The 144,179-nt window shown below is 36.0% G+C and overlaps 3 protein-coding genes across 5 annotated transcripts; all 3 read right to left on the bottom strand.

Moving 5' to 3' along the window:
- Positions 1–7,455: 7,455 nt before the first annotated feature.
- LOC129033810 (arylacetamide deacetylase-like) lies at positions 7,456–24,592 on the bottom strand. Its single transcript, XM_054482845.1, is given in 7 exon segments — positions 7,456–7,577; positions 7,580–7,852; positions 7,855–8,044; positions 14,889–15,060; positions 19,328–19,397; positions 21,430–21,652; positions 24,455–24,592. Coding segments are annotated over 7 exon segments (1,188 nt in total).
- A 10,310-nt stretch (positions 24,593–34,902) lies between these two features.
- AADACL2 (arylacetamide deacetylase like 2) lies at positions 34,903–63,357 on the bottom strand. 3 transcript variants are annotated; one of them, XM_054482842.2, is made up of 6 exons: positions 63,111–63,221; positions 62,433–62,472; positions 54,076–54,298; positions 50,788–50,857; positions 49,266–49,437; positions 34,903–37,896 (listed from the first exon to the last, which is right to left on the bottom strand). In XM_054482842.2, exons 2-6 carry the CDS (start codon positions 62,436–62,438, stop codon positions 37,294–37,296), a joined length of 1,074 nt encoding a protein of 357 aa, XP_054338817.1. In that variant the 5' UTR covers positions 62,439–62,472; positions 63,111–63,221; the 3' UTR covers positions 34,903–37,293. The 3 variants fall into 3 exon arrangements, with proteins under 3 accessions (XP_054338817.1, XP_054338818.1, XP_054338816.1); XM_054482843.2 differs by lacking the exon at positions 54,076–54,298 and having other exon boundaries at positions 63,111–63,357; XM_054482841.2 differs by lacking the exon at positions 62,433–62,472 and having other exon boundaries at positions 63,111–63,357.
- Positions 63,358–68,309: 4,952 nt separating this feature from the next.
- On the bottom strand, positions 68,310–105,986 carry LOC129033807 (arylacetamide deacetylase-like 2). The gene is made up of 6 exons (XM_054482840.2): positions 105,842–105,986; positions 99,433–99,534; positions 94,175–94,397; positions 92,188–92,257; positions 82,757–82,928; positions 68,310–71,475 (listed from the first exon to the last, which is right to left on the bottom strand). The coding sequence occupies exons 1-6, from the start codon at positions 105,977–105,979 to the stop codon at positions 70,873–70,875; spliced, it is 1,308 nt and encodes a 435-aa protein (XP_054338815.1). The 5' UTR covers positions 105,980–105,986; the 3' UTR covers positions 68,310–70,872.
- Between the last annotated feature and the right edge of the window lie 38,193 nt (positions 105,987–144,179).

Raw genomic sequence — 144,179 nt, 5'->3', positions numbered from 1 at the left:
AAAAATATACTACACTTTTGGAATTGAATTACTTTGGCAATTTTGTCTTTAAAAATTGACCCCAAAGTTATGGATTTATTTCTAGATTGTCTTTTATTATCTATCTGTCTATCCTTATTGAAATACCTCATTGAAATAAATCCTTTTTGAATATTATTCTATTGAAATATCTTGATTACAGTAGTTTTGTATATAATCTTAAAATCATGTACTGTAAATGCTATAAATTTGTTTTCTAAAATAGTTTTTTAAATATTCTACATTCGTTTTTATTTTCATACATGTTTTAGGATAAATATGATATTTTCTTTAAAAATCAAACTGAATCCTTCTGGGATCTAGATTGAGATAACAGTAAATCAATAGGAGAACTGACACCCAAGTAATCTTGAGTCTTTTGGGCAATTAATGTCTTATTTCTTTCTGTTTATTTAGGACATCTTTAATTTTTCCCAGAATAGCTTTCATTTGTCTCTGAGCCTGTCTTGTATGTATTTTGTTAAATTTCTCTCTAAATATATCATGTTTTATGCCATTTAAAAAATAACAGGTTTGTTAAAATATAATTTACATACCCAGATTTTACTATTTTAAGGCATTTTGACATAATATGTAAAATTATATATTAGCACAGTGCAATAAAATTAGAAATCAATTTTAAGATAATAGCACAACACACTTTGTAGAATGCTGATATGGTTGGCTGTGTCCCCATCCAAAACTCACCTGGATTTGTAATCCAAATCGTAATCCCACATGTTGAGGGAAGGACCTGGTGGGAGGTAATTGGATTATTGAGGCAGTTTCCCCCATGTTGATCTCATGATAGTGTGTGAGTTCTCATGATATCTGGTTGTTTAATAAATATCTGGTGCTTCTCCCTCTCCTCTCTGTCTCTCTCTCTCGCCTGCTGCCATGTAAGATGTGCCTTGCTTCCCCTTTGCCTTCTGCCATGATTGTAAGTTTCCTGAGGCCTCCCCAGTCATGCAGAACTGTGAGTCAATTAAACCTCTTTTCTTTATAAATCACTCAGTCTCAGGCATTTTTATAGAAGTATGAAAATGGACTAATACAAATGTAGAAAGAAATTTTGTTAAAAGATAAATGGCTATCTCAAAAGAAAATGACAATTCAGCAACAAAGGATTAATTTCTTTACTACACATAACATTTCTACATATTAACAATAAAACAGAAACGGCTTAATAGAAAAATTGAGGACTTATGTACTAACAGCTATGGAAAAATAAATTTAACTATATCCTAACCGTATGTCACCTATTATGTCAAAGACTGCAAATTATTCCCCTGTACTCATTACCTTTATTCTCCATATATTTAGTCACTCTTTCAAATCTTTTTTATCTTTATCGCTTTCTCTTTCTGAGGTAATCTACTTCTTGATAGCTATCTTCTAGTTTACTAATATTCACTTCAGCTAAGTTGAATATGTTTTTTAAATCATCTTTTATGTTTTAATTTTCAATTGTTAATCTTCCAAGTGTTCAAGAATAATCATGACCACATAAATTCAAATCTCAAGAAACACCCTCAAACAAAACAGTTCAACAAGAACAAATAAGGCTACAAAGCCTCAAACTTCAAATTGTCTCTAAGTAGAAAAGTAAACAGCAACTTTCAACAGAGTTGTTTCTCAAGTTCTTGCCTTGAAACTGTACAGAGAATGAGACTTGGGAGAGAATTGTCTGGGAAAGTTACACAGAAAAGAAAGGGAAATGAAAGGTCTAAGACTGAGCTAAAATCATCCCCCCAGAAAGAGAAAGTGAACCCAAAGCATGAAAAGCTTGTACAAAAGTCTGAGTGCTAGATCATAAAACTTAGTGAAGATAATTAATAACAGGTGTGCACAGCTCATTGTGAGTGGTAACTAGGGGAGAAGATGGGAACCAGGGAAAAAATGGTAAAGGGGAGGGAGTGGAGACCTTTAGAGACAAGGTGGGAAAGTGAAAAAGGAAAAAGAGAACTTGGTAAATAATTTCTAGCTTTTCTTCTAACTGTTTTTATATGAAATATAAACACTAACATGTAAAAAGAAAATATTTGAAGGTATAAAACCCACTGGTAAAATTAAGTACATGAACAAACTCAGAACATGGTAATACTGTAGTTGTGGTGGGCAGTCCACTCACAACTCTAGTATGAAGCCCAGAATACAAATCTATCAAAAATAATAATACCTAGAACAACTTATTAAGAGATAGGCAATATCTATTCTATATTTAGGTTAAGTTATATGATGATATTATTCAGGAATTTTATGTTCCTATAAATTTGTCCCCTATTTGTTCTATAAAATGAGAGAACAGTTTTGAAATCTTCAATCATAACTATGGGTTTATCAATTCTGTCTTTGGTTTAGTCATTTTTTTACTTCCTACACTTTGAATCTCTGCTACTGGGTGTACACACATTTAAGATCGTTTTGTCTTTGACTGCTGTATCTTTGAAATGCCTCTCTTTATCCATAATTTTGTTTTGTTCTGAAAGTTACTTTGATATTAATATAGCCAATCCAGATTTCTCATGAATAGAATATGCATAGTATGTCTTATCCAATCATTTTACTTATATATCTACTTTTTTTTTTTTTTTTTTTTTTTTTTTGAGACAGAGTCTCGCTTTCTTGCCCAGGCTGGAGTGCAGTGGCGTGATCTCAGCTCACTGCGAGCTCCGCCTCCTAGGTTCACGCCACTCTCCTGCCTCAGCCTCCCGAATAGCTGGGACTACAGGCACCTACCACCATGCCCGGCTAATTTTTGTATTTTTAATAGAGACGGGGTTTCACCGTGTTAGCCAGGATGGTCTCAATCTGCTGACCTCGTGATCTGCCCTCCTCGGCCTCCCAAAGTGCTGAGATTACAGGCGCGAGCCACTGTACTGGCCTATATATCTACATTTTTAAATTTACGAGGTTTTTTTTTTTGCTTTTCTTAAAACAGTTGGCCCTTCCATTTTAATCCAACTTGTTAATCTTTGATTTTTAATTTGATGCTCTGACCACTTGCGTTTCATGTAATCATTGATATGGTTTGTCTTAAACGTTACTATTTGGTTTCTATGTATCCCGTGTTTTCTTTCTACCATTTTCCTCTTTTTAAGCCTTATTTTGAATTGAGTATTTCTTATAATTCTCTTTTACCTTCACCTGAAGTTTGTTACCAATATGTCTGTTTTATTATTTTTATTGGCTGCTCTGGAGTTCAGAAGGTCATATTTGAGTAGATGAGGGAGTGAGCCACGTGGGTATCTGAGGAAGGAGCATGGAAGATAGGGAGATGTCAATTGGAAAGTCTCAATGATAAGGCTGGAGCATTCCAGGGATGTTCAAATAACACTTAGGAGGCAAGTAAGACTAGTTAGAGAGCTTTCAGTCTGACATAGCTGAGAAGCCACTGGAGGATCTTGAACAGAGGAAGAGTGTGACATCATTTGACTTCCATTTAAAAAAGATCATTTTCTGACATGTTGCAAATTGACTCTAAGGGTACAGGGTGGAAGGGGAGATATTGGTTAGAATGCTATTGGACTATTCTAAGCAAAAATTGGCAGTAGATTAGAGGAGGGTATTAGCAATGGAGTTTAGAAGAAAAAGGGGGTTGAATATAGGACATATTTTGGCCAAGAGAATTTGATAACGATATGTGTGACAGAATGAATAAAAAGAAAATAAAAATAGCTAATTTTGTTTGCTCCTTTGTTTTGCTTTTGTTCTGAACAACTGAAATATGCAATTGCTATTTACTGAAATAAGAAAGACAAAGATCAGAGGTTATTTGCGGGAGATCAGAAATTTGTTTGGGATTTTTATTTAAATCCAAGTGAGCTTGCCAAGTAGGCCATTGGATATATATTAATCTGGATTTGAGAAGCTCCAGACTGAAGATGTGACCTGGAGGGGGGTTGCCTTCCCTGTCATTTAAGGCCATGAGGCTGAATGGCATCTCAGAGAATAAACTGCAGATAGAGAAGAGGCCTGAGTTCCAAGATCAGAAGCACTCTACTCAAAATAGATCAGAAAACAACAATAGATATAGTGACATGAGAGCCAGTGACTCAGAGGTAAGCAGAAGACTGCAAAACAGAAGTGAGGTTGGTGATCTAGCCTGCTACATCGTTAACACTGACAAGAAGGATTTTGGTGGTTAGAGCAATTTTGGATGAAAGGTTGATTGGAGAAGATATATAAGAAAGATTTGGAAGAAAGTGTATGGAGGCAGCAAATATAGACAGCTCTGCTCAGTTTTTCTTTTTGTTTTGCTATAAAGGAAAATAGAGAAATATGGTGGAACTGGAAGGGGAAATAGAGTCATGAGAGATTTTTTTTAAAGAGAGTGAAATTTTATCATATTTGTATTCTGGTGGAAATGATCCAGCAGATAGCAATAAAGCAGAAGAAAAAAAGAGATAATTTCTAGAATATTGTCCTTGAGAAAGCAAAAGGGGATGAATCTAGTATACACTTAAGAGAATTTGGCCTTATATAAGAGCACAGTTTAGTTATAATAATAGGAGAGATTGACTTGGGGAAAATGATTGATGGACAGCACTAAGGGCACACTGGAAGCTTGCCGTATTGAATTTACAATGAGAACATTGAAGCAGGATTATTTTATTCTATCATGCTCATCTGTGAAGGATAAAGGGTGATAGGGGAAGGAGAAAGAGATGGGGGAGAGAGAGAGAAAACCTGGGGGTATATATGCAAAGAAGTGATAATGACTGACTATACAACTTAATCTGAGTAATGAAGAACATAAAAAATATATATATGAGCATAGAGAGGAAATATGAAATCCCGGCAAAATTCTCAAGCATTGTGGCTATTGAAGTATTACTGGCAGTGGCCTACAAATACAGCAGGTTATAATCTGACAGTAGTCTATTTAATGCTGAGATTTTAGAGAGGTATAGTTTTTGTTAGTAACAAGGTCTAAGGCATGATTATAAGGACAAATGATTTGTGTGAATAGAGGAATAGAGGACGGATCATCAGAAAAGAACAAGTCATAAAAATCAGAGTCCATGTTGCTGGCTGTATTATCTGTATAGATTTTGAAATCCTCAATTGTAATATTGGAGATATTACATTGTGGATATTGGAATGACAACAATAATGGATTTGGGTATTAGAGTGACAATGAGCTTAAATCTAAAATGCTTGAGACAGGAGAGCCAGTGACTCAGAGGTAAGCAGATGACTACAAAATGGAAGAGAGATTGGTGATCTAGTCTGCTACAATAATTCAGAAGGCTGTAGGAGAGGGAACAGCCTGGGAGCAGCAATGAGCAAGGAAGACATCTACTGCACATTAAAATCCTGTAGTATGAATAATGTGGAAGAAAAAAATAGAAGAAGCATGATCCTAAATTAAGTACTGAATCTGAGTTGAAAATTGATGGAAAACACTGACAAAAGCTTGAGGGTGTCACTCATAATGAATCATGAGTCTCAGACAGCACAGTGGAATTTCTAGGAATTGGGGAGGGACTATGGAAAAAACAGAATAAGGTACAGGGAATGACTTTACAGGGATTAGGGTGTGGGAGATGAGGGTGACTTGGGAGTGATGATAGATGTAGAGAGGGATAAAAAACAATTAGTAAGAGCCAGGCCTGGTGACTTAGAATACAAAAAGCCGGTTGGTAAGGTAGGGGACACTCATAATTATTTATCCTATTTTACTTTGAGAAAACCAAAGATAGGCACCACGATGGATATTTATACCAGAAATTGAATCTGTAGGTAAATAATTAAAGAATGTTACATTGCTGTTGCTATCATTCCCTCACTCTATTGCATCTTCGTTTTGGCAGGAGTCTTGGGAAAACATGGTATAACTAATACCAATTCATTTCATCATTATTGTTTATGTTGCTTTAATAAGGTTTTTTGTATCATAACTCATGTCTATATTTAAATGTATCTTCCTACCCCAAATTAAGACTATGTTCCAAACCAGGGAACATAGTTTATTTTGATTTATGGGCACCTGGTTTGAGGGAGGTAAAGGAATAGGGCATAGAGATCCAAATTAAAAAAAAAAAAAACAGACAAATGCTTTCTTCAACTAATTGAGTACACAAATATTACTGTGATGCTCCATTGGGAGCTGTAGGTATAATTCATTTATACATCCATTCCGTGCATTATATGACCCCAAATATTTCTATATATTATTCACACATAATTTTAATCACTTACCCTAAGGAATTTGTGGCCTACTTCTTACTGCCTATCTACTACTTACATGATTTTACTGAATATTAGTTTTATTCGGAATGATGTGCTCAGATTAAAAAAAAATGACTCCTCAGGCAACCTTAACAGCTGAGGCTGATCACATGAGATATAATTCCGTAGAATGACATATAAAAATGTATATGTATATGTATATGTATATGTATATGTATATGTATATGTATATGTATTGAGTGGGGCTTCCAGAAATGCTATTGTTTTTCCTGATATAACAGACAAAAATGGAAGTGTGTGATTTGCCCCACTGTCCCCACCAGTGCTTCCTGCCTGTCAACAGCTGAGCAGGAAAATAAAGAAAGCTTGGTTTCCAGTGGCTGTGAGGAAATTCTATGCTGGCTGTCAGCTGCCATCCTCAGTGCACTTCCAAAACGATCAAACCTTACATACCATATGATCACTACGGCTTATTCTTTGTGGTCTTTCCCCCATACGGTGCCTATATGGACATAAGAACTTTCAGAGATTTAAGTTTTTCAATTTGGTTGTATCATTTCTTCCATGTCTTAAGCTTCGCTCACCACTATAAGCCACTGCCACATGTGGAGCTACTGCCTTATGCTGGCTCCGTGCCTACCTCAACCTCCGTAATTTCTCACACAATTAGAGCTGCCTTTCCCTAAAATAACTGAAAGATCATTTGCATTAATGTTGGTATCCTAGTACAGGAAGAGGTCTGTATTAAGAAGCAAATTTTACAGTGATAGGCAAACAGCGTTATATTGAGGCAAATGCTTTTTAAAAGAGATGGCACATATTTCATATCAGTTCTCACAGGGAAGCATTTTAAGTCTCTAAATTCATGCTGACTAAAACTGGCATTTTACAAACCAGATGTGTTTGTTTAAAACTTTCTTCTCATCTGTAATACTATTAGGCAATCAAAAAACTGTAGCTGTAAACTAGAGATTTAACAAGTGAGTAATGGTAGCAGAAGAAAATTCTGTGAAGAAAGTATCTTCACAGAAGTGAGTGAATAACAGGATAATAAATAAAATGGAGAAGAATTTGCTAGCGGTCCAGAAATAAAAACAAAACCAAAACCCACTATGGCTATGAGGACCTTACAAAGGTCACAGATGATAAAGACCAATTCAAACATCAACCCTTTGAGTTTCACTAATTTGTTTCCTGTTCTGAGCCTTATACATTTTAAATAAACCATTGCTTACATTTTTACTATAGATTTTCACTTAGCCAACTCATATACCGATCTTCTATTCCATACCCAATTTTAAGCCCATTATAGGAAAGTGCTCCATGGAATCCATCTTCACTGTGGTTATGTGTCACTTGAACTCAGAGTTCTACAGTCGTGTGATGTACATGAGTCCATCATCTCTTAAGATGTCATATTGACAGGTGATGATATAGGACAGGGGTAAACCATGCAACTTGTCATCAGCCAACAAAGGGGCTGCCCTCACATCTAAGAACCCTGGATATTTTTTTAGCCAGCTCAGAACTACCATGGGTTGGAATATAACAAAGTGGCCTCTCTCAAACTTCTCAGTGAGCAAGGAACTCCAATTAACAAATCCGAACAGATGGTTTGATTTCATTGGTACATGTTGAAGAACATGACTTTTTCAAGTGATCTGTCTGTGGTAAAGTATTCACTCCAGAACTTGACCATGAATGGTTTGGACAGAACTAGAGAGTCTAGGTTTTTCTGATATGATAGTAAATCCATGTCAAGAGTCTGAAGGGCAGGATATATTAAAGACTGAAGCTTGAGTTTGATCTTGACATCTGGGTCTTCTATGAGCTGAAAAACAATTAAAAATAAGTTTCTTGAATAAATAATTTTCATTTGAAAACATTTTTATTTAAAAACAATATATTGATGTGAGATTAACTAAGATTCTCAACAAGATAATCAGAAACAACAAAAATATATCTCAGGAACTTTCCCATTTTCAATATTATAGGAATCTATAATTTAATACTATTAATGTAAGCAAAATGATTTGTGCTATTTTTTTCATTGGTGGGGAAAGAGACCATCTAATCTGTGATTAAAAAGCAAAATCTCAGTCTGGACATGGTGGCTCATGCCTGTAATCTCAGCCCTTTGGGAGGCCAAGGTGGGTGAATCACCTGAGGTCAGGAGCTCGATACCAGCCTTGGCCAACATGGTGAAACCCTGTCTCTACTAAAAATAGAAAAATTAGCCGGCATGGTGGCACATGCCTGTAATCCCAGCTACTGGGGAGGCTGAGGCAGGAGAATTGCTTGAACCCAGGAGGCAGAGGTTGCAGTGAGCCGAGATTGTGCCACTGCATTCCAGCCTAGGCAACTGCACTCCAGCCTGGGCAACAAAGCAAGACTCAGTCTCCAAAAAAAAGGATCAAATAACTAAGAATTCTAATTTGGCTCTAACACTGAACAAATTAGTTCTGAGTAATTCCCATAGTCCCTCTGTGAAACATGTGGGTCAGATTCACTCGTTTTCTAAATGGGAGTATTTCAAGTGTGTTCTTTCTCTTCATGCTGCAATCATCTGTATAATTATCTTTTTTAATTTCTATAGGGCAGTGGTATCCTAATTAGAAAATAACTCTCTCAGGTGTTATGTGGGAGATTGGGAGCCATAAATACAAAAATATTTATTAAAGTTGAGCAAGAACATATTAGGATTCTCAGTCCTGCTATAAAAATCTAATTCATTTTAATTTTAATGTTTTAAATATTCAAATTATAGTGGTGTTAAGACAAATATTATCTATAAATCAACATGCACATTTTCAGGGTGTGCTAAATGTTTCCTGTTAACGGGGTACTAAGTTAGGGGAGTAGAGACCAGCAATTTGAGTTTTAAGAATGACTTCAAGTGATTCTGATGCAAGCTAAACTTTGGGATCCACTGGTATAGGTCATAAATAGTGATTATTGAAGCTACATGCATTTGGATGCTTCTCAGATCGAAGTTTAATGGGTAAATTGGAAGTCTATTTCTGAAAACAAGCAACAGCATTTTCTATATAGTGTTGAAGAAAGTACAGCACGCTGACATTCTTTCTTTAACATAAATATAACACTTGCCAAAAATAAAAAATAAAATAAAATATGCACATACAGCAGCAAAACCAAATAGCAGTAAATTTTATTTTATTACATTTAAAACAAAGTTAATAACAGGAACCACTTAGTAAAATAAAATATTTATAAGTCCATTAGAATATTTTTTATGTAAAAATAATTTCTGAATTTAAATAATCAGTTTAGTGTTATAGCTCAAGTAAGATTGCCACACACATTCCATTTAGCTCAATATCTAGTATGAAAGATGCTGTTTACATTACTAGAGGTGTGGTAAATAATTAAGTAGGTAGCTAATAGGTGGCTGATTTTAGATAAGGAAAAACACAAAAATATTTTATGTTTTACCAATAAATTCAATTTTACAGGTAACTAAATCTTTGAACGTGCAGTTATTTTATTAATCTGTCTTTTATTGTTAAATAAAATAAACATAGAAAATAAAGCACATAGGCTGGGCACGGTGGCTCACGCCTGTAATCCCAGTACTTTGGGAGGCCAAGGCAGGTGGATCACGAGGTCAAGAGATCGAGACCATCCTGGCCAACATGGTGAAACCCCGTCTCCATTAAAAATACAAAAGTTAGCTGGGCATAGTGGCGCATGCCTGTAGTCCCAGCTACTTGTGAGGCTGAGGCAGGAGAATTGCTTGAACCCGGGAGGCGGAAGTTGCAGTGAGCCGAGATGGCACCACAGAACTCCAGCCTGGCGACAGAGCGAGACTCCGTCAAAAAAAAAAAAAAAAAGAAAAGAAAAGAAAATAAAGCACATAGCTTCATAAAACAGAAATGCAAAATACAACAAATATTTGTAAGGTTCAGGGAGTTCACCATATGCCCTGAATTGATCATTTACCTTTCTTCCCTCCCAGAAATCACCACTCTTTATTTTATGGTATTTAACATTGCAAGTTTCTTTAGAATTATACCACCTGTGCGCATTTTTAATCCACGTAGCTTATCTGGTTAAGGAAATTCTATCTATTCCTAGTTAACCAATAATGATAACAATTATTGTGACTTTTCCCAAATTCTTTTTCTGCATCTAGTGAGATACTATATGATTTTGCTTCTGTAATTTACTAATATGAGGAAAATTAACTGATTTTTATAAAATACAGTTTCCTTCCATTATTAGCAACTTGATAATATTTTGTTCATGTTGCTAATATCTTAGTTTTATGCGTGTTATTGGTTCATTGTTTTATTCCTGAAATTAATTTGCTCTTGTTTCCTGAAAACAATCTGCTCTTGCTTGATTGGTTATAAAAAATATGCTTCTCTGAAAATAAATCAGAGAATATACACTGTTTTCCTATCCTCTGGCATACTTCATGTTTATTTGGAATTATTTCATCTTTGAATGTTTAATGTGTATTACCAATGAGGTTTTCTACTGGTACTGTATTTTGAGTATCTCTTATTCAAAATGCCTGGGACAAAAATGTTTCAGATTTCTGTTTTTTTTTAAATTTTATTTTGGAATATTTGTATCATACCTACTAGTTCAGCATCCCCAATCCAAAAAATTAATATCCAAAATGCTCTAGTTAGTATTTTCTTTGAGTGTCATATTGCTGCTCATAACGTTTTACATTCTGGAGCATTTTGAATTTTGAATTTTCAAGTTAGGGATATTCAACCTGTACTGATTTAATTATTTTAGTCATTATTAAATGGCTCAGATTTTTATTTCTCGTGTCTATCTGGTGAGTTATATTTTTCTTGGAATTTGATTATTTAAATATGTTTCCATTTTGTTTTAAGTGAGAAGTTTTTCAAGATACCCCTTTTAAGACTTACAGTGTACATTATTAACTTATTAAAGGCTAATTCTTTTTTATTTCTGAAGGTTCTACATACAATCTTACCCCTTTTTCAATTCTGTCATTAATCTCTGTTTCTCTCTGCTTGTCTTTCTAGAGATTTTACTATTTTATTCATCTTTTCAAAGTATTAAGTTTTTGCTTTTCATTCATACTACTGAAGTTTGTTAGGAATATCATAATTTCTGATATTATCATTATTACTATCTCCCTTGTATTTTTAGGGACTTCTGTTCTTTTTTTAAAAGAATTATTGAGTCAGATACATACTTTTAGCCTTTCTTATTATCTAATATATGCTTTTAAGGATATACAAATTCCTATAAATATTGCTGTAAATGTGGAGAACATTTAAAAGATATAAAAGCATCATAGCCCAGTACTTCATCCATTTAAAAAAAAATCCTTGTGTGCTTGCTTGTTCTTCTGTTCTTTATACATCCATTACATGAAATGTGTTGTTGTTATTCCAGCAGTCTTTCAGCTTACTATTATTGTTGTCTGCTTATTCTTTTAATTATTGAAAGAGGTACCCTTAAATTTCTTGCTGTAATTGTGGACTTGTGTATTTTTCCCTGCACTTCTGTTAATATTTTCTTCATTTATTTTAAGGCCATATTATTAAATCCACGCAGATTTAGGGTGTTGTATTTTCTTGGTAATTTAAACTTTTTCTGTAATGATGTAACCTTCTTTTTTAAGCTAGCAATATCTTTAAATGTGTTTTTATGGTATGTATTTTCCACCCATTTACTTTCAAATGTTCTGCTTATGTCTTTAATGTGCCATTTATAAACTACATATGATCAGAAATTGTTTATTCAGCTACTCTGACAAACTTGGTTTTACAACCAGATCATTTAGGTCACTTATATTTAATCTAATTATTAAAGTGTTTGGTTTCAACCTACTACTTCGTTTTATTATCCTTTTTTTTTCTATTTTTGCCTACTTTCATATTAACCTTTCAATTATTGTATTTTTTCCTCTAACAGTTTAGAAATTATACAGTTTCTATACTTTAAATTGTTGTCCTCAGTGTTACAATGTGCTATTTATTAACTTCTCAAAGGCTAATGAACATATAAAATGCCAATTCTAACTTTTTATCTCCTTTAGGATAATAAAAAGAGTTTATAAGACTTAAAGTCCTTCCCACTCCTCTTATAGCTCCCTTTTTTCTTATATTTTAATTTTATATATGTTATTTTAAACTATCCAAGCTTATTAAGGTTTCTCTACATCTTATCACATTCTTGCCCTTTGCTTCTTCCTACATCTTAACCTTTTATCTGTGTTTTCATTTTGTCTAAAATGCTTTATTTAAAGTATCTTTCAATTTGTCCTATTAAGGACAGCAAGCTGTCTTCGTTCTCATTTATCTAAATATGTCTCTGTTTCTCCTTTATTCTTAAATAATATCTTTGTGAGGCATAAAGTTAGGTTGGCCGTCATGTCATGTTTGTTCTGTACATTAATATTATCATTCCACTGGCCTAGAGCTTACATTGTTGCTGTTGAGAAGTAAGCTTTTAGTATAACTGGTACTTCTGTAAAGGTACATTATACACACACACACACACACACACACACACACATATATATAAAATATTTTTTTTTTGAGATGGGATTTTGCTCTTGTCACCCAGGTTGGAGTGCAGTGACATGATCTTGGCTCACTGCAACCTCTGCCTCCCGAGTTTAAGAGAGTCTTCTGCCTCAACCTCCCAAGTAGCTGAGATTACAGGCACCCACCACCATGCCTGGCTATTTTTTTGTATTTTTGGTAGAGACATGGTTTCACCATGTTGGTCAGGCTGGTCTTGAACTCCTGACCTAAGGTGATCCACCCACCTTGGCCTCCCAAAGTGCTGGGATTACAGGCGTGAGCCACCGCACCCAGCCTACTGTTATATTTTTAAATATCTCTTTCTCCCATTCTCTTACCTCTCTTTTTGGTATAACATTTAAAGCACTATTGGATTTTCAGACTGTATCTACTATATCTTGAATCTTCTTTTTTGTGTTATTTATCTTTTTGGCTCTTCAAGCTTCATTTTGCCTAGTTACATGAGTTGATATGACCCATCTTTCCCATCTTTCAATTTACAAATGATCTCTTCAGCTGTGTAAAATTACTTATGCCATTTTTAAGGTTTTAATTTTTATAAGTTTATTATTTTGTTTTAGAATTTGTTTTTTTTAAAAACCTCGAATTTTCTGCTGAAATTTGTAACCCTCATTTTGAATTCATTGAAGAAAGTAGGACAGTTGTTTCATGTTGTATGGCTGATAGCTCTAATATCTAAATTTTGTAGAGTATTTCTATTGTCTGCTGATTCAACTTGCTTTCCTTCATTGTTTCTTGCTTACTTGTTTGCCCAAGTATATTTTATAGTGTTTTGGGAATTCAATTTCACAAGGTATTTGCAAGAATAATTTAAAGACTATGATGGTACTGTATTTCTCCAGCAATGTCTTTTATGTATTTCAGTCAATCACACAGTAGTAATTACCACTCATACTACCTTAATTTAATTTAAATTCAAAGCTTGAGGTTCCTCTAGCCATCTGGATGATGTGCAGCAAGGCTTTAAATGGAAGTGTGTTTTGTTTTACATCAGGTTCACTTTGACTCTGAGAGTATATTTCTACAGGGCATCACTTAAAGAGGGGAGTGATTTATGAGTGTACTCATATCTGCAAGGATTTGAATGTATAACCCTGAGAAACTTCCAAAGCTCATCTTGGTTTAATTGTTTCCTTTTGACTATGCCTTTAGGGCAAAGAGGATGCTGAGTGGTAGAATTATTTTTTGTGAAGTTTTCTCTCTTTAGTCTTTTAAAATTTTTGGCCTAGAACTTTTCTATATCTTATTAGCCCTTTACAAGATATTTTAGCTAGATTTTTAATAATTATGGATCAGAATTAACTGGTTCATCATTTTAGAAGTCTAAACTCCATAAGAGGAAAGGCTTATTATGTAATATAATAAAAATAAATTGATGCTTGAAGAGATTAGGTGGCTTGTCTAAGGTCACAGCTGGACATTGCTTCAGCTCCAATAATCTGTGTCTCCTGATGGATTAATTGTACTGCACTAGGGGGCCTCTCAGAGCAACAGTGTGTAGGCAATATAGAGTTCAATTTTGGGGAAGTTGCATGTATCTGTTCTATAGTATATTAGAATGAATCACAAAATTTGTATTTTTCCTTTGGCTAGAAATCAGAAAAAGGTTATCGTGAATGTACCAATAACCAAAATGTATACATTTCCAAAGTATATAAAATAAATAATAAAATCAGCAAAAACAATATTTTTTGCACAGTAAATTTAGATGTGACATTTATTATCAAAGTCAGTTATTCAAGTGCAGAATCAGTTATTAAACTATAGACATTAATTTGCAAAGTTTATGTAATTATTTTTCTCTATAGAAACATTGCTTCTAAGACATCACTGCCTGGTTTATTATGTCAAAAAAAAACAGTAACAAAAACAATTTTATCCATAATATAGTAGGCTAGTTATAATTATGGAATACTTTAAATTGACAACTCATTGGTGTGCAATTTTAGCTAAATGTCATATAAATAGTGTGAATAATATATGAAAAGTATAATTCCTTCTGCAAGTATATGGTATCTATGAATCTGCTAACATTTTTTTTCTAAAAATTTTATCTGAAATAAATATATTTAAGCATAGGATATTTAAGAAATAAAACAATTCTGAGCATCATACCTGTTGGGTCACTGCTGCAGCTAAATTTCCACCAGCAGTGTCTCCAGAAATGCCAATTCTTTTAGGCTCTGTACCATATTTTTCAAGAATATCTTCGCATAACAACCATCTTAGTGCATTATATACATCTTCAAATTGATTTGGAAAATGATATTTAGGTGCTATTCTGTAGCTGTGGGCAAAATAACAATTTTTAATTCAACTATTTTAAATTAAAAAGTATATGATTTTCTGCTCACTCTAACCCTAAAATCCAAAGTAATTTTTCCTTTACCAAACCTGATATTTTGGGTCATCACAAATCCAAAAACAGATTTCATCCTTATGATGATGCCCTATATGAAAACTTTTACAAAGGTCATTTACACAAGTAAATTCATTAATACAAAACTTGGATTAGGTTTAAGGAAAAAACAAACACAAGCAGGTGTTACATTTCCCTAGATAAATTTCTTCCAGAATGTTTTTTTCTGTGATCATTATACTTTGGTGGTAACCAATAAATGGTAAGCAAATCTTCAGAACTGTTAGATTCTACTTTAATCTAATGTTCAGTTGGCATATGGTCACTGCTGTATTTTTTCATATGGGTTCTTCATTTTTCTTTTTTTTTATTATTATACTTTAAGTTTTAGGGTACATGTGCACAATGTGAGGTTAGTTACATATGTATACATGTGCCATGCTGGTGTGTCACATACATTAACTCGTCATTTAGCATTAGGTATATCTCCTAATGATATCCCTCCCCACTCCCCGCACCCCACAACAGTTCCCAGAGTGTGATGTTCCTCTTCCTGTGTCCATGTGTTCTCATTGTTCAGTTCCCATCTATGAGTGAGAACATGCGGTGTTTGGTTTTTTGTCCTTGTGATAGTTTACTGAGAATGATGATTTCCAATTTCATCCATGTCCCTACAAAGGACATGAACTCATCATTTTTTATGGCTGCATAGTATTCCATGGTGTATATGTGCCACATTTTCTTAATCCAGTCTATCATTGTTGGACATTTGGGTTGGTTCCAAGTCTTTGCTATTGTGAATAGTGCCACAATAAACATATGTATGCATGTGTCTTTATAGCAGCATGATTTGTAGTCCTTTGGGTATATACCCAGTAATGGGATGGCTGAGTCAAATGGTATTTCTAGTTCTAGATCCCTGAGGAATCGCCACACTGACTTCTACAATGGTTGAACTAGTTTACAGTCCCACCAACAGTGTAAAAGTGTTCCTATTTATCCACATCCTCTCCAGCACCTGTTGTTTCCTGACTTTTTAATGATTGCCATTCTAACTGGTGTGAGATGGTATCTCATTGTGGTTTTGATTTGCATTTCTCTGATGGCCAGTGATGGTGAGCATTTTTTCATGTGTCTTTTGGCTGCATAAATGTCTTCTTTTGAGAAATGTCTGTTCATATCCTTTGCCCACTTTTTGATGGGGTTGTTTGTTTTTTTCTTGTAAATTTGTTTGAGTTCATCGTAGATTCTGGATATTAGCCCTTTGTTAGGTGAGTAGGTTGTGAAAGTTTTCTCCCATTTTGTAGGTTGCCCGTTCACTCTGATAGTAGTTTCTTTTGCTGTGCAGAAGCTCTTTAGTTTCATTAGATCCCATTTGTCAGTTTTGGCTTTTGTTGCCATTGCTTTTGGTGTTTTAGACATGAAGTCCTTGCCCATGCCTATGTCCTGAATGGTAATGCCTAGGTTTTCTTCTAGGGTTTTTATGGTTTTAGGTCTAACATTTAAGTCTTTAATCCATCTTGAATTGATTTTTGTATAAGGTGTAAGGAAGGGATCCAGTTTCAGCTTTCTAGATATGGCTAGCCAGTTTTCCCAGCACCATTTATTAAATAGGGAATCCTTTCCCCATTGCTTGTTTTCTTAGGTTTGTCAAAGATCAGATAGTTGTAGATATGCGGCGTTATTTCTGAGGGCTCTGTTCTGTTCCATTGATCTATATCTCTGTTTTAGTACCAGTACCATAAAGATGTTCTTTGAAACCAACGAGAACAAAGACACAACATACCAGAATCTCTGGGACACATTCAAAGCAGTGTGTAGAGGGAAATTTATAGCACTAAATGCCCACAAGAGAAAGCAGGAAAGATCCAAAATTGACACCCTAACATCACAATTAAAAGAACTAGAAAAGCAAGAGCAAACACATTCAAAAGCTAGCAGAAGGCAAGAAATAACTAAAATCAGAGCAGAACTGAAGGAAATAGAGACCAAAAAAATCCTTCAAAAAATTAACGAATCCAGGAGTTGGTTTTTTTTAAAGGATCAACAAAATTGATAGACTGCTAGCAAGACTAATAAAGAAGAAAAGAGAGAAGAATCAAATAGATGCAATAAAAAATGATAAAGGGGATATCACCACCGATCCCACAGAAATACAAACTACCATCAGAGAATACTACAAACACCTCTATGCAAATAAACTAGAAAATCCAGAAAAAATGGATAAATTCCTCAACACATACACTCTCCCAAGACTAAACCAGGAAGAAGTTGAATCTCTGAATAGACCAATAACAGGATCTGAAATTGTGGCAATAATCAATAGCTTATCAACCAACAAAAGTCCAGGACCAGACGGATTCACAGCCGAATTCTACGAGAGGTACAAGGAGGAACTGGTACCATTCTTTCTGAAACTATTCCAATCAATAGAAAAAGAGGGAATCCTCCCTAACTCATTGTATGAGGCCAGCATCATCCTGATACCAAAGCCGGGTAGAGACACAACCAGAAAAGAGAATTTTAGACCAATATCCTTGATGAACATTGATGCAAAAATCCTCAATGAAATACTGGCAAACCGAATCCAGCAGCACATCAAAAAGCTTATCCACCATGATCAAGTGGGCTTCATCCCTGGGATGTAAGGCTGGTTCAATATACGCAAATCAATAAATGTAATCCAGCATATAAACAGAACCAAAGACAAAAACCACATGATTATCTCAATAGATGCAGAAAAGGCCTTTGACAAAATTCACCAATCTTCATGCTAAAAACTCTCAAAAAATTAGGTATTGATGGGACGTATGTCAAAATAATAAGAGCTATCTATGACAAACCCACAGCCAATATCATACTGAATGGGCAAAAACTGGAAGCATTCCCTTTGAAAACTGGCACAAGACAGGGATGCCCTCTCTCACCACTCCTATTCAACATAGTGTTAGAAGTTCTGGCCAGGGCAATTAGGCAGGAGAAAGAAATAAAGGGTATTCAATTAGGAAAAGAGGAAGTCAAATTGTCCCTGTTTGTAGACGACATGATTGTATATCTAGAAAACCCCATTGTCTCAGCCCAAAATCTCCTTAAGCTGATAAGCAACTTCAGCAAAGTCTCAGGATACAAAATCAGTGTACAAAATCACAAGCATTGTTATACACCAATAACAGACAAACAGAGAGGCAAATCATGAGTGAACTCCCATTCACAATTGCTTCAAAGAGAATAAAATACTTAGGAATCCAACTTACAAGGGACGTGAAGGACCTCTTCAAAGAGAACTACAAACCACTGCTCAATGAAATAAAAGAGGATACAAACAAATGGAAGAACATTCCATGCTCATGGTTAGGAAGAATCAATATCGTGAAAATGGCCATACTGCCCAAGGTAATTTATAGATTCAATGCCATCCCCATCAAGCTACCAATGACTTTCTTCACAGAATTGGAAAAAACTACTTTCAAGTTCATATGGATCCAAGAAAGAGCCCGCATCGCCAAGTCAATCCTAAGCCAAAAGAACAAAGCTGGAGGCATCATGCTACCTGACTTCAAACTATACTACAAGGGCTCTTCATTTTTCTACTCATTTTTATTGGGTCCATTTTCCAGTAATTACTGATCTAGAATGCTTTTTGAGAATAGATTTTGCTTGTGTTCCCTTGTGCAATATGGTGGCTAATTGCTTTTAGTGAAGGATTTTACTCTGACATACCTTGTAGTACCTTTGCTTTATCATCTAATCCTCAAAACAACCCTATTATTTACAAAATATTATATGATTCCCAGTTTAAAGATGAGGAAACTAAGCTAAAGAGATCACATTCAACTTGTACAAAGTCGCAGAATTAATTTTAGAACCCAGATTTGAACCTGATTCTCTGATTTCAAAGCCCTCATTCTTATTAACTCTGCTAGTGAAAACTAGGCTGGAAATCCAGCAGAAGTAATTTGTCCATAAGATCCAATAGTTTAATTGTATTCTAATTATTTCTAAACTTCCTGTTTCTGATTCCTGTTTGATCTGATTTATTATTTCCTGTGTCTGTTCCTGTAATGCTCAACCTCATTTTCTCTATGCTCACTCTCTCAATTTCTTGGCATAACCAAAGAAAGACCAAAAAAAGCTGAGAGCATTTTCCTATATAAAGCATTTGGCCAAAACCCAAACAAACCAAGAGTGCTCTTACTTGGTTGATACAACAACAGCATCAAGTCTATCAGCTGTTCGTCTTGACAGAAAGTCATAATTAAACAAAGCTGAAATTAAAAAAAAAAAAAGCAGCCAAATGAATTGATGAGTGTTTTTTTCCAACAGAAAACCTACTAGTACACCTTGTTCCTCACTGATATACTCTAGAGAAAATATTTCTAATATTTTATCGTAATTATAGAACATGAATTCTTCCCAGTGTTCCTTTTCATGAGCATTGTCAGCTTTTTCATCCATTCCTACATTTTTACACTGGATCGTTTAAGCCAATTTTGTCTCCTCAAGATTAATCTCCTTCATTTAGCAGGTGTTAGGTCTTGAAAGTACAAACACATATATATTAACTCCAACTTTAAGGAAGTCACAGTCTGCTGGAGACAGGGGTAGGGAGGACAGGCATACAAACCAAAAGCAATAATGCAAAATAATAGTTTCTTTAATGGAGTACAGAAAATGCTCTTTGGAAATCAAATTAGACTTCACAGAAACTCCCAGAGAAAGATAGAGAAGAGCAAACAGGAAGTAGAGAGAGCTAAGACTTGAATTAGGTATTCATATTTTCTTTGTAGACAAGAAAGAATGTGTTTTCTTCTGTTTTGTTGTTTTGTTTTGTTTTGGTATGTGATGGATTGGGGATGGGTCACACTTGTTTGCTATGGGGCTTGGGCAAATGCTTCCTTTTCCAGATAAGAAAATTGTTAAAAGATAAATAGAATTTGGTAGTAACAAGTGTCAGGAGAAATCATACAGTGGTGAAGGAGAAGTAACAGGATATGAGGTTCTTACAAAGCCTATTTCTTGGGGGCCATGGAAAGAGGAGTAGATATTATTATCTTGTGATGTTTCCAAAATTAGGTGCTGAGTATTCTTGACATGTCAAATACACACTAAGTCTTAAGTTTTTATTTAACCTTTACTATAAAAAGTCATGCTCATATTTTTGATTGGAATACATATTTTTATGTTTTCTTTAATATTGAAATAGAAAGTATCAGACAAATGTTATTTTTTTCTGAGTTTATTCTTATTTAATTCCTTTACTTTAGTAAACATATTTTCATTCTTCACTGATACTTTGATGTAAAAGTTTTCAAAGAAATGCTTTGGGCAGAAGAGACTCATGGAAACTGGTATGTCATACTCAGGTTTTGTGTTAGAAACATCACTGCATTGTTAAGTGATGACTTTACTATCTGAATTTAGAGAAAATGATAGAATCACTCCATTTACTACTCCAATTTACATTCCCAATCTACATCGATACCCATCAGCACCTATTTTTCTTCTGTCACAAATGAAGATATGCCCCTCCTCCTGTGTTTTGCCAATTCTTCCCAACTGCATTGAATCCAATTTGCTTCCACATTCTCTAGGTCAGATAAACCCCCATCCCTTCCTCTAGCTACCACTCCCCACGTTTCTCCAATGTACCTCAATTTACCACCATCTTAACTTCAGCTTATAATCATGTTCATAGACCTCCCATACATAATTATAAAATATATATAATAGAAAACATATAATATAAAATATATTTATATACAAATAAAATAATTTTAGATTCTATAGCAAATAAAATTATATATAAAATATAAATATATAAATACACGAGTGCATTAAACAAAATATATGTGATATAATATGAAATCAAAATAAAATACCCCTATTCAACTCTATTTTTTTAATCTAACGCCTTCTTTCTCATTTCCTTAATATTTAAGCCTATAAAAAGACTAGAGTTACCATTTCTATTTCCTCATATTTAATCCACTGTTCAACTCACCTCATTGTTTTCTACTGCAACTTTCTATCAAATCTGCAATTAATAATAAATGTCTAAGTGCGTGAAACATGTTCTCTTCTTACCTGAGATTTGCTACAGCTTTTGGTATTTATTATGCCCTCTTTCAGAATGAGATTTAAAATAGTTCTTTTAAATCTACATAGCTCCAAATAAATAAATTTTGGACAGCTGAAGTGTTTTGTTATCTGACATGTGTGTCTTGATATGATGGAGTCAACATTTCAGTAAAATGTGTTTTATATGATAAACTAAAACTTTTAACATGGAACACATACCAGCATCCCCCATACACCAACCACCACCGTGAATATAAACTAAGTCCCTTCTTAGTATCTCTGACTTTAGTGTTGGCATGTATACACGGACAGGAATATTACTGAAAGTTGTCTCCATCATGGTGACATTTTCATCAGATGTACGTGGGACTTCTTGAAAGCTCACAAAGAACATTGCAGTATTCATAAAATGATTGATTCCCAAGAGTTCAACTAACAAAGCCTAAAAGGAGATATAGGAAAAAAAGTACTAGTTTACAGATATCAAATGCCAGCGTTGCTTATGAACACAGAACTACACATAGGTATTCCCAATGGTCCTGTTTCGTAGTCTCACAGGTGAATCTGAACGGCGCAGTTGGAAATACTGGAGGTTTAGTGGTGTTGCCACATAGTTGCCTTAGGTTAAAAAAAAGTAAAGAATTACTGAGGAATTACAACTTGATAGATTCCATGCTAGACAGTTTGAGTTACAAAGATAAGTAAGACAAATTCTCTTTTCTAAAGAAGCTCAGATTCAAGAAGCAAAAACAAATGTATTAGCTATTACAAAACAACATCACTGCATATCTCATAGATACGTACAAAGAACTTTGGTAGTGGTCAGTGGGTCAACTAGCTGCCTGGATGAGAAGTGAAAAGGAGTGGGTGAGCTCTGATATGAGTACTGAAAGGGGAGTAGAGTTCGGCCAAAGGGGAAAATCTCATGCTAGGCCAAAGCAATCACCACAAGGACACTTCTGTTGTAATCAGAGAAATGCATGTAGTTTGGTAAAGCAATAAAGATGTCTGTACAAGGATCCATGAAAGAAAAGAGACCTCCAGAGGTGAATATGAGCCAAATCCTAATGGACCTATAATGTTGGGATTCCAAGGATGAGAAAGACTTGCTTTCCTATCTTAAGTTGGAAACGTGGATTAAAGTGCTGGGTGATCAAACAGCTAGCTGAACCTCTTTCCTATTAATGCAAATTAAATAAGTACAAAAGAAATAACAAAATTGTCTATTTTCAACACTAAATTGTCCCCACCCTATTCCTGAAGAGGAAGTCAGGAAATAGCAGTTCCCAGAACTCCTTGGTAGAACTCAGAAAAGGAATAAGGCAAAAAAGACAAATAACTTCAGAAATAAAACCAAGGTAAAGAAACTCAAGGTATTATATAAGATAGAAACGAAAAAGCAAACACAAGGAAGTGAAATGTAAAAAGAGACTAAGCACTTTCAAAGAGAAATGTCATTATTTTAGTATATAAATATATATATACACAAAATAAATACAAATAATAAAGCAAAACAATGACCCAAAATAAATATTTTTATAAATAATTCCAGAATAACTTTTTAAAAATAAGACTTGAAGCTATATTCCAGGGAAACTGACCCAAGTCCAGTAACAACATACACTGGACCACTTAACAAGTTTGAACTGAGTGAGTCTACTTACACACAGATTTTTAAAAATTAAACTTGAGGATGAAAAATATAATATATGTGGTATGCAAAACCCGTACATACAGAGGACCAACTCTATATGCTAATAAAATGACTAGAAAATTAAATAACTAATAGAAAATGAAAATGTGGGGCTGAATGTAGTGGCTGATGCCTGTAGTCCCAGCATGTTGGAGGCAAAGGTTTGGGGGATTGCTTGAGGCCAGGAGTTTAAAACTAGCCTGGGCAACAGAACAAGACCCCATCTCTACAAAAAATGTTTAAAAAAATAGCTAAGCATGGTGGCATGTGCCTATGGCCCTAACTGCTCAGGAGGCCAAGTAGTGAGAGGATCACTTGAGCCCAGGAGTTCCAGGCTGCAGTAAGCTATGAGCACCACTGCACTCCACCCTGGGCAACAGAGAGATCAAGAACCTGTCTTTAAAACAAACAAACAAACAAAAACCATAAAGAGGGCCGGGCATGGTGGCTCATGCCTGTAATCCCAGCACTTTGGGAGGTCGAGGTGGGTGGGTCACCTGAGGTCGGGGGGTTCAAGACCAGCATGGCCAACATGGCGAAACTCCGTCTCTACTAAAAATAGAAAAATGCGCTGGGTGCGGTGGCGCACGCCTGTAATCCCAGCTACTTGGGAGGCTGAGGCAGGAGAATCACTTGAACCCAGGAGACAGAGGTTGCAATGAGCTGAGATTGGAGCACTGCACTCCAGCCTGGGCAATAGAGCAAGACTCTGTCTCTAAAAAAAAAAATAAAAATAGAAAAAACAAACAAACAAAAACCTTGAGAATAAGGCATGTATCCTACTTATTCAGAGCTGCATTAAATGCCAGTAGAGAATGTTGAAACACCTAAAAAATATATGCAAGGAAACAGAGTGTGAGCCAAGCGTTAAATATCCAGGCTAAGTGTCCTGGCGTTATCTTTTTCTTTTGCTACAAGAAGGCAATTTGCTACAGAGAAGTTTCCAGGAAATCATGAATGGCTTCATATCCAAGTAGTTAGCCTCACTAGAAAAAAACCACAGGTCTCCGAGGGCCAGTGTGGACACTGGGGGCAGCCAGCCAGGGAGCTGCCCTGTTGCCTCAGCGGCTCACTCTCCTTCAACTGAGAATCATGCTGTGTTCAATTTCCCTTGACCCTTTGACAGAATATTTCAGTGAGAATGCATTTTCATGCCTGAATCCAAGATTGTTGTGTAGAATTTTCTATAACTAATCACAGTGCTGCTCAATTCTACCTTTTCTGAAGTTTATACTTCATAAATGCTTCATTCTGTCAGTATTCACGCCATGAAAATCACAGTAAGATTAATTGTTTTTCTCAGCCAGCATATTTCATTTTCTAATATTTAAAATTAAAATTACTTGAATACTTCCTTCATACTTATTCTGTTAGGGATTTGTGTTAAAGAACAAAGTTTTTTTTTTTTTTTTTAAGGTTTGAAAATCGTCAAGCAAACTTTAAGAGCAAAATTTCCAAGACAGCAGAAAGTTTTAAAAATAATATAGCTGGTAATTATTTTCTCCTGATTAAACTTAAATATTCACAGAGACAATGAAATTCTGAACTTACCAAATTTGTTACCATTTTCACAGGTGTAGCTATCCACACCAGTTGCCAGAGTTCCTCAATATTATCTGAGAGAGGAATGTAAACATAATATGCCCCAAGGACCCCTGCAATCAGAAACAAAATAGTCTTTCTTCCCATGATGTTTCCCTTCTGCTCTTTCTACTTTGGCAACACAGCAAATACATGTTTGAAACATGCAGTGGCTGAATTTTCATTGTTTTAAGCCCTGCCATAAAGTGTTACATAACTTCCTGAGTACAAATTCCACTGTTCAGTTTTTCATTTCATGGGCAGACCCTAAATAAATATACTTAGCAGAAATACAAAGGTGAGCTCTGAGAAACAATCAGCACTTATTTTCTGCAAGTTCTGTCAAATCCAACAGCCTTATTACGTTGCTAGGCAGTTAGTAAACAAACATTTAATGCACAATTACTAAGAGCTGAATACTTTATTTTTAAAAAGGCCATGTGACAGTGCAGGAAACCCAGTGTATGTCTCAAATAACAAACCTTAGAGTAAGGAAGAACAAACAGAATTTTTTCGTTGTTGTTATGTTTTGTTTTGTTTTTTTGAGATGAGAATCTCGCTCTGTCGCCCAGGCTGGAGTGCAGTGGCACGATCTCCACTCACTGCAACCTCCGCTTCAAGGGTTCAAGCAATTCTCCTGCCTCGGCCTCTCAAGTAGCTGAGATTACAGGTGCACACCACCACGCCTGGCTAATTTTTGTATTTTTAATAGAGATGGGGTTTCACCATGTTGGCCAGGCTGGTCTCGAACTCCTGACCTCAGGTGATCCACATGCCTAGGCCTCTAAAACTCCTGGGATTACAGGTGTGAGCCACTGCGCCTGGCCCAAACAGAATATTTTAAAACTTACAATCATGGTGGAAGGGGAAACCGGCACAACATCACATGGTGGAGCAGTAGAGAGAGCAAATGAAGGGAGAGGTGCTACACACTTTCAAACAACAAGATCTCATGAGAACTCTATCACAAGAACAGCATGGGGTAAGTCAGCCTCATGATACAATCACTTCCCACCAGGACCCTCCTTTAATATGAGATTTCGGTGGGGACACAGAGCCAAACCATATCAATATCTAAACCTAGAAACTGTATAATAAAAATACAATATTACAATCCTTTGGGACCACCATCAATATGTGCAGTCTTTCACTGACCAAAACATTGCTATGGGTGCATGAGTGAATGTAGATGCAGATATATGTATGTGTAAAACAGGAAACATATTGTGGAAATTGGCTCATGTGATTGGAGAGGTGTAGTAGTTCCACTGTCATCTTCAAGCTGGAGAACCAGGAAAGCCGATAATGTAATTCAGCCTGAGTCTGAGGCCTGAGAACCAATGCTGTAACTCCCAACCTAAGTCTGAAGTTGTTATTAACCTCTGCATTTCTATCTTTTTAAATTTGAGGATAATTGCTTTATGGCCAAGAATTTAAAAAAAAATGTTTCATGTGTACTTTAAAAGAATGTGTATTATGACATTATTTGGTATGGATTCAATTTGTGTAAATTATGTCAGTTGTATTAATTGTTATTGAAACTTTTTTTCTTACTTAATTTTTGTGTTTTTCTATCAGTTACTGAAAAAATGAGTTAAAATCTTCTACATAGGTTCTCAGCTTTTGAAAATCCCCAAATCTCCTTACAAGAACTCACAGAGAAACAAATAAAACAAAACCAAAAACCTATGGACAACATAATATGAAGAAAAATATGAGGCAAAAATATAACAACAAACCAACTTCCAAGTATCTATGTTGGAAATAATTTGCCAACAACTACAAGGCCTGTGTGGTATAAGCTTCCCTATGTGCAGGTGGAAGCAGAGGAAAGCAACGAAGTATTTGACAGAATAAGAATTAACCAACAAATATTCACCTGAAATTGTGGTTACAAATCTGAGAAAACAGTTGAAACTGGCTGGGGTTTGCATAGTCTTATGCTGTGTAAGCTATCTGCAGTGTGACCTGAAGGGGTTGGAACAGGCTGGGCCCTACTGTCCCTCAACACTAATCAATCGAAAGTTCTTCCAGGGAAGAACCCCACACTGAGAAGAAACTAAGAATCTAAATTAAGCGGGAAATGGGGAAAGAAGCGGATTAAATTGTGGGAATAAAATGGAAAAGTTACTAATAGAAAATATACAAAATCATGGTTCCTTTCTAAGGAACTAACTTCTAAGTTAATGAATTTCCTGTGAAAACGAGCCTCAGAAATAACTGAGGTTAAATATCATTCAGAGTTATTATAATAGCAAACATAATAAGCAAAATAACCTCTTTATAGACAATTAAAGCCCACAAAGCAGAGGAAAACTATATCCTAATGTTTTAAAATTAGCCAAAGTCATTAACACAATAACCTGCAATGTGAAAGAACATCATAAACCAGAATTATGAAAACTCAGAAATTAGTCAATAACACAATAAATAACCCCCTGAACAAATGAAAGAACAAACAAACAACACCATTTCAAAAATAAAGACTAGACCAAAATGGACACAAAGGAGAATAAAAATTATATAAAGCTACAAGGAATACAGAAAATCTCATAGGGGAAATACAGCGTGAAAATTAGATAGAAGTTTCAAATAAAAGGAAGTTAATGGCTACATACTCTATGATTCATTTTATGAAATCCGGAAAAAGGTAAATTTACAGAAAAAATGGATCAGTAGTTTCTGTGGGGCTGAGGGCAAAAAAAGAGTTTGACTACAAGGGAGAAATAGGAGAAAATGTTTTCAAGCTACGAAGCTGTTCTGTGCCTCAATTATGGTGAAATTTACATGATGGTATACATTCTTCAAAACACACAGGATTGTATACCAAATATGGTGAACTTTATAGTATATAAACATATAAGTGAATGCAAAAAGAAATTAGGATCAAAATTAGAATGACTTTTAAAAAAACAGCAAATGATGAAGACAGGGAAAGAACATCCAACATAGATAGAATGATATTTTACATGAAAGAAAAACCAAAGCAAGGGAATGGAACAATTATTAAAAACTATATTTCAAGATATTCCTGAAATCTTAAAAAAATTAAGATTTGAAACTACATATTAATCAGGTAAACAACATAACTGAGAAAAAATTTAAAGCATAGTAGCCAATACTGACATATTCTATTAATAGTAAGATTATTAGACTTAAAAAATGCCTTGCACAGGCCAGGCTCAGTGGCTCACACCTGTAATCCCAACACTTTCGGGGGCTGAAGCCAATGAGTCATGAGGTCATGAGTTGGAGACCAACCAGGCCAACATGGTGAAGCCCTGTCTCTACTAAAAATATAAAAATTAGCCAGGCGTGGTGGCACACGCCTGTAATCCCAGCTACTTAGAAGGCTGAGACAGGAGAATCATTTGAACCCGGGAGGCGGAGGTTGCAGTGAGCTGAGATCGTGCCACTGCGCTCCACCCTAGGACAGAGCGAGACTCTGTCTTAAACAAAAAAAAAATCCCTTGCACATAAAAAAAAAAAAAAAACCGAATAACTTATATAATAGAAGAAAGAAAAATCTGATTGTCTTCAGATGTTATATAGCAATTTTTAGACCAAAAGGAAATTTTATATATAACTACATCTCGACACATTGATATAAATAAATAATTTAATAAATAAAGAAATGAAAGAGAAGAGACAAGTCTTCCTTACGGAAGAATTCCGAACAATTTATGTAGCTCTTACCCTATAGGAGATAAAGTTTAGTTTTCCCTGCTCCTTGAGTGTGGGCTGAACTTAATGAGTTGCTTCTAAGGAATACGGAAAGATGGAGGAAAAAGTAATTTTATAGTAGAGACTCCTGGGAAAAACTGCCTTGGCCAAATGAATAAGGTTAATATCATCAGTTATGAGTCATGGTGATAGCATTGTTTTCCCTGATGTGATATGAAAAGGTCATTGCTCCTATGGGGTCTTCCATTCAAACCCATGATCCAGACTGATTATGAGAAAACATAAGACAAATACAAATTGAGGGACATTTCACAAAATACATGATGAGTACTCCTCAAAACTATGAAGTCATGAAAAATAAGCAAACACTGAGAAATTGTCATAGACCAGAGAAGTCTAAACAGATGTGACAAATAGAAACAATGGGTCATCCTAGATTAAATTCTTGAATTGAACTAGGCCATGACTGGAAAAAATATTGAAATTTTTGAAAAAGTCTGGAGTTTAGTTAACAGTAATATACCAATGTTGTTTTCTTATTTTTGGCAAATGTATTATGGTTATGCAATATGTTAACAATAGGGGAAATGGGTGAAAGTAATACAGAAATTCTCTATACCATCTGTGCAATTTTTCTGAAAATCTAAATATTATTTCAAAATAAAAAGTTTATTTTTACAAAATGGGGAGCAAATGGAGAGAACACATGCAAAACATTTTAAACTATTTTCAATAATCACACTGCTGGACGTATTGGTATGTAATTCTAAAAATGACTTCTGTGTAATGTGTGATAAAGCAGGTGAAAAAACAATATAATTCTGTTGTCTCCAGTGTATATGAGAAGCAGGAATCTTAGTGTGAAGAAAAGAAGATACAGATATAAGATAAAAAGGTTGATAAACTCATTTGAATTGGAAATAGTATGAATTCAAGAGATATGAGTGATAATAGTCATCACTTCCTATTTACAATTTCAACAGAAAATTGTTTTGTGATTCATTATTTATGATAACCCTTTCCATTGTGCTTGGTCATTTCACCTTCATCAATGTGAAGGAATTTTAATCTATTCATGTTTCCTCAGATTTATATACATTAGGACCAGCTATTAATTTTATCATGCCTTTTCCTTAATTGGTTCATTCATATGGTTCTTCTCTATTAATTCCTTTTTTTTTTAAGTTTGTGCTCTGTTAAATCTATAAATTTTATGATGTAATAAACTATATTGATATATATTCTGGTACTGAGTCACTATGGTAAGCCTGCCTGCTCAAACTGTATTTTCTTTTGATACATTGCTGGATTGCTTCCTAAAAAGAATTGGAATGTTTTTATTGTTTTTCTGTCACTTGCAATAATTTCAATTACAGTAGAATTAATTAGTTTTAAATAACTCATGCTATTCTGATAAAACTCATATTACTATGAATCCATCTGTTGCTGATGCCTTCTCCAGTGATGTATTACTAATTAATTTTCCAATTTTTCTCAGCTTTATAAATTAAGGGAAGGTCGGTTTTTTTGCAGCTATGGTGATTTTTTTCCAGTAATTACTTGTTGTTGTTGTTTTTTTTAACTTTTAGGTTCAAGGGTACATGTGCAGGTTTATTACATAGCTAAACTCATGTCACAAGGGTCTGTTGTACAGATTATTTCATCAGTCAGGTACTAAGCCTAGTACTCAATTGTTATTTTTCTGCTTCTCTCTCTCCTTCCACCCTCCACCCTTAAGTAGGCTCCAGTGTCTGTTATTTCCTTCTTTGTGTCCATGAGTTCTCATCATTTAGCTCTCACTTATAAGTGAGTACACACAGCATTTGGTTTTCTGTTTCTGCATTAGTTAGCTAAGGATAATGGCCTCCAGCTCTATCCATGTTCCCACAAAAGACATGATCTCATTCTTTTTTATGGCTGCATAGTATTCCATGGTATATATGTACCACATTTTCTGTATCCATTCTGTCATTGGTGGACATTTAGGTTGATTCCATGACTTTGCTATTGTGAATAGTGCTGCAATAAACATTCACATGCATATGTCTTTATGGTAGAATGGTTTATATTCCTCTGGGTATATACTCAGTTATGGGATTGCTGGGTCAAATAATAGTTCTGTTTTTAGCTTGTTAAGGAATCTCCACACTGATTTCCACAATGGTTGAACTAATGTACACTCCCAACAACAATATAGAAGCATTCCCTTTTCTCTGCAACCTCACCAGCATCTGTTATTTTTTTTTTTGACTTCTTAATAATAGCCATTCTGACTGGCATGAGATGATATTTCATTGTGGTTTTGATTTGCATTTCTCTAATGATCAGTGATATTAAGCTTTTTTTATATGCTTTTTGGCCACATGTATGTCTTCTTTTGAGAAGTGGTATCTGTTCATATCCTTTGCCCACTTTTTAATGGGGTTATTTATTTTCCTCTTGTAAATTTAAGTTTCTTATAGTGCTGGATATTAGACCTTTGTCAGATGCATAGTATGCAAATATTTTCTCTCATTCTGTAGATTGTCTGTTTACTCTGTTGATAGTTTCTGTGCAGAAACTCTTAAGTTTAATTAGATGCCATTTGTCAGTTTTTGCATTTGTCGCGTTTGCTGTTGGCATCTTCATCGTGAAATTTTTGCCTGTTCCTATGTCCCGAATGGTATTGCCTAGGTTGTCTTCAAGGGTTTTTATAGTTTTGGGTTTAACATTTAAGTCTTTAATCAATCTTGAGTTGATGTTTATATATGGTGTAAGAAAGGGTTTCAGTTTCAATCTTCTGGATATGGTTAGCCAGTTATTTCAGCACCATTTTATTAAATAGGGAGTCATTTCCCCATTGCTTGTTTTTGTCAGCTTTGTTGAAGATCAGTTGGTCACAAGTGTGAAGCAGAATTGTTTCATTGGTCTGTGTGTCTGTTTTTGTACCAGTACCATGCTGTTTGAGCCATCTGTGACAAACCCACACCCAACACCATACTGAAAGGGCAAAAGCTGGAAGCATTCCCCTTGAAAACTGGCAGAAGAAAAGGATGCCCTCTCTCACCACCTATTCAGCAGAGTATGGGAAGTCCTGGCCAGAGCAATCAGGCAAGAGAAATAAATAAAGGACATCCAAATAGGAAGAGAGGAAGTCAGATTATTCCTGTTTGCAGATGACATAATTCTATATCTAGAAAACCCCATAATCTTGGCCCAAAGCTCCTTCAGTTGATAAACAACTTCAGCAAAGTTATAGGATACAAAATAAATGTACAAAAATCACTAGCATTCCTATACACCAACAACAGCAAAGCTAAGAGCCAAATCAGGAATACAATCCCATTCACAATTGCCACAAAAAGAATAAAATACCTTGGAACACAGCTAACAGGGGAGGTGAAAGATCTCTGCAATGGAAATTACAAAACACTGCTCAAAGAAATCAGAGATGACACAAACAAGTGGAAAAACAGCCCATGCTCATGGATAGGAAGAATTAATATTAAAATGGCCCTACTGCTTAAAGCAATGTACAGATTGAATGCTATTCCTATCAAACTACCAATAACATTCTTTGCAGAACTAGAAAAAACAGTTTTAAAATTCATTTGAAACCAAAAAAGAGTCTGAATAGCCAAGGCAATCCTAGGCAAAAAGAACAAAGCTGGAGGTATCAAGTTACCTGACTTCAAACTATACTATAGGGAGTGTCATTTTTTCCCCTATTTATATCTCACCCATGCCCTGTAGGTTTTATATATGTGCCCTCAATAGCACATGGCAGTCACATAATTATTTCAATACTTTCTGTCTTCTTTTTCATTCCCAATATTGTATTTTTTTTAATTCTCTCTCTGAGTCTGGGGATGGGTGTGTGGTATTATTTGTCTTATTTGTCTTCAAAAATTATCAGTTTTTTATTTACTTACCTTTCATTTTGTTTTCTTTAAGTGGAAAAGTATAAGCCATATTTTAATTTTAGGGAAATACTCTAATAGACATTTATTTTTGTCCATTATCACATCGATTCTAACAGACATTTATATACATATATATCCAAATATATATATATACCAAACTGATAGAATATAAAATCCTATACAATTCACCCTGTCATGCACATCACTGCCTGTGACAACTGATAGGGAAAACAGTACACATCGAGGACGCAGATCTTTTTGAACCACTGAAGTAGCTCAGTACTGAGACTGAAGATTGCCTTATTTGGTGCAAGCTGCACAAAAATTAGTGAAAAGAATTTGGTTGGAGATGAAGTAAAATAATCAAGCAAAGATCATAGGCCTACAGTTGAAAGCAGTCTTCTCTTTGAATTCACATCAAAGCTGAAAGTACATCACATGGCAGTGAACTTGAATGCTCCATATTCATTAACAGGCTCGAAGGTATGTGAAATTTACATTATACTTATTTTTATATATGTATTTCTTTATTATAATTATAAGCAGGCTGAAAAAGTGGGCAGCTGCACACAGCTGCAAAGGCTGCTGCCCAGCCTCTAGCTCACTGAGGACCCCGTGGGAGCCAGTAGGGTGGTCCATCGCAGCCAGGGGAGTAGCGTATGGACCCCACGAAGGCCTAGGTGAGGCTGACCCCATTCCCCCAGTTGTTTGGGGAGCCATGAACAGTGGCAGAGGAGGAGGAGCTGCCATGGTAGATGGCAGTCCAGCGCCCTGCCACTGCCACACAAAACCTAGGTTACGGATGTCATTTCTGATAACAGATTGAAATAGATTTCATGATTTGCATATATGTTTTAAATGCTTCTTTACACACATGCTGTCTCACACACGGATATATACATATATATGTACAAATTTTGCATTGGCCTTAAAGTGTCATGAGAAATTTTACCTATTGCACGGTGGGCCTAGCCATCTATTTGATGTGTATAATCTTGGATATGCTCCTGCTGTGTTACTTCTGTAAATACAACAAATGTGATTTAAAAAAATAAATAAAAAGGAGAGAGGACCTCCTGCTGGGGCTGGAGTCAAACAAAGGTGTACCCAGATAATCTTCCTACAAATGCGGATATTTCTGTCCACAGTGAGGCTTGGAGTAGACTTCTGTGAACTGTCCATGGTGTCATTAGTGTCATTAATGTCTCAGCAAGGCCCATGCTAGGAGAAATTGTCCTGGTAAGTTCTATCAGTGAGAGGCTGTTTGAAAAGACTCTAGAGAGCTATGTGAAAAAATTACACATAATCCAAATGGATTCACATAATCCAAATGGAACAATGTTCTGCATTAATCGGAACTAGATTTAAAAGGAGCTGCTGTGTCTCAAGGCAAGTGATTTTCTTCATAGATGGTGAGTGTACAATAGGCTCAAACATGACAGGAGAAGAGTGTTATGTTCTACCATTGATATGATCCATGAGGGTACTTCTGAGCTCACGGCAGGCTCTGATATGATCTATGCTGTATTCAGCTAACAGCTCAGTTTTTGCTGGTATCCTGTTCCCCAGAGAGAAATGCACAGAAGGAAAAGTGATGGACTCTTCCTTTCAGAACACCACAACATATACATATATCACAACATATATATATATCACCATATATATAAATATATATATCTCTCACTATATATATATATATAAAAAACATATCTGTATGTTGGAGTCCTAGAGTCCTAACCCCCAATACTTTACATGTGGTTTTATTTGCAGATAGGGTCTTTACAAAGACAGTCAGGTTAAAATGAAGATATTAGGATAGGCCTTAATCTAATCTGACTGCTATCTTTATAAAAAGGGAAAATTGGGGAAGAACACATACAACGGGAGAATATCATGTGAAGATTGGAGTTATGCTGCTACAGGCCAGGAGTCCTGAAACAGATCCATCCTTGGTGCCTTCAGAGGGACCATGGCGTGCTGACACCGTGGTCTCCAACTTCTAGCCTTCTGAACCATGAAGTAATAAATTCCTTTTGTTTATTTAAGGCACTCAGTTTGTGATACTTTGTTATAGCAGCTCTAGCAAAAAAACACAATGCTGGAATGGGTATTTCAGCAGAAAAACCTAGAAATTTCCTTTAGGATGTGGCGCTGTTTGGAGGTATTTTGGAAATTGTTACTTCTTTACATGTTACATATGTGTGTCAGAAACCTACACTTTATGTTTCCAGGAGACACAGGCAGATTATCAGTAAAAATAACAGATGACTTGTAGAAATTCGGATAGATGAAGTCAAGAATTTCTTCTATATACTTTCTCTGGGTGTTATAAAGGTAGGTTATGGAGCTGTATCATCACGACTTGGGACTTGGACTAGTACACAAACTGTAACATAAACCCTTGCCTTGGTACCTAGAGAATATTAAATTTGACTCTCAGGTTCTGCATCACTGTTTCTCTTAGAAAGGAAGATGAGATGTAAATACAAATAAATGTCTGGATAACATAGCTACAAAGAGACTGAAAACATTGGAATTTTTAGCTGTAATGGCATGGGGTGTAATCAAGTCTTCCCCTATACTGTCAAGAAATAAATTAGATTTGTTAAAAGATACAACATTACAGCTAGGTAGTTTCTATAACACTGTAGGATGACTATAGTTAACAATAATATATTACATAATCTCAAACAGCTAAAAAAAGATAATTGAACATTCCCAACACAAAGAAATGATAAATGTTTGAGATGATGTGCCGATTACCCTGATATAATCACTATACATGATATGTATTGAAACATCACTATGATTGAAACATCACTATGTATCCCATGAATATGTACTACTATTGTCAATTTAAAATAAAATTTAAAAATAAAATAAAATACGTTATAACAGATGACTTTCATTCAGTTGTTTCCAAACTTAATGGCTTGATCACAATGCTCATGCCACCACACAAAAGGGAACAAACTTTGAAAGTAAGACCCAGTGAAATGAACCCTTTAGCATACAAATGGTAACAGTGCTTGGATAAAGCCGCAAAAGAAGTTAGTGAGGTAAGGGACTGCAACGGAAGCTAGTCTAGCTGTGGTTCCTTCCAGAAATATTCTGGGACCAAATTTACAAAATGAATAAAAAAGGATTGACTGGCCTACCTTAGTATACATTTCTACCACATACTTATGTAGCAAAAAAAGAAGTGCTTTTCTGCTCTGCAAGATACAAACTTTTTCGAAAACTGAAACAAACTTAGTTATTATCTAGCTGTGAGCCATCCTTTCTGTTTAAAGGCTTGAAAGTACATATTAGTGACATGACACACTAGTGTAGTGCTTACAAAATTAAAATGATTTTTAGTCAGGAATCATTGTGAAAATGTTAAGACAATAGGACAATCAACAAAATGTGCTTCCTAGAGAGCTGCATTTTTAATGATTTGCTGACAAATCAGCACATGCTGTCAAAATGAAGAGATTTCTAGAACTTGTTTTCCTAATTAGAACGGGTAGCCAGTATATTAAATGATGAAAAAGAGCTGGAACCAGATTCAGTATCATGAAAAACAAATTACAAATTTTAAAATATATCAAGTTTAAAGGAAATTAAATCAGAATTATGAAAAATACAATATTCTTAGTGTAGTATATAGTATCAAATCTCCATTTAGATTTTATTTCTCAGAGGAAAAAGTAACAGATTCCCATGACACTTATTTTCATTTGTCATAGTCATGGATGTGTTTTTAGATTTGGGGTACTGAAATTGAGTGAAATAAAAGGGGCTCTTTGAACATAATTAATTTCTCTCTACATTAAAAAAATCTTATTTTGTTTGTGGACTGTTGAAATTGTAATTCTTAATTGCCTTCTGAATAATGGAGAATTGAGAAAAATGTCTGGTCCCAACTGAGTAAGTTGTTTTTGGGTCAATTGGATGGTAGATTTTTCACACACACATGCACATACTCATACATATATACATTTCTTACTACATTTTTAACTTCTTAATTGGATTCAACTGACTATGCTTAATACTCAAAATTTATAACATCGTACCATGGATCTGTTTTCATAGCAATAAATTTTCAGTTTTTTGTTTATGATTCCACTCAACAAAAGGGCTACAGAAGTGATTTATTCTTTAGGTAATTTGAGATGATATATTTGAAAGTTTTTTGGAGAAGCTTGTCTAGTCCATACTCAAATGTTCTTCATTATTGAATGCATATTTAGATCAGATTCTTGAATTATAATATTGATCTGCTGCCTCCTTTAAAAAATAAAATTTGACTGAAAATATTTTTAAAAATGGCCTCCCAAAAGATAACTACATCCTAATCTCTGAAGGTTACTTTATATAGAAAAGGGTGGGGAAATCTACAAATGCAATTAAATTGAGGATCATGAGATGCAGAGATTATCCTAGACTATTCAGGTGTACCCTCCTAAATGTAAACACATGTGTTTTTCTAAGAGAAGCCCATAGGGAGATTAGACACAGGCAGAGAAGAAGGCAATGTGAACATGAAGCAGAAAGAGATTGGAAGATGCTGGCCTTCAAGATTAAACTGATCTAACAATAGTCAAAGAATACTGGCAGCCACCAGAGGTTAAAAGAGGCAAAGAGCACCTTCTAGAGAGTCTCCAAGGGAGTCGTGTCTCTTGCCTGTGACTTGGTTTGGGCCTAGTTAATACTAATTTCATACTTTAGGAACCCAGAACTGTAAAAGAATAAATATCTGTTGTTTTAAACAACTGAATTTGTAGTAATTTGCTACAATAGTCACAGAAAACTAACATAGGGCCCTTAGGGTTTATTAAGTCCAGTGGTTTCCATATATTTTTAGCAGTAAGTTTCTTCCATGTTTTTTCCTCTTCCCACTCACTACAACAATTTCTGTGCCTATCTGGAAACTATCTTTGTTAATTTGCCAATAACCACTCTTATTTCTCAACTTTAATAAGCATTGGTTCTTATTAGGACCAACATAATTATAATAAATTATAAGTAAGGAGAAAATAGGCAGGATTACATACATTTTACATATTCGGGGTCTGCAAGTCAGAAAATTTAGTAACTCTTCAAGGACACACATTAACTGCTACAAATGATGCAAATATAGATTTAGATAACTCAAATGACATTGTTCTTTGCTCCAAAACCACAAAATATCACAAATTACAATCCACTATGTAAGGGCTATACATATATATCACATATTTATAAATTCTTATCCAGCCAACTTACATACATATCTCTTATCCTAAGACCTAGACGTAAATAAAATGGTGAAGTCATGTATGATAAAGCTCCATGAATTCCATCCTCAATATGGTCATGAACAACTTGGACTCCAACATTTCGAAGTCTTGTAACATACATAAGTCCATCATCTCTTAAGAGATCATGTTGACAAGTAAGAATATAGGTTAGTGGCAAATTCTGTAACTGAGAATCATTGGCCAACAAGGGTAATGCTCTGCTGTCTGTAAGTCCCGGCAATGAATAACTAAGTCCTCCAAGAATTGGTTCAGTATATACATAGTCTTTTCTATACTTCTCAGGAAGAAGAATACTCCAGTTAACAAACTTAAACAGATGTCTTGACTCCAGAGGCATGTGTTGGTTTCTTCTCATTGCCCGGGGAAGTGCTTCATCCTTGGTGAAATACAAGCTCACGAGTTTTATGGCTACATCCCTGGTCAAAACTATACCTTGCTCATTTTCTCGGTGAGATGGCAAATAAGAATCTGTTATCTGTAAGCCAGGGTAAAGTAAGACTTGCATCTTGATTTTATGTTTTATTTCAGCATCATTCTGCACCTGAAAATACATGGTAATATTCTTTAATGCAAAAATTTCCAAAATACCAGGAGAAAAAATTGAATTTTAATTATCTAGCAGTCATGAGATAAACAAATCTACATAAATTGATGTGATATATCATAATTATTTTTATAATATTTATAATATATTACCATGGCATAAAAGAATTCAAACCAATTTAAATTTAAGATTTTAAAAAATATTGATTTTGTGTGTGAGGAAAAAAGGAGAAAGTATAAGAGAGGAGAGGGAAAGAGACAGAGAAGGTACAAGGCGAGAGAGATACACAGGATTTTTTGGTCAAAAATCACAAACGATAATGATCCAATTCTAAAGATATTTCTAGTGGAAATTGACAGTATATATAAGTTTGTAAAAATCCTTCTTAAATAAAGTAACCAGAGTGAGTGGAAGAAATAAACATAGCTATTAAATCATATTATTTCATTATAGAATCTAAAAAATATCTTAAACATTTTTAGAATATATTCTTTGGAAACAAGGTAGATATTACCAACATCATACCATAATTTTTAAGAAACATTATCCCAGTGCAAAAGCACATGGACCAAGGTGAAGAAAAAAAGGCCAATCAACAGGTATCTTATGAGAATGATGCAGCGTTGGAGAGACAAAGGGAGAAAATTATGAAAAAATCGATGTGCATAAGTCTGATATGCAAGGAAAAAATGTGAAGTACTTGATAAGGAGTGCCTTTTCTTTTTCAAATAAAAAGGCATTTGAGGCCTCACCTATGACCCTGCAGACTGCAGGAGACAACAACGTTGAATTAATCTCCCAAGAGCTATTGCCTTGGCTAGAGTCTGGGATCTGGACAAATGGAAATACCTGCTGCTGCTCCAAGTGAAAAGCTCAGGACCACAGGATGTACCTCTAAGTCAACCAGTCACCACAGTGGCTGACTGAACTGAAAGGAAAAACTAAATTGAAATCCAAGAGGTACCTCAGAAAGGGAAATGGTATCCTACCATCTCCACAATGTACTTCCAAGATGCTAGAGGTTTAGTAAGTGTAGAATGAAAATGAGCCAAAACAAAGTTATCTTACAGAAAATTTCCTAGATCTCAAATCTCTCTGCCGTGCCCTTAGGTAGATAATTTACTAATCAAAGATTGCTATCAATAGCCCACCCTCAGTCATCCTACTCTCAATCTCGCTAATCTAGAAAAAAAACAAAACAAAACAGAGAACACATAAACAGGGACAGGTCAAAAAGTGTCCATCAATACCCTTGCCTGACCCTAACTTTCCTTTCTGGAATGCCATATGAAATAAATCACTTCAACAAATGTGTCAGTATTTCCCATCTCTAAGTTCCCCATTATGTCATTTGTTACTTTGCCATTCAAGGCTTTTTTCCTCTCTCTCTAATATTCTTCAAAACCCATGCTAAAGTCAGTTCTCTTCAAGATATTGGAAAAGCACCTGAGTCAGATTCTCCGAGGTTGGCAATTTTGCCATAGTCTTAACAACTATGTTATTTATCTGGTGTGTTTCAGATATTTTCTACACATTTTATATATAGTCACAAGTATATATGTGTGATTATGCATGTAAATACCTGATCAAAGGAAACTCTTCTTTTTTAAATTCCCAAATCTCTATTACCTCTTTAAGGCCAATTGTCACTTTTCCTTTATTATACAAAAATGTACGTGATTAATCTTTCTACTTGGTTTTGAATTTCACAAACACTGACATGATACCTAAGTTGTCATTGTACCCCTTACTGGGCCTAAGATAGTAAAGTAATTAATATCATATGGGAAAATAATAGAAAAATGAATATTTTAATAATATGGAAACCGTAATATTATGAACTATAATATCTGATTTATAATTCTTTTAACAGGACACTATATCTGGAGCCAGGAATAATAGGATCTGAGAAACAGTAACAAGTGTAAAACAAGTAGGTCCGAACAGTAATGCTGAATTATTGACCTATCTGTAGCTTAGTTCTTTCCTCCTAGACCTATATGGTCTCGAAGACAACCAGCTAAGCAAAGTTCAAAAGTGCACATAAACATTAATACTAAACCAAAACAAGCCTAGAATGGAGCATTCTATAAAATGGACATGAAGAAATGGATATATATTTCTGATTTTGTGGGTAACTAATATGTACTTGAGTACAAAAAAAGGTGACATTCATCTCAGGATGTTATTACTTTGTAAAGAACAAGAATGAAAAAGTAAAAGGTCAAAAAAGTTGAGAGAACATATCTAGCTCATGGTAATGTCCTTAGAGTTTAGACACTGGTAACTGTATTTTAAATTTCTATTTACCTTTTTATTACGTTTCCAATATAATAAAGACCTTTGGATAGCTAAGTAACTTAAAGGTTGTGGAAGAGCTTCAATAAAGCCCGTCCTTATTCTTAATCTTTTTCAACAATGACCTTTATTTTCATGAAAACACAATGGATAGTATGCATTTGAACTTTCCTTTTATAATTAAACACCATTAATCCTAAACTTATAGTATTTACAGTAAAATTGTCTCATATAAATTATTTGCTCTGCCCCTCCCTTATTAAGTCCCCCAGTTTGAATCTCTAATTGGTTCAAGTTATAGGCCGTGTTTTTCAAGTTATACGCCATGCCACTGGTATTATTGTCAGCAGGAAAGTAACTTATTTATACCATGATGAAGACTGATCTCCTAAGTCTATACTTTTGAGAGCAAAATTTGGGACCCAGTTCATGAAAAGCTTCTATGCCATGCTAAAATGCTTGGAGTAAACATGTGGATCAGCATGATTTTCACTCCTTCATCAGTTTTTTTTATTCACAAACATCTGTCCTGGACAGCATGAATTGGGAGTGGTGGCTGAAAGGAAGCTAGTAACAAAGTCAGAGAAGGGATGATCCATGACTTCATGCCCTGTGTCATTTTATGACTCAACTGCTTCAAAGCCCATTCAAAGCAGTAATCTGCCATGGACACCTGTGCTTGGCATAAAGTCAACTCCAGACAGTCTGAGACATTACTGAATCCTCTCCCATTTCCGAGGCATTACTGAATCCTCTCCCATTTCCCAAGTGCCCTGTGACCATTCAAAGGGCATGGCACTTTCCTAGAGAATAATAGTTTCCGCTACCAAGGGAACATATTACGGCCCTTGCACTTTGCCCCCCATCATCTACTACCCTTCTCAATCCAGTTACTGGTTCGCAAGATACCCTACCGTCTAGCTCCCTGGTTTGAGTGTGTGTTATTCAAATTCCTGCATGCCCACACCAACTTATCCATAGCCTGTCATCCATGGAAGGATGGATGTAGACAAAATATTAACTTGTTATTTGAGGAGTTCCTACATTGCTAGTGGTAAGTATTGTTCACCAAACTTAACATATCTGTCATTTTCAACCCAGAGCACTCAACTTCATAGCAACTGTGATTGCTATCCCCACTAATTTTCCTTTCTATCAACTACCCCTAACAACTCCAAACTTGATTCCAACAATACACAACTAGCCAATGAGTATCTGGATAAACTATGAACCACCATGAAGAAATTCTAATATGGGAGGATTTTTTGGCCTCATCCTAGCACGCATGTTCCAACCATGCTGGAAACTGCAAAACTCCCACATGGGCTAGAGTCCAAGATAATCAACCTGCTCTCCTCCTTGCAGATTAATCCTGTCCTTTCCTGATCTTTATTCTTCCCCTAAAATCCCACTTCCCACTTTATGTCCTAAAAGTGTGACCGTAAAAGAGATTATATCACTCAGAAGTGCAGGGCTCACAGTGATACCACTTCCAAGTGCAAGTAAAAGAAGACAGATATTTCTGCTTCTGATGGATTTCAGGTGACCTCTATAACACTGATATGCTGTGATTACACAGAGGTAAACAAACAAAATAACAGAAACTAACATACATACTATCTATGTATGGGACATCATCCCATGTCCAAGAATGCTGCATGTCAATCATGTTTTTCTAAAAATCATCACCATTAATTATAATTTCTGATTAATATTTACTATTAAACTGTTTTTAAAGAGTTTTTTAATATTTTTAAAGAAGTGTCACATATGTAATATCATATATAGCCATAGAAATATGGGATGCCATAGAAATATTATTATAAATAAGGTCATAAGGCTTTATTACCACCTTATGACTAATGATACAAATTAGAAGCAAAAGTATATTTAGAAAGACCAGAGCTATAAACCTAAATAAGTAGAGCTATCGCATATTACAGCTTCCTCTTTAAATTACCTACACTGAAATACTTATTTTTTAGAATATCTAAGAGGGTAGGACTTACTAATTACTTCAAAATATCAAATCAATTCCCATTGTTTTATGAAAGTAAAAAGAATATCTCTGATCCTAAATAAGAGTAATGCATACATTCTTTTAAAATAAAATGTGGCCATGAAATTGGATTTAAGTGATATGATGAAAGTTTAGAAATAGTTTTTCCTCTTAATTAAAGATTAAGGCACCATGTCCACAAGAGTTTTCTAAGCTATAGTGATCATCCAGATCGTTGTGACCAGCAAGCCACATTAGTGATTTTAGGACACATCATGTGATGTTGCCAGGAAATCTAGCAATAATAGGTTAAATATATTCATTTCTTCTCAATAATAAGAATACAATTGAAAAGTTACCACGTCCACAAGAGAAAATGACAGGATAATGTATGCATCCTAATCCATGAGAAAATCCTTTTATAATGTGAATTGAAACAGATGAGTCATTTTAAAAAATATATCCCTCAGTGGTGAGTATTGATACCGAATTTTTAAAGCCGTAATCTATAACATATTATCGATCACAGGATCATGAGACATTGGAAAAAATGAGCTCTATAATAATTTCAAAGTAAAAGTTGATTCTTATGACCCAAAATAAACACAGTACAGGGAATAAAGCTTTTCAGTGAAAATGTAATTCATATAGAAAGTCTAGCAGTCCATGAAGAACAAATCACTTAAAGTATAATCACAAAAGTCAATAGGAAAGGATAAAGAAAATCACCTTTTTAAATGCTCATTAAGTACACTGGTTCTTCTGCAACCTGTTCATCTGCATACTGCACTATGTTCCCTTTGAACAGATAAATCAGAATGTCTAAATAGATACTAAGTTCTTATATAATTAATTAAGAAATAGAATGATGTTAGATTTTTATTCACTTTTGTGCTGCGCTACAGATGTTACTGAGAATCACGTCTCTGTTTGGTGCCTGTGTTATTAAGTATTATCCTGCTGAAAAGTTATAAGGTAGGGTATCACACATTCATGAATCTGTATGGCTACATCCAATTGTTATTTCTTTTTTCTTTCTTTCTTTTCTTTTTTGTTTTTTAGAAGCAGGGTCTTGTTCTGTCACCCATGTTGGATTGCAGTGGTGTGATCCTAGCTCACTGTAAACCCCGAACCCCTGGGCCCACCCAATCCTCCTGCCTCACTCTATTGAGTTGCTGGGACTACAGGAGTGTACCACTACCTGTGGCTATTTTTGTTTTTTTTTTCCTAGACTGGTCTTGAACTCCTGGCCTCAAGTAATCCTCCCCACTGGGCTTCCCAAAGTGCTGGGACTACAGGGGTGAGCCAATAAATACATCAAGCCCAATTGTTGTTTCAGTTATGCTTGCTACACTTGCAAAGCCAAGCAAATGTTACAAATGTGCAAGAAATTAGAGGTATGGTAAGATGTTGCTTAATCACTATTGGGTAATTGTTGGACAGCTTTCAGAATCTCTGCATTCCCCAAACTGGTTTCAGATGAAATGTTAGACCAGAGTGCTATACAATTTTACATAGTAATTAGTATAATAATCTCTAAGCAGGGCATTCTCCAATTTTTACCCTCCATCATACTCCTCATTTTACTCCAGCAAGATCTTTCAAATAAATGACATTATTTCAAGTAAATAGCAAATAAGTTCAGTCTGAAAGAGTCCTCAGGAATCAACATGTCTAATGGTTTGCAAACTTTCTTCTTGGCAATGAAGTCCTCTTTTATTTTTCTCCTAAGAAAATTTACTTAGAGCTCTAAACATGAAGGGCAACTAAAGTGTAACAGGTTGGGTTGAAGGGAGGCCCAGGTATAGAACCAAAGGTGAGGCTTTGTTATCACTGCAATTTTGGTTTCACAATAGGGTTTTGTGTGTATGATGTCATAGGTTAATATATATGTATAGGCATATGTATATGTACATGTATATGTATGTATGTGCATATATACTTATATATGTATGTATAACACATATTTCAAGTGTATATGCATATAAAAATATGTATGTGTATAAACTTCTTCTAGTGCTCTAATCCTGAATCTTATAATACTTAAGAAGAAAGAAATTTTAAAAAATAAATAGGCACCTAGAGTAATCTTTTGGTTCAAGTTTTTATAACTAAAGTCATATTTTAAAAAGTACAGAGCAGTGTTTCTCAAAAAGAAGTCTGAAAAAGACTAGTTTCATCTTTTTTTTTTTTTTTAATAGAAAGGTAGACAAGTTGACACAAGGAGTAGACATCAGGAAAAAACCAGCACTCTTGAAAAGTGGCAAGATCATGAAAGATAAGAAAAGCCTGCAAACTATTCGTTAGGAACATAAATGCATAGGTGGAGGAAGTGATGGACAGAGACTTATAGGTGAACTTAGGAGCCTGGATGCACAGGTGGCAGAAGCTGACGTAATGAGTAAGCATCACAGAAAAATCCCCAGCACTGTTAAAAAATGTTGAGGTCATGAAAGGCAAAGCTATTCTGGCTAATTTTCCATTATGAACATAGATGCAAAAATTATAAACAAAATATTAGCAAACCAAATTCAACAGCACATTAAAAGGACCATACACCATGTTCAAGTGGGATTTATCCCAAGGATGCTTCAATACACACAAATCTATCAATGTGATATACCATAGTAAGAGAATGAAGAATAAAAATTACATGAACATCTCAACAGATGCAAAAAATGACTTGACAAAATGCAATATCTTTTCATTATACAAACTCTCAACAAATTATATATAGAGGAAAGTACCTCAACATAATAAAGGCCATATAGACAACCTCACAGCTAACATCATACTCAGTGGTAAAAAGCTGAAAGCTTTTCCTCTGACATCAGGAACAAGACAAAGATACCCATTCTCACTATACCTATTTAATAAAATACTAGAAGACCTAGTCAGAGCAATTAAGAAAACAAAAAAACAAACAAACAAAAACAGAAATAAAAAGCATCTAAATGAGAAAGAAGTAAAAAAGTCTGGGCCGGGTGCAGTGGCTTATGCCTGTAATTCCAGTACTTCGGGAGGCTGAGGCCAGCAGATCACGAGGTCAGGAGATCGAGACCATCCTGGTTAACATGGTGAAACCTCGTCTCTACTAAAAATACAAAAATTAGCCAGGCGTGATGCCAGGTGCCTGTAGTCCCAGCTACTTGGGAGGCTGAGGCAGGAGAATGGCATGAACCCAGGAGGCGGAGCTTGCAGTGAGCAGAGATCATGCCACTGCACTCCAGCCTGGGCGACAGAGCGAGACTCTGTTTCAAAAAAAAAAAAATTTCATATTACATGATATTAGATATAGAAAACCCTAAGACTCTACCAAAAATCTGTTAGCACAAGTAAATAAATTCAGTAAAGTTGCAGGATACAAAATCAACATAGAAAAATCACTTGCATTTCTATATACTAACAACAAACTATCTTAAAAAGAAATTTTTAAAAATCCCATTTCAATAGCATCAAAAATAGGTACATAAACAAAACACTAGGAATACATTTAACCAAGGAGGTAGAAAGATCTATACACAGAAAGCTATAAAATATTAATGAAAGAAATTGAAGAAGACACAAGTAAATGAAAAGATTAACCATGTTTCTGGATCTAAAGAATTAATACTGTTAAAATGTCTATATACACAAAGCAATGTACAGATTCAATGCAATTCCAATCAAAATTTCAATGGTATTTTTTACAGAAATAGAAAATTCATATGGAACCACAAAAGACTGAATAGTCAATATAATCTTGAGTAAAAGGAACAAACCTGGAGGCAACACAATGCCTGATTTCAAAATAAACTGCAAAGCTACAATAATCAAAACAGTATGGTACTGGCATAAAAACAAACATATAGACCAATGGAACAGAATAAAGAGCTAAGAAATAAATTGTTGTCTTAGTTCAGTTAGCACTGCTACAATAGAATGCCTGAGACTGGGTAATTTATTTAAAAAATTTTATCTCACAATGCTAGTGGCTGAAAGTTTCAAGATTGGGTATCTGCATCTGATAATGGCCTCTGGCTGCTTTAACTCATGGCTGAAAGAGAACCGGGAATCTGCATGTGCAAAGAAATCACATGGCAAGAAAGGAAGCAAGAGAGAGAAACCAAGGAAGCCAGATTATTTTTAATAATCTGCTGTCTGACAAACTAATTCATTCCCTGGAGAGCAAGAATTCACTCATTCATTCCCTCCGAACGGCATTAATCTATTCATGAAGGATCCACCCTCCTGCCCCAAACACCTCTCACTAGGCTCAGTCTTTCAACACTGCCACATTTTGGATCAAATTTCAACATGAGCTTTGACTGGGAAAGACCAAGCTATAGCAATGGTCAGTTGATCTTTGATAAAGGTACTAAGAACACACAAGAGGAAAAGACAGTCTTTTCAATAAATAATGTTGAGAATTCTCATATATCCACATGCAGAAGAATGAAATTGGACACTCATTTCATTTCATATACAAAAATCAACTCAAAATGATGAGTCAAAGGTTTAACACTTAATATAAAACTGTATAGCTACTGGAAGAAGGCTTAGAGAAAAATGTCTTGATATTAGTCTAAGCAATAATTTGGGAGGTATGACTCCAAAAGTACAGGCAACAAAAGCAAAAATAGATATATGGGATTGTCTCAAACTAAAAAGCTTCTGCACTAAAAGAGAAACAATCAACAGGGTGAAGAGACACTCTACAAAATAGGAGAAAATATTTCAAACCATGGGTTCAATAAGGGGTTAATATTGAAAATGTATAAAGAACTCAACTAAATGGCAAGAAAACAAATAACCCAATTTAAAAAATGGGAAATAGAGCTGGGTAGACATATGTACAAGGACCCCTTGTACACTGTTGTTGGAAATGTCAATTAGTATATCCATTATGGAAAACAGTATGGAGTTTCCTCAAAAAATTAAAAATGGAACTACCAGATGATTCAGCAATACCACTTCTAGGTATATAGCCAAAGGGAACAAAGTCAGTAACATGAAGAGATATCTGTACTCGCATATTCATTGCAGCAGTATTCACAAATAGCCAAGATATGGAATCAAACTGTTTGTCAGCCGGATAAATGGATAAAGAAAATTTGGTGTGTGTGTGTGTTTACACACACACACACAAACACACACAATGGAAATATTATTAAGCCTCCAGAAAGAAGAAAATCCTGTCATTGGTGACAACATTGATGAACCTGGAGGTCCTTACACTGAATGAAATAAGTCAGACAAATACTGCATAATCTTGCTTATATGTAGAACCTAAGAAAGTTAAACCCCTAGAAGTGGATAGTGGAGTGGTGGTTATGAGGAACTGGGGATATAGATGAAAGGGGATGGAGATGGGGAGAACGGGGAGATGTTGGTGAAAGGTTACAAAGTTTCAGTTATGCAGGATGAATAAGTTCTGGAGATCTAATATTAAGTGCGGTGACTATAGTTAATAATACTGTGTACTTGAAATTTGCTAAGACAGATCTTAAACGTGCTCAGCATACAGAAAAAATAAATGGTAACTATGTGAGGTAATGATTACATTACTTAGCTTTTGTTAATTGTTTAAAAATGCATACATATATCCAAACATCATGTTGTACATCTTAAATACATATGATTTTTCCTTTTCAACTGTACCTCAATACAACCTTACAAAAGAGAAAAAAAAACAGAAAATAAGAGAGTTGGAATTCTTCCCAAATTATTTAATGAGGCCAGTGTAATTTTTCTCTCAAAACCTGACAAAGACAGGTGGCGGAGGTTGCAGTGAGCCGAGATCGTGCCACTGCACTCCAGCTTGGGTGACAGAGCAAAACTCCATCTCAAAAAAAAAAAAAAAAATCCTGACAAAAAGTGTTAAAAAATAAAGATTAATCTCAAAAATACAAAACATTTAATGAACTAGAGCAAACGGAAAGCAGCAACATTTGAAAATTTTAATTCATCAAGACCAAGTAAGGCTCATGCCTAGAATGTCAGCGTAATTTAACATTTAAAAGTCAATTGGCATAATTTACCACATTAAAAGAATAAATAAGAAAAATTACATGATCATCTCAGTAGTTGCATTAAAAACATTTGACTAATTCAACACCCATTTATGCAAAAACTGTCAGCAAACTAGTAGAAATAACTTCCTCAATCTGACAAAAGCTAACTATAAAAACCTTCAGTTAATACTATATTTATTGATGAAATATTGAAAAATTTCCTCCGAAAATACAAAGCAAGAGAGTTATATTAAATATTTTACTAGAGGCCCCAGACAGTGCACTAATAAAAGAAAAATTAAAAGGAATAAGTACTGGGAAGCAAGAACTAAAACTGTCTCTAGTCATTGAAAATATAGAAAATCCTAGGAAACTAAAAAAAAAAAAAAAAAAACACACACACACAGAACACTAGAGTTATAAGTGAGTTTATTGAGGATATGATGGGAAAAGGCCAATATCAAAATCAATTGTATTTCTATATAGCATAGAAATAAATTACAAATTACAAATTACAATATGTTCCAAATAAGCATTTGGAAAATATTATTTTAATAAAATAAAAAAAAATCTCAGAGTAAAATTTGAGAAAAGATTTCCATGATTTCTACACTGAAAATAGTAAACTATTGCTGAGAAATTGAAGAGGATCTAATAAAGTATGAGACATGCCATGTACATTAATTGGAAATCTCAATATTGTTGACATGTCAATCCTCCCCAAAGTTATAGATTCAATGCAATCCTAATAAAAATTCAGTTAGTCTTTCTTTTTAAAAATTGATAAGGTAATCTAATATTTTAATGGGAAAGATATGGAATACTAGATTTTTTTTAAAGAAGAACAAAGTTGAAGTCAGTGTAGTATTGGCGGTAGGATGGACATGTAGATCAATGGAACAAAATAATCCAGAAATAGTCACATTAAGGTTAAATAAATGTTTACCCAAGTGCTACTGTAATTCAATGGGAAAGAATGGTCTTTTCAACAAATGGTGCTGGAAGAACTGAATTATCTATAGAAAAAAAATGAGCCTCAACTTCTACCTCCTATCATAAAAACAAATTTAATGTACCTGTTGAGTGACCGCTGTTGCTAAATTGCCCCCAGAACTGTCTCCTGAAATGCAGATTCGGGTGGGATCCACTCCATATTTTGTAAGAATTTTTTCCAGAAGAAAAAATTTGACTGCAGCAAGGCCATCTTCAAACTGAGCAGGAAAGTGGTGTTGAGGAGCCAGCCTATAGCTTTAAAGAAAGAATAATAAAGCATTTATGGTTGTATCTGTCCATCTAATTCTCAAATACCAAATAGATGCAATTTAATGCCAGCCTTTATTGTTCATTCTTCTAAAAATCAAGCCTACGTTTTCTACTAACTCTTGATTAAAATGAAAATTATTGTAATAAAGTATAAGGTTTTCAATCTTGTACCTAAAGTCCATGGATGGAATTATTTGTGAGGAGTCAGGGGAGTGTTATGAAATTCCTAGGAATTGTAAGCAAAAATTTTAGTCCAAGTGTATTTTAGAATGGAGATGGTCTATAGCTTACATCATATTCTCAATGTAACTTGTAATCCAAACATTTTTTTAAAAACGCTTGTTTAAAAAGCACAATAGGCTGCAGATCTGAGAGCATATTGTAGGCAGTGTCCTATTTTATCAAAGACATTTAGGTAAAAATTTTATAAGCTGACGGTGCACATACTTCATCATGGATAATACCCAGTAGTTATTACTAGATAAAAATTTTGATATATAAATAAAATTTAAATATGCCAGAGAGCTTGCTTATTTCTGGTAAATTCATTTGTAAGGCAAATTATCGCACTCTTCTTTTCATGGGCACAAATTGATTTTTTTCCCCAGTTTATGTAGACCAGTAAAACAGGAAAATACGTCTAGCAGCCAATTCATAGAGCTTTTTCTTTTTGATCTTCAGAATGCTAAAACGTGTATATTTCTATAGGCAATATGAAATGTTGGTAATAGGGTTCTTAGAATTTTATTATAAACTATCTAGAAAACTCTAAGTAATTTGTAGCTTAGACATAGATGTGTACCAAAAAGATGTTGGTATCTTTATTTAAAATGCAGTGGATTTATACTTTTTGGACAAAGAACAACACAAATTTAAGGGATTTGATAGAATGTATAAGCCAGGCACAAACATATTATTATATCAAAACAGGTATAAAATAGTATTTAGATTACTTCAAAAGCTATGAAATTAAACTTTTCTTGCCTGCTCAAATACAATCCAATATCCCAAATGTGCAATAGTTAACATACTTCCTTCTGTCCAGCTATGTTACTTGGGACACTACTAGGGCCTTATAGGACCTGAGTCTTACATGTCTAGAGCAAGTGTTTCCAAAACTGCTTACTCTGGGGTATAATTCAGATATTCTCACAATCACAGAAAAATAATGGGACACTGAACCTCTTTGAGGAGCAGTCTATGTTGCAATGGTGACAAGTAAAATATATTAATTTAAAAAATTATATTTGAAGCATAGCTGACTTCATGTGGAAATCAAACCTCTACATGGTAAAGGCAAAAATCGTAGTAGCCAGAAAAAAATCATTCTCTTACTCCACGCCTACAACAACAGCATCAAGTGTGTTTGCCGTCCATCTATTCAGGAAGTCAAAAGCCCTCTGTTCTGAAATGAAGAAATAAACATCAAAGTATTTCCTGTAATTAAAAAGCTATAGAAACTGTTACAGATATGAATGTGGAAATAACTGTGGTTTGTGAATATCACATAGGAGCTTTTATTTCCACCCCCCATTTCCAAGCAGATGGACCTGAATCCACATGGCACACTCTTCCCTTCCTAGTCTTTTCAGCCACTCTCTCCAGGAGGAAAAGGATGACTTCACCAATTGATTATTTTGGGGAGGATCAACTAGAATAGGCTCAGCCTATTGTAATTTCGTCTTAACATCTGCTGTCTGTACTCAGTGACCCTTCCCAGGACCCTTTGTATCCTGGTGCATTTTACTTCATCTGAAATAATGGTAATGGTTTGACTTGAATTTATGTGAACTCTGTGTGTAATTTTTTAACTGGTTCAGAAGTCGGAGGAAAAAGAAAGTAATGGTATGTATTGAGTCTTTAAACATGGTTCTTCAAAACCTCTTTTCTTCTTTGAAGATGCCACATAATAAAATAGTCCAATAACAGTGGCATTAAGACAGAGTCTAAGGAATAATAACTAGATATGAGAGAGCCTCTGGCAGGTCAGTGTGAAGACTTGATATACATATGAGTTTTGACATGCTTGACATACAAGCTATTGACTTTCCCCAGACACATAACACACACACACACACACACACACACACACACACATATCTTTCCCCAGGTCCCCACGTATCCTATTTACCAGGGACCTGGCCAAGCACCTTGGCAAATTCTGTGACATCTGCTGCTGCTTTATTTACCACAAGATCCTAGAAATGCAGAGAATTCTAGAGTTGTGATCAAATTCCAGACTTTTCTGGACCTTCTCTTGCACATTAACAAAACTGCAAAGTAAAAACTAACCACTGGGTGTATATATAACCTTGAAAACAGGAAAGTAAGTCACCTAGTCTTTTAAATAGAAAAAAAAAAAAGATGTCTTATTAAATATTAAGTTAATTTTCAAGAAAAGGCCATGCATAGATGAAGACCAAAATGTACAAGACCTAAGAACTCTCTGAGCTTCACCTGGTTAACAAAAGACCATGAGATCTTCAGAAGAAAATGGGAGAGTTTTATTTTCTATTTAAAAAAAAATCTGCAGACTAGGGAGACATAGCCTTCCATGTAAAACAAAAGTGTGCTCCAGAGACAAAAAAGAGGGTCTGTGGCTTAAATATGGAGAATCAGCTGGCACCCCTCAATCACAATCAGGTATATATATGTAAATAAAGGATTCAAACTTATTCAAATAGTTTAAAACAGCTGATTCCTGATGGGGTAGTTTCCAAGCCCCAAACCAAAAGTCTGTTAGATACCCCTTTCAAGCAACTGGTGGGATGAGTTTTCTAGTCAAGGTGTTTCAGCTTGGAAACATCTTAGCTCAGGGGCGCAAACGGGATGTTTGGAGCTGCCTTCTTTGGGAACAAAGTGATGTGTGACCACCCTTTTCTCACTCATTATGGACACTGAGCTCTTAGTATCATAATTTGGGTATCTTTATCAGCCACAAGGAGTCCATTTCATCCAGAGACCTTGGGGTCTTATTTCCAGTTTCATTTCATAACCTTTAAAGCCACTCAGTGATGTATTCCAAATCTATGGCTTCATTTTCATCTCCCAATCCTTTTTGTCTCAGAATTAAAGCCATATTTTTGTTTGCTTGTTTGTTTCCCATTTTTATCTCAAACTGTCTCTACTCATAGAATATTTGCTGATATAATCTATCTGGTCATGTTTCTTTTATTCCATGCCCTTTTATTGTTATAGTGTCTGTAGAATGCATATAGAAACAAAAAGATATGAGGATAAATGTTGAAAAACAAAAATCACAAAAGTATGTAAAAAGTCTACTAGAGCAACATTTTCCTATATTTCTTGGTTCTCAAAGCAACTTTGATATGTTTTAGAGAAGACAAAAGAGGAAGCCTGGGGGAAAAGAAAGAAAATTAAAATTTGCAAATACTAGAAAATAGTTATAATGTCTATTTTTTCTTGGTGAAAAAATAGAAAGTATCTAAGTCTTTTCCAGTGTATTCACATATGTTTGGGAGATCTGAAAACAAATAATGTGTAAATATAAAACCAAAATATTGACAAAAGACATCTAGAATTTAGCTAAGCAGAATGTTGGAATGTCATCTCCTGAATAATAATTCTCACAGTTTTAGAAATTAATGATCACAGTCATTGCCTATGTCAGTAAAAAGAGATATAACCCTAATAATTAGGAATACTTCTTAGTATTTTTCGATCAAAGTGATATTTTCCTGTCAGTGGCCATTTCTTTTGTGCTTACTCAAGTCCTAGGTAATATGTATATGAACACTTGGATATTTCATACACCTCATAAAAACTTCAGTGGAATGAATGCATTTCTTTGGAGAGAAATGAGGCAAACTTGGTATTTATCTTATCAAGAAAGCAGGTTATTCTGACCATTTTAATGCATGATATAAATTAAATTATAGATGAAATCTAATTTATTGAAAACATTAAGAAGGTAAAAAATACATAAAAGAAACAGATTAGAACATTTTGGATAATAATCCCTCTAGAGATCATCAGATGTCCCTCTCTTTCACTATGTGTGTGTCTTTTTTCTTCACAAAAACATTTATTGAATAATCACTGTAAGAAAAATGCCTAAAAAGACAAGTAGGGAACCTAGATTTTATGGGAAGAGTTTATTATTACATAGTGCTATTTTGTGTTTTCTTTTTAGAGTCAATACCAGCAACTGCATTCTAAGCCTTACCAGTATTTATATTATGTTATCAGTAACTGAAAACTTGATCTTGTAGCAACCAATAGCAAATGCTTTTGATTTGTTAATTAAAACATCTGCATCCCCTCAATGTTTCTGCTCCTGAATTCAGATCCCAAGAAAAAAAGTTTAATAACTGACTTTATATCCTATTTTCCTTTGATATATGTTCATTCAATATGAAAGCTAAGGATAATAAAAAACAAAACAAAACAAAAACTGAATTTAAAATCCCCATAATATTATTTGCCAAACATATGTCTATGTGTCTTTATTAGATATCTCACATTTATATCTATACTTATCCATATCCAGACAAGTATATATATAGATGTATATATCAGTGTAAGTGTGTATATTTATATGAAATAGTTCTTATATCAAAAATGTAGAGCTAGCTACACTTTTTCCTTATACAATGAACTTACTGGAACTTCCAAAACAAAAACCACCACCATGAAAATATATTACAGCTCGCCTTCGGGTTTCTGACTTTCTTTTTGGCAAGTACAATCGTACTGGAATGTCAACAAATGTTGTATCAGTCACTGTGATGTATTCATCTGAAAGTGGTTGGGTATAATCCAGCCTGAATATCATGGATATAAACTCTTCATATCTCATAATACCCATATTTTCAAAACACATAGCCTGTAAGAACAAAACAAAATTAAATATTTAGATATTTAAATAACACCAAATGTATTTAAAACGAAAGTTAAAAAGGAAGAAAAAATAAGCAAGGTAAACAAAAAGAAATAGACTATTTAAAAATATTATTTCCAAATAATACTGTAAAGATCTTATTGCATAACCTTCTTGCCCTTGAAAATCTCAACTATCTGGCAAGCTGGCTGAATAGGAACAGCTCCAGTCTGCAATTCCCAGTGAGGGCAATGCAGAAGGCAGGTGATTTCTGCATTTCCAACTGAGGTACACAGTTCATCTCATTGAGATTGGTTAGTCAGTGGGTGCAGCCCACAGAGGGCGAGCAGAAGCAGGGTGGGACATTGCTTCACCCAGGAAGTGCAAGGAGCCAGGAGACCTCCCTCCCCCACCCAAGGGAAGCCGTTGAGGGACTGTGCTACCCAGCCCAGACACTGCGCTTTTCCATGGTTTTTGCAATCTGCAGATCAGGAGATTCTCTCGTGTGCCTACAACACCAGGGCCCTGGGTTTCAAGCACAAAACTGGGTGGCTGTTTGGGCAGACATGGAGCTAGCTGCAGGAGTTTCTTTTGTACCCCAGTGGTGCTTGGAATTCCAGTGGGACAGAACCGTTCACTCCCCTGGAAAGGGGGCTGAAGTCAGGCAGCCAAGAGGTTTTGATCAGAGGGTTCCATTCCCATGGATCCCAGCAAGCTAAGATCCACTGGCTTGAAATCCTCACTGCCAGCACAGCAGTCTGAAGTCAACCTGGGATGATCTAGCTTGGTGGGGGGAGAGGGGTCTATCATTACTGAGGCTTGAGTAGGTGGTTTTCCCCTGAGAGTGCTAAGGAGACTGGGAGATTTGGACTGGGTGGAATTCAGCACCATGTAGCAAAGTGGCTGTGGCCAGACTGCCTCTCTAGATTCCTCCTCACTTGGCAGGGCATCTCTGAAAGAAAGGCAGCAGCCCTGTCAGAGGCTTACAGATGAAACCCCCATCTTCCTGAGACAGAGCACCTGGAGGAAGGGGAAGCTGTGGGCACAGCTTCAGCAGACTTAAACTTTCCTGCCTGCTGGCTCTGAAGAGAGCAGCTGATCTTGAGAAGGAGGATTCTCCCAGCACAGTGCTTGAGCTCTGCTAAGGGGCAGACTGTCTCCTCAAATGTGTCCCTGACCCCTGTGTCTCCTGACAGGGAGACATCTCCCAGCAAGGGTCAACAGACACCTCATACAGGAGAGCTCTGGCTGGCATCAAGCTAGTGCCCCTCTGGGATGAAGCTTTCAGAGGAAGGAGCAAGCAGCAATCTTTGCTGTTCTGCAGCCTCCACTGATGATACCCAGGCAAACAGGGTCTGGAGTGGACCTCCAGCAAACTGCAACAGACCTGCAGAAGAGGAGCCTAACTGTTAGAAGAAAAACAAACAAAAAGCAACAACATCAACATCAACAAAAAGGACCCCCACACAAAAACTCCATCCAAAGGTCATCAGCCTCAAAGATCAAAGGTAGATAAATCCATGAAAATGAGGAAAAACCAGCCCAGAAACACTGAGAATTCCAAAGACCAGAATGACTCTTCTCCAAATGATCACAACTCCTCTCCAGCAAAGGCACAAACCTGGATGGAGAATGAGATTGACGAATTGACAGAAGTAGGATTCAGAAGGTGGGTAATAACAAGCTCCTCTGAGCTAAAGGAGCATGTTCTGCCCCAATGCAAGGAAGCTAAGAACCTTGATAAAAGGTTACAGGAACTGCTAACTAAAATAACCAGTTTAGAGAAGAACATAAATGACCAGATGGAGCTGAAAAACACAGCACAAGAACTTCATGAGGCATATACAAGTATCAATAGCTGAATCAATCGAGTGGAAGAAAAGATATCAGAGATTGAAGATCAACTTAATGAAATAAAGTGTGAAGACAAGATTAGAGAAAAAAAGAAAGAAAAGGAACAAACAAAGCCTCCAAGAAATAGGGAATTATGTGAAAAGACCAAACCTACATTAGATTGGTGCACCTGAAAGTGACAAGGAGAATGGAATCAAGTTGGAAAACACACCTCAGGATATTATCCAGGAGAACTTCCCCAATATAGCAAGACAGGCCAACATTCAAATTCAGGAAATACAGAGAACACCACTAAGATACTCCTTGAGAAGAGCAACCCCATGACACATAATCATCAGATTCTCCAAGGTTAAAACAAAGGAAAAATGTTAAGGGCAGCCGGAGAGAAAGGTCAGGTTACCTACAAAGGGAGGCCCATCAGACTAACACTGGATTTCTCTGCAGAAACTCTACAAGCCAGAAGAGAGTGGGGACAAATATTCAACATTCTTAAAGAAAAGAATTTTCAACCCAGAATTTCATATCCAGCCAAACTAAGCTTCATAAGCAAAGGAGAAATAAAATCTTTTCCAGACATGCGAATGCTGAGGGATTTTGTCACCACCAGGCCTGCCTTACAAAAGGAAATAAGGAGAAAATATGGAAAGGAAATAAATATGGAAAGAAACATGGAAAGGAAATAAATATGGAAAAGAAAAACTGGTACTAGACACTGAAAAAACACAGCAAAATATAAAGACCAATGACACTCTGAAGAAACTGCATTGACTGTTGTGCAAAATAACCAGCTAGCATCATGATGACAGGATCAAATTCACACATAACAATGTTTACCTTAAATGTAAATAGGTTAATGACCATATTAAAAGACACAGGCTAGCAAATTGGATAAGGAGTCAAGACTCATCAGTGTGCTGTATTCAGGAGACCCATCTCACATTGAAAGACACATATAGGCTCAAAATAAAGGGATTGAGGAAGATTTACCAAGCAAATGGAAAGAAAAAAAAAGCAAGGGTTGCAAATCTAGTCTCTGATAAAACAGACTTTATACCAACAAAGATCAAAAACAAAGAAGGACATTACACAATGGTAAAGGTACCAAGGCAACAAGAAGAGCTAACTATCCTAAATATATATGCATCCAATACAGGAGCACCAGGTTTCATAAAACAAGTTCTTAAAGACCTTCAAAGAGACTTAGACTCCCACACAATACTAGTGGGAGACCTTAACACCCACTGTCAATATTAGACAGATCAATGAGACAGAAAATTAACAAGGATACTCAGGACTTGCACTCAGCTCTGGATCAAGGGGACCTAATAATCATCAACAGAACTCTCCACCCCAAATCAACAGAATATACATTCTTCTCAGCACCATATAGCACTTATTCTAACATTGACCACATAATTGGAAGAAAAAACACTCCTCAGCAAATACAAAAGAATGAAAATCATAAAAAAACAGTCTCTCGGACCACAGCACAATCAAATTAGAACTCAGGATTAAGAAACTCACTCAAAATCTCAGAACTACATGGAAGTTGAACAATTTGCTCCTGAATGACTACTGGGTAAATAACTAAATTAAGGCAGAAATAACGAAGTTCTTTGAAACCAATGAGAATGAAGAGACAACATACCAGAATCTCTGGGACACAGCTAAAGCAGTGTTAAGAGGGAAATTTATACCACTAAATGGCCACATCAGAAAGCTGAATAGGTCTGAAATCGACACTCGAACATCGCAATTAAAAGACCTAGAGAAGCAAAAGCAAACAAATCCAAAAGCTAGCGGAAGACGAGAAATAACTAAGATCAGGGCAGGACTGAAGAAGATAGAGACATGAAAAAAACCTTTGAAAAATCAATGAATCCAGGAGCTGGTTTTTTGAAAAGATTAACAAACTAGATAGACTACTGGCTAGACTAATAAAGAAGAAAAGGGAGAAGAATCAAATTGACACAATAAAAAATGATAAAGGGGATATCACCAATGATCCCACAGAAATACAAACAACCATCAGAGAATACTATGAACACCTCTGTGCAAATAAACTAGAAAATCTAGAAGAAATGGTTAAATTCCTGGACACATACACTCTCCCAAGACTAAACCAGGATGACGTCAAATCCCTGAATAGATCAATAACAAGTTCTGAAATTGAGGCAGTAATTAATAGCCTACCAACGAAAAAAAGCCCAGGACCAGACATATTCACAGCCAAATTCTACCAGAGGTACAAAGAAGAGCTGTACCATACCGTCTGAAATTATTCCAAGCAATAGAAAAACGCGACTCCTCCCTAACTCATTTTATGAGGCTGGCTTCATCCTGATACAAAAACCTGGCAGAGACACAACAACAAAAAAAAATTCAGGCCAATATCCCTGATGAACATAAATGTGAAAATAACACAATAAAATACGGGCAAACCAAATCCAGCAGCACATCAAAAAGCTTATCCACCACGATCAAGTAGGCTTCATCCCTGGGATGCAAGGCTGGTTCAACCTATGCAAATCAATAAACATAATGCATCACATAAACAGAACCAATGACAAAAAACTCAATAGATGTAGAAAAGGCCTTCGATAAAATTCAACATCCTTTTATGCTAAAAACTTTCAATAAACTAGGTATTGATGGAACCTATCTCAAAACAATAAGAGCTATTTATGACAAACCCATAGCCAATATCATACTGAATGGGCAAAAGCTGGAACCATTCCCTTTGAAAAACTGGCAAAAGACAAGGATACCCTCTCTCACCACTACTATTCAACACAACATTGGAAGTTCTGACCAGGGCAATAAAGAAATAAAGGGTATTCAGATAGGAAGAGAGGAAGTCAAATTGTCTCTGTTTGCAGATGACACGATTATATATTGAGAAAACCCCTTCGTCTCAGCCCAAAAACTGCTTAAGCTGATAAGTAACTTCAGCAAAGTCTCAGGATACAAATCAACGTGCAAAAATCACAAGCATTCCTATACACAAATAATAGACACGCAGAGAGCCAAATCATGAGTGAACTTCCATTAACAATTGCTACAAAGAGAATAAAATACTTAGGAATACAACTTACAAGAAATGTGAAGAACCTCTTCAAGGAGAACTACAAACCTCTGCTCAAGGAGATAAGAGAGGACACAAACAAATGGGAAAAAAAATTCCATGCTCGTGGATAGGAAGAATCAATATCATTGGAAATGACAATACTGCCCAAAGTAATTTATAGATTCAATGCTATTCCCATTAAGCTACCATTGACTTTCTTTGCAGAATTAGAAAAAACTACTTTAAATTTCATATGGAACCAAAAAAGAACCTACATAGCCAAGACAATCCTAATCAAAAAGAACAAAACTGGAGGCATCACACTACCTGACTTCAAATTATACTACAAGCCTGCAGTAACCAAAACAGCATGGTACTGGTACCAAAACAGAGATATAGACTAATGGAACAAAACAGAGCCCTCAGAAATAACACCACACATCTAGAACCATCTGATCTTCGACAAACCTGACAAAAACAAGCAATGGGGAAAGGATTCCCTGTTTAAAAAATGATGCTGGAAAAACTGGCTAGCCATATGTAGAAAGCTTAAACTGGACCCCTTCCTTACACCTTATACAAAAATTAATTCAAGATGGATTAAAGACTTAAACATAAGACCTAAAACCATAAAAACCCTAGAAGAAAACTTAGGCAATACCATTCAGGACATAGGCATGGGCAAAGGCTTCATGACTAAATCACCAAAAGCAACTGCAACAAAAGCCAAAATTGACAAATGGGATCTAATTAAACTGAAGAGCTTCTGCACAGAAAAAGAAACTATCATCAGAGTGAACAGGCAACCTACAGAATGGGAGAAAATTTTTGCAATCTACCCATCTGACAAAGGTCTAAAAGCCAGAATCTATAAGGAACTTAAACAAATTTACAAGAATAAAACAAACCCATCAAAAAGTAGGCAAAGGATATGAACAGACACTTCTCAAAATAACACATTTATGCAGCCAACAAACATATGAAAAAGAGCTCATCATCACTGGTCATTAGATAAATACAAATCAAAACCACAATGAGATACCATCTCACACCAGTTAGAATGGCAATCATTAAAAAGTCAGGAAACAACAGATGCTGCCATGGATGCAGAGAAATAGGAATGCTTTTACACTGTTGGTGGGAGCGTAAATTAGTTCAACCATTGTGAAATACAGTGTGGAAATTCCTCAATGATCTTTAATCAGAAATATTATTTGACCCAGCAATCCCATTACTGGGTATATACCCAAAGGATTATGAATATTTCTACTATAAAGACACATGCATACATATGTTTATTGCAGCACTATTTACAATAACAAAGACTTGGAACCAACCCAAATGCACATCAATGATAGAATAGATAAAGAAAATATGGCACATATACACCATGAAATACTGTACAGCCACAAAAAGGAATGAGTTCATGTCCTTTGCAGGTACATGGATGGACCTGGAAGCCATCATTCTCAGCAAACTAACACAGGAACAGAAAACCACACACCACATGTTCTCACTCATAAATGGGAGTCGAACAATGAGAACACATGGACACAGGGAGGGGAACATCATGCACCAGGGCCTGTTGGGAGGTAGGGGGAAAGGGGAGTGAGAGCCTTAGGATAAATACCTAAAGCATGCAGGGCTTAAAACCTAGATGACGAGTTGATAGGTGCAGCAAACCACCATGGCACATGTATACCTATGTAACAAACCTGCATGTTCTGCACATGTATCCCAGAACTTGAAGTAAAAGACAAAAAAAAGATAAATCCTTGTGTATAAAAAAAGAAAATCTCAAATATTTAGTGTTTTAGACTGAGAGCTGTCCTATTCAAAATCCATTAATTTACTAGCAGTTTTTTTATGCCGCTGTAATTATTTTTGATTTGTAAATTTTTTTCAGGAAAAAAAACATTTTGTAGGCATGCTGTCATGTTTTCTTTTTTCATTGTTCATTTTATTTAATCCAAAGTTTTAAATATCTTCATATGAACACACTAGTAATAATCCAAATTTTTTGGCTTTCAACTCCAAAAAGATTAGGGCACTTTCCTCACCTTTAAATTCCATATTTGATGTCATTGAAAAAAGCTGCCTTTGGTATTTCTGACCAGCTTCTTGAGGGCTTTTGTGTTATGTCACTGGACAGTTTACTCATAAAAAAACTTAAAAATTACGTGGTTAATAACACATGAAACAATCTTTATTATTACAGTTATTGCAAGGAAATTAAGGTATTTGCAGGGCAATTGAGAACATCTAGCCACTATACTTTATTTTCTTAATTTTAATTTAATTTTTTAATTTTTTTAGAAGGAGTCTTGCTCTGTCGTCCAGGCTAGAGTGCAATGGCACAATCTCGGCTCACTGCAACCTCCGCCTCCTGGATTCAAGTGATTCTCCTGCCTCAGCCTCCCCAGTAGCTGGAATTACAGGAGTGCGCCACAACAGCTGGCTAATTTTTGTATTTTCAGTAGAGATGGTGTTTCCCCATGTTGGCCAGGCAGGTCCTGAACTCCTAGCCTCAGGTGATTTACCTGCCTTGGCCTCCCAAAGTACTGAAATTACAATCGTGAGCCACCATGCTAACCCTTATAATTTAAAGATGAGGAAGTATGCAGAAACTCTAAGTTGTAGCCAGTAAATGTCAAAGCCAAGTTTGCATCCATTTAAACCAGCATCTTATGCTACTATTTACTAGCTGATTGACATTGAGAAAATTACTCTCTGTAGCTCAATTTCCTTGTCTATATGATAGTAATAATAATACTTCAGTGGATTGTAGTAGGGTTTAAACAAGTTAATGCCCTGAGATACAAATTAGATAATCAAGGAAGGGAACATAGTATTTTCTCTGTGGAACTGACACTTGCTTACCCACATATGCTTACTCAAGAAGTAAGAGCATTGGAGAAAAGTTATGGAGAAGGTAAGCCTCTAGAAGTGATTACAGGGGAAAATATTAGCAGACATCAGAAGGAGTTGACTGTGGTTTCACAAAGCAAATGTACTGTTTGCTGTACAAAGCATCATAAGACAGCCTCTTCTTCTAATACCATGTATTGCTCTCTTTTTTTCTGATCATCTTCTGCTGTGGCCTTCTCCTTTGAGCCTCTTATTGTTACCCTTTCTGAAAGCTGTCTGGCTTGGCAGAAAGAGTATGGGTTTCAAAATGAGATAGTTTAGAGTTCAAATTATAGAGTTGTTACTTTTTACCTGCATATGTTCTTCTCAATCTCTTCCCCAACCCCATAACCTGATAAAAATAATTGTAGGATAGTGGGGAATCAATGGAAGTACATATTATACAAAGCCTATACAACTTAAGAACTCAAAAATATTAGTTTCTAACCCTATCTCTCCCTTTTGAAGGAGGTATTTTTGCATGAATTTATAATTCATTCTGCACATGCCAAGTGAGATAATGCCTGAAAACCAGCAATTTAGAATTGAAGATGGACAATGAAAGCCATTAAATAGTAAGAACCTTAAATTAATATCAAAGAGTTACAAATATCAATAATGTGTACTGAACAACTAAAAGATAATTACGGGACTAGGTTGTCCCTGAAAGTTCAAATTTAAGTCAAGTTCTCAAATAAACCTCAAAACCTTTTCCTTTAGCAATACCATTTATTTTATACGTCACAATAAATTTATTTTATACATGTCACATTTAGACATAAAGTCTTTGAAGTGAGAATTCTGTCTCACTGTTATGCACAGATATAGGGAGTTTTATTTACTTAATGTTGTTTAATTAATTTACTCTAACAAGCAATGGTTCTTTCAAAATGGTGATATTAATACTATTAATAAAAGAGTTCATAAGCACCCATTTTTAATCAATAAGTCATCCCAATATCCAACAGAAAAAAACAATGTTAACCTTACCGTAAATGTACAAGTTTTAGCGATGGCATCCAAGGCCATTATTTTCCAGCTTTCTTCAATGTTGTCTGGCATGGGTGTGTAAAAATGAGAGACAAAAAGAACACAAAGCAGCCCCAAACAGAGAGCTTTTAGCCCCATAATATCCCTTTTTCCAGCTTCTTCACAGTACTGAGATTAAAATTTTTCATAAACACTGAATAGTAACTAGTAGAGCAAATGTAGACTTGGGAACTCTCTCAGGTGATATGATCATCTTAACAACATGAAGCTAATTTTCAATTCAAATGTTACAGTGTCAGTAGTAACTTGTTTTGCAAGCACACAGACTGGAACAGATGTCATAATTCATGAGGGTGTGCGTGCATTATTATCATGCAATGTAATACTCTTACAGTGTTTCTTCACCCTGTGATACCATCATCAGCGCAAAACAACTTTATTATTGAGACTTAAACCTAAATGAAACCTAAATGAAAGCACTGAATAAGTCATGAAGTAAATTTTTGTGATTGGGTGGTGGTTGCAACATATATTAAGAACAGTTTTTTTTTTTAAGTTTGCTGATATTAAGTCCAAATCCAGGTTAATGCCATTATCATGGATTATTAACCATGTTAACAAAACTTTCTTGTGGTGGAACAAGTTTTGGATTAAAAAACAAGGCATGAGGGGACTTGTCCGAGTTCTATTAAGCATCAAACTAGAATTTTTCTGTAGACTAAGCCTGGAAGCTCAGTGCAATTATCTGTTTTCTTAGAGGATTACATAGTATGATGATGAACTTTATGTGTCAATTTGACTGAGCTAAGGGATGCTCGTAAACAATAAATAGCTTGTAAAAAAGTATTTCTGGGTATGTCTTTGAGAGTGTTTCTGGAAAAGATCAGCATTTGAACTGGTAGAGTGAATAAAGAATCACCTTCCCCAGTGTGGGTGGGCAGAATCCAATCCATTGACGGACTGAACAGAACAAAAATGTGAAGGAAAGGTAAATTCACTCTATTCTTGGGCTGGGACATTGTTGTAACTCTAATTCATATTAGTGCTGCCTCAGCACCACCTTCTTGGTCCGTCCCCAGCTTGTCACAAATGTCCTACATATTTTGAGACAGTCTCCACCCAGTTTCTGTTTCTACATAGATGTGGTCCCATTTGCTGCCTTATTTCTGCTTTAAGTCTGGTAAACACAATCATGTAACCCAAGTTCTCACACTTAAACTCATGCTTCCTTCAAATTAACCAATCCAACTCTGTTGTGGAAAACCCATCTAGGTAATCCTGAACCCCCATAAAGGGTTTTACCCATAGGTCCGTCCATCTCTCACTTGCTTTTCACCTGCTGTGTGAGAGACAGTGTCCTTGACTGCCTCACCCTTTCCATTGGCTCTGCAAGGCATTTTACACTCCTCTTTCTGGAATCTGCAAGTAATTGTAGTCTAAATGTCCTCATTGTGCTGCACCTGACTACACCAAACCTAATTTAAATTCTTCTTCACTTAACAAACCACAACAGACATCCATCTTCTCCTGCCCTTGGATATCAGAGCTCCTAGTTCCTATGCCTTTAGACTCTGACACTCACACCAGACACCACCTCCCTTCTCCCAGTTCTCAGGTCTTCAGACTCAGACTGGTTTTACAGAACATTAACTTTCCTGGTTCTGGTTCTCCACAGTATATACAGCATACTGTGGGACTTCTTTGCCTAAATAATTGCATGGGCCAATTTACACTTTATATATATATATACACACACACACATATATACATGCTAATATATGGATAGATACACACATATTTATATATTATAAATATACAATATATAAATATATACAATATATAAATTTATATATTGTATATATTTATATATTATATATGTGTATAATAATTATATGTATATATAATAAATTATATATAAATTTGTATATTATAAATATATATAAATATGTGTGTATATAACATAAATTTATATATTATCTTTATATATTATATATGTATATAATAAATTATATATAGAAATGTATATATTATAACTATATATAAATATGTGTATCTATCCATATGTTATATATATAATACAATAGATAATAGATATATAGATATAGATATATAGATGTATATAGATATATAGATGTATATATAGATATGGATATCTAAATATAATGTATGATAGATATCTATATATAGTTATATAGATGTGTATATCTATCTATCTATCTATCTATCTATCTATCTATCTATCTCCTGTTGGTTCTATTCCTTTAGAGAACCTTGACTAATACATATAGTGACTGTGTTCATGTGTTTCAGTGTTAAATCTTTAGGACTAATTCACATGAATAATTTAGCCTTCCTAGGGTGGCAGAGAACATCAAATACAAATGTTGGACTTCGCCTGCTGCAACCTGACAGGCTGAGAGAGACCCTGCCACATTACAGCTGATCACCTGAAAATTCTTCAGAGATACAAGGACTACTAGAGATTTTCTCTCTGATGTGTCAGGACATAGTAAATAGTAAGTACAGGATTGGTACTTATGGGAAGTAATTTTTAGTAATAGGATACACTCATATCAGAGGTCCAATATATACTTTTAATGATATAAGTATATATATAATTATACTGACATAAGTAAATGTCATAAGTATATCTATCATATATATCATTAAAGGTATATATTGGACCTCTTTAGTGCATAAGTATTAACTCCAAAGTCTATCAAAATTGAATTATTTAAACATTTATTTTTATTCACCTATATTTCAGGCTTCTCTGAATTATTTAGTTATAACAATATAGTCTATCACTTAAAGAAGAATACTATTGCATCTATTTGATTCTCCTCTCTTTTCTTTTTTATTAGTCTTGCTAGCAGTCTATCAATTTTGTTGATCTTTTAGAAAAAAAACAGCTCCTGGATTCATTGATTTTTTTGAAGGGCGTTTTCTGTCTATCTCCTTCAGTTCTGCTCTGATCTTAGTTATTTCTTGCCTTCTGCTAGCTTTTGAATGTGTTTGCTCTTGCTTCTCTAGTTCTTTTAATTGTGATGTTAGGGATTCAATTTTAGATCTTTCCTGCTTTCTCTTGTGGGCATTTAGTGCTATAAATTTCCCTCTACACACTGCTTTAAATGTGTCCCAGAGATTCTGTTATGTTGTGTCTTTGTTCTCATTGGTTTCAAAGAATATCTTTATTTCTGCCTTCATTTTGTTATGTATCCAGTAGTCATTCAGGAGCAGATTGTTCAGTTTCTGTGTAGTTGAGCCATTTTGAGTGAGTTTCTTAATCCTGAGTTCTAGTTTGATTGCACTGTGGTCTGAGAGACAGTTTGTTGTAATTTTTGTTCTTTTACATTTGCTGAGGAGTGCTTTACTTCCAACTATGTGGTCAATTTTGGAATAAGTGTGATGTGGTGCTGAGAAGAATGTATATTCTGTTGATTTGGGGTGGAGAGTTCTGTAGATGTCTATTAGGTCCGCTTGGTGCAGAGCTGAGTTCAATTCCTGGATATCCTTGTTAACTTCCTGTCTCGTTGATCTGTCTAATGTTGACGGTAGGGTGTTAAAGTCTCCCATTATTATTGTGTGGGAGTCTAAGTCTCTTTGTAGGTCTCTAAGGACTTGCTTTATGAATCTGGGTCCTCCTGTATTGGGTGCATATATATTTAGGATAGTTAGCTCTTCTCGTTGAATTGATCCCTTTACCATTATGTAATGGCCTTCTTTGTCTCTTTTGATCTTTGTTGGTTTAAAGTCTGTTTTATCAGAGACTAGGATTGCAACTCCCGCCTTTTTTTTGTTTTCCATTTGCTTGGTAGATCTTCCTCCATCCCTTTATTTTGAGCCTGTGTGTGTCTCTTTACGTGAGATGGGTCTCCTGAATACAGCACACTGATGGGTCTTGACTCCTTATTTTTTCTGAGACAGAGTCTCTCTCTGTCGCCCAGGCTGGAGTGCAGTGGCACAATCTCGGCTTACTGCGAGCTCCACCTTCCAGGTTCACGCCGTTCTCCTGCCTCAGCCTCCTGAGTAGCTGGGACTACAGGCACCCGCCACCTCGCCTGGCTAATTTTTCGCATTTTTAGTAGAGGTGGTGTTTCACCCTTTTAACCAGGATGGTCTTGATCTCCTGACATGGTGATCTGCGCGCCTCGGCCTGCCAAAGTGCTGAGATTACAGGTGTGAGCCACTGCTAGCTTTTTAAAAACACTAAATTACATTAACAGTATTCACCCTACTGTGCTCCAGAACACTAGAACAGTATTCTTCTCATCTACTTATTGCTTTGTATCCATTAACCAACCTGTCTCTATCCTCTTCTTTCCCCTACCTTCCCATCCTTTAATAACCACAGTTCTCTTCTCTTCTATGAGCTCAGAAATTTTTTGCACATATATATGAGAGAGAACAGGTAATATTTATCTTTTTGTGCCTGGTTTATTTCATAATGTCCTCTAGGATCATCCACATTGCAAACAAATGACAGAATTTCATACTTTTAAATTTTTCATTCTTTTTTATCTTATGTATATATACCATATTTTCTTTATATAATGAAGTTTTTTGTGGTTATTATTATCTTTATTATGATTTGGTATAGAAATTATGCTGAATTTCTAGTTCTAGATCCCTGAGGAATCGCCATACTGACTTCCACAATGGTTGAACTAGTTTACAGTCCCACCAACAGTGTAAAAGTGTTCCTATTTATCCACATCCTCTCTAGCATCTGTTGTTCGCTGACTTTTTAATGATAGCCATTCTAACTGGTGTGAGGTGGTATCTCATTGTGGTTTTGATTTGCATTTCTCTGATGGCCAGTGATGATGAGCATTTTTTCATAATGTCTGTTGGCTGCATAAATGTCTTCTTTTGGGAAGTGTCTGTTCATATCCTTCGCCCACTTTTTGATGAGGTTGTTTGTTTTTTTCTTGTAAATTTGTTTGAGTTCATTGTAGATTCTGGATATTAGCCGTTTGTCAGATGAGTAGATTGCAAAAATTTTTTCCCATTCTGTAGGTTGCCTGTTCACTCTGATGGTAGTTTCTTTTACTGTGCAGAAGCTCTTTAGTTTAATTAGATCCCATTTGTCAATTTTGGCTTTTGTTGCCACCCAGCCACCCCATTATTGGGTATATACCCAAAGGATTATAAATCATGCTGCTATAAAGACACATGCACACGTATGTTTATTGCAGCACTATTCACAATAGGAAAGACTTGGAACCAACCCAAATGTCCAACAATGATAGACTGGATTAAGAAAATGTGGCACATATACACCATGGAATACTATGCAGCCATAAAAAATGATGAGTTCATGTCCTTTGTAGGGACATGGATGAAGCTGGAAACCATCATTCTCAACAAACTATTGCAAGGACAAAAACCAAACACTGCATGTTCTCACTCATAGGTGGGAACTGAACAATGAGAGTACTTGGACACAGGAAAGGGAACATCACACCCTGGGGCCCATTGGGGGGTGGGGGGAGGGGGGAGGGATAACACTAGGAGGTATACCTAATGTAAATGACGAGTTAATGGGTGCAGCACACCAACATGGCACATGTATACATAGGTAACAAACCTGCATGATGTGCACATGTACCCTACAACTTGAAGTATAATAATAAAAAAAATTATGCTGAATTAATGAAAGAGGTTGCACAGCCTTTTAACTTTTTACTTTATGTAAAATATTTTCGTGAGCATTTACATGAATTGATTTGAAATATGAAATAAAATGGGCTACAAACTTATCTGCTTCTGACACCTTTGTAATAGACTGTCACTCAACTTCCAGTCACTTTAATGCTAAGTATTCTATTAATTTTCTTTTTTCAACTAAGAGGTTGTCTTTGACCCCTTTATATCTCAGGAAATAATTATTTCCTTCATGTTTTAAATGAACTGGTAATTCTGTACCTACTTCTAAAACATATCAGATACAAAATTACTCTGTCACTAGCAATTTGCTTAAACAAGTTTCTAGGGAAACATGTTACATATTATCATAAAATTGATGTTCAATCATGTATATTAACCAAAAGATTGATAATTTGGATGGTAACTGAATTTATATAATTCATATTTAATTCTTCTTTGCTTTTTTATGTTCCATGCTGTATATTTAACGTTTAAATAACTTACCTCAAAATATTTGCATTGTGAACCAAAAAATGACAGTTTTCTAATCTTTTCTCCATGTTCATGACTTATTTGAAATTTAGCCATTATACAAAATACTCAGTAAAATTTGTGAATGAATCAATGAACAAGTACATGCATGAATGCTGGAATTAATCTACAGGCATTTCCTGCTGTACAGTGTTTGCAAAACAAACTTTGAACATATAATACCTACTCACATGACTTAAATGATTAATAGTTAAGTCTGGCAAACAAATTTTTTGTGTCAATTCTGCTTTAAAATGAGTTTATCAATGTCCCTTATGATTTATAAGTGAAACAACCAGATCATTATTGCACAGGAGGTCATAGCTTTATACGTGTCATGAAACAACTAATAGCAAAGAAAACATATTCATCAACACATTCTCAAGCTTATGAAATATAGCTCAGTATTTGAATTTTAGTGAAGAGATGTATATGGTAAACTCTGGTGAAAATTAGTGAACAGATTATTGTTGAGATGACCAAACAGCAAGTGAATAAGCTGCAGGCCAAAAGAAAAAAGTTTTGGTATTTGATTATCAATCAAATCCACAGGAACAAGTGAATTTACACAACACCATATTCAGTCAGCGTTAATAAAAGATCCAGAACAGAGAAAACAATATCAGGCAAACAGCAGCATCACAAGGACCTCAAAAATTACTTCTAATGCCTCATAATGGGAATGCATTTTAATTGTGAGGTTGGTATAGGCTGACATGAGAATTGGTCTCATCATCACAAGGAAGTCAAGAGCTCCTGAGTTTATCAGCTTAAGTATCTTGCTACTTATATATCCTGCATAAGGATATATGATTTAATCTGGTAATTCAAAATAATAGAATAAATAATTTTGGCTGTCATATAGTTGGTTAGGAAGCTTCTTGGATTAATAATCAGCACATAGCAATCAATGTAGTAAAATTTGCTAAAAGTTTGTAGCGATTTTGCTAAAAGTTTGAGTAAGGGTGAAAATTTCAGGCTATAGAAATAATTCAGAGTACGGAAGTTAATTTTTTTTCTTCTATAGGCAAAGAATCCTAGCAATACATTTGAAATCAGATTTTGTTTTTATTAAGTGAATAGAAAAAAAAACTAATAGAATTTACATTGGGCAGATATAAGTAATGTATGAGCCATACCTAATTGAAAAAAATGGCTGCAATATAATGTAGTGATAACCCCATACAAATGTCATTGCAATTTTCCTTCCTTAAACTTTCCCCTCACTCACCATTACCATTCTTATCACTGCCAAGAAACTGTTATGCCTGCGTTGCCTATAACCATAGTCACTTTTATACTTTACTGATATTAGTGAATATTTAGTGTTTATCAAGCAAAGTAAATCAAATTGGAATAATACAATAATGTCTTCATTTTAGCAAGGTTTAACAGTAGAAAAACTAAATAATTTATTCAAAAGTACACAATTTAAACTTACATTTAAAAGTACTCTGATTTAAACTTTGATTTATCCCAAACTCATACCATCGTTCTATCCATTAAACTCGCAAGACTTTAAAACATAATCTTTGGATTATAATACTAACTAAGTGATTACTGACATGTACGATTTATGGATTTATAGATTTTCTTCTAACCAGTTAATATACTTATCTTTTATTCTAATGCCTAAGAGTAAATAAAATCGTGGTGATATGAGTGATAGAGCTCCATGAATTCCATCCTCTATATGATCATGAACAACGTTAACTCCAACATTCTGAAGTCGTGTGACATATATAAGTCCATCATCTCTTAGAATATCATGTTGACAGGTGATGATATAAGTTAATGGCAACTTTTGTAACTGGGAATCATTCACTAACAAGGGTGATAACCTACTATCCAAAAGTGCTGGATATGATACGTCAAGTCGTCCAAGAATTGGTTCTGTATAAATATAGTTCTTTTTATACTTATCAGGAAGAAAGGTACTCCAGTTGACTAACTTGAACAGATGTCTTGATTCTTGAGGCATATGTTGGTTTTTATTTGTTGCCTGAGGAAGTGCTTCATCTCTGGTCAAATATAAGCATACCATTTTAATTGCGATATCCCTTGTTAGCAATGGGCCATGTTTATATTCTTGGTGAGATGGCGTGAAGGAATCAAGGATTTGTAAAAAAGGGTAAATTAAAGCTTGAGCCTTAATTTTATTTTTGAATACTGGGTCATTCTTTAGCTGAAAATATATAATAAAATGTGAATTAGTCAAAAGTTTTTAAACTATAGAAGTTCAAGTCTTTACTTCAATAACATGAGTTATTATAAAATAAAGTTACAAAACCGACAGTACTCAATGATTATTTTCAAAATATTTATACTACATCTCAGGAACATTAAACTATTTTATTCAAGGAGGCCAAGTAAGATGGCCAAATAGAAGCCTCCCAATCATCCTCTCCATAGGAACACCAAATTGAACAACTATCCATGCAAAAAAGCACCTCCCTAAGAATAAAAAAACAGGTGAATAATCACAGTACCTGGTTTTAACTTCACTGAAAGAGGTACTGGAGAGATTAGGAAAGACAGTCTTGAATTGCTGCCACCACCCTGCTAGGGCAGTACGGAAGGGAAATGTGGGGTTGCAGCCCCCTCAGAGTACCTACTGGGGCACTGCCTAGTGGAGCTGTGAGAAGAGGACTACCATCCTCCAGCCCCCAGAATGGTAGATCCACCGACAGCTTGCACCACGTGCCTGGAAAAGCTGCAGACACTCAACATCAGCCCTTGAAAGCAGCCAGGAGGGAGGCTGTACTCTGCAAAGCCACAGTGGTGGAGCTGACCAAGACCATGGGAACCTACCTCTTGCATCAGTGTGACCTGGATGTGAGATCTGGAGTCAAAGGAGATCACTTTGGAGCTTTAAAATTTGACTGCCCTGCTGGATTTGGGAGTTGCATGGGGCCTGTAACCCCTGTGTTTTGGCCAATTTCTCCCATTTGGAATGGCTGTATTTACCCAATACCTGTACCCCCATTGTATCTAGGAAGTAATTAGTTTGCTTTTGATTTTACAGGCTCATAGGCCGAAGGGGCTTGTCTTGTCTCAGATGAGACTTTGGACTGTGGACTTTTGGGTTAATGCTGAAATTATTAAAGACTTGGGAGACTGTTGGGAAGGCATGATTGGTTTTGAAATGTGAGGACATGAGATTTGGAGGGGCCAGGGGCAGAATGATATGGTTTGGCTGTGTTCCATCCAAATCTCAACTTGAATTGTATCTCCCAGAATTCCCACATATTGTGCGAGGGAACCAGTGGGAGGTAGTTGAATCACGGAGGCCAGTCTTTCCCGTGCTATTCTCATGATAGTGAATAAGTCACACAAGATCTGATGGGTTTATCAGGGGTTTCCACTTTTGCTTCTTCCTCATTTTTCTCTTGCTGCCACCAAGTAAGAAGTGACTTTCACCTCCTGCCATGATTATGAGACCTCCCCAGCTATGTGGAACTGTAAGCCTGATTAAACCTTGTTTTCTTCCCAGTTTCAGTATGTCTTTATCAGCAGCATGAAAACGGATTAATACACCCACTGTCACTACTGTTATTCAACAAAGTACTAGAAATCCTAGCTAGAGCAGTCAGACAAGAGAAACATAAAAGGCATTCATATTGGAAAGGAAGTAGTCAAATTATCCTTGTTTGCTGACAATGTGGTCTTATATTTGGAAATACCTAAAGAGTCCACAAGAAAACTATTAGAACTGATTTGAAAAATAAGTAAAGTTGCAGGATACAAAGTCAACATACAAAAATCAGATATATATATATATATATATATATATATATATATATGCCACTGATAAAAATGCTACTGATAAATGTCAACAGTGAAAACTGTGAACAAGAAATTTAAAAAGTAATGCCATTTACAATAGCCACAAATGAAGTTGAATACCCAGGAATTAATTTAACCAAAGAAGTGAAAGATATCTATAATGAAAGCTATAAAACACTGACGAAGAAAATTGAAGAGGACACCAACAAATGGCAAAATATTTCATGTTCCTTGATTGGAAGAATCAATATTATTAAAATGTTCATAGTACACAAAGCAATCTACAGATTCAATGCAATCCCTATCAAAATACCAATGACATTCTTCACAGAAATAGAAAGACAATCCTAAAATTTATATGGAACCACAAAAGATCCAGAATAGACAAAGCTATCATGAGCAAAAAATAAAAATAAAAAAAAATGGAACTGGAGAGATCACATTACTTGAGTTCAAATTATACTACAGAGCTATAGTAATCAAAACAATATGGTGCTGGCATAAAAACAGACACATAGACCAAGGGAACAGAATAGAGAACCCAAAAGCAAATCCACACACTTACAGTGAACTCATTCTTGACAAAGGTGGTAAGAACATGCACTGGGGAAAAGACATTCTCTTCAATACATGGTGCTTGGAAAACTGGATATTCATATGCAGAAGATATTCATATGCAGAAGAATAAGACTAGATCCCTGTCTATCACCTTTACAAAAGTTGAATCAAAATAGATTAAAGACTTAAATCTAAAACCTCAAACTATGAAACTACTGCAAGAAAATATTGGGAAACATCTCCAGGACATTGGTTTGGGCTAAGTTTTTTTGTGTTTTTTAAGTTTTAAGTTTTTTAAGTGCAGGCAACCAAAGCAAAAATGGACAAATGGGATCACATCAAGTTAAAAACCTTCTTCACAGCAAGGAAACAATCAACAAAGTGAAAAGACAAGCCACAGATTAGGAGAAGATATTTGCAAACTACGTATCTGACAAGGGATTAATAACCAGAATATATCAGGAGCTCAAGCAACTCAATAGAAAATATCTAATAAACTGATCAAAAAATGGGTGAAAGATTTGAATAGACATTTCTCAAAAGAAGACATACAAATGGCAAACAGGCATATGAAAAGGTGCTCAACATCACTGATCATCAGACAAACTCAAATCAAAACGATATGAGATATCATCTCATCCCAGTTAAAATGGCTTATATCCAAAGATAGGCAATAACAAATGTTGGCAAGGGTGTAGAGGAAAAGAAACTCTTGTACACTGTTGATGGGAATGTAAATTAGTACAACCACTATGGAGAACAGTTTGGAGCTTCCTCAGAAAACTAAAAATTTAGCTACCATATGATCCAGCAATCCCACTGCTGGGCATATACCCAAAAGAAAGAAAATCAGTATATTGAAGAGATATCTGAACTCCTATGTTTGTTGCAACACTGTTTACAATGCTGAAACATTGTAAGCTTTTGAAGCAACCTAAGTATCCATCAATAGATGAATGGATAAAGAAAATGTGGTACATACACACAATGGAGTACTGTTCAGCCATAAAAATAGAATGATATCCAGTCTTTTGCAAAACCATGGATGGAACTGGAGATTATTATGTTAAATGAAATATGCCAGGCACAGAAAGACAAATATTGCATGTTCTTAATTATTTGTGGGATGTAAAAATAGAAGCAACTGAACCCATGGACCTAGAGAGTAGGATGGTTACTAGAGGCTGGGAAGGGTAATGGAAGGATGGGAGAGAGGAGGGGATGGTTAATGGGCACAAAAAATAGAAAGAATGATGTCCTACTATTTGATAGCAAAACAGCGTGATTACAGTCAATAATAACTTAATTGTATATTTAAAAATAAACAGTGTAATTGGATTGTTTGTAACTCAAAGGATAAATTCTAGAGGGGATAGATACACCATTTTCCAATATGTGCTTATTTCACGTTGCTTACCTGCATCAAAACATCTTGCATACCCATAGATATATATATCTACTATGTATCCACAAAAATTAAAAAGAAAAAATTAAAAAAGAGAAAAATTTGGAGGTCAGGAACTATATCTTAAAGGGAGAGTACAGATTAGTCTGGTACCTTTAACACACCAATTGTGTGTGTGTGCATGTGTGTTTTCTTTTAAAGTGCTCATATATGCATCTCATGTACATGTCCTCAACATGCCATTGTTATTCTTGATTATCTTGGTATCAGTACTTACTCTCCCATACCTTCACAGCACCTGGTTGCCACCTTCCACTGACCTCTTTAGATTAAGTACTTAGGTTTTTGAGGATTTTTATTTAGCAGCTTACTCTTGGCTCTACTTTGCCTTTGGACTTTTTTTCATTGTTCCTTTAGCTCCACACCCAGCAGGCTGTGGGCCCATCCTGAGGGGATATGTCAGTTGAGAACAGTTGCAAACTTTTGAAAAGTGCTGGTCTATAACTTTAATTCCTACTCATACAGGTTTGGGATCCCTCAGTGGCTCCTACTGATTTTAACAGACTTTCAAAGCAGTAGCTTCCATAGACACATGTGCCTGGTATTTATTCTGCTCCAGAAAGTCTGAAGCACTGCTGAATATGCTCTCATGTTCCAAATGGCTTCAAGATCATCCACCTTGACATAGCTCTTTCCTGGGCTAGATGTCCTTTTCAAGAGTCATATTTCATTCCCTGCACCAAGCACATCATCCCTAAGTCTTCTATACTCTATCTCTGGACCTTGTCACTGATTCACAAGTGCATCTCCCATTTATCCAGTGATTTGGGTATGTAGTAACTGGTCTTCCAAGTCTCACCCTCCTATGTGTGGCCTCCCATAAATGACAATAGATATACACAAGATATTCATTGAGTATTTGACCTAGTGAGAAATCTTCCTCACCTAAATTACCAATTCTTTTTTTTTCACCTAGAACATTGAGTTTAGTTGTCATTCCCACTAATTTCCCTTTTCCCATAGGCTCCCTGGTTCCTTTCATTCATTCTAGCATGAAGAAAGTCTGACAGTGCCTGGATAAACTATGGGCAACCATAAATAAATCTCAGCGAGAGAGGTTATTTTTGCTTTATCCTAGAACACATACTCAGCCCATACTGGGTGCTAGGGGACTTCCACTTGGGGCTTTCTGGGTGCTCAATATCATGAAACTACTGCCCTGCAGACTCCATCCTCTCTACCTTGAGGATAAACCCTTCCAATCTCTGCTCCCTACTTCTCCAAAGCAACCATACATTCCACTCTGTGTCCCTGAAGCAATGCACTAAAACAGTCTCACATTCAAAAGCATACTCAGTGATATGATATCCAATACCCAATCTACTAGCAGAGAAGAGACTGAAAAGAAATATCACACAGAGTTTGAAAGTACAGGCCTTGGAGCTCTTCATAGGTTAGTTTGAGTTCTGGCTTTACAACATATTCATTTTATGATGTTGTGTTAATAAACTCACCTAACCTTTCAAAGCCTCAGTTTTCTGATCTCTAAATTAATGATTTTATTAGTCAATACTGTATATGGTTTTTGTATGGTGAAAATAAGATGAAACTCGTGAGGAAGAGTTCCAGGAATGTAGCAAGTGTTCAATAAATATTAACTATATTTAGTATTATCACTATAGGCAATGGAAAAGAATTATCTTTTCTGAAAATCTTCGTGTTCTAGCAGGTAAACTATTAGCTTGGCTCCATTTTTGTTTGAAGAGACACAGGTAAAGTCTGATGTGGTTTGGCAGGTGAAAAGATATAATAAATTTTAATTAAAATAGGAATAATAATTGAAAACATTAGCTCCATAAGATATGAGAGCCTATCAAAGGCCATAATGTTGGTAACACAGAGGCATTAGTATATTAATGATTTTAGAGATAGGACAGATTATATGTAGACATATAGATAAGAAATATATACTTGATATGAAACAATTGTATCAAGTTTCTAAACCAGAAGTTTTTGTAAGCTTAAAGGAAATGGGAAAAATAATGAAGAAAAATAATAATACCCAGGTTTTTCCAATATTTTACAAGTTTAAAGTTTTCTAAGTGTAAAAAAAAGAAAAATTTTTTAGAAGATGAGCAAGCCTATATCCATGTAAAAAATACAAACAGACTCACAAAAATAAATTACAAAGGTTATCTTTAGTTAACAAATAATTATACTCTTTAAAGAAAAATATTTTATGAAACAAATTAGCAAAGACTGAATAGAGATCTTATTGAGGAGGAAATAAAATCATTCACATTTTTAATTTTACCAGTAAAAAGTATTCTATTTCACTGGTAGTGAAAGAAATGTACATCAAAACTATAGTGGAAATAATATCCCTTTACCGCGGTAAAAACAAAAAAATCATTGTAAATATGATTATGTACTGCATGTGGGAATGGAATGAGTCCAACACCTATCTACATTTCTAGTGTCTAAGCAAACTGGTAAAACTCATTTCACAAACAATATGTCTCTCAAACCTTAAACATCAAGTTTTTCTACTTCTGAAAATCTACCTTAAGGCAGTAAGACTAACTATGGAAGAAGTGGCATGCCTCAAGAATTTCTTTGCACTGCAATTCAGAAGAGATACTCGCAATAAGTTTTGAGCCTGTCTAAAACCAGAGTACACATCTTTTGAGCTGCTGTCTATATCTCTTGTTTTTCTTTTAGAAAAATCACTTCCTACTTTGGAGGTTTGGTAATAAAACTTTTTATTTTATTCTTCTCATCACCTCTATTTGTGTGATGATGTTTCCATCATTCCACATAAAACAGAATATTCACATAATTTCTGAAAAGCTTTTTAGAACTTTATAAGCTTTGTATGGATTGTTGTATTCATAATTTAAGTTATTAATTTAATCCAAATTTTATAATTTAATAAAGGGAGGGAAAGTTACCTTAAAAGGTGAAATGACCAGCTTAGAGATAAGTAACATATACAATTGATATTATTGGAATAATCTTCAAAAACCTTTTTTAAAACTTTAAAATTTTGGTTACTGTGGCCTTGTAGTATAGTTTGAAGTCAGGTAGCGTGATGCCTCCAGCTTTGTTCTTTTGGCTTAGGATTGACTTGGCGATGTGGGCTCTTTTTTGGTTCCATATGAACTTGAAAGTAGTTTTTTCCAATTCTGTGAAGAAAGTCATTGGTAGCTTGATGGGGATGGCATTGAATTTATAAATTACCTTGGGCAGTATGGCCATTTTCTCAATATTGATTCTTCCTACCCATGAGCATGGAATGTTCTTCCATTTGTTTGTGTCCTTTTTATTTCACTGAGCAGTGGTTTGTAGTTCTTCTTGAAGAGGTCCTTCACATCCCTTGTAAGTTGGATTGCTAGGTATTTTATTCTCTTTGAAACGATCGTGAATGGGAGTTCACTCATGATTTGGCTCTCTGTCTGTTATTGGTGTATAAGAATTCTTGTGATTTTTGCACATTGATTTTGTGTCCTGAGACTTTGCTGAAGTTGCTTATCAGCTTAAGGAGATTTTGGGCTGAGACAATGGGGTTTTCTAGATATACAATCATGTCATCTGCAAACAGGGACAATTTGACTTCCTCTTTTCCTAATTGAACACCCTTTATTTCCTTCTCCTGCCTAATTGCCCTGGCCAGAACTTCCAACACTATGTTGAATAGAAGTGGTGAGAGAGGGCATCCCTGTCTTGTGCCAGTTTTCAAAGAGAATGCTTCCAGTTTTTGCCCATTCAGTATGATATTGGCTGTGGGTTTGTCATAGATAGCTCTTATTATTTTGAGATACGTCCCATCAATACCTAATTTATTGAGAGTTTTTAGCATGAAGGTTGGTGAATTTTGTCAAAGGCCTTTTCTGCATCTATTGAGATAATTATGTGGTTTTTGTCTTTGGTTCTGTTTATATGCTGGATTACATTTATTGATTTGCGTATATTGAACCAGCCTTGCATCCCAGGGATGAAGCCCACTTGATCATGGTGGATAAGCTTTTTGATGTGCTGCTCGATTCAGTTTGCCAGTATTTTATTGAGGATTTTTGCATCAATGTTCATCAAGGATATTGGTCTAAAATTCTCTTTTTTGGTTGTGTCTCTGCCCGGCTTTGGTATCAGGATGATGCTGGCCTCAAAGAATGAGTTAGGGAGGATTCTCTCTTTTTCTATTGATTGGAATACGTTCAGAAGGAATGGTACCAGTTCCTCCTTGTACCTCTGGTAGAATTCGGCTGTGAATCCATCTGGTCCTGGACTCTTTTTGGTTGGTAAGCTATTGATTATTGCCACAATTTCAGATCCTGTTATTGGTCTATTCAGAGATTCAACTTCTTCCTGGTTTAGTCTTGGGAGAGTGTATGTGTCGAGGAATTGATCCATTTCTTCTAGATTTTCTAGTTTATTTGCGTAGAGGTGTTTGTAGTATTCTCTGATGGTAGTTTGTATTTCTGTGGGATCAGTGGTGATATCCCCTTTATCATTTTTTATTGCGTCTATTTGATTCTTCTCTCTTTTCTTCTTTATTAGTCTTGTTAGCAGTCTATCAATTTTGTTGATCCTTTCAAAAAACCAGCTCCTGGATTCGTTAATGTTTTGAAGGGTTTTTTGTGTCTCTATTTCCTTCAGTTCTGCTTTGATTTTAGTTATTTCTTGCCTTCTGCTGGCTTTTGAATGTGTTTGCTCTTGCTTTTCTAGTTCTTTTATTTGTGATGTTAGGGTGTCAATTTTGGATCTTTCCTGCTTTCTCTTGTGGGCATTTAGTGCTATAAATTTCCCTCTACACACTGCTTTGAATGTGTCCCAGAGATTGTGGTATGTTGTGTCTTTGTTCTCATTGGTTTCAAGGAACATCTTTATTTCTGCCTTCATTTCACTATTTACCTGGTAGTCATTCAGGAGCAAACAGCATGGTACTGGTACCAAAACAGAGATATAGATCAATGGAACAGAACAGAGCCCTCAGAAATAACGCCACATATCTACAACTATCTAATCTTTGACAAACCTGAGAAAAACAAGAAATGGGGAAAGGATTCCCTATTTAATAAATGGTGCTGGGAAAACTGGCTAGCCGTATGTAGAAAGCTGAAACTGGATCCCTTCCTTACACCTTATACAAAAATTAATTCAAGATGGATTAAAGACTTAAACGTTAGACCTAAAACCATAAAAACCCTAGAAGAAAACCTAGGCATTACCATTCAGGACATAGGCATGGGCAAGGACTTCATGTCTAAAACACCAAAAGCAATGGCAACAAAAGCCAAAACTGACAAATGGGATCTAATTAAACTAAAGAGCTTCTGCACAGCAAAAGAAACTACCATCAGAGTGAACAGGCAACCTACAGAATGGGAGGAAATTTTCGCAACCTACTCATCTGACAAAGGGCTAATATCCGGAATCTACAATGAACTCAAACAAATTTACAAGAAAAAAATACACAACCCCATCAAAAAGTGAGCAAAGGATATGAACAGACACTTCTCAAAAGAAGACATTTATGCAGCCAAAAGACACATGAGAAAATGCTCACCATCACTGGCCATCAGAGAAATGCAAATCAAAACCACAATGAGATACCATCTCACACCAGTTAGAATGGCAATCATTAAAAAGTCAGGAAACAACAGGTGCTGGAGAGGATGTGGAGAAATAGGAACACTTTTACACTGTTGGTGGGACTGGAAACTAATTCAACCCTTGTGGAAGTCAGTGTGGCGATTCCTCAGGGATCTAGAATTAGAAATACCATTTGACTCAGCCATCCCATTTACTGGGTATATACCCAAAGGACTATAAATCATGCTGCTATAAAGACACATGCACACGTATGTTTATTGCGGCATTATTCACAATAGCAAAGACTTGGAATCAACCCAAATGTCCAACAATGATAGACCCGATTAAGAAAATGTGGCACGTATTATACACCATGGAATACTATGCAGCCATAAAAAATGATGAGTTCATGTCCTTTGTAGGGACATGGATGAAATTGGAAATCATCATTCTCAGTAAACTATCACAAGAACAAAAAACCAAACACCGCATATTCTCACTCATAGGTGGAAATTGAACAATGAGAACACATGGACATAGGAAGGGGAACATCACACTCTGGGGACTGTTGTGGGATGGGGGGAGGGGGGAGGGATAGCTTTAGGAGATATACCTAATGTAAATGACGAGCTAATGGTTGCAGCACACCAGCATGGCACATGTATACATATGTAACTAACCTGCACATTGTGCACATGTACCCTAAAACTTAAAGTATAATAATAATAAAATAAAAGAAAAAGAAAAAAAAACTTTAAAATTATTACTTTCAAAGCTCTGCATACAGACACATGGCCTAGGAATGACTACACATAAACATTTAATCCCTTACTCCACCCTCCACACTGTTCTGCTTGTTAGGAAGCTCTCCTAGAGAGTATCTGCCCTCTACCCTATGTTGAGAGTGCTGCCCTGGACTCTCTCTCTCTCTATCTGCTCATCAGTTTGCTGCTGCAGACAGGGAAGGTTTTAATCCATGACCACAGCTCCACTTGCTTCATCTGCTTGGACACATGGATCCTAAAAGCTAAGGGCCCAGAGGGGCTCTGAGATCATGAAGAGAGGAACAGGATTTAAGTTCATTTCCATTTTTTTTTTTTTTTTTTTTTTGAGGCAGAGTCTCGCTCTGTTGCCAGGCTGGAGTGTAGTAGTGCCATCTCAGCTCACTGCAACCTCCGCCTCCCAGGTTCAAGTGATTCTCCTGCCTCAGCCTCCTGAGTAGCTGGGATTACAGGTGCGTGCCACCACGCCTGGCTAATTCGGCTAATTTTTTATTTTTAGTACAGACGGGATTTCACCATATTGGTAAGGCTGGTCTTGAACTCATGACCTCATGATCCACCTGCCTAGGCCTCCCAAAGTGCTGGGATTACAAGCATGAGCCACCACGCCGGGCCCATTTCCTTTCATGCTAAATGGGATGTGTCGAGAAGCCACCTTCATTCATGGTGGTTTTAATTTGTTTTATTTTTACTTAAAGGCACAATAAGTACTTACGAACTAACTTTTGAGTCTACATTCCTTTTACAAGCAGGGGCTGTTCTATAATTGAAAAGGGAGTTCCTCTGCTTATGTTAATTTTGTTCCATTAAATAAATGTTTTGGCAGTGGGAATTACATATTAGACTGAAATCATTTTTCAATATTTATTTGGGCAGATATTTAATTGCATATGACAAGGGTTTTAACATCAGGTAAATTTTATCTGTCACAGTAGTGATTCTTCTACACAAGCATGACACAGGTCTGGTATGTTATCTGATGACACTACAGGGTTTAAAACATGGTTTACGCTGACAATTTACCTAAGGAGAACAACAAGCCTCTGTCATATTAAATGGTAGTTCTGGACATTGTATTAGTTTTCTTAAAATTGATGGGACAAATAAGAGCCTTATTTAACATTATGTGCAATGTCCCCTCAATGCCTTTAAAGCCATATCTATCTAAGGTATAATTATACAAAAAGGGACAGGAAGTTGTCTGTATGTTTGTTCATTTTTGCTATTTCAAAGTTGAAAATATAAGAACAATACAAAGATTGTAACAGAAATAAAATGATTCTCTTGTATTCAAATTACAGTATGCATGTGTATTATAAACATACATAACACATAAAACATACCAGTTGAGTCACTGCTGCTGCCAATGTACCCCCGGAACTATCACCTGTGATACAGATTCGTGTGGGATCCACTCTATATCTTTCAAGAATTTTGTCCTGTAGAAAGAACTTGACCGCAGAAAGAATATCTTCAATGGCAGCAGGGAAATAATATTGAGGAGGTTGTCTAAAGCTTCAGAAAAAAAAAGCAACAAAGCATTTATGATTAAACTTAGGTTATATATATCCAAATATCTATCAATTTAAGCTACCGATCCATTGAACATAATTGGCCCTACTTTGACTTTAATTTCTTCAATTAAACCTGGCTTACTACTAACTTTTGTTTTAAAATAAAAAGTAGATGCTGCTATAAAGGTTATAAAATGTTGGCTCTATAGAGAGATAAGAAAGAGAAGGATGTGTCTTCACTCTCATAAAATTTTCAACAGAAGAGCAGTCAGGAGGGGAGGTACCCTGTACTATTCATCAGATTCTCAATGTAGTTGGTGGCTCAAGAAAACATTTTTACTTTAAATTGACAATAATAATTTGTAAAAATTTTTATTTAGAAAATATTTCATACATTTTAATTAAATTATAATTTTATAAATTTATGGGTTTCAAAGTGATGTTATGATTTATGAATATAACATAATATGAAATAATTAAAATGAGCTTGGTAATATATCCATTACCTCAAATACTTAATATTTTTTGTGTTAAGAACATATGATGTTTGTAATCTTTGCAACTTTGTACAATATTACTAAGTATATTCACTGTATTGTGCAATAGAACTAAAAGAGAATTCCTCTTTTTTAACAGATTTTGTACCCTTTAACCATTGTCTCCCCACTGGTCCTAACCACTGGCCTCTGTAACCACTGTTCTACCCTCTGCTTCTGTGAATTCAATGATTTTAGTTTCTACATATATGTGAGAACCTGTGGTATTTGTCTTTCTATGCCTGGCTTATCTCATTTACGATAATGTTCCCCAATTCCATCCATGTAGTCACAAATGACAGAATTTCCTCTTTTTTGAGGCTGAGCAGTATTCCCTTGTGTATATGTACCACATTTTCTTTATCCATTCATCTGTTGATGGACACTTAGGTTGATTTCATATCTTGGCTATTGTGAATAGTGCCACAATGAACATGGGAGTGAGGACATATCTTTGACAAACCAATTTCAGTTTTTTTGGGCAGATACCCAGAAGTAGATTGCTGGATCATATAGTAATTCTAATTTTAGTTTTTTGAGGAAACTCCACAGACTTTTCCATAATGGCTGTACTAAGTTACATTCCCACCAATGCTGTACAAGGGTTTCCTTTTCTCAACATCAGTTCCAACACTTGTTAACTTTCATCTTTTTTATGATAGCCATTTTGACAAGTGTGAGATGATATCTCATTGTGGTTTTAATTTGCACTTCCCTCATGATTAGCAATGTTGAGTATTTTTTCATATATATGTTGCCCATTTGAATGTCTTCTCTTGAGAAATATCTATCAAATTTGTCACCCATTTTTTAACTGAGCTTTTCTTTTCCTTGCTATTAAATTGTTTGAGCTCAAAATATAAATATTTTTGATATTAACCCCTAATTAGATGTATGGCTTGCAAGTATTTTCTCTCAATCTATAGATGTCTCTGTAGAGTGTTAACTGTTTTGCTGTGCAGAAGCTTTTAGTTTGGTGTAATCATATTTGGCTATTTTTATTTTTGTTGCCTATGTTTTCTGGGTCAACAATTTTCAGAACTATTGTTGGGAAGGCACAAAATATTTTTTAAAAGGAGAAAATCTGAAAGTAAATTATTTGTAGATACCTTGTATTAGAAATGTATTTAGGTCAAAATTCTATAAGGTTGCATGTCTCATTTCATATCATGAGCACTATCTGAAAACGTGATTCAAAATAAAAGCTTTGAAATGTAAATAATATTTAAGCATAGCAAGGAATCTTTCTTAATCATTGTAATTTATTTATAAGGTAAATTGTTGCAGCATCTTTTAATGACTCTATATATGTATATATATAACCACATACATATTATATACCTTGCCTTCTAATATAGGAGCTATTGAACTGTCCAATTTTTTATTCCTATTGATAGTATTAATCTCAATATCCATAATTAGAGTTAGTAAATTATTCATATGGCAACACTAAGCAATAAACATTACAAAGATTGTCCTAGCAGTATTGTCATACTGTAATCTGTATCTAAAGTATCTAAAATATAGCATAATCTAAACAAAATAGCATATCAAAAATGTGATTGTTACTTTAAACATGGGTAAAGAACAAAAAACATCATAAGTAATTGATAAAATTATTTATGATAAATTTGTAATTTATAAGATTACTTGATAAAATTCTTGAACCAGATACTCTCTACATATTACCATTTTAGAAGTATATTTAAAAATGATAAAGTGGCATACTAGGTTAAACAGGTTAAACCTATAGAGTAAAAGGGAGACTATCCTAATTAGTATAAGTTAGAAATATCTCTGAAAGCATAAGGGATACTTCTGGTTGCTCTAAAGCAGCAAAAATAAACAGGATGGCATTAGTTCAACTTGTATGTTCTATTTGATCCTATTAATTTCTCACAAGAATTTACACTATTTTCTCTTTTCATAAGGATGCTAAAATTCTCTAAGTGTATTTCTGCACTCTGAAGTTGGTGGGAAAGATGGAAAAAGTTCTTCATCCTGAGGATGATGGTTTTAGAAGTACAGAGTACACCTGAATACATTAGAAAGTATTGGACATTTTGGACAGTCATCAGTCTTTCTCACATATTGTTAGAAATTTTGACAAAATTGTGAACTACTAAGATCTCTAATTTTGAGAATGACTTGAAATTATCATATGGTTCCAATATTTGTCACCTGATATTCTTCCAACCCAAAATATCTCTAAAATTCATCTTTTTATTACCAGCTGAAACAAAACCCAGCATCGCAAATGTGTAATGGGTAACTAGCTTCCTCTTTCTATGTTTACTATATTTGGATTAAGCTGGGTCCTTCTAGCACCTTTATGTTCCCAGAGATTCTCACAGCTGTGTTGCCCAGGATGTTCACCCTGCAATGCCTCTCAGAGTTAACTACAAAGGAAGAGATTAAAGGAAAGTTGGTACCCAGTAGTCATTCAGGAGCAGGTTGTTCAGTTTCCACATAGTTGAGCGGTTTTGAGTGAGTTTCTTAATCCTGAGTCCTAGTCTGATTGCACTGTGGTCTGAGAGACAGTTTGTTATAATTTCTGTTCTTTTACATCTGCTGAGGAGAGCTTTACTTCCAACTATGTGGTCAATTTTGGAATAGGTGTGGTGTGGTGCTGAAAACAATGAATATTCTGTTGATTTGGGGTGGAGAGTTCTGTAGATGTCTATTAGGTCCACTTGGTGCAGAGCTGAGTTCAATTCCTGGATATCCTTGTTAACTTCCTGTCTCGTTGATCTGTCTAATGTTGACAGTGGGGTGTTAAAATCTCCCATTATTATTGTGTGGGAGTCTAAGTCTCTTTGTAGGTCACTAAGGACTTGCTTTATTAATCTGGGTGCTCCTGTATTGGGTGCATATATATTTAGGATAGTTAGCTCTTCTCGTTGAATTGATCCCTTTACCATTATGTAATGGCCTTCTTTGTCTCTTTTGATCTTTGTTGGTTTAAAGTCTGTTTTATCAGAGACTAGGATTGCAACCCCCACCTTTTTTTGTTTTCCATTTGCTTGGTAGATCTTCCTCCATCCCTTTATTTTGAGCCTATGTGTATCTCTGTATGTGAGATGGGTTTCCTGAATACAGCACACTGGTGGGTCTTGACTCTTTATCCAATTTGCCAGTCTGTGTCTTTTAATTGAGCATTTAGCCCATTTACATTTAAGGTTAATATTGTTATGTGTGAATTTGATCCTCTCATTATGATGTTAGCTGGTTATTTTGCTCGTTAGTTGATGCAGTTTCTTCCTAGCCTCGATGGTCTTTACAGTTTGGCATGTTTTTGCAGTGGCTGGTACCAGTTGTTCTTTTCCATGTTTAGTGGTTCCTTCAGGGGCTCTTTTAGGGCAGGCCTGGTGGTGACAAAAATCTCTCAGCATTTGCTTGTCTGTAAAGGATTTTATTTCTCCTTCACTTAGTTTGTCTGGATATGAAATTCTGGGTTGAAAATTATTTTCTTTAAGAATGTTGAATATTGGCCCCCACTCTCTTCTGGCTTGTAGAGTTTCTGCCAAGAGATCAGCTGTTAGTCTGATGGGCTTCCCTTTGTGGGTAACCCGACCTTTCTCTCTGGCTGCCCTTAACATTTTTACCTTTATTTCAACTTTGGTGAATCTAACAATTATGTGTCTTGGAGTTGCTCTTCTTGAGGAGTATCTTTGTGGTGTTCTCTGTATTTCCTGAATCTGAATGTTGGCCTGCCTTGCTAGATTGGGGAAGTTCTCCTGGATAATATCCTGCAAAGTGTTTTCCAACTTGGTTCCACTCTCCCCGTCACTTTCAGGTACACCAATCAGACATAGATTTGGTCTTTTCACACAGTCACATATTTCTTGGAGGTTTTGTTCATTTCTTTTTATTCTTTTTTCTCTAAACTTCTTGCATTTCAATTCATTTGATCTTCCATCACTGATACCCTTTCTTCCAGTTTATCGAATCGGCTACTGAGGCTTGTGCATTCATCACGTAGTTCTCGTGTCGTGGTTTTCAGCTCCATCAGGTCCTTTAAGGACTTCTCTGCATTGGTTATTCTAGTTAGCAATTCATCTAATCTTTTTTCAAGGTTTTTAACTTCTTTGCCATGGGTTCGAACTTCCTCCTTTAGCTCAGAGTAATTTGATCATCTGAAGCCTTCTTCTCTCAACTTGTCAAAGTCATTCTCCATCCAGCTTTGTTCTGTTGCTGGTGAGGAGCTGCATTCCTTTGGAGGAGGAGGGGCACTCTGATTTTTAGAATTTTCAGGTTTTCCGCTCTGTTTTTTCCCATCTTTGTGGTTTTATCTACCTTTGGTCTTTGAGGATGGTGATGTACAGATGGGTTTTTGGTGTGGATGTCCTTTCTGTTTGTTAGTTTTCCTTCTAACAGTCAGGACCCTCAGCTGCAGGTCTGTTGGAGTTTGCTGGAGGTCCACTCCAGACCCTGTTTGCCTGGGTATCAGCAGCAGAGGCTGCATAACAGCGGATATTGGTGAACAGCAAATGTTGCTGCCTGATCTTTCCTCTGGAAGTTTTGTCTTAGAGGAGTACCTGGCCATGTGAGGTGTTAGTCTGCCCCTACTCGGGGGTGCCTCCCAGTTAGGCTACTCAGGGGCCAGGGACCCACTTGAGGAGTCAGTCTGTCCATTGTCAGATCTCCAGCTGCGTGCTGGGAGAAACACTACTCTCTTCAAAGCTGTCAGACAGGGACATTTAAGTCTGCAGAGGTTTCTGCTGCCTTTTGTTCGGCTATGCCCTGCCCCCAGAGGTGGAGTCTACAGAGGCAGGCAGGCCTCCTTGGGCTATCGTGGGCTCCACCCAGTTCGAGCTTCCTGGCCACTTTGTTCACCTACTCAAGCCTCTGCAATGGCGGGCGCCCCTCCCCCAGCCTCACTGTTGCCTTGCAGTTTGATCTCAGACTGCTGTGCTAGCAATGAGCAAGGTTCCCTGGGTGTAGGACACTCCAAGCCAGGCACGGGATACAATCTCCTGGTGTGCCGTTTGCTAAGACCCTTGGAAAAGCACAGTATTAGGGTTGGAGTGACCCAATTTTCCAGATGCCGTCTGTCACCCCTTCCCTTGGCTAGGAAAGGGAATTCCCTGACCTCTTGTGTTTCCTGGGTGAGGCAATGCCTTGCCCTGTCGACTCATGCTTGGTGTGCTGCACCCACAGTCCTGCACCCACTGTCCCACAATCCCCACTGAGATGAACCCGGTACCTCAGTTGGAAATGCAGAAATCATTGGTCTTCTGCATTGCTCACGCTGGGAGCTGTAGACTGGAGCTGTTCCTATTTGGCCATCTTAATGAAGGCAAAAATAAAGATGTTCTTTGAAACCAACGAGAACAAAGACACAACATACCAGAATCTCTGGGACACATTTAAAGCAGTGGGTAGAGGGAAATTTATAGCGCTAAATCCCCACAAGAGAAAGCAGGAAAGATTTAAAATTGACACCATAATATCACAATTAAAAGAACTAGAGAAGCAAGAGTGAACACTTTGAAAAGCTAACAGAAGGCAAGAAATAACTAAGATCAGAGCAGAACTGAAGGAAATAGAGACACAAAAAACCCTTCAAAAAATCAATGAATCAAGGAGCTGGTTTTTTGAAAAGATCAACAAAATTGATAGACCACTACCAAGACTAAGAAAGAATAAAAGACAGAAGAATCAAATAGACGTAATAAAAACTCATAAAGGGGATATCACCACCGATCCCACAGAAATACAAACTACCATCAGAGAATACTATAAACACCTCTATGCAAATAAACTAGAAAATCTAGAAGAAATAGATAAATTTCTCGACACGTGCACCCTCCCAAGACTAAACCAGGAAGAAGTTGAATCTCTGAATAGACCAATAACAGGCTCTGAAATTGAGGCAATAATTAATAGCTTACTAACCAAAAAAAGTCCAGGACCAGATGGATTCACAGCCGATTTCTACAAGAGGTACAAGGAGGAACTGGTACCATTCATTCCTTCTGAAACTATTCCAATCAACAGAAAAAGAGGGAATCCTCCCTAACTCATTTTATGAGGCCAGCATCATCCTGATACCAAAGCCGGGCAGAGACACAACCAAAAAAGAGAATTTTAGACCAATATCCCTGATGAACAACGATGCAAAAATCCTCAATAAAGTACTGGCAAACTGAATCCAGCAGCATATCAAAAAGCTTATCCACCATGATCAAGTGGGCTTCATCCCTGGGATGCAAGACTGGTTCAACATATGCAAATCAATAAACGTAATCCAGCATATAAACAGAACCAAAGACAAAAACCACATGATTATCTCAATAGATGCAGAAAAGGCCTTTGACAAAATTCACCAACCTTCATGCTAAAAACTCTCAATAAATTAGGTATTGATGGGATGTATCTCAAAATAATAAGAGCTATCTATGAAAAACCCACAGCCAATATCATACTGAATGGGCAAAAACTTGAAGCATTCCCTTTGAAAACTGGCACAAGACAGGGATGCCCTCTCACCACTCCTATTCAACATAGTGTTGGAAGTTCTGGCCAGGGCAATCAGGAAGGAGAAGGAAATAAAGGGTATTCAATTAGGAATAGAGGAAGTCAAATTTTTCCTGTTTGCAGATGACATGATTGTATATCTAGAAAAACCCCATCATCTCAGACCAAAATCTCCTTAAGCTGATAAGCAACTTCAGCAAAGTCTCAGGATACAAAATCAATGTACAAAAATCACAAGCATTCTTATACACCAATAACAAACAAACAGAAAGCCAAATCATGAGTGAACTCCCATTCACAATTGCTTCAAAGAGAATAAAATACCTAGGAATTCAACTTAGAAGGGATGTGGAGGACCTCTTCAAGGAGAACTACAAACCACTGCTCAATGAACTAAAAGAGGATACAAACAAATGGAAGAACATTCCATGCTCATGGGTAGGAAGAATCAATATCGAGAAAATGGCCATACTGCCCAAGGTGATTTATAGATTCAATGCCATCCCCATCAAGCTACCAATGACTTTCTTCACAGAATTGGAAAAAACTACTTTCAAGTTCATATGGAACCAAAAAAGAGCCCACATTGCCAAGTCAATCCTAAGCCAAAAGAACAAAGCTGGAGGCATCATGCTACCTGACTTCAAACTATACTACAAGGCTATAGTAACCAAAAGAGCATGGTACTGGTACCAAAACAGTGATATAGACCAATGGAACGGAACAGAGCCCTCAGAAATAATGCCGCATAGCTACAACTATCTGATCTTTGACAAACCTGACAAAAACAAGAAATGGGGAAAGTATTCCCTATTTAATAAATGGTGCTGGGAAAACTGGCTAGCCATATCTAGAAAGCTGAAACTGGATCCGTTCCTTACACCTTATACAAAAATTAATTCAAGATAGATTAAAGTCTTAAATGTTGGACCTAAAACCATAAAAACTGTAGAAGAAAACCTAGGCAATACCGTTCAGGACATAGGCATGGGCAAGGACTTCATGTCTAAAACACCAAAAGCAATGGCAACAAAAGCCAAAATTGACAAATCGGATCTAATTAAACTAAAGAGCGTCTGCACAGCAAAAGAAACTACCATCAGAGTGAACAGACAACCTACAGAATGGGAGAAAACTTCTGCAATCTACTCATCTGACAAAGGGTAATATCCAGAATCTACAATGAACTCAAACAAATTTACAAGAAAAAAACAAACAACCCCATCAAAAAGTGGGCAAAGGATATGAACAGACACTTCTCAAAAGAAGACATTTATGCAGCCAAAAAACACATGAAAAAATGCTCATCATCACTGGCCACCAGAGAAGTGCAAATCAAAACCACAATGAGATACCATCTCACACCAGTTAGAATGGCAATCATTAAAAAGTCAAGAAACAACAGGTGCTGGAGAGGATGTGGAGAAATAGGAACGCTTTTACACTGTTGGTGGGACTGGAAACTAATTCAACCATTGTGGAAGTCAGTGTGGAAATTCCTCAGGGATCTAGAACTAGAAATACCATTTGACCCAGCAATCCCATTACTGGGTATATACCCAAAGGACTATAAATCTTGCTGCTATAAAGACACATGCACACGTATGTTTATTGCAGCGCTATTCACAATAGCAAAGACTTGGAACCAACCCAAATGTCCAACAATGATAGACTGGATTAAGAAAATGTGGCACATATACACCATGGAATACTATGCAGTCATAAAAAAGGATGAGTTCATGTCCTTTGTAGGGACATGGATGAAGCTGGAAACCATCATTCTCAGAAAACTATCACAAGGACAAAAAACCAAACCGGCATGTTCTCACTCATAGGTGGGAATTGAACAATGAGAACATGTGGGCACAGGAAGGCGAACATCACACCCCGGGGCCTGTTGTGGGGTGGGGGACGAGGGAGGGATAGCATTAGGAGGTATACCTAATGTTAAATGATGAGTTAATGGGTGCAGCACACCAACATGGCACATGTATACATATGTAATAAACCTGCCTGTTGTGCACATGTACCCTAAAACTTAAAGTATAATAAAAAAAAAATAAATAAATAAAGGAAAGTTGGGTCCTTTTGAGTAAGCATTGATATTATAACAGGAATAAAAGTTATTAATATGAGCAAAAACTCCACACAATTCAAGCCACTTTTGAGGCTTAGGTGACTTTGTTTGGAAATCAATCCTATATCATGAGGGCAAGGATCATAGTATTTTTTTTTTTATCTTACTCCACTCCCACAACAACAGCATCAAGTTTGTTTGCCGTCTCTCTGTTCAGCAAGTCATAAGGCGAATTCTCTGAAATGAAAGAAATAAACATAAGTATACCCTGTAAATAAAGAGCAATGGAAAACCACTGATACTTATGAAATATGATGGAAGTATAGATTGTAATTAACTGGTGGAAACTTTATAACCTCCATTTTTTGTCATCATATGAAAGGACCTCTGTCAGAGTAACAAAACCTTCCTAATCCTTCACCTACCAAATCATTCCTCACCAAAAACAAAGACATCTGATTGGTGACAATGGGAGAAGAAACTTGGCATGCCCTGCTGACCCACTAGTTTTCTTTCAGAACTCTCCTTCCAGTTCCACTGCGTTGCACGCTTCAAAGGGGCATCATTCACCAAGGATGGCCCAGAGACAGGATGCTCTCTCCTTTCTGTGGCAGGTTTCACCAGGAAGAGGCTGGTGGTTGTGCAGCACTGTTGGATGCTATCCTGGGTATATGTGTAACTCAATTCTGACCCATTAAGCAAGAATCAAAGACACATCCTTTAAATCTTTATTAGTAACACACACAATATTTTGGCTGTCTTCTGCTTCAATCCTGTATTGCTCAATATTTGCAAAACTATGGAAAAGAAGAAAGAATGTGTATGTCTTGACTCTCTAAAACTGAAACACTCATTGCCATGGTTTTCCATAGAACTCTAACTAGAATAAGCCAGAACTCTGAAGTTAAGCGGAGCATAATATTATGATCAGCATTGTGAGTTTCGTATATTCAGAGATCCAACCATAATTCATTTCTTCAGGAACTACTAGTCATCATTACTGTCTTTTTGAATAAAAAACATTAATCTAATGCCACATATACTTCTTATAAGCCACATTGAGCACATGGAAGAACTGCTCACCAGTGGTGTGATGGTTAAGCAAGTGGATCTTGCTCATTTGGCTACTGGTTCTACCACTTACTAACAGTAGGACTTTGAGAAAATTACTTAACCTCTCTGTGTCTGTTAGTGCACCTCAAAAATTGTGATAATATCTATTCCTAGAATGTGCTTATCTAGCAAAATAAAAGTTGACCACCCTGCTGCTTGCGGTAGCATTTTTGCTTGTTTTTAAATAACAGATCATGAAGCCAAAATTCTGGATGTAATGATCAGGCTGTAGGTTCTTTGAGGAAAGGAGTATTATTGTTTGCTTCTTAACATCCTCTGAGTACCTAGTATGATATCCTTTGTACTCTGTGGTGTGTGGTGACTTTGTACTCTGTGCTGTGCAGTGGTAATATTCCCTGACAATCTAAAAATAAGGATATGAATGTGTGTGCATGCATCCCAGCTACTTTACTGTATCTCTTGTGATCATCTCCAAACATTAGATGGGAACATAGACTTCCGGGGGGGAGCTATTTTGTCAGTTCTATTTTTATTCATTGAGTTCTATGTTACATTTTCTAACATTCTATCTAATGTTATATTTTCATTTTAAGATCAAAGTTATGCATTAGATTCTAAGTCTCAACATTATTGTTCCATCACAGTGTATAGCTTGGACATGTGTTTTCCACTCAGTAGCTACAAATTGTATTATTTCTGACTCAGCACTTAAAACATCTTATTCATGTCAGTTTTTCTGAAACTGAAGGCAGGTCCTTAGGTAATTTCAAACCTAAACTTCAAGTTTACTAACTTGAACTTCTCATTCTATGCTTTCAATATAAGTTAATTTAATAATAAAGTTTTTAAAGCAAAAATCTCATCTAGTGTTTTTATAATGTTATTTGCCACGTGGTGTGTGAAGAAATATGTATGAACCATGATTGATACAATCTATCATATCTTTGCTAAAATACATGTACATACCACAAAAATTAATATCATATCAGCAAATGTTCTGCCTATTTTACATGTATACATCCAATATATTTTAATATAAACATATATAATTTGCAACATACACACATAAAGTGCACTTACTGCAACTTCCAATGACAAAGGCGCCACCATGAAGATAAATTACAGCCCGTCTCTGTCTTTCTGACTTCCTTTTTGGTAAATACAAACGTACTGGAATACCACTAAAGGTGGTGTCAGTCACTGTAATGTTTTGATCTGAAACTGGTTTTGTAATGTCCAGTTTTACTAATGTGGAAAATACTTCTTCATACTTCATAAGACCTATATTTTCAAATAAGGTAGCCTGTCAAAACAAAACAAAATGGAAAACATTAAACATTTTGCCCAAGGTCAAAATATAACTTAAGGCAGTACCTGAGCAATATCCTGGGATCTTTATAATAGACTCATTGCACTTTCTCTGAGACTAGACTCTCCGTTTACTTATATATCCACAAACATTCAGGAGCTTCACTTTGTCAAAGCATCGAATCTAAAATCTTCTCCCGACTTTCAGGACTCTTTTTAAACTGGTACTTTTTTACTTCCTTGTATTACACACTATTTTCTTTTTAAAAAATAAATTTGCTGGGGCTGGGCGCAGCGGCTCACGCCTGTAATCCCAGCACTTTGAAAGGCGAGGTGGGCCGATCACTTGAGGTCAGGAGTTAGAGACCAGCCTGGCCATCTTGATGAAACCCCGTCTCTACTAAAAAAATACAAAAAATTAGCCAGGTGTGGTGGTGCACGCCTGTAATCCCAGCTTCTCGGGAGGCTGTGGCAGGAGAATCACTGAAACCTAGGAGGCAGAGGTTGCAGTGAACTGAAATCACACCACTACACTCCAGCCTGGGCGACAGAGTGAGGTTCTGTCTGAAAATAATAATAATAAAATAAAATAAATTTACTGTGTATAATTGAGGTTTACAACATATTATGAGATACATATAGATGGTAAAATTGTTACTGAAATAAATTCACATTTCCATTATCTCACATGGTTTTTGTGACAAGGACAGCTAAAAATCTACTTATTTTTTTAAATTCCTAATACAATACAATTTTTTCACTCTAGTCTTCATGCTGCTTATTAGATTTCTAGACTTGTTCATCCTACATAAGACTAGCGATGTTGAGCACTTTTTAATATAACTGTTGGCCATTTTTATGTCTTTCTTGTAGAAATGTTTGTTCAGGTCTTTGTCCATGTTTTAATCAGGTTATTTCTTTCTGCTTTAAGTTCTAATAGTTCTTTATAAATTTTGGATAGTAACTTTATTAGATATGTGGTTGCAATCATTTTTCTCAATCTAAAGTTTGCCTGTTCATTTTGTTATTTAAAATTATTTTTCATTTTCAAATTCTTTGTGCAGAAGATTTTTAGTTTGATATAGCCTCATTTATTTATTTTTGCTTTTGTAGTCTGAGCTACAAAAGCTTCTGATGTGATATCTAAAAAGTCATTGCCAAAGCCAATGGTGGGTGTCAAGGATCCTTTCCCCTATATTTTCTTCTAGAAGTTTTATGGTTTCAGTCTTCCATTTAGGTCTTTCATCCATTTTGAGTTTATTTTTGTGTGCAATACAAGATAAGGGTCCACTTTCATTCTTTTGCACATGGAAATCCAGTTTTCACCACAGCCATTGCATAATAAATACCTTTTGTTTATCTAGAAACATTTACTTTTTCTCTTATGAGATGCTCATTTTAACCTGTTTTCCTTTATAAATATTAAAGTTGCATGGATGGTTTGTTTTAGAAATAGGAAAATTTTACATTATCTTTTTGAGGTCGAAATTTTGAAGACACATCCAAACATTGGTGTCAAAATATAGAATAATTGATTTTTATTCAAGTAACATGGAGAGCTGACTTCCCAATCTCTCAGCCTCTCTTCCCCTTAATCTCATTTTTGAGGTCCTCATAAGAGATGTGGTTCTTTCACTATGTGAGGAGATGAGGTTTATCAAATACTTGAGAATGCAAACATTGAAGGGAAAAAGTTTAATGTTTTGCCGGAAGAGACCTCCACCAAAATGTCTGCCAATGAATATCACATATCCATTATCTAGAAAGTTTTTCAGATAATTCTGTTGCAGTTTGATGGGATATTAGTCTAGGAAAATGACAGAGGAAATGAAGACACAGTGAGAAGAGATATTTTGTAGGGAAAATTTATCTTGAGGGATACATTTGGGGAATTAGGGAGATGTGTGAGTCATTTACGTTTTCTTAAGGCTATATTTTTAGAGCAGTGGAAGGCTATATTTTTAGAGCAGTGGAAAGCTCATAGCAAAATAAAAGGAAGTTACAGAGCTTTCTTACATGCACCCTGCCCCCAGGTATGCTTAGCCTCCCCCATTATTAATATTCCCCACTAGAGTGGTACATTTTACAATTCATCAACCTACACTGACATATCAGAATTACCCAAGTTCATAGTTTAAATTAGGGTTCATTCTTGATGTGGACATTGTATGAGTTTGGGTAAATGTATAGACATGTGTCCACCATTGTATTATCATAGAGTATTTTCACTGCTCTAAAAATTCTCACTGCTCCACTTATTTATCCCTCCTCTCCTATACCCAATCACCTGCAACCACTGATCTTTTGCCATCTCCATACTTTTGCCTTTTCCAGAATGGCATATAGTTGAAATACTACAATATGTAGCCTTTTCATATTGACTTCTTTCACTTACTAATATACATTTAAGATTCCTCCATGTCTTTTCCTGATTTGGTAACTCATTTCATTTTAGCAGTGAAAAATATTCCATTGTCTGGACTACAATAGTTTGTTTATTCATTCACCTACTGAAGAATATCTTGGTTGCTTCCAAGTTGGGGTAATTATGAATAAAGCTGCTATAAACATCTCTGTATAGGCTTTTGTGTGGACATGTTTTCAACTACTTTAGATAAATATCAAGGAGCATGATTTCAGGGTTGTATAGTAAGAATATGTTTAGATTTGTAAGAAACTGCCAAAGTAGTTGTACCATTTTAAATTCCCATCGACAATGAGTGAGAGTGCCTATTGTTGCACAACTTCACCAGCATGTGGTGTTGCCAGTGTTCTGGATTTTTTTGTGTGTAGTAATATCTCATTGTTGCTTTTGTTTGCATTTCCCTGATGACAGATGAGTGCAGTATTATTGCACATGCTTATTTGCCAACTGTATAACTTATTTGTTAAGGTGTCTGTTAAGATCTTTAACTCATATTTTAATAAGATTGTTTATTTTCTTTTTTTTATTTTTTATTTTTATAGATATGGGGTCTTGCTATGTTGCCCAGGCTGGTCTCAAATTTCTGGGCTCAAGTGATCCTCCCACCTTGGCCTCCCAAGGTTTTGAGATTACAGGTTTGAGCCACTGTGCCCGGCCAGATTGTTTACTTTCTTATTGTTGAGTTTTAAGTTTTTTTTGTGTATTTTGGATAACAGTCTGTTATCAGATATATCTTTTGCAAATATTTTCTGAGTCTGTGGCCTGTCTTCTAATTCTCTTGTCTTTCACAAAGCAGCAGTTTTTAATTTTAATGAAGTCCAACATATCAATTATTTCTTTCATGGATCATGCCTTGGTGTTGTATGCAAAAAATCATATACATATCCAAGATCTTGTAGGTTTTTCATTTGACTTTTTAACAACCCATCTGTTGATTCTTAACCTGCTCTCAAGAGTAGCACCACACCTCCATTTTTTACTTATTTTACCTCCATTTGCATTTCCTTCAATTATAGTTATACCTATTATACCTATTATCTGTTAATAGTAGGCTGAGTTAGGAGATGAGATGAGTGGTTATACTCAACATTATGGCAAGAAATTAAAAGAGACATTAATTTTCTTCTTCCCTCACTTGATTTTATTTATTTACCAAAAAGAGAAACAACGTTGAATCTAAGTCCCATACATTATTTTACTTTGTTTTCCCAAAAACCATAAGCTCAAGTTACTAGATAATCAACTTATCAAAGATGATTTGCCAAAGAATATATTCATGGAATGAAAAAATATTCAAATTTACCATAAAGTAGTTTTATGCTGCAGTCTTCTTGAATATCTTTTTTTTTTTTTTTTTTTGAGACAGGGTATCACTCTGTTGCCCAGACTTGAGTGCAGTGGCAGGGTATCAGCTCACCACAACCTCTGCCTCCCAGGCTCAAGCAATTCTCCTGCCTCAGCCTCCCGAGTACCTGGGATTACAGATATGGGCCACTATCGCCTGGCTAATTTTTGTATTTTTAGTGGAGACGGGGTTTCACCATGTTGGCCAGGCTAGTCTTGAACTCCTGACCTCAAATGATCCACCCACCTCAGCTTCCCAAAGTGCTGGGATTACAGGAGTAAGCCACCATGCCCGGCCTTCTTGACTATCTTTAACAAATAAAAATATACTCATCTCATGTGAATATATTTATGGATTGCAATATTTTCTTATGAACTTATTTTTATCAGAGACTTGAAGAATATACTCATGATGGATAGGTTTATTAATTATTGAGTCTTATCTGTAATGGGGTTATTACAATTAATGGTTCTGGTGGCTTTCAGTTCCAGACAAGATGGAGTAAGCTCATCAAAGACAACCTTTTAGCCAATTACAACTAAAATTTCTGCACACCACATAAAAGACACTACCAGGCTACTCTGAAAAGTAAACAAAAGGAGATGTGTTGAGGATGGAAGTTAAAACTTCTCAAAAGACAGGGTGAGTTTCACATTTTTTTCTTTTGTCTTCTGGCTTTGGCCTGAGATCGGACTAAGCCCCAGAATGACAGAGAAGGAGAAGAAAGCAAATATTTCAAGAGAAATCCTCCATTTCTAGCTATAGGATTGGTTAACATGTATCCTGTGCATCAGAGTGTGTATAGGGGGATATAGGTAATTCCCATTTTCGTTTTATTAATTTTTCTCTTTTTCCTCTCGCATTATGCTCCAAGGTCAGTTCCATTGGAGGAGATGTTTTTTCACTGTCATGGAGGTTCAAACATGTAAAACCCTGAGCAAAGACTCTCTGGCCAGAGTAACTGTGAAAAGGGGCTGCTGGTGTACAAAGGGTACAAAAAAACCATATGTTATTTTTTCTTTTCTTTTCTTTCAAAACTTCACCCTGAAGCTGGACCCAGTTATATGAAACTGCATAACATCACAGATGACTAAAACCCTAAATAAAAATATTCTCTTAGCCAGAGAAAGGATCCTGGCAAAAAAAGGATCTTGGGAGCTGTAGAGTGTGGAGGAAATCCCAGAGAAGACACAACGGGAGAAAACTCTTCCAAAATTCTGCAAATTAAAACAACAACAAAAAAAATTAGTCTGGTCCCACCTGCAAACTGCAGTGATTAGCCGAATCAAAGAAGCATGGCGAAGGCACACAAACAGCACAGGAAAAGCTTTGAAAACTGAGTTGACATCGGAACCACTTTCCCTGAAGAAGGAAAGGCAAATCATTCAGCCTGTAGCTAACCTGGTTGATTGTCTCCCCAAACAAAACAATTACAACAATGAAAACCCAATATTCGCCAAAGAAATTTAAAAGGTCTCAGGATCTCATAACAAGAGTCAAAATGCTTAGGATACAATTTATAATTGGTTGTCATAAAAAGAACAAGACAAATGAGACATTTCCCTAACGGAAACATAATCAACAGATGAAAACTTGAGAGGTTACAAATGTGAAATCAAAAATCTTAAAGCAACTATTATAATCATCCTCTATAAGATAAAGATGAATTATCTGAAAATGAATAGAATAATAGCCATCCTCAAGAAATAAATAGAAAACATAAAAATAACAATAAAAATTTTAGAACAGGAAAAAAATGTCTGAAATAAAATCCACTGGATGGGCTTAACAATAAAATGTGGATGGGCTGGGCACGGTGACTCATGCCTGTAATCTCAGCACTTTGGGAGGCCGAAGCAGGTGGATCACAAGGTCAAGAGTTCAAGACCAGCCTGATCAACATGGTGAAACCCTGTCTCTACTAAAAATACAAAAATTAGCCAGGCGTGGTGGCATGCACCTGTAATCTCAGCTACTCAGGAGGCTGAGGCAGGAGAATCGTGTGAACCTGGGAGGCAGAGGTTGCAGTGAGCCAAGATCATGCCACTGCACTCCAGCCTGGGTGATAGAGCTAGACTCCGTCTCAAAAAAATAATAATAATAACAATAATAAAATGTAGATGACCTAGTAAAGGGTCAATGACATTATATAATCTGAAAAAAAGATATTTAAATAAAATGGAGCATATCTAAGGACCCATGGGACAATATCAAACAGGTAACATATGTGTCATTGTAGCCAAAGAAAGAGAGGGGAAATACTGGCATAGAAAATATATTTGATGAAATAATGACTGGAAACTCCCCAAATTTGCTGACAGGCATATATTTACAAATCTAAGAAGCTTGACAACAGTCAAAAAGGATACACTCAAATAAAACTACATTCAGACAAATAATTATAAAACTGCTGAAAACCAAAGATAAAGAAAAAGAATAGACCAGTCACTGTAGCTCATGCCTGTAATCCCAGAACTTTGGGAGGCTGAGGTGGATGAATTGCTTGATCCCAGGAGTTTGAGACCAGCCCAGGCAACATGGCAAAACCCTATCTTTCTCTCTCTCTTTCTCTCTCTCTCCCTCTCTCTCTCTCTCTCTCTCACACACACACACACACACACACACAGACACACACACAAAAGACTTGACAGCCTAGAATTTTATACACAATGGAAATATACTTTCGAAATGCAAAACATAGAGAAAAAATAGAGACAGTATCACAAGAAGGAAAATTAGAACAATTTATCACAAGCAGATTTGTTCTAAAAAGAAATGCTAAAGGAATTTCCTCAGGCCAAAAAGAAATGATACCACAGAGAAATCTGAAACTTCAGAAATCAAGGAAGATCAACTGAGTAAATACAATATACTATAATCTGCTCTAAAATTATTAAAATATTTGTAACTATTTAAAGCAAAATGTGTTAAGGTGTCTAGAAATGTTAATATATATAAATACAATATACATGACAATTATAAAGCATTAAGGGTAAAGGAATCTCTGTGGTTGAAAAATATCTATGTTCTATATAAGGGAGTCAACTATTAAGCCTATATAAGCTGTGAAAAGTTAGAAATGCATATTGTAGCCTCTAGAAAGGTCATTTTTAAAAATAAGGTAAAAAAATTGCCAAAACTGTAGTGGAAAAATGAAACTGGAATATTAAAAAATATTCACATTATCCAAAGGCAGGCAGGCAATAGAGGAATAAGAAATAAGGGCTTAAACAGAATACAATGATGAAACTATAGAACTAATTCCAACCATATCAAAAATTATATCAAATATAAACACATCAGTTGAAAGAGAAATATTTTATAAAAGAATTTTTTTATCTACTCAAATGCATGACGTATATGCTATCTATAAGAAATTCATCTCGGCTGGGTGTGGTGGCTCACGTCTGTAATACCAGCACTTTGGGAGGCCAAGGCGGGTGGATCACCTGAGGTCAGGAGTTTGAGACCAGCCTGACCAACATGGTGAAACCCCATCTCTACCAAAATTACAAAAATTAGCCGGGTGTGGTGGCAGACGCCTGTAATCCCAGCTACTCGGGAGGCTGAGGCAGGAGAATCACTTGGACCCAGGAGGTGGAGGTTGCAGTGAGCTGAGATTGCATCATTGCACTCTAGTCTGGGTGACAGAGAGAGACTTTGTCTCAAAAAAAAAAAAGAAATTCATCTTAAATATAATGATAGCAACTATTGAAAAGTAAACGGATAAAACACATAACATGCAAACAACAATTAATAGAAAACTATAGTGGTTATAATAACATCACACAAAGTAGACTTCAGATCAAGAAAACTGACCAAGGATAAAGACATATATTACGTAATGATAAAAATGATTTACCAAAAAGACACTAATGAAAAATGAATACCCATTAAAGGAACTTCAAAATACATGATACAAAAACTGATGGAATTAAAAGGAGAAATAGATGATCCACAATTATTCTTGGACACCTCCACTTGGTAACTGAGTGAAAAAAACAGAAAAACCATCGAATGTATTTAAAAACTTGAACAACTTTATTTTGAAAGTGGAGAACACAGTTGGAGAACTCATACAACCTGATTTCAAGACTTACTAAAAAGGTACAGTAATTAATACTGTGCAGAATTTATCAAATACTAGACTGATAGATTAAAGAAAGAGAAGAGAATCCAGAAATGAAACAATAGAAACATGTCCACCTCATGTTTTACAAAGAAAATTCAATTTTAAAAAGCCTGAAAATACTAAGTACTGGAATGGATGCCGAGTAACTGGGACTTTTATATATTGGTGCTATAAATGCAAAATCATGCAGGCCTCTTGCAAAACTGTCAGGTCCTAGAAAATTAAATATACACTTATAATATGACCCAACAAATCTAGTTCCAGGTATTTAATGAACAGAAATAAAAACTTTTTCCCACAAAAGCCTATATCAGGTCTATAACACATTCAAAGCAGTCCTGGGCTGCCATGGGCCACAGGTTAAACAAGCTTGCTATATATGAATGTTTGAGCAGATTTATTCATATCCACCCCAAAGTGGAAACAACTCAAATAACCTTCAACTGACTATTATGGACAAACTGTGATACACTGTATAATGGAACACTATATAGCTTTAAAAATTATTTAAGGCCCAGTAGCTCATGCCTGTAATCCCAGCACTTTGGGAGGCCAAGGCAGGAGGATAGATTGAGTCAGGAGTTTGAGACCAGCTTGGGCAACATGTTGAAACCCCACCTCTATCAAAAATACAAAAACGTAGCCAGGCATGGTTATTCACATAATCCACATGCACACCTGTGGTCCCAGCTACTTGGGAGGCTGAGGTGGGAGGATCACCTGAGCCTGGGAGGTGGAGGTTTCTGTAAGCCGACATTGTGCCAATGCATTCCAGCCTGGGTGACAGAGTGAGAACCCAATCTCAAAAAAAAAAAAAAAGATTTAAATTTTGACCTCTCAACAACATGGATTACTTTCAAAACAATATGCTAAGTGAAGGAAGCCAGACTCAAAAGGCCATATGGAGCATGAGTCCATTTATATGACATTATGGCAAGGGCAAACTATAAGGAAATATAAGGATCAGTGGATCCTTACTTAAGGATCATAAGGATCAAGGATCACAGCAGACTAAGGGTGGAGAAATGTTTGCCACAAAGGAACAGTATGGTTTTGAGGGATTATGTTTCCATATCTTGATTGTGGTGGCAGTTATATGAATCTATACCTTTGTTAAAACTCAAAGATCTATACAACCAAAAGAGCTAATTTTACTGACAATTTAAAATTAAATTTTGAAATTGGCACAATGATTTAAAATTACAGAGCCTGACTCTAGACTGTCTGGGTTCGATTCCTAATTCTTCAATTTATCAACTACATGCATGACTGGTTTACTTACTCCCCGTACCTCATTTTCCTTATCTATAAAATAACTATAATAATAGTGACTCCTTCAAAGTGTAGTTGTAAAGGTTAAATAATACTTATAAGGAAATTAAAATACAGTAAGCACATCATTAAGTATTCAATAAATTTTAGCCATATTATTAATATATATTGAAAATATTATTGGATAGAAAATATTCTTGAATAAAATATTCATTCCTAGTCAATGATAATTACAATGAAAGAGTCTTTCAATTTAGCAAATGTGTCATTTTAAAATTAACTTCTATAGCTAGTTTTATTTTAATTTAATTTTATTAAATTAAATTAAGTTTAATTTTTGTTTCCTCATCTCTCACAGCTTCTCCCATGGAATAGATGCTGACTACCTCTCTATTAAATAATAATCAGTAACTATTCTAGACATTATTAAATGGTATTATGGGATAGATGCCCTCCTATTCTCATAGTAACACTGTAGCCTGTTGATTAGCTTTCTCATTTTGCAGTTGAAAAAACTGAGCCACTGAAGAATTAGATAAACTCTCTAAGATCTTATTGTCTTTAAAGCTCATGTTTGTCTCCTACTTTATACTATATAATTTGAATGTGTAACTGCAGAGTATTATTTTTTTCTACACCATTTTTATCAAGAACCATAATATTAGTTTCCCTGACATATATTTAAAAATTAGCATCTCTCCAAGAATCACTTGAGTTATTGTAATTTAGTCACGACAATAACAGAACAGTTACCCCTCGAGCAAGTGGAAGTTGATCAATCACTAGAATAATCATCAAAAGAATTCTTTCTCAATATTTTCTTTCTAATTGTGTGTATATATAATACATATATATAAACAAATACATAACACCAATTCTATTTTAGATGTACAATGTCTTAATTCTATTTTTTATTTGAGAAAGTAAAAGTCAAATTCTTACAGTTGCAGAATGTGCTTACATTGAGGAAATAAGCATTAGTCACTCTAAAGTCTAAACATATGTGAGCTATTCAGGGAAGATAACAGCAGTCACTGTAGGGCTGGCCCTTGCTCATACACCTTTCCCTCTGTTGTCCAGTGAATAAGACAAGACATTAGCAATTAATATTAAAAAAATGGGAGGTTGAGGTCATTCAGCAAATTTTGGACTTTGAATAGAAGATGCCTCAGGTATCTAGTTTGAGAAATCTGTCATCTTTTCTAGGTAGCATAGCAGGCAGCCTCTTCCTCATATCCCATGCATTGCTCTCTTTTCTGTGATCTTTTATTGTCTGTTGCTGCTTTCTCCCTAGTTTCCTGTTATCACTATTATCTATGAGGCTTCCAGATACCAGCATGTTTTGAGAGAAGGAGTGTGGTATCTTCAACATGGCAGATTTGAGTTCAAATTCTGGCATGGTCATAAAAAAAATCTAAAATCTAGCAATTTAAGATTGAGCTAGATAAGAGCAGCAGATCTCAAGGTGTGATCTTGCAATGCTTATGGGTCTCTGAGACACATTCAGGAAGTGCACATAATATTAGGACTCTTTCTGACTTTTTAAAAAAATCTAATTCACCCATGAGTATACAGTTGAGTATACAGGAGCTACATGACACACGATATCACAACAGACTAAATATGAGAATCCAGCTATCTTCCATAGAGACATTAAAAAGAGGAATAATGGAAAACAATGCCACTATCATAACTATTTTTTTCCTATTTTAAAAAATATATTTTCTTTTGATAAAAATATATCATCTGTGTTAATTTGTAATGGAATTATCATCATCTTTTAATATTGATAAATATAACCTATATAATAAAGCTCAGTGGGATTCTCAATAACTCAGAGTGTAAAGAGTTCTTGAGAAAACCACTTGAAAAGAGAAAAACATTAAACAGTAGAGATACTAAATATACATCAAAATGTAAAAACATAATAATTATATACATGTAAGTTGTTAAAGAATGTGTGAGACTAGGTTTCTGCAGAAATGTCAAACATAATCAAGTGATTTAATAATCCCCCAAATTTCCTTTAGACAGTACCACTTCTTTTATTCTTATTATAATATATAATCTTTGTCTTTAGAGATATACTGTTATCAGCAAGAATCTTCTCCCCTGCTTTGTAAGATTTAAGTAAACATGTTAATGATTAAATTAAACATATTAATATTATTTGATTGATTTAAGTCTTTCTCAAAATACTAACTGAAATAAAATTTACATGTACTGTAACAAGACATCCCCATTCCCTAGGGAAAAAAAAATTACCGTAAATGAAGTTATTTTTATCAGAGCATCCAAGGCCCTTACTTTCCAGATTTCTTCAACATTTTCTGGGATGGGAGCAGAAATATAATAAGCAAAAAGAATACAAGATAGTCCAAAGCACAGAGTTCTGCACCCCATGGTATTCTTTTTCTAACCTCTGTATAGTGATGATTGAACGTCACCACATATATATCAAGTGTTAAATAGTAGGTCAAAGGCAGGAGGTAAACTCTCTTTAGTAACATGATAAATTTTAGCAACAATTTAACATTCAGTTCCAAGATTAACAATGGTAATAGTAACTAGTTCAACAATTACACACTATTTCTGAATCTGAATTTACAATATATCCCATCAAATATGCACTAGTACCAAACAACTAAAAATACTGGCAGAAGTTATTTTCTTACCCTGTGACACCATAATCATCCCAGCACAATACGCTTTATTAGGATTCTCAGAAGAACCATGAAATCAATTTTCCCAATGGCTATGTTGCAAAAATTACTGAGAAGAGGTTAAAAACCAAACAAAATAAAACCTGTCAGGTAACATTTAGCCAACCTCAAAGCTAATCCCTTTAACACAGATCATGAACAAAATTAAAATCCCCTGTGATCAATTAACTTTTGACAAAAAAAGCTGATATTCCTTTCCAAGTTACAGAATTAATTCATTTACTCCAGAAATATTTATGAAGTGTTTAGCTTATATTAAATTCAAAAATTTTCAATCCACAGTTACATAGTCACAGAAAAAGTATGGATTTATTAAGCAAATATGTGTTGGATGCCTAGTACATACTAAATTCACTATTAGGCAAAAGGGTTACAAAATTGAGTAAGACCTGGTGTTTATCCCTTCTTTTGTGGAGCTTTCTCCAACTGTCTAATTTTCATTTTCCTAGGGCTATTTTTGGAAATTTTGTCATAGCATAGTTTATTTATTTGGGGGCCCTACCAGGTTTCTCCACTAATTTTTCAGCAGCAGTTGTTACTGCGACTCTAATTGATACCTGTTACTCTATTCCGTAATTTCCTGTTGGAGCCACACTTTATTATCCATCTGAACACCTGACTGAGGGGAGGAAAGGCCATTCTTCAAATTTGAGAAATAAGAACTACACAAATGGAAGAGGATAAGGGGCTTAAAATGAGGTAAACATTATGAACAATCCACTATGTACATGATGGGAATGTCAACCTAATTTTGAAATATTGACTTAATTTAGCATGTTCTTTTTTATCTATCTTCTCTGATTTACACAAAATTTACATGACACCTCTCCTTGGCCCTGCTTTTCATTCCACCCACACAGCTGGGCTCATCTTTTCTCAGTTTCTCAAGGATGTAATGTACCATCAGAAAATAGAAAAATTAAAAATTATTTTTACCTTCTGCATTTTGAAATCTAAGTATTTACGTTAATGGAAAAAACTCTCAAAAAAAAAAAAAAAACCTGGCTAACACGGTGAAACCTCGTCTCTATTAAAAAGAAATACAAAAAAATTAGCCAGGCGTGGTGGCAGGCACCTGTAGTCCCAGCTACTCGGGAGGCTGAGGCAGGAGAATGGCATGAACCTGGCCGGCGGAGTTTGCAGTGAGCCGAGATCGCGCCACTGCACTCCAGCCTGGGCGACAGAGCGAGACTTCGTCTCAAAAACTAAAAAAAAAAAAAACAAAACAAAACGAAAAAACATGAAATCATGTGATGGAAATCTTGAGGAGTTTCAAATGCAGAAATATTTGTCCTTCTTTGACAATTCTTTCCCATGTAGCTTTGACACAAGTTGGAAAGCAGAGAATGATTTCACAATGTTTCCAGTGTTTATATACCAGATTTCTGCTAGAGGGACGAGTCTTCCAAGTACAGGAGACAGAGTTCAATCTAAAAACTTTAGAAACCTGGTCAGGCATGGTGGCTTATGCCTGTAATTCTAGCACTTTGGGAGGTCAAGGTCAGAGGCTCACTTGAGGCTAGAAGTTTGAGACCAGCCTGGCAGCTTGGCAAGAGGCACCCCCAACCCTCCATCTCTTAAAAAAGGGTTTTTAAAAAATTAACTAGGTGTGGTACCACATGCCTGTACTCCCAGCTACTCAGGATGTTGAGACAGGAGGGTCACTTGAGCCTAAGTATTTGAGGCTACAGTGAGCTCCTATCATGTCACTGCACCCCAGCCTGGGTGACATAGCAAGACCCTATCTCTAAAAATAAATAAATATTTTAGAAACCAGATGTGAAATGAAACTAATTAATAATGACAATTTCTTATTGGTTTTGTCAGTTTAAAATAACAACACAGAGAGATAGCCCCTCCAAAGAAAGTGTTTATTTGGGAATAGCAGAAGGATTATAATCTGGGATATACCTGCTATAGTGAACTATATGTGCATCTGAAGAAGTTGGGGCAAGTGGAAGTTTCAAAGAATGAGAGAATTACACATAAGTTGTTTTTAAACAAAGAGCATGTTTGTTGTGGGGGCTTAGTGTAGGAATTGGTGTCAGCTTATCTGTGGTGACAGTGTGTCAGACAAGTGTTCTTATGTGAGTACCTAACTATCCTTGTGGGCTAGCTGTCCTTGTGTGACTTGTGTAGCAAGCTGCAGTTTGGAAAATTTTTCTGTGGTATTTTTTGATATTTCTGTGGTATTTATAGATATAATATATGCATGCCTCCTTCATGGCCTTCTGGCTTCATTTTATTAGAGTTAAACATAAGCGACTTCATTTTGCTATTAATAACTTTCACCTTTATCCCTTTTGATCAAGATCTTTCTTTGAAACAATTGCTGATCAACTGTTCTGAGATTAAGTTCAATTGTCCCTCAATGCTGGGATGGACCTGTCCTTGTTGGTCTGCTCCAACGTCTTGGGGAGATGACCAGCTACTACAAGTCAGTGTCAAAACCCTTTTATCCACATTTAAGCAACAAGAAGGTTTGTAAGGAGTGGCTCTCAGGCTAAGTCTACCTGAAGTCCCTTGGCAAATTCAGTTTTATCAGTTCCATGGGCATTGGCTGTCACTTCTAAGTGCTAGGCCAGCATTATTCTGTTAGGAGTTGTACTTCTACAGGAATTTGACAGACAACAGGTACAAAGTTTAAAAAAGAATAATACAGAATAAAAATAACAGCAATAACTCCAGTTTGCATAATAGCATTGAGCCATGAACATAGGCCTGAAGGCAACCAACTAAGTAAATCTAATAATCACGGGGACTGAGTGAAACCTGTTGTTGCCAAATGGCTTTTTTACTTTGTGTAATTGGTTCCCAACATCCCTAGAGTAGTTTGTACAGGCACAACATTTAGTATTAGCAATAAGCACAAATACCTCCTTTTTTGGCTAATAGATAATTGATGGCAATTTTATTGTCTTGGACTCTAGTGAGAGAATTTAATGAATGCTGTGGGGCAATAATAGCCTTTGCAGTAAAACCTGCAAGGATACCTAGGGTAACACAAATTTCTAAATCATGTATTCATTAGTGCTGACACCTAGCCAGGGAAAAAGATATCTGGCGAATGTGGCAAAACTGGAGTCATGAACCCTGCCAGGTAATTCATATTTCATTCTTTGGCATAACAAGAGAAGGCTAGTTCAATAATTAGCCCAATGGTACATTTTGGAACAAAGCAGTTTTTGTTCCTAGTTGGGAAATTATAGTCACGTATTGTAGGACACTAGAAGAATTCAGGATCCAGTCCATTCTGTAGACAGATAATAAAAAGTAGAAAACAAGTAACAGAGCTACACTCTAAAAACAGGTGTATTATAATTTTCTTCAGAAACATAATTTTTTTCTCTATAGTCACTCCCACTTTTACCAAAAATAAGTAGAGTAAGGCTAACTTGTTTGTAAAACGAGTTTAGCCTCATCAAACCCAGCCTGATTATTTGTGTAAGTACAGCAAAATTAGTAATTGACCATATATGTTCTTCTTAAGTTTGCTTTGTTGGAACTTTTGATAAAGAATCTCAGGTTGGACTTTTTTCAACTTTTGCTTTAGGATTGGGGTACATGTGCAAGTTTGTTATAAAGGTAAACTGCATGTCACGGGGGCTGGGTATACAGATTATTTCATCACCCAGGTAATAAGCATAGTACCTATAGGTAGTTTTTCAGTACTCACCTTCCTGCCAACCTCCACCCTCGAGTGGGCCCTAGTGTGTGCTGTTCCCTTCTTTGTGTCCATATGTACTCAGTGTTTAGCTCCCATTTATAAGTGAGAACATGTGGTAGTTGGTTTTCTGTTCCTGCATTAGTTCAGTTAAGATTAGTTCCAGCTGCATCCATGTTGCTGCAAAGGACATGATCTTTTCTTTTATGGTTGTGTAGTACTCTATAGTGTATATGTGCCATATTTTCTTTATTCAGTGTACCATTGATAGGCATTTAGGTTGATTCCATGTCTTTGTTATTGTGAGGACTACCAAATTGCTGTAACCTATGGATAGCTTAGAAGAAAAAAAGTTATTTTTTTTAAATCTGGAAAATAAAATATTAAAAGAATCAGCAAAACGTCAAAAAGAAAAAAGTCATAACATGATTCTCATCAATTCATTTAGTCCCATGTAATTACTTTTGTTTTATTTGATCTTGATTAATGGTTTCATGAAGCCATCAGTTTCCTCATTGATCTTCTGGAAATTTTTATTTAGTCCAATGGGGCCTTGCCTGAGACCACACACTTACATGGTTTCATCCATTGCTTTTTCCTAATTCCTATATTACCTTACAGAGTCTTTGAAAGTATGTCCTTAATACATTACCGGCATATGCCCCTTCATCTAGTGATCTACTTCTGGAGAAAACGTCCCAAGACACATGCGACTGCAACCAACATTTATTTAAGAAGAAACATGCCGAGACCAGCCCAGTCGTTGAGACCCTAACCCAGTGGCACTAGAGGAATTAAAGATACACACACAGAAATATAGAGTGTGGAGTGGGAAATCAGGGGACTTCAGAGCTGAGAGCCACGAACAGAGATTTACCCACATATTTATTGACAGCAATCCAGTGATAAGTATTGTTTCTATAGATTATAGATTAACTAAAAGTATTCCTTATGGGAAACAAAGGGATGGGCCAAACAAAGGGATGGGCTCTGGCTAGTTATCTGCAGTAGGAACATGTCCTAAGGTACAGATTGCTCGTGCTATTGTTTGTGGTTAGGAACATCTTTAAGCTGTTTTCCACCCTACGTGGGCCCGGTGTTCCTTGCCCTCGTTCCAGTAAACCCACAAGCTTCAGTGTGGGCATCACGGCCATCATGAACATGTCACAGTGCAGAGATTTTGTTTATGGCCAGTTTTGGGGCCAGTTTATGGCCAGATTTGGGGGCCTGTTCCCAACATGTCTCTCTTTTTTGTTTTGCAAAGTGATAAAAGCAAAGGCAGCTTTGTCATGGTGAGCTACTTCTCACAGGAGTTGGGGTCTGCATCTGCAGACTATACAAAGACAAACAACACAGACTAAAAGCACAATCATCATTGAAATCACAGAGCCTCCAAGTGTCTTTATCCATTTTAATGGGTTAATAGCTGCTAATTTGTCTGCAGCTCCTTCAAGCACTCCAGTTCCTGGCATTAAGGTCAGGTGTGCCTGGGATGCTTTGAACATTTGTTCTTTTAATTTTGCAATATCCAAAGACAAGTTTGTAGAGTGTTCTTCTAGATGCTTTTTCATTCTTTCCCAAATTTTGATCTTATTTAAGAGCCATTAATAGTTTCCACAAATCTTTATGTTTAGCTCTTACAGCGGTCCATATCATTTGAGGTTGAGGTGCCACTATACCATCATGTTTCCAAATAATAGGAACTCTTGCCATATTTCTTACTATTTCTACCATATGACCATTTTGTTTAGACCAGCTGAACATAGTGTGGCCATGGCACACAGACTGAGAGGTGCAATTCAAGCTAAACATCCCCTTAGGGGACCAACCAATAATGATTCCATAGGAATCATTGCACAGCCCCTCTGCCTGTTCTGCAATGCAATCTTCCCAAACAAGTATGTTCATTATTTCTGGCCAGGTCCAATTCTGTTTATAAATAGGTTTTTGAGGGTGGTATGCCTCAATTATAGGAGCAGATTTATTATGGTAAATACTGAGATCAGAAAGCATGTGTAACTGTGCCATAGAGTGATTACATCCAGGCATTATTGCCAGCCAACATTGATAAATATGCCCAATAAGTATAATTGTTTTCTGTGTCAGCCCTTGCTAAAGGAATGCTCACAGCAATGGTGATCACTGCTATCATTGCTATCATTAAATTACTCATTGTGACTGGTTGTCCTGCTTTCCTCAGGTTTTCTTCCGCCATCTGTGACAGCTTCTTGATCTGTCCCCAGGTAGGTGGCTGCATTCGACACGTGTTGCTTTTGACAGTTGGGGTCCTCCTCAGTGTCAATTTGGACAACGCTGCCACCGGTGGGTCTTTGGGATCCGCCCAAAACCTCTTCCTGGGTATCTGCCTCATGATAAAGTTTTCAGGTGTCTTGATGGTATCCAAATCGACTGCTGGTTCTGGCCTGGAGAAACACAAGCATAACCTCTACCCTAAGTTATTATTTTACCTATTTCCCAACTTTTTGTTGTCGGATCTCTCCACCAAACCAGTTGTTCTGCTTCTCTTTTTGTAGCTGGTTTCTGTAGATGCTGTTCAGCTGCTGATAGCATCTGGCCTTTAGGCAAGCTAAAAAAATTTAGAGTTAATAATGTTAGATTCAATTGTATATGTGGTGTCCCATGGTCCTAGTTTCCCCATTTCTGATTTTGCAATTGTAATTTTAGGGAGAGATTCATTCTTTCTACTATGGCTTGTCCTTGAGAATTATATGGGATGCCAGTAATGTGTTTAATATTCCATATAGAGAAAAATGTACCTAGAGCTTGGCTAGTGTAGCCTGGGGCATTATCTGTTTTAATAGAAGCTGAAACGCCCATCACTGCAAAAGGTGACACTTAACACAGGCAGAAGACTCCCCTGATTGGCATGTAGCCCAGACAGAATGAGAGAAGGTGTCCACACATACATGTACGTAAGCTAGTCTCCCAAACGAGGGAACATGTGTGACATCCATTTGCCAAAGAGAATTAGGTTCCAATCCTCGAGGATTAACTCCTCCTGTAAAAGATAAGGAATGCACCATTTGGCAAGTTGGGCATCGCTGGATAATAGCTTTAGCTTCTTTCCAGGTAATGCTGTATCTGCATTTGAGACTAGAGGCATTAATATGGGTTAAATTGTGAAAGTGTCTGGCATTAGATACTGCAGTAGCAACTAGGCGATCAGCCATTTGATTCCCTTCAGTTAAAGGTCCTGGAAGAGGTGTATGAGCCCTAATGTGAGTGATATTAAAAAGGGTGCATTCTACTCCTTACTGCGGTTTGCAATTGGGTAAATAAAGTCATCAGTTGTTCATCTGTATCAAATCATAACTGAGCATTTTCAATTAATTGTGTGGAATGAACCACATATGAAGAATCAGAAATCACATTAATAGGCATAATAAAAGCAGTCAATACCTCAATTACAGCTACGAGCTCGGCTTTTTGCGCTGAAGTATAGGGGGTCTGAAAAACTTTACCTTTCAAACCAGAATAAGAAGATTTACCATTACTAGACCCATCTGTAAAAACATTTTCAGCACCTTCAATTGGTTTAAATTTAATTTTAGGGAGAATCCAATTAGTTAATTTCAAAAATTGAAATAATTTTGTTTTCAGAAAGTGATTTTCAAGAACACCCATGAAATCAGCTAAATGAGTTTGCCAAGTAAGACTATTTATAAAGGCTTGCTGTATTTGTGCCTTCGTGAGAGGGACAATAATTTTTCCAGGATCATATCCACGTAAATTAACAATCCAAGTTCTCCCATTTCCTATCATAGTAGCGATTTGATCTAAATAAGGAGTTAGAGTCCATGAATTAGTATGTGGAAGAAAAAGTCATTCTACTAAGTCCTGCTGTTAGACAATAACACCAGTAGGTTAATGCTGAGTTGGAAAAATTAGCAAATCTAGGGTCTTCTCTGGATCTGTTCTATTTATTTGAGTCTTATGCACTTGCTTCTCAATCAGCTGTAACTCTGTCTCAGCTCCTTTGTTAATTGTTGAGGGCTAGTGAGAGTAGAATCTCCTCTAAGGATAGAAAATAGATTACTCATGGCATAGGTAGGAATGCCTAGAGCAGATCATATCCAATTAATGTCCCCTAGTAATTTTTGAAAGTCATTTGATGTTTTCAATTGATCCCTACGTATGGTTACTTTCTGTGGCACAATGGTAGTGTCATTTACTAAAGTCCCCAAGTAGGAGTAAGGAGTAGTAGTCTGACTTTTGTCAGGAGCTATAATTAAACCAGCATGAGAAATCAAATTTTGCAAGTGATCATAACATTTGAGTAATATTTCTCAAGTGGGAGCAGCACAAACTATACCATCCATATAATGAATAATGTAACACTGTGATAACTTTTTATGAGTAGGTTCAATTGCTTGCCCTATGTAAGCCTGGCAAATTGTTGGACTGTTTAGCATGCCTTGTGGCAACAGTTTCCAATGAAAATGCTTAGCAGGCTGAAAGTTGTTTACTGCAGGAATTGTAAGTGCAAACCATTCACAGTCTTGCTCAGCTAAAGGGATAGTAAAGAAACAGTCTTTTAAATCTATGATGATTAAAGGCAAATTTTTTGGAATCAAAGCAGGAGAAGTCAGTCCTGGCTGCAATGCTCCCATAGGTTGTATAACTGAATTAATGGCTCTAAGATATGTCAACATTCTCCATTTACCTGATTTTTTCTTAATTACATAAACTGGAGAATTCCAAGGGGAAAATGTTGGAGCTATATGTCCTTTTTCTAATTGTTTAGTAACTAAGTCCTCTAAAGCCTCCAGTTCCTCTTTGCTTAGCAGCCATTGTTCTATCCAAATTGGTTTATCTGTTAACCATTTTAAAGGTATAGGTTCTGGAGGCTTAACAATGGCCACCATAAAAAATGATATCCTAAACCTTGGCAGGAACTTTCTCTTTCTGCTTTAAGTGGTTCTTTCAAATCTTGCAAATTTTTTCCTAGTCCCATACCAGGGACATGCCCCATTTCATGCATCATATGTTGACTTTGAGGGCTATATAATTGTTCTGGAATTAGAACTTGTGCTCCCCATTGCTGTAATAAATCTCTTCCCCATAAATTTATAGGTACAGAAGTTATAATTGGTTGAATAGTCCCAGGTTGTCCATCGGGCCCTTCACAATGCAAAATATAACTACTTTGATATACTTCAGGGGCTTTACCAACTCCAACTATGTTAAATTTAGTGGGTTGAATTGGCCACATGGACAGCCAGTGCTGCAGAGAAATGATTGGAATGTCTGCTCCTGTATATACCAAACCTTTATACTTCTTTCCCTGAATAGTTATTTCACAGGTAGGATATTTATCAGTAATTTAATTTGCCCAATAAGCTGCTTTGCCTTGTTTATTTGTGCTTCCAAATCCTCCTGTCCATTTAATTTCATTTTTTCCCATTTCCACATATGGCACAATCAGGAGCTGTGCTATATGCTTTCCTATCTCTGCTTTCCAGGGAACAGAAGTAGACATAACAATTTGAATTTCCCCATTGTAATCTGAATCAATGAGTCCTGTTTGCACTTGTCCTCCTTTTACATTTAAACTAGACCTACCTAGAAGTAATCCTACAGTCTCTGCTGGCAACATCTGACTGGAGACAGCAACATTCTTTAACAGCCCCATTACAAAAGGAGAACCTGGTCCATATTGATTAATAGCTTTTTTAAATTCTTTGAGTAATTTGAAAGGAAAAGGCTCAAATGTAGCTATAATATTTCCCTGTTGATCTGGGGGGTGTATCATAACAGGGAACTGCCAAGCGTCTATATCACCCTCTCTTCTAGCTTGCTGGATTCCTGCCTGAATATAACTGAGAGCAGTCTCTTGAGGAGCTGCTCGAACAGTCACTGGGGCAACTACTTTTCACCCAGCTTCCTCCAAAAAAGAAAGATCTGGAGGGTCAGACCACTCTATTTCTTCAAAATAATGAGGGGATGCAGAAGGGTAGGGACAAACCTCTCCCTCCTTTGCCGCTTTAGCTTTAGCTGGCAAACAAACTTGCTATATTACTTCATTATACTCTCCTTCTTCCTCATCATCAATGTGAAAATGTTCCAAGGTGGAATGAACCAGAGCCCGCACTTGTCCCATTGTTACCCTGATGCTTCTGAGCTCCCCTTCTTACTCACCACGGGGATTGCTTAAGAGTACTCGGGTGTCCTCCAGCTTAGTTCCACGTTCTCCAACCATTGCTCTGGTGACCCTTTGACCTGAGTTCAAGCCCCATGTATGGGCACCACTTGACAAGACCAGCTTGATCATGGAGACCCTAACCCAGCAGCACTAGAGGAATTAAAAACACATGCACAGAAATATAGTGTGGACTGGGAAATCAGGGGACTCACAGCCTTCAGAGCTGAGAGCCACGAACAGAGATATTTATTGACAGTATATGTTTATTGACATATTTATTGACATCAAGCCAGTGATAGGCATTGTTTCTATAGATCATAGATTAATTAAAAGTATTCCTTATGGGAAACAAAGGGATGGGCCAAAACAAAGGGATGGGCTCTGGCTAGTTATCTGCAGCAGGAACATGTCCTTAAGGCACAGATTGCTCGTGCTATTTTTTGTGACTCAGGAATGCCTTTAAGCAGTTTTCCACCCTGGGTGGGCCAGGTGTTCCTTGCCTTCATTCTGATAAACCCACGACCTTCAGCGTGGGTGTCATGGCCATCACGAACATGTCACAGTGCTGCAGAGATTTTGTTTATTCCCAGTTTTGGGGCCAGTTTATGGCCAGATTTGGGGGCCTGTTCTCAACAGAAACAACAATGTTACCACGAATTATCCAAAAAATATAAGAAATACTTCTCAGTTTATTTTATGAGTTCAGTATGGAGTTAATATCAAATTCTGACAATAACATTCCACGGAATATCACAGGACATCATCACTCATGAATAGAGATGCAAAAATGTTAAACAAATTGTTATCAATCCAAATCAAGATGTATATAAAGCACATCACAAATTAGTTGGATCATGTTCATGATGTTTTACTAGTTGATTAAAGCCAGTCAGAGGGCCTGACATCTGAAAAGGCAAAAGAGGGCCACTGAGAAGCACCACTCTGCGTTCACCATGCAGCACACTTTCACCACCTTAGTTCAGCTAAGCCATACACTGTCCCTACCTTTCTATACACCAATATAAAAGAAAAGTCTTTCACTTACAACTTGAACTATGTCTAAGTAGGATGATATATTTCACTCTAACTAGATCTAACCAACTAGGGTGATAAACAGATATGACGTGAGCAAATCTAAGATGCTGGTCCACCACAGACCATAACAGAACACTTTATACTGAGCAATAAACAATAAAATTCATTATAACCAATCCAAAATCAATTTATGGACTCCTGTCATCCTGTTCAGGGTGCAAGTTTCACATATAATTTATGTAACCACAGGAAACTCCCTCCCTTTAAGATTCCTGGAGTTTTCTTGTTAATGATCTAGCAAGTGTTTCTTTTCATAACAAATAAATAAATTCAGTGACCAGGTGCAGTGGCTCACACCTGTGATCCCAGCACTTTGGGAGGCTGAGGCGGGTGGACGACTTGAGGTCAGGAGTTCGAGACCAGCCTGACCAATATGGTGAAACCCCATCTCTACTAAAACTACAAAAATTAGTCAGGTGTGCTGGTGTGCACCTGTAGTCCCAGCTACTTGGGAGGCTGAGGCAGGAAAATCACTTGAACCCAGGAGACGGAGGTTGCAATGAGCCGAGATGGTGCCACTGCACTCCAGCCTGGGCAACAGAGTGGGACTCCATCATAAATAAATAAATAAATAAATAAATAAATAAATAAATAAATAGATAAATTCAGCACTTGGTTAATTGATAGCTGGTACATTTACACATTAACATGTTGGGTTTTGAGCTTTACAGCTTTAGTGTTTTGATTATATTTTAATATTTAATTTTTGCAATTAACTCAAATACTTTAAAGAGGTTCATTATATTATTATAATACTATGAATTCTAACAGGAGGTCCAAATGCTAAAAATTAACACTCTTTGAATACTCATACAGCTATGAATACATTATTACCCAAGAAGATATAAGGTAAAAAAATTACTAGGTCAGTAAATATATTTCTTAGTTTCAACAACTCATTTTCTACAATTGGAATACAACCAATGGCTGTGAATCTAAATGAACTTCAGGTAATCAACTCTGGGGGAAGCGTCTCTCTCTGATTGCAGTGGGAACAAGTCTCACATTAAGACTTGATGTCTTTCCTTTTAAGTCAACATCAAAATGCACATTCATTTTTAAGTTTTATGTCTAACCCAGGTGAACAAAGTCAATATGTGATACTCTCAGAAACAAGATTGGTTTCTCCCACACTTAGTTCTGAGTCCTTCTGAACTCAGGGCAGTACCAGAGAGATGATCTGTAATTGACTCCAGACACTCAGCAACATAATATGGATCATAAGGAAAGAACTGGACCCCTTTTGCTAAGCACCATTGTTCTTCTTCAAACTTTTAACCATGATTTTCTCATAAAGATAAACTGTGTCTTTGTTATACAAATGAACTAATTAATTTCTTGTGACATTTCAAAGACCTAAATATGAAACAGATTTTTATCTTTGGTACGTTGTAAAATTATAGTTAATTAACCTGATCAACCACCATTCTTCTGCATAAACCATGTGGTGATTATTAGTCTTTTCTTTAAAGCTTTTCTGACTCAAATTCCTAAAACTTGACCTTTGGAACTTCTTCTAGGGCTAGAAATTTTTTTTTCTGCTTTTTTTTCTTTTTTTTTAATGATACTTTAAGTTCTGGAATACAGGTGCAGAACATACACGTGCCATGGTGGTTTTCTATACCCATCAACCTGTCATCTACATTAGGTATTTCTCCTAATGCTATCCCTTCCCTAGCCCCCGACCCCCTGATAGGCCCCAGTGTGTGATGTTCCCCTCCCTGTGTCCACGTGTTCTCATTGTTCAACTCCTACTTATGAGTGAGAACATGTGGTGTTTGCTTTCTAGGGCTTGAAATTTGAATATATGATTAGGGAAATGATTTCATGATTACAAACTTCCTGTTAATCACAACTGAGCCTAACAGAAATCAATGCATGTACATAAATACAATTTTTTAATTCAACCCGAAAAAAACCAAAAGAAGTAAAAAATGAGAATTGCTATTTACATCATAAACAAAGTAATTATCCACATAATATTTAGCTACCAAAAATCAATAATAAAAAGACAAAAATCATTTTTAAAAATTCATAGAAGGTTTGGGCAGATCAAAAAATGAGAAGTACAAGAAATCCATCTGGGTTTATAATATATGAAGCCTGCCCACACTAAATTATAAGTGAAATGTATATTAAGTTTACAATAAAAACCACATATCACTTGTCATGTTGACAAAGAACAAAACTTTTGGTAACATAATTCATGATAAGAGTGAAAATGAGACAGTCATACATTGTTGTCAAGAGTTTCAATTGACACAGGCAATATAATTTATCATTTAAACAAAAACACTTCAGAGAGTGAAAGAGGCACTATTAATAACAGCATTCATAATCTATGGTTCTGGCTAATTGACATTCCTGCAGCTTATGAAATGGCAACCCTTTAATCATGTTTTATTTGTGTATCTGTCTTTCCAAATAGTAAATTCACTGATGGAAGGCACTATAAGATTTTTACCTTGTGACTCCTAAATGTGTAGTACTTAGCATATAGTATGTACTTAATAAATATTTTAATAAATTAAATAATGGCTTAATTCATTCATTCATTAGTGCCTAAAAGATCTAAGGAATGGAAAATATCAAATCCGTCAACTGTAATAGTGATTAGAATTCTGAGAGAGGCCAGTGATAGGAAAGGCCAAGACAAGAGGTGGCATAAAGTTTACGATAAACAAGATTTCCTGTCTTCAAACCACAAATAAAAAGGAGAGGAAAAGAGAGGAATTTCATGAAATTAAACTGTATGGTAGTTATGTAGAGAAGAAGGGGCCAATTAATATAATCAAAAAAATTAAATGTAGGTGTCTGGAAACTTTTCAAAACTTGGGCATCAAGTGGTTGGGGTTTATTCTCTCAAATGTGGAAATATCCATTGTGGTAGGCAGAATAATGGTCCCACAAAGCACAAAGATGTCCACATCCTAATTTCCCAAACCTGTGAATATTTTCTATTACATGGTAAAAGGAAATTAAGGATGCAGATGAAATTAAGATTGCTAATCAGCTCACTTAGAACAAGGAGATTCTGACGGAATATCCAGGTGGTTTCAATATCATCACAAGGATCGCCAGAAGATGGAGGAGAGAGACAAGAATAATATCAGAGTGATGCAATATGAGAAAGTTGACTAGCCCGTTAGCTTTGAAGATTAAGGGAGGTTAGAAGACAAGGAATGCTGGCAACCTCTAGAATCTGGAAAAGAAATAAAACAAACTCTCCCTTAGAGACTCCAGAAGAAAACAGAACTCTGCTGACACTTTGGGACCCATTTTAGACTTCTGACTTATACAACAGTGAGGTAATACATTTTTATTTTTTTAAAGCCACTAAGTTTGTGGCAATTTGTTACAGCAGTGATAGGAAACTAATATACCCATGAGCAGTTATAACAGGCATTATCACTGTAATATATTCTCATTTCTTTCCCAAGAAAGTTAGAGAAAATCCTAATACGTTTTTATTTAGAAAGGTAAAATATATGTGACATGATAACTGAATTAAACTAATCGGATCATAGGTGTTTGCCTGGCACATAGTAAGCACTCAGAGACTGTTATTTATTGTCACTATTATATACATTATCATTTATATATACACATATACATATAAATGTATCTCATACATATGATTATATTTTATATTTAATTTTGCAATTAACTCTAATACTTTAAAGAGGTTCATTATATCATTATAATACTCTGAATTCTAACAGGAGGTCCAAATGTTAAAAATTAACTCTCATTGAATACTCATACAGCTATGGATACATTATTACCCAAGAAGGTATAAGGTAAAGAAAAGTAGGTCAGTAAATATATTTCTTAGTTTCAAAAACTCGTTTTCTACAATTCTACATATACATGTATATCTATATATATAGAATATATATCTATATATTCTATATATAGATATATAGAATATATAGATATATATAGATATATATAGAATATATATAGAATATATATAGATATATATATAGAATATATATAGAATATATATATAGAATATATAGAATATATATAGATATATATAGAATATATATAGATATATATAGATATATATAGAATATATATAGATATATATAGATATATATAGAATATATATAGATATATATAGAATATATATATAGAATATATATAGCTATATATAGAATATATATATAGAATATATAGAGATATATATAGAATATATAGAGATATATATATAGAATATATAGAGATATATATATAGAATATATATAGAGATATACATATATAGATATATGAGACAGGGTCTCACTCTGTTGCCCAAGTAAGAGTGCAGTCACATGATCATAGCTCACTGCAGCCTTGACCTCCTGGGCTCAGCTGATCCACTCACTCCAGCCTCCCCAGTAGCTGGGACCACAGTCATATGCCACCATGACTGGCTATTATCACTTTTATAGATGATAACAAGAAAAGAGGTAATTTTGGAGCATGGGTCTTTTCATGAGACACAGCTCTTTGTTAATGATCAGTGGGAGAGGGCGGTCTAGGATCACAAGCACCTGGAGAGCTAGATGTGGATCAAAAAAGAGCACCCTAAGACTTTGTCCCTTTACTGCTGGACACTAGTGTTTGTCTCTGAAGATTTTCTCATGTTGGTAGTGACACATGTTCCTCGGATCATCAGTCTTAAGTTTAGTGGGGAGAAAATATCAGTTGTATGAAACGAGAAAACAATGAAACTGACCCCATCATCTGTCAGATTGTTTTCCAGAAGCCATCAGCAGCATTGTTCTATGGCTGGCTTTAAACTTTATCTTGTTTTACTCAATGAAAAGAGAGAAGAATAAAACTTTCAGAAGTTGGACACTTTATATGCCACCCTTTGACATTTGGCTTGCAGATGTTTTTGATAATTTTGAAGTTTTATAGTTTGCAAGGAGCTGAGTATTTGCCAAGGTTCTCATTCTGTCATTCCCAAAGTTCTAACTTTTTCCTTTTAAAAACTGTTTGTATACATTTCTTGAAAAATTTTAGATTTACAGAAAAATTGCAAAGATGGTACACAGAGTTCCCATATACCCTGTACCCAATAATGCCTTATATTAACATGTTAGTACAGTATATTTTTCAAAATTGATGGCCAACATTAAAACATGAACTTTAATGTTAACTAAAGTTCATACTCTATTTTCCATGAGTTGTTTCACTATAAATATAGTCCTTTCTACACTTTTCTAGAAGTAAGGTACTCCAGCAAACAACAGAGTTTTGATTTCATAGGCATATGTTGGAATTTTCCACATTCTTTGAGGAAATGTTTCTTCTCAATCAATGAGTTTTATTGCCAACTTGCTTGGCAGAAATGGAACATGTTCATTTTCTAGGTAAGATGGCATGACTTAGGTACCAGCTGTATATAAATGAAAGTAAATTAAAGCTCAATTTCATTTTTTTGTTTCAAAAATCACTCTGTACCTGTAAAACTGTAAGACAATATATTTTTGTTTTTTTAATCTTTGAATTCTTTGATGTGAGTCAAAGGATTCCAGAATACAAAATTGAGAAATTTTATTCTAAACATAAACAAGCTATGACATAAAGCTATAAAAATTAATGTAATGTGTTAATAAATATTTTAACAGTTTTCCTATCTTTCAGGTACATGAAAAATATGATAACTTTAATGCTAGTCTAATTTCAAAGTATTTTAACTAAAATTATGAATACATATATAATGAGGAATATTTCAAAGTATATATATTAATGATCTATAAAAATAAGAGAATAAAATATCATGTCCACAGTAGCTAAGGAGGAATTCCTAATTGAATATATTATCCAAAGGTAAATGAAATTTCATGCAGAAAAATACCAATAAAAATAACAGATAATAACTTTGCTTCTGGAGGGAGGCAGTAGTGTTACCGAAAATTAGTGGAGGAAATTGTGAAAAAATCTTTGCTAATACCCATGAGTGTAAAAGGCAGGAAATTGTATTTACAGACTCTTTTTCTTTCCAGAGAAGAAAGGTTTATCTTCTGCCATTGGGCAAGGATAGCTCCGTACATTTTCCTTTTGTTTTCTTCTGGCCTTGCAGACTATGGGAGAAACTGGGACTTAATCTCCCAGGAGCAATTTTCTCAGCTACAGAGTGGCATCTGCAACAACAGCATCTGGACAAATGAATATAACTTGACCTGTTTCAAATGAAAAGCTTGGGGTCTGAAGGCTATGTCTCTAAGCAATCTCTCACCACAGCTGCTGGTCAATTCCAAAAGGGAGAATTAATTGAAATACAGGAGGCACCTGGGAAGAGGAAATAGAATCCAACTACCTCCATAATGTACTCTCAAGATGATAGAGTTTCCACAAGTTTATAATGAAAACGAGCACATACAAAGTTTTTAGACAGAAGGTCTCCCAAGGTCCCTCCTCTCTCCCCAGCATCCTAAGGTAAATGTTTTACTGAACAAAGAGAATTAACCATCAACTTCAATTTCAAAAACTATCAGAAGTAACTCACAGAGACCACATAATGTGGTAGAGGCCAAAGAGACTCTACTCGCACCCTTCCTAGGCAAATGCTGCTGGTTCAGGAGATATTCAGAGCCTATATTTTCAGTTTCTTCTTTTGTCAAATCGTATTGAAATAAGACAAAGGTTAGGTATTTGATCTAATTCATGGCAGTGCTGCAAAGAAGTGAGTAGAATTTTATCCTACTGGGGGCCGGGTGCAGTGGCTCACGCCTGTAATCCCAACACTTTGGGAGGCCAAGGAGGGTGGATCACGAGGTCAGGAGATTGAGACCATCCTGGCTAACATGGTGAAACCCCATCTGTAAGAAAAATACAAAAAAATCAGCCAGGCGTGGTAGCGGGTGCCTGTAGTCCCAGTTACTTGGGAGGCTGAGGCAGGAGAATGGCGTGAACCTGGGAGGCCGAGCTTGTAGTGAGCCGAGATCGCGCCACTGCCCTCCAGCCTGGGTGACAGAGCGAGACTCCGTCTCAAAAAAAAAAAAAAAGAATTTTATCCTACTGGGGGTGGAAGAAAACCCCAAAGTTTAATCTGTAAGAACCTAGAAGCAATATTAGATTAGCAAATGGCAGGAAAGGAAATGAGCAGAATTAAATGGCTTTGTTATCATGTTGTCTGAGACTGCTATTGTCACTTCATGTGCCAAAACCCACTCTGCTGAAGCCAGCTTGCAGAGATGGCAAGCATTCTCTTCCCTGTCTCTGGACACACACCTGTTTATGACAGTCTCAAAAAGGTCCTGCCTAGCGTGTGGGGTTATTTAAGGGTCATTTACCAAACCCCACAGAGATACCTGGGAAACTATGACTGGCCATTGTTCACATGGGAGAGCTATTCAGGGAGGCTTCAAATCGCCTGGATTACTCTGAGATATTTGTGGCCTGTGGAACAGCAATGGAAATCACTGCCTGGTTCCCATAACAGGGCAAGACAGACAAGTCAGACAACTGTGGCACTGAACTTAGCTGGAGTCCTGTGATAGTCTCTAGAGCATTAGGACAAGGAGAACTGCCAGTGAAATCTGTAATATTTCAAGAATACCCCACATCTGAGTCATTTGGAGAGGAAGCACTTGTACTCTTTACAACTGGCACTACAGTAAAATTCTTCCAGTAATTCAGGGAATGTTTTGTCTAAGACTAGCCTGGTATCAGAACCTTAAAAGAGAAGAACTCAAGTTGCTTATGACCACATGAACTGTTACTTCCTTAAGAGAAAAATTTTTAGAACTTGGAGAGACCAGTACGAACAACTAGTCTACAATATCCATATCACTAATTAAAAGTAGTTTTAAATCATCTATACAGCATAGAAAGAACATTTCAGTTTCATTCCACTAATGGTAACCAGAAGGATGAAGGACCAGCTAGTGTGAAGAGGCAATAGCAACCCTTTAGCCTGGTCACAATTTAATGTCACTGGTACAATGTACAAGGCATCAGCCAAGACCCAGGAATCTCTCACAGGAAAGGAATGCTGAAAGGAGAAGGTCTGCCAGCAGATGGTGACAGTCCTGATATGATGCTCCCCTTAATATGAACATTGCCTTTAATATTTTTAGCCATCTAATATCTGGCTCAAATCTTCCCTTCTGAGAAGCTGAATGTATTTTTCTTTTCCCAATATGACTTCATTTTTTTTCTAATTATATTGTCCAATATCTTATCACACAATGACTTTTCCTATTTCTCTGCCATTCTTTAAGATTCTGGTCAAAATTAACCTCCTTCAAGAAAGTATAAGAGATTCTGGACAGTGGCTCACACCTGTAATTCCAGCACTTTGGGAGACTGAGGCAGGTGGATCGCCTGAGGTCAGGAGTTTGAGACCAGACTGGGTAACATGGTGAAACCCCATCTCTACTAAAAATACAAAAATCAGCCAGGAGTGGTGGCAGGTGCCTGTAATCCCCTCTCTTCAGGAGGCAGAGGCAGGAGAATTGCTTGAACCCATGAGGCAGGAGGCTGAGGCAGGAGAATTGCTTGAACCCAGGAGGCAGAGGTTGCAGTGAGCCCAGATAGCGCCATTACATTCCAGCCTAGGCAACAAGAGAGAAACTCTGTCTCAAAAAAAAAAAAAAAAAAGGTATAAGAGAAACGGGTACCCAGACACTCCAAGGTTGATTACTTCTCCGCAGACCTAACCTTCCAGTTGTGTCACTGTGGAAACATTTTTCCTGATTTTTAAAAACACATTTAATATATAATTTTTATCATATAGGTATAAAATTGTGCATGTAAATATATGATCTCTTGACTCTCTTTTATATACTCCCAAATTTGAAGCCAATTTTCATGGTTTTTCTTCTGAATTTGATTAACCCTGACATAATTTATTAGTCATACCTGTATTGCTCTCTGGGACCAAGATGGTGGAATTATCAAAAGATATTATGAAAAAATAGAAGAAATAATCAGTTGATATTGTTGTTCCACTTATAATTCACTTGTAACCAGGAAGACTAGTAAAATGCAGATGAAAAGAAGTAAGCATAATGTTCTATCTAGAAATCAAATAAATATTACTTATTAATGCAACACAGGAAAAATCATTAAGTAGGATCTTGTTTCCTTACTTATGGGGAAAAAAAGAAAATAAAACAAAAAAAGAAGAAACCTAAAACAAACAAACAAAGAAATAAAGTAGGATTGTTATTATAAATAATACCCTACTTCATGTAAGAATGAAGTGAAGCAGGTAAGTGTCTATCTTTCCAGTGTCTACAGTAGTTGGTGTAAAATATTTCCAAGGCAAAATGCATCAGATACTTAAACATGTTCATTCTTTTTATGCAGCTGTTCCTTTAAAAAAAATCTATCTTACCACAATAAGCCTACTATAGAAAAAGTGACACCCCCACAAATGTTCAGTAGAGTATGGCTCAAGAAAATTCGTTAGTAAAATGTTTTTGTCTTTACATAAAACTCGAGTGAACATATATTTTACTCTTATCTATACTTCTTTTTTCTTAATAATCTAGAGAGGAATAACAACTTTTCATGATATTGTTCTCAGAGCCTCTGAGTGGTGATATTCCTATCAATAAGATATTAATGCCAAAATCTGTGGTTTATATAGTTTATGTGGTTTATATAGTTCAGTTACTGTCACTTGTTGAATCATCTCTAGTCTTTGAAATGGCATGCTTTTAGTTTTCCTAGAAGAAGTAAAACAATGAGAGATACATAGCCTTAATAATTTGAATAATAGAAATATATGCATATAAGGATTATAATCAAAAATATAATTTGTATGCCAGGGTGACAAAAAGACAAAGAAAAAACCTGTTCTATTAGAGAGCCAACTTAAAACATCATGAAGAAAATTAAATTCAGGTTTTTCTTTAGAGACTTCTTGTAGCCAAAACCAACTCAGGATTCAGTCCAGATTTCAAATATATAATAAAACCACACAGAAAATGAACTGGGCTAGAAACTAATATCGAATACATTACAGTTTTCTTCTGAAACATAATTTTTCTCTCTATAGTCACCCTTACTTCTAACAAAAATAATTATAATTGAACAAATTTATTTGTGAAATAAATGTTAGTCTCATTATACTTGGCCTGTTTATTTGCATAAAGAGCATCAATAAGAGTGATCAGCCACATAGGCTCCTTCTAAGTTGGCTTTGCTGGAACTTTTTCATAAGGAATTTCAGATTAGACTTTTAAAAGCCTCTTGTGGCTCAGAAGCCAAGCCAAGGTTTACCATCAAATTGTGCCTGTCATATCTGTACAAGTTGGATGAATTTCTATTTTCTTGAGGTCCCAAAACATCTTGAATTTCCTGGGCCTGTCAGGAAGTGACATTACTTACTGCAAGGTTGAGAACCTTATAAGGGAACCATGTACACAGGTTAGGAGGCCAGTCTTTTTCAAAGTCTACTGGCTCTATAAAGTCAACTTAAATCCCTCAAAGCAATCTGGCCATATCTGAAAAGATGCCATTCCAGTCAAAGCATTGGTAAAAATAACCAATGTTTCCAATGTGTCCTGTTATAAAAGGAAAACAGATTATTGTTGAACTTATAGAAATAACTATATTGCCATAAAACAAGAATACTCACTAATAGTTTCTGAATTCTGGAGGGATGAGGTGGGAAGAAGAAGTAAATGTTTCCATTTTTGTTTACTAAAGTAAACTTTACCAAGTTGCTGTAAGCTATGAACAGCTTAAAAGAAAAAAAAAAAAGTTTTTTTAGGTCTGGAAAACAAAACAATCAAAGAACCAGCAGTATTTGAAATAATGTCATGTCATTAGAAATGTCAATCCTCCACCAGTTCAGTCCCATGTAATTAATTATTGTTCTGATTGATGTTGGATTAATAATCTTCACAAACCCACCAGTTTTTCATTAGAGGTCTGAATTTTTAAATCTAGTTGAAAGGTATGATCTCCAAAGTTATCAGAAATCTATATTCAAGAGTTCTTGTCATGGTTCTTTTCATAAGTTTTCTTGAAGACACAACACTTTAGGATTTGCAAAGAACTTTTAAAGGAAAATAAAGCATCAGAATAAGTAATTTACTGTGCTTACCAAGACACAGCAGAATTTTTGTTTGAAATCTCATGCAATTTTGGAACACATATTAATTACATATTCATACAAATATAATTCAAAGTATTTCAAACACTATTTCATATTTGACAATGCTTCCCATATAATTTTAACATCCCAGTAAGCCCAATGTGTCCCTCTTGGAATTCCTTTTTTGAATGTTCAGGGTCAACAAACCTAATTTTAGACTTTGAAATTCGATCTTGGAAAGCCTTCCAAATGTGTCACAGGTTTAAAAAAGACTTGATGTCAAGGTAGATTGATTACTGTGAAATAACAGTCATTCATTTAGTCAAAGTGATAATTCAAAAATTCCAAAAGCCAAAAAGTTTACCCTTTAATAGAGAGGGAATTCAGTTTTCCAAACAATCAAAAGACCTAATAAAGACAGTATCAGAACAACAGAATCTGTCTCTTCCTTTGTGTTTTGTTTTTACAGTTTACTCAAAAGGTAAATTAAAAATCCTTTATTATTTCTTATTAATACTATTGAAATTTTGTATAATTAATGATAAAGCTAATTTTAATAAAATGTTATAAACAGATCCATCCAATCTCAATCAGCTTTGAACATACAAGATAAGATTTTCATAAATCTTTTATAACTTATTATAATTTTTCTATTCCTTTTCACTACTTTCTATATTTCTATATTCAGTTATCATTCTATTCTTTTATTCCTTGAACATAATACAACCTTTACATAACCTTTAAAAGCGCAAAATTACTTTTTCTTTAACAAAAAATGCATCTTCATGTCTTTCTTATAATCTTCCTTACTAAAGACACATCTTATTTTCTCATACTTTCTGTATATGGAATTATTTCTCTTTTTACATCTAGTTGCTATTAACATATAATAGCCAGAATTTTAACTCTTAGTAACCTCAATTCATAGTGAAAACCTAAGAAATAAGCAATTTTTAACTGTCGGTCACATGCCAAGAATTTATGAATAAAAATTTTGTAATATTTGAAAACACAGGCTTTCTAATTTAACAATTTTTTTAATGTGAAAGAGGACTTTTTACTGACAGATCAAAATAACTTTTGTTTCTCTGAAATAATAAGCCAAAAGCATAAATGCTTAAGCTCATAATTAATTATTAATGTCTTGGAATTATATCTTATATGGAAATGATTTAGATATTCAACTGTTAGAGTAGGTAGCTTAGGCAGACATGAGCAGGGCAGGAGAGCCCACCCATCAAGCCAGGAATGTCAAGAGACCATCCTGTGATGGTCAGGTGGTTTTTAAACTGTCTCTCTAAAATAATAATTGGTCACAGTTGGTACTAGGGAAAGGCAGTCTCCCAATAGATAGAAAACACCTGAAGCTAGTGATTACCAGCTTCCTGGTAAAAGCTCAGGAGTCGGACAAGTGGGCTTAAGCATGCACATTAAGAGGTAAAATGATGGAGTTTAACTGGTGTCTAACCCTCCTTTGGAATACTCAACTAGTAAGGGAAAAATGCCTTAAATGAGCATGCACACAACTTCAGTAAATGTACTGCACATGCAGCTCCTCCTAAGTGCTAACAGGCCACTGAACATGTGGACAGCCCATCTCAAGAGAAGAATCAGGGAGAAGAAATGCAAAGCCCAGAATCTTCCCAATGTATAAAACCCCAAGTCGAAGATTGGACAGAGCACTTGGATCTCGCTAGTCTCCTGCTTGGCCCTTTTCCAAGTGTACTTTACTTCCTTTTTTTCCTGCTCTAAAAGTTTTTAATAAACTTTCACTCTTGCTCTAAAACTTGTCTGTCTCTCACCTTGCCTTATGCTCCTCAGCTGAACTCTTCCGAGAAGGCAAAAATCGAGTTGCTACAGACCTGTACAGATTCACCACTGCTAAAACAACAAATATTCATCATTTAATATAGCTTAGCAAAATTCTGAGGGTATAATTATTAAAAATATTTGAAAAACCATTTTAAGCAAACATATTATAAAACATAATTATTGTTAAAAGTTAATTTATAACTTTTATTCCATTTACATCTATTTAATTTATTCATTCTTGACAATTGTTTGGAAATTTTCATGTTAGACAAATGCAGCCATTATCTCAAGTTAAATTTCCTATTTGCCATTTTTATGTTACTGTTTGTTAGGCAAGTATGAAAAAAGCAAGAACTTTGAAGTTAAATATGTATGTTTTCTGGATAACTCAGAGGACATAGTTGTTTTATTAAAATAACAACACTAAACTACTTTAGTTTAATAGTAACTGTATTTACCAAAAGAGTTATTCAACTCACGTGAACCTGAAAAGCATTTGGGCATATTAACTTATGAGCGCTTATTTATTTACAAGTCAATTTAGCACCATACCGGTACTAAACCATTGCAGATGCTGACCATGGGTGAAAATGCAACCTTCACCCATGAAGCGTGGTGGGAAGGCATAGCTGGCAGGAATATTCACTCTCCTACATAGTGCCAAAGCCTCCCACTGTCATTAACCTTTGAGTTCCCTAGACCTCATCTATGCCATGGATATGAGCATGACCTCCATCCACAAAGTGGGAGAGCCTAATCAGCAGGAATTAGTCATGCTCACCTACACCGTTTTCCAAGTTTCCACTATTGTCTGCCTCTGGGTCCCTCAGACTAGTACCATGTAGCAATATGCAAACATAGACCTGTACACATGTATACATAAAATACAAAGATTTTATATCTTTGATTTTTAAATTTTAGCCATGAGAAAAGTAAAACTCATTAGTTTAAAAGGACAGCTGTATTCAAACTATGCCTTTGTAAACAGAACAAGTTAAGGATTATGTGTCTCATATGACTGAAGCCTTTACCAAGTTTTAGAGAGCAAGGTAGCAAATTTACATTTCAAAACACAGAGGAAGAATTTAAGCTTTCCAAAAAGCCAATGAAGTTTTACACTATTTTTGGCAAAAATCATGTCAGCAAAAGAGAGGCAGACTGAAGTTATGCATATAGTTAGCAAGAGATTAAGAAGAAAGAAATTCAGTCTTTTGAGAAGGTTTTATAGAGAGAATGAGAACAGAGGCCTCAAATGTGTGTGTGTATGTGTGTGTGTGTGTGTACATACATATTCTACATATCTTTTAATTAAGTTAGCCTTTAACTGTAGAGCTCTTAAAAATATCTTTTCAAAATCTCTGATCAGATTATTTTAGCCAGGACAAATAGCCAATATTCCTGCTTTTGTACTGTTTTCCCCCTCTATTAAACCAAAAGTGACTTTCCGAGTGATTCACTAAAATCAGTAAGCCTTAATCAAGTTGTTTTGGAAAAACGGTTTTTGATCTGTTCTCACACCACCACCACAACAATCATCAACACAAGAGAAGACTTCTATGACCAAATGTGTGGGAGATTTTCCCCACACGCCAAGCAGTGGACACCAGCTGGGTGTCCTCCAATTCTGGAATTTCTGACCAACTGGTTTCAAATTGGGGTTTCCATGACTCCCTCTTTGGGTTCCATTAATTTGCTAAAGTTGTGCATACAACTCAAGGAAACACTTATGTTTACCTGTTTATTGTAAAGAATATTTCAAAGGATACAGATGAAGGCAGGTGTAGGGCAAGGCATGGGGGCAGGGGTGCAGACCTTCCATGCTCTCCCTTGGCACACCACCCTACAGGAACCTCTATGGGTTCAGCTATCCAGAAGCTCCTTGTACCCAGTCCCCTTAGGTTTTTATGGAAGCTTCACGATGTCAGCATTCCTTCCCCCAGGGTGTAGGGTGGGACTCTTTCTGGGGAAGGTCTGAAGACCCACAATCAGAAAGGTGGCAGAAGATTAGTGTCCTGCCTTGGGGCAGGTAAAAGGAAGGCAGGAGAAAGTCCAGAGATTTTGTTTCCTGAGTCCTTGCTCCTTAGGCTAAGACACTCAACATTGTAACAGGCCAGGTGGGGTGGCTCATGCCTGTAATCCAGCACTTTGGGAGGCCAAGGCATATGGTCAGCTGAGGCCAGGAGTTTGAGACAAGCCTGGCCAACATGGCAAAATCCCGTCTCTACTAAAAATACAAAAATTAGCCAGGCGTGGTGGTGCGCACCTGTGGTCCCAGCTACTTGGGAGGCTGAGGCAGAAGAATTGCTTGAACCTGGCAGGTGGAGGTTGCAGTGGGCTGAGGTCGCACCACTGCACTCCAGTCTGGGTGATAGAGTGAGACTCCATCTCAAAACAAAAAAACAGAAAAAAAACCCACAAAAACAAAAACAAAAAAACATAACAAAAGACTTACAAGGGCTATGAGCAAAGAACTGTGGATGAAAACATTATACCTATCTATCTATCTATAGTGTCACAAAAATGTTATGAGTTTTATATATATTGTATATATAATGTTACTATATATGTGATATATATAGTATATATGTGATAGTATATATATATATATACTATCACATATATAGTAACACCACAAAATGTTATGAGTTAACCAAGGGCACATGAGGTGTCTCTAAAGAGGTGTAACTCAGTCCTCGGAAGATCCAGAACCACCCCCAGGACAGCTCCAAAAAAGGAAAGTTTCACTAGCCACAAATGGTGTACTCCCCATATCTGACCCACCATATTCTCTCATTTTGTTGTTGTTGTTTTAACTTTTATTTTTGGTACAGGGTGCATGTGCAGGTTTGTTATACAGGTAAATTTGTGTCATGGGGGTCTGTGGTAGAGTATTTCATCACTCAGGTACTAAGCCTAGTACACATTTTTTCTGATCCTCTCCCTCCTCCCACCCTCCACCCTCAAGTAGGCCCCAGTGTGTGTTGTTCCCCATTTTGTGGCAATGAGTTCTCATTATTTAGCTCCTACTTAAAAGTGAGAACATGTGGTATTTGGTTTTCTGTTCAGTTTGCTAAGGATAATAGCCTCCAGCTCCATCCATGGTCCTGCAAAAGACATGAACTTGGGTTTTTTATTGCTGCATAGTATTCCATGGTGTATATGTACCACATTTTCTTTATCCACTCTGCCATTGACGGGCATTTAGGTTGATTCCATGTCTTTGCTATTGTGAATAGTGCTGCAATGAACCTACGTGTGCACATGTCTTTATGGTACATTGATTTATATTCCTTTGGGTACATACTCAGTAATGGTATTGTTGGGTCAAATGGTAGTTCTGTTTTTAGCTCTTTGAGAAATCACCACACTGCTTTCTACAATGGTTGAACTAATTTACATTCCCACCAACAGTGTATAAGCATTCCCTTTTCTCCACAACCTCGCCAGCATGTTATTTTTTACTTTTCAATAATAACCATTCTGACTGGTGTGAGATGGTGTCTCATTGTGGTTTTGATTTGCATTTCTATGATCAGTGATCCTGAGCTATTTTTCATATGCTTGTTGGCCACATGTATGTCTTCTTTTGAAAAGTGTCTGTTTATGTACTTTGCCCACTTTTTAATGGGGTTGTTTGTTATATTTTTCTTGTAAATTTGTTTAAGTTCCTTATACATGCTGGATATTGGACCTTTGTCTGATGAATAGTTTGCAAATATTTTCTCCCATTCTGTAGGTTGTCTGTTTATTCTGTTGATACTCATTTCTCTTGCTGTGCAGAAGCTCTTAAGTTTAATTAGATCCCATTTGTCAATTTTTGCTTTTGTTGCCATTGCTTTTGGCATCTTTGTCATGAAATCTTTGCCTGTTCCTATGTCCAAAATGGTATTGCCTAGGTTGTCTTCCAGGGGTTTTATAGTTTGGGGTATTATATTTAAGTCTGTAGTCCATCATAAGTTGATTTTTATATATAGTATAAGAAAGGGGTTCAGTTTCTATCTTCTGCATTTGGCTAGTCAGTTATCCCAGCACCATTTATTGAATAAGGAGTCATTTCCCCATTGCTTGTTTTTGGTGACTTTGTCGAAGATCAGATAGTTGTAGGTATATGGCCTTATTTCTGGGCTCTGTGTTCTGTTCCATGGTCTATGTGTTCATTTTTGTAACAGTATCATGCTGATTTGCATCAGGTAGCCATGTAGTATGGTTTGAAGTTAGGTAATGTGATGCTTCCAGCTTTGTTCTTTTTGCTTAGGATTGCCTTGGCTATTTGGGCTCTTTTTTGGTTTCATATGAATTTTAAAATAGTTTTTTTCTAGTGTTATGAAGAATGTCATTGGTAGTTTGATAGGAATAGCATTGAATCTCTAAGTTGCTTTGGGCAGAATGGCAATTTAAAAATTTGATTCTTCCTATCCATGAGCATGGAATGTTTTTCATTTGTTTGTATCATCTCTGATTTATTTGAGCAGTGTTTTGTTATTCTCATTGTAGAGATATTTCATCTCCTTGGTTAGCTGTATTCCTAGGTATTTTATCCTTTTTGTGGTCATTGTGAATGAGATTGCATTCCTTATTTGGTTCTCAGCTTGACTGTTGTTGGTGTATAGGAATGCTAGTGATTTTTGTACATTGATTTTGCATCCTGAAACTTTGCTGAAGTTGTCAACTGAAGGAGCTTTTGGGCCAAGCTTTTGGGTTATCTAGATACAGAATCATGTCATCTGCCAACAGGGATAGTTTGATTTCCTCTCTTCCTATTTGGATGCCCTTTATTTTTTTCTCTTGCCTTATTGCTGTAGCCATGGCTTCCAATACTATGTTGAACAGGAGTGGTGAGAGAGAGCATCCTTGTCTTGTGCCAGTCTAAAAGGGGAATGCTTCCAGCTTTTGCCCATTTAGTATGATGTTGGCTGGGGGTTTAACATAGAGGGCTCTTATTATTTTGAGGTGTTTTCCTTCAATACCTAGTTAATTGAGAGTTTTTAAGATGAAATTATAACATGAATTATTTTAACATGTTGGGTTTTATCAAAAGCCTTTTCCAGATCTATTGAGATAATCATCTGGTTTTTGTCTTTATTTCTATTTATATGATGAATGACAATTATTGATTTGCATATGTGGAACTAAACTTGCATTCCAGGGATGAAGCCTTCTTGATCATGGTGGATTAGCTTTTAGATGTGCTGCTAGATTGGTTTGCCAGTGTTTTGTTGAGAATTTTTGCATCAATGTTGATCAAGGATATTGGCCTGAAGTTTTCTTTCTTTTGTTGTATCTCTGCCAGGTTTTGGTATCAGGATGATGCTGGCCTCATAGAATGAGTTAGGGAGGAGTCCCTCCTCCTCAATTTTTGAAATTCCTTCTGTAGGAATGGTATCAGCTCTTTTGTATATGTCTGGTAGAATATGGCTGTGAATCCATGTGGTCATGGGCTTTTTTGTTGTTGTTATTGGTAAGCTGGTTATTACTGATTCAAATTTGGAGCTCATTATTGGATGGTTCAGGGAATCAATTTCTTCCCGGTTCAGTCTTGGGAGGGTGTATGTGTCCAGGAATTGATTTATCTCTCCTAGGTTTTCTAGTTTGTATGTATAGAGGTATTCATAGTAGTTTCTGATCGTTATTTTTATTTCCATAGGGTTAGTGGTAATATCCCCTTTGTTATTTCTAATTGTCTTCATTTGGATCTTCTCTCTTTTCTTCATTAGTCTAGCTAGCTGGCCGTATTCTCTAAGGTCTCAGGTTCTCAGCTGTTCATCTACACACAGAGTCCTGACAGCAGATTTAATAAGACAATTGGTAAAACAGGAAAACAAAAGCTGCCCATGGAGGTAATGCCAAAAGGTGGAAAAATGTGAGAGAGTAAATTTATGCAAAGAGTATAATTTGCTTCCAGATTCCCTGGCCCTGCTGGCATCACCAGCAGGGTTGATGGGTTGATTAGTAGCTATCAGCTATCACCAATAAAGAATAATTTATTTCCTGCCTTTAGGCAAACAGAGGAAAGGCAGAGAGAGTTCCCCCCCTTTTTAATTGTCTTCAGATTACCAATCCTCATTACTTTAGAGAGGAATATTTTGGTTTCCTTCAGTAAAAAAGATTACAAATGGGTACCCCCAAAAGATCAAGAGTCATACAAATAAATTAGTTTAATAATTCAAATTAATTTCTTATAAATGTTTGTTTCCTACTTAAAGGTATCCAGTGAGGAAAGGAATTTTGTGGTAGTTTTAAAGAATTTTAACTCTATTTCAAATCTGATCTCAGCTAGAATGCTGCTTAGTTAATTCTCTAGATGTTAACATTTTAAAGACATGGTACTACAAGATGATAGAGAAGGAGAAAAATTAAAAATAAATCAAATAAAGAAATTAATAAATAAATAAATTTTAAAAATATAATAAAGATTTATATCTCCAAGAGACCAAGAAAAGCCTGCAGGCCATTTGGGCATTTACTGGCTTTTCTGGGGGGTTAAAGAGCTCTCTAAAAAACTAATATTTTCAAATCTCTTATCTTCTGGGCAAGAGAACTTGCTTTCGTGCACTTTTCAGTTTAAAACTAACTGGAATTAGTCACAATATTTTTTAATGTTCAAATTATAAACAATAGAAAGCAGCTGAAATTTTAAAAACATGCTATGTAATTTTAGGCAACACATGCACACACACACACACACACACACACACACACACACACAACAAACCATTGATGCTAGACTGCCAATATCTTGACCCAAACCTTCATGCTGCAAGGCAGAGGCAGAGAAAGGCAGTTTTTCTTTTTTTCCCCTGAAATTCAAATATCTTACCTACTAGGCCAAAATGGAATCCCCATTCTGAAAAGGAGGTTTGCAAAGAATAGCCCAAATAAATTTGAGACCTTCATCCAAAGGGTGGAAAAGGTCTGGATTTCAGCAGGTCTCACCACTTATATTCAGTAATTCTCTTGGAGACAGAAGACTACAAGGGGTTCAGAGCTGGCCAAGTACCAGGTCTGGGAGGAGTGTTAGATGGCTCGGGAGGAGTCAGTCTGAATCCTGCTCATGGCACCGGAAATGTTGACCTAAAGAAAGAAACTGAGGCAAGATTAATATAGGGAGTTTATTTGAGCCAAGGTTAGGGACAGCTGTGCAGGGAGCAATTCCAAGTTGCCTTGGGGAGTGCATTGTATGGCCTTTGTTAAAATCAGGTTTTTAAAGGCAAAAGGGGACAAACAGTAGTCTGATACAAAGTTGCCTGCAGGAATTCTTACTGGTTTGCAAAAGTAATATTGATTAGTGGTTGGCTACACATTGTTGAAGTAGCGGGTATGTGTCATGGCATCTAGCGTATGGCTTTTTTTTTTTTTTTTTTTGGAAACAGAGTCATGCTCTGTCGCCCAGGCTAGAGTGCGGTGGCACAATCTCGGCTCACTGCAAACTCCGCCTCCCGGGTTCACGCCATTCTCCTGCCTCAGCCTACGGAGTAGCTGGGACTACAGGCGCCCGACACCATCCCCGTCTAATTTTTTTCTTTTTTTTTGTATTTTTAGTAGAGACCAGGTTTCACGGTGTTAGCCAGGATGGTCTCAATCTCCTGACCTCGTGATCCGCCTGCCTTGGCCTCCCAAAGTGCTAGGCAGTGTATGGCATTTTATGGCTAACTGATGTCAGTCTAGAACCCATATAACAAGTGGCATCAAGAGTTAATTATTTAGCCCAAGAGGAGAGTGACACATGACTGTTGTCACATGCATCACATTTCAATGTATCTCTGGGCCTTATAAGTAAAGGAGGCTCAGATTCCTCAGATAAAAAGTTTCTTTTCTTTCTTACCCTCCTTGACTTGATGTGCTTTCTCCCCAGGGTTGAGATCGTTTCCCTTCCAGGATCTCCCCATCATTTTTATGGGACACATCAAAGCTCCTAATACCCTCTTAACTCTGTTGATGCTGAAGATTTTCCCACATGTGTCTAGGGACCCTTCAATCACCACTGATTCCACAAATACCCATAAACTTGAAGAATCAGAAAGTCTCAAATCTCAGCATCTAAATGGGCTCAGAGATTGTTCAAGACTCTGAACAGAGGGACGTGATGAAGGCCATTTTATTCTAGTCAGATGCTAAATAAGATGCCAACAGTTGGCCCTATTAATGACTAATTTTTTTACTGAAAGGTACATACAATGATTGTAAATTAGTTTTTTAGAACACATGTTCTGGCCTGGCACAGTGGTTCACATCTGTAATCCCAATACTTTGGGAGGCCGAGGCCTGAGGTTTACTTGAGGCAAGGAGTTCAAGACCAGCCTGGGCAACATAGCAAGACCTTGTCTCTACTAAAAATAAAAAGAAATTAGCTAGGTATGGTGATGTGCACCTGTAGTCCCAGCTATTCAGGGGGCTGAGGCAGGAAGATAACTTGAGCCTAGGAGGATCAAGGCTGCAGTAAGGTGTGATTGTGCCACTGGACTCCAGCATATGCAACAGAGTAAAACACTATCTCAAAAAAATAAAAACAAAAATGACACATGTTCTATATATTAAGGTTGTACTTTATATTGAAATGGTTTTCTCTCTACTTATACTTCTTTTGTCCTATAAGAAAAATACAGTGCCACAGGAAAAAAAACCTGTAATGGACATAATTATTATTTAATTAAACTGCAGTTAATGTCTTCACATAGAAAGGCTTTAAACAAGGCCAGGCACGGTCTCACACCTGTAATCCCAGCATTTTGGGAGGCTGAGGCAGACAGATCACCTGAGGTCAGGAGTTCGAGACCAGCCTGGCCAACATGGCAAAAGCCCATCTCTTCTAAAAATACAAAAATTAGCTGGGTGTGGTGGTGCACGCCTATAATCCTAGCTACTCAGGAGGCTGAGGCATGAGAATTGCTTGAATCCAGGAGGCAGAGGTTGCAGTGAGCCAATATCGTGCCACTGCACTTCAGCCTGGGCAACAGAGTGAGACTCTGTCTCAAAAAAAAAAAAAAAAAAAAAAAAAGCTTTAAACATGAGGCCAGTAACACGGAATCTACTCATCTTAAAATAATCTATATCACAAATATTATATGACACAATATGGAGTATTAACATATTGTTCACAATAATTCTAAAACTTTGCAGGCATTATAATTTACCTAAAAACAATAGCATTACATAGTGTAAAACAGTTATTCCTAGATCTTGCTGTATTTTTCTTTATGAAAAATGAGGTTTTCATTTTATCTCCCATATATCCAAGACTGGGCTGCAACCTGAAATACCAAACCATCCCCTTACTCCACACCAGGTAGCAACTGGAAGCACTGCTGATGCTACTGGTCGCTGTAAGTTTTCTGTGTGGGCACACTTAAAAAAATTTTTTTTTGAGGTAAGTTCTTGCTCATCACTTCTATCCGACATTGAACCGGACATTCTATCCAATGCAATGAATAAAGAAAAATGACCAATAAAAGCATGCAGATTAAAAATAAAAAAAACCTTTATTCTCAGAGTGATTATCTATGTAGAAATGCAAAAGGAATATATGAAAAACCTACTAGAACTGACAAGTAAGTTTTGCAAGGATACAGAATAAAAGGCAGAATAGACTGGCACAGTGGCTCACACCTGTAACACCAGCACTTTGGGAGGCTGAGTCAAGAGGATTGCTTGAGCCCAGAGGTTCAGGACCAGCCTCGGCAACATGGCAAAGCCCTGTCACTACAAAAAATAAAAATAGCTAACTATGGTGGTGCACATCTGTAGTCCAAGCTACTCAGGAGGCTGAAATGGGATGATCATTGAGCCTGTGAGGTAGAGGCTGCAGAGAACTGTGATCACACCACTGCATTCCAGCCTGGGTGACAGAGTAAAATCCTGTCTCAAAACAAACAAACAAACAAAAAAAACAACAAAAAAAGAGTTTTAAAAGGTAGAATATACAAAATCAATTTTTCTATTTACTAGTAATTAATAATTAGGTATTTTAATACTGTTTACAATTGCATCAAAGCATATGAAATACTTAAGAATAAGTTTAACAAAATAATTCAATATATGTATTTATGCTTACAACTACACAAATTTATTGAGACTAATTAAAAAGACCTAACTAAATCAAAAGAATACTATGTTAAAGTTGTCAGAATTCCAGCCTGGGCAACATGGAAAAACCCTGTTTTTACAAAATATACAAAATTAGCTGGGCGTGGTGGCACGTGCCTGTAGTCCCAGCTACTCAGGAGGTGGAAGTGGGAGAATCACTTGAGCCCGGGAGGTTGAGGCTGCAGTGAGTCATGATCCTGCCACTGCACTCCAGCCTGGGTTACAGAGTGAGACTCTGTCTCCAAAAAAAAAAAAAAAAAAAAGGAGTTGTCAGAATTAAAATTGTGGCACTTGGTTTAAAACCCTGTAAAACAGAGCCAGAGAAGGTCACAAAGGGAACGTCCTTATGTAGAAATGCCTAATAACAACTATCACACTATCACAAAAGATTTCAAAAACCACAACCTTGCACAAAGACCATCACAATCTTACACCCACAAATACTTCATAAGGACATGTGCCCAGCAACTGCTTGTCCATCTGTAACCACCCAGTGGGTTCACCTTGCCCACCGCCTAGACAGAGCCGATTTCTCGAGACAGGGGAATTGCAATAGTGAAAGAGTAATTCACGCAGAGCCAGCTCTTTGGGAGCCCAGAGTTCTATTATTACTCAAGTCAGTATCCCCGACTGGGGATCAGAGTTTTTAAGGACAACTTGGTGGGTGGAAGGAAGCCAGTGAGCCAAGAGTACTGATTGTTCAAGTCAGAGATGAAATCATAGGGAGTTGAAGCTGTCTTCTTGGCTGAGTCAGTTCCTGGATGGGGGCGGGCCACAAGATCAGATGAGCCAGTTTATTGATCTGGGTGGTGCCAGCTGATCCATCAAGTGCAGGGTCTGCAAAATATCTGAAGCACTGATCTTAGCAGCAGCTTAGGGAGGATCAGAATCTTGTAGCGTCCAGCTGCATGACTCCTAAACCATAATTTCTAATCTCGTGGCTAATCCGTTATTCCTACAAAGTCAGTCTAGTCCCCAGGCAAGAAGGAGGTTTGCCTTGGGAAAGGGCTGTTATCATTTTTGTTTCAAACTGTAAACTAAGTTCCTCCCAAAGTCAGTTCAGCCCACACCCAGGAATGAACTAGGACAGCTTAGAGGCTAGAAGCAAGATGGAGTTGGTTAGGTCAGATCGCTTTCACTGTCTCAGTTACAATCTTGCAATGGTGGTTTCACAACCTTGGACTGAAACCACCCTTGTAGCCAAGAATAATTGTGTCAAAATAATTGTGTAATCCTTCTCACTTTTCCTTTAAAACGTTTGTCTTCCTTTACCTTTCTTAATACAGACATAGTTTATTATGGCATACATATTCCCATTGCAATGGCTATTCCCAAATAAATATCATTTTCTTTTGGACAGTCTTTCTCTCTGTTTGTTACTGAGATTAACAATGATGTTCATTGATCAGAAGACTCAGTACTGTTAAGATGTTAGGTATCCAAAAATTGATCTATAGGTTCAGTGCAATCCCAGTCAAAATCATAGCATGCCTATCTGTAGATAATGACTACCCTAAAAATAATTTAGAAATTCAAAGGACCTAGAAGAGCAAATACAATTTTGAAAAAAAGAACAAAGTTAAAGGATTCACTCTACTTGAATTCAATACTTATAATATAAAGCTTCAGTGATCAAGAGACTATCAGCATAAGCATAATTATTATAACTGATTAGAAATCCACAAATATATGGTCAATAGATTTTCAACAAAGGTACACAGGCAATTCAGTGAGAACATGCATGGTTTTTTCAATAAATGGTGCTAAAAAAATTAAACATTCATGAACAACACATTATTCCATTTTCTTACACAAAGTTAACTCAAAATGAATCATAAGTTTATGTGTAGAGCTTAAAGTTTCCAGAAGAAATATTTTTGTCTTTATGTTGTAAGACCTGTGTTGGTTTTTTTTTTTTTTTAAATAGCCTCTCAGAGAAAAATAAATAAACCAAAATTTAACATGGTAAATGCATATAAAAAAGAAATGAGAATAATAAGCAAACAAAATAAAGAAATATTTTGGCTTATAAACATTAATTTTAAATAACTATACAGACTAAAAGTCTGCTATATTTTCTTGGTATATGTCTTACCAATAATTTCATTTTCTTTCATTACTCCTATAATTTGATTCAAACTTTAAAAAATCCTTGTATTACCACATTACTAAAAGGCTGATTTTCACATACAAATAGGTTCATTTCCTTCTTTAAGAGAAAAACTAGAAAAAGAGCACTATTTCTATACCTCTTATCACTGATACAAAATACTATTCACTATTTCTTTCCAGGCTTTTAACATTTTCTGACAAGTCACTGGAGAATCCCTCACAAAGGAAATTTTTAAAAGATTCTGTAGCAGTAGCAAGTTACACCATATCTATTATTATACATTTTTTTGTATAATACTTTGCTAAGATTTTGCCAAGCATCAGAAATTATATAACTCCTCAACCTTAAAGGTAAGGAGACTAAGTCCAGAAACTCTGAACAAATTTACACAGCTAGAAAATGATAAATTTGGATTAATCACATTTTTCTAAGTAGTGTTCTATTTGCCCTGAAAATATATATAAATAATTACTAAATTCTGTGAAAGGGCTTGTAGGAATTCAAAGAGAGATTAATGAGGACTAGAGAAATTAGAAAAAGCTTTTTAAAGAAAAGAGAGCTTAACTTTGAAGGAAATAAAATTATTTTATTCCAAAATATGGCTCCCTGGTATAATCAGTATTTTTAATTACAATTCTTTAAAGATCAACAACAATCTTTAGAGATCAACAAGTGGCAGAGACTTCCCCTATCCACATAAAGATAGGACTGACTCACCAATGAGAACAATTGTTTTTGTTCCTCTCCCTGTCATCTCATTTTCCATTATAGGCGAGAAGACCAAAAATATAACCACATTGTAACAGACCTTTTTTCAAGATAATAATTGTTTCCAAGAATCATTTAAATTCCAAAGAGAAGCCTGAGCCTGGTGACTCATGTCTATTATTCCAGCACTTTGGGAGGCCGAGGCAGGCAGATCACTTGTGGTCAGGAGTTCTAGACCACCCTGGCCAACATGGTAAAACCCCATCTCTACTAAAAATACAAAAATTATCCAAGCGTGATGGTGGGTGCCTGTAATACCAGCTACTCAGGAGACTGAGGCAGGAGAATCACTTGAACCAGGGAGGTGGAGGTTGCAGTGAGCCAAGATCATGCCATTGCACTCCAGCCTGGGTGACAGACTGAGATTCAGTCTCAAAAAAAAAAAAAAAAAAAAACTAAGACAACTATTTACAAGTTTATTTCTGTTCCTCAATCCAGTCATTTTCCCCTAGTAATCATTCATTGTTCCTTAATAGAATTCCTCTTCTCCCCCATCCCATAACATGTTCTACCAGGATCCAACTCCCCATTCTTTCTGTAACCTCAAGAAAGTATATAAACTTCTATACCCCATTGTGAAGCCAAACCTACATTTTGAAGGCTCCCATGTAAACATTTTACATAAATTTGTATGTCTTTTCTCTTATTAATCAATCTCTCTCATGACAGTGATTTTCAGCAAATGTTTAGAAGGCCCTTGGCTCCCACAACTTTTACCTTGAAAAATGCCTGAAACCACCTCTGCAAAAACTGTAACAGTGAGAGAACTCTAACTTCTTTTTTTTTTTTTTTTTTTTTTTTGAGATGGAGTCTCACTCTGTCACCCAAGCTGGAGTGCAGTGGCACAATTTCAGCTCACTGCAAGCTCTGCCTCCCAGGTTTATGCCATTCTCCTGCCTCAGCCTCCTGAGTAGCTGGGACTAGAGGAGCCCACCACAAAGCCCGGCTAATTTTTTTGTATTTTTAGTGGAGACAGGGTTTCACTGTGTTAACCAGGATGATCTGGATCTCTGCGACCTCGTGATCTGCCCATCTCGGTCTCCCAAAGTGCTGGGATTACAGGCATGAGCCACCATGCCTGGCCTGAACTGCATAAATATAATTAAAAACAAAAAACATATGATCATTTCAATAGATG

This window comes from Pongo pygmaeus, chromosome 2 (genome assembly GCF_028885625.2).
Source record: "Pongo pygmaeus isolate AG05252 chromosome 2, NHGRI_mPonPyg2-v2.0_pri, whole genome shotgun sequence".
Classification (NCBI taxonomy): Eukaryota; Metazoa; Chordata; class Mammalia; order Primates; family Hominidae; genus Pongo; species Pongo pygmaeus.
Note: the sequence above shows the minus strand (reverse complement) of the source record. Positions and strands in the feature narration are given on the sequence as shown.

What these genes read in the sequence shown, in the direction of transcription:
- AADACL2 (XM_054482841.2), bottom strand. Translation starts at nt 63,248, where the DNA reads ATGGGGCTAAAAGCTCTCTGTTTGGGGCTGCTTTGTGTTCTTTTTGTC. An exon ending in GCTGTTGTTGTAGGCGTGGA is followed by an intron (nt 49,438 to 50,787) that starts GTAAGAGAATGA and finishes CTTTCTTTAAAG; the next exon opens with CTATAGGCTGGCTCCTCAAC. An exon ending in CAACAGCGGTCACTCAACAG is followed by an intron (nt 37,897 to 49,265) that starts GTACATTAAATT and finishes ATGTATTTTCAG; the next exon opens with GTGCAGAATGATGCTGAAAT.
- LOC129033807 (XM_054482840.2), bottom strand. Translation starts at nt 105,979, where the DNA reads ATGGGGTGCAGAACTCTGTGCTTTGGACTATCTTGTATTCTTTTTGCT. An exon ending in CTTTGTCATTGGAAGTTGCA is followed by an intron (nt 92,258 to 94,174) that starts GTAAGTGCACTT and finishes CTTTCATTTCAG; the next exon opens with AGAATTCGCCTTATGACTTG. An exon ending in GCTGTTGTTGTGGGAGTGGA is followed by an intron (nt 82,929 to 92,187) that starts GTAAGATAAAAA and finishes TTTTTTCTGAAG; the next exon opens with CTTTAGACAACCTCCTCAAT.